General features: G+C 45.7%; 1 protein-coding gene, 1 non-coding gene and 1 pseudogene across 2 annotated transcripts; 2 read left to right on the forward strand and 1 right to left on the reverse strand.

The window, feature by feature from the left end:
* Positions 1 to 28,722: 28,722 nt before the first annotated feature.
* LOC148143194 (uncharacterized) lies at positions 28,723 to 96,324 on the forward strand. The gene is given in 6 exon segments (XM_087975785.1): positions 28,723 to 29,049; positions 29,129 to 29,317; positions 63,966 to 65,324; positions 89,425 to 89,646; positions 89,648 to 89,955; positions 96,216 to 96,324. Coding segments are annotated over 6 exon segments (2,514 nt in total).
* A 10,374-nt stretch (positions 96,325 to 106,698) lies between these two features.
* Positions 106,699 to 110,170, reverse strand: LOC148143195 (uncharacterized; annotated as a pseudogene).
* Positions 110,171 to 136,190: 26,020 nt separating this feature from the next.
* On the forward strand, positions 136,191 to 136,262 carry trnaw-cca (transfer RNA tryptophan (anticodon CCA)). The gene has a single exon. It is a non-coding gene; the product is annotated as a tRNA-Trp (tRNA).
* The last annotated feature ends 7,917 nt before the right edge of the window (positions 136,263 to 144,179 follow it).

Here is a 144,179-nt window from a genome sequence, read left to right on the forward strand (position 1 = left end):
CCTGACCTACTGCCTTTTTCCAGCCCCACATTTTAACTCTAATCTCCAGCATCTGCAGTTCTCACTTTCTCCACATCCCAATATATCACCATTTAAACAATACATCCCCTTTCTGCTTTTTTTTCACAGCAATGGCTATAACTTCACATTGAGATACTGCATTTGTCAGTTTGTAAATTGTGGTCTTCTCTACATTGGGAAGACCAAGTGTAAACTTGGGGAACAGTTTGGCGAGCATCACAGCTGGGTCTGCAGAGGCTGACCAGACCTCCCAGTCACCACTCATTTTAATTCCCCTTCCCACTCCCTTTCTGACAAGAACATCTTAGCCTTCCTCTATTGCCACAACGAACCAAACCGCAAATTGGGGGAACAACACCCCATCTTCCGCCCGGGCAGCCTACAGCCTGTAGGACTCAACATCAAGTTCTCCAATTTCAAATAACCTCCCTTTCCCTCCCCCGACTCCCTTCTCAGCCCCGTGCCCCTCATTTCCACTTCTCCCTTTCATTAACCTGATTTCTTTCACCCATTGACTCATCAGGCCGTAACCTCTCCCTGTCTTCACTTATCCCCACTTTAGACCCCTGCCCCAGCACCCATCCCCAGTCCTGAAGAAGAATTACACCCAAAACATCAACTTCTCCACTTCCTGATGCTTCCTGGTTTGCTGTGTCGTTCCAGCGTCCTGCCTGTCTATTTTGCCAATTGAGACACAGACCTCGACCATGTTTCCAGAGTCTGTCCCCTCCCTGGGTTTACTCCCTTTCCTTTCAGTTCCTGCAAATCAACAATTGAATCCCAGAATGAAAACGAAACGGAAAAGGGGGCGAGAAAAGAGAGTGCTGTACTCACAGATCTTAGACAGAGGAAGGAATTTGCAGTCTGGGTGAAGCTCAATGTTGATTCAGAAAGAGAGGAGCAGGAGTAGCAGCTTCAGAAACTCATGGTCCAACTTCCGCATTCAGACAATACTGTGGCTCTGATTGGCAGGAGGACCAGTCTCCTTCCGGTCCTCCAGGGTTCCCTACTGGGCCATCAAAGGAAGGTCGCGAGCCTTTTTTTGCGGAACGCGATGAGCATGCCCACAGTTTTGCTGATACCGGTGGGCATTGGCACTGCGTTGCTGACACCGGATAACATGCGCAGTATGCTGGTGTTCCTGTCAGATTTTAAGAGTCCAAATGCCAATGGGTAAATAAGATTAGATTAGATTACATTACATTACAGTGTGGAAACAGGCCCTTCGGCCCAACAAGTCCACACCGACCCGCCGAAGCGAAACCCACCCATACCCCTACATTTACCCCTTACCTAACACTACGGGCAATTTAGTATGGCCAATTCACCTGACCTGCACATCTTTGGACTATGGGAGGAAACCGGAGCACCCGGAGGAAACCCACGCAGACACAGGGAGAATGTGCAAACTCCACACAGTCAGTCGTCTGAGGCAGGAATTGAACCCAGGTCTCAGGCGCTGTGAGGCAGCAGTGCTAACCACTGTGCCACCGTGCCGCCCACGAAGGGGTAGAGGCACAATTTGTTTTTTTGTGATGGTTCGACACTTCATTGCTTTTGCATTCTGTCTGGCTGCTCAACTTTTGTATGTCTTTTCCCCACGTTGGGGGGCGAGTCCAGAACTGGAGGGCATGGGTTTCGGGTGAGAGGGGAAAGGTTTCTGAGGGGTAACCTTTTTGCACAGACAGTGGTGCGTGTCAGCCAGATGAATTGGTGGAGGCTAGTACAATGATAATATTTAAAATGCATCTGGATGGGGGTATGAATAGGACAGATTCAGAGGGATAAGGGGCCAAATACTGGCAAATGGGTCACTAGATTAATTCAGGATATCTGGTCGGCATAGACCGAAGGGTATGTTTCTGTGCTCTGTGACGCTATTTCTAGATAGTTGGAACAACTTCATTAGGCCATTCACCCCTTACAGTCAAGATCAGAGTGGTGCTGGAAGTGTACAGCAGATCAGGCAGCATCCAAGGGAGCAGGAAAATCGACGTTTCAGACAAAAGCCTTAAATGCTACCTGACCTGCTGTGCTTTTCCAGCACCACTCTAATCTCCAGCACCTGCAGTCCTCACTTTCGCCCATTCACACCTCCAAGCCTCTCCTGAGCTGTGGCCTGACTATGCTTATTTCAGTGAAAGTTTCAGAAAGATTTCAGCACCTCTTTGAAAAACTTGAACGTGCTTTCTGACTTTAACGATGTTTCTGAAGATATCATTTTAGGTATTCCCAATTTTGAAGATCAGCCATTTCTCACCCCTGAAAATGTGTTGCTGGAAAAGTGCAGCAGGTCAGGCAGCATCCAAGGAACAGGAGAATTCCTGAAGAAGGGCTTATGCCCAAAACGTCAATTCTCCTGTTCCTTGGATGCTGCCTGACCTGCTGCGCTTTTCCAGCAACACATTTTCAGCTCTGATCTCCAGCATCTGCAGTCCTCACTTTCTCCATTTTCACCCCTCCCGACTCCCAGGTAGAGTCATCACCATCCATTTTCTCTGTGTGTGTGTGTCCTTTGAAGGGCTTGATACAGCGGTCAAAGCTGGTACGAGGCATGAGAAAAGAAGGGTGTGGTTGGGGCTGGGGAGAAAAGAGACAGAATGGATGGGGGAACAGAGAGAAACTGTGGGGGGGGGGGAACAGAGAGAGAGAGAATAAGTGGGGTTGATAGAGAGATTGGGCGGGGGAGAAAGAATGGGTGTGGCGGAGAAGTGGGAGATGGCACAGGGCAGGGTGACACTAGACACACAGATACACAAGATGATCACTGAGCCATCAGTTGGCCAACTTGACACACAAGATGGCCGCCAGATGACAATACGGAGAGAAACAGCAGAGCTGATACAGATACTGCTTGGGGCCACCAGAATGCCAGCACAATGGACTCACAACCCAGGTGATTAGTTTAAGGCGGGTGGGGGAGAGAATACTCATGAGTAATGAACACTGCCCGCCGAAGTGTCTGGGTCCAGCCAACACCCATTATAGAAGTGCTAACAGCTTGATACAGATTCAATACCAAATGCTAATAGCCAGGGCTGCAGGAATCCCCCTTCTCAGGAAGAGCAATTAGCGCCCATTACTACAACAATGGATTTCCATGCAGACATTGAAATGGACAATGTCTGCACTGAAACTGACAACGACTGTGCGGAAATTAACAAAGGCTGTGCTGGAACTGACAAAGACTGTACCGAAACTATCAACGATTCTACAAGGATTACCATAAACAAATCATGTTACAAAGACAATAATCTCATCCCTGACCGATTGTATCACAAGATGTATAAAAGTTTCTTGACGTGTGCTCCAAGACGAGAGAAGTCTCGCAGCTGACACTGTCCTGTTGGTGTCTTTCTATCCCCAGTATTACCTTGTGCAATAAACTCTGTCATTGAACCTCAATTCTGAATCCGAGCCTGGTGTTTTTTCTCACAACAGGGGAGAGAGAATGGGTGGGGATGACAGATGGTGGGGGGAGGGAGGGAGAGAGAATGGATAGAGAGGAGATGGTGGAGGTCTGGAAGAATAGAAATGGGACAGAGGGTGTGGTGAGAGAATAGATGGGGACAGCGGGTGTGGTGGTGAGAGAATAGATGGGGCAGAGGGTGTGTAGAAGGACTGGTCAGAAGGCAGAGGGTGAGGAATGAAATGACAGGGTTGCAGAGGGTTGCGTGAGAGAGAATGGACAGGCTGTTTGAAGTATAGAGGGAGAATGGACAAGAATCTGGGGATGGAAAGAGAATGGACAAGGGGCGCTGTGGATGGCGGGGGAGAATAGACAGTGGGATCTGTGGGTGATGGGGGGAATGGACAGGGGAAGCTGTGGCTGGCCAAGATCAAAAAAGTTGATAACAGTAAACATTTATCAGATTGTTTCTGGAACAGAAAAACTTGCACTTGCGTCTCCCAGAAGAGGGGTGTCTCGTATGTATTCCTTCAATTTGTTTTAAAATATTTGTTGTGTATCTTAATTGTTAAGGTATACCTGGCACCCAGAGAGATGGCTGTGGTTGTTGGAGGTCAGTCATCTCAGTTCCAGGACCGTCTCTGCAGGAATTCATAGGGTAGTGTCTTCGGCTCAACCATCTTTATCAGTGACCTTCTTCCATCATAAGGTCAGAGGTGGTGATATTCACCAATAATTGCACGATGTTCACAATTCCTCACAAACTGAAGCAGTTCAGTTTGAAATGCAACAAGATCTTAACAATATCCAATGGGCTGATGAGTGACAAGTAACATTTATGCCACGCCAATGCCAAACGATGACTCACCCCCAAAAGAGATAATCTGACCACTGCCGCGTGATATTTAACAGTGTTACTGTCACTAAACACCCCACTATCAACATCCTTGGGGTTTACCATTGACCAGAAACTCAACTAGACTAACAACAGACAGAATGGCAACAAGAGCAGGCAACAGGTCAGGAATATTGTGGCAAGAAACTCCCCAAATCCTGCCCATCTTCTACAAGGCACAAGTCAACAGTATAATGGACTACTCTCCCACCAGCTTGGATGGGTGCGGCTTCAACAACATTCAAAAAGCTTGATACCATCCAGGACAAAGTCGCCTGCTTGATTGGCACCATCTCCACATACATCCAATCCCTCTGCCCGACTGTTCAGAAGCAGGAGTGCATATGATCTACAAGACACAACATTGAAATTCACCAAAGATCCTTAGAAAATACCTTCCAAACCAACAACCACTTCCATCTAGAAGGATCAGGCAACAGATACTTAGGAACACAACTTCTTGCAAGTACCCCTCCAAGCCACTCACCATCTTGACTTGGAAATATATTGCTGTTCCTTCAGTGTTGCTGGGTCTAAATCCTGGAATACCCTCCATAAGGACATTATGGGTCACCGTACAGCGTGTGGACCACAGCAGTTGAAGAAGGCAGGTCACCATTCACTTTTCAAGCGGAACTAAATGCTGGCCAGCCAGAAATGCTCATGTACAATGAATAACTTTTAATAAATGGTTGGAATCTGCAAACTAAAAAAAAATCAATGTTCAGGTGGAATAGACGTTGGGCTTTGATTTGGTTCTGGATTAGTGGTGCTGGAAGAGCACAGCAGTTCAGGCAGCATCCAAGGAGCTTTGAAATCGACGTTTCAGGCAAAAGCCCTTCATCAGGAATAAAGGCAGTGAGCCTGAAGCGTGAAGAGATAAGCGAGGGGAGGGTGGGGGTGGGGAGAGAGTAGCATAGAGTACAATGGGTGAGTGGGGGAGGAGATGAAGGTGATAGGTCAGGGAGGAGAGGGTGGAGTGGATAGGTGGAAAAGGAGCTAGGCAGGTCGGACAAGTCCGGACAAGTCATGGGGACAGTGCTGAGCTGGAAGTTTGAAGAGCTTCAGGGCAGAGGAAATGACTTGGGAGTTGCAGTGGGAGAGGGACTCCCTGAGATTCTTGTAGAGAGAGGAGGAAAACTTCTTCAAGGCAGGCATGATTTGGTCCTTATTTGAGGACGGACAAAGAGCGATATACTGACACTAAATTGGAAATAGAGTTTCGAGTTAAACATCTGTAGTGTTTCACTCAGTGGATCAATTGAAAATCGATTAAAGATTGGCTCCTGGCGTGTACGTCATGAACACATGAAAAAGGACCGTTAAGAAGGCATATGGGACTCTTTATTTCAGCTCTTTCATGGCGGATGTCCTACCCACAATCCCATGCGACCCAGATACTGCTCTATCGGCTGTGAGCAATGTTCATGGTGCGCATGTGTGAGATCGGAATGGGGCCCCGCCCCTCGTCGTTCTGATGGACGGTGCGACCAACCTTTGGGAATCCCAGGAGGACCGGAAGGAGTCTGGTCCTCCTGCTAATTAAAACCCCCGCCATTGTCTGAATGCGGAAGTTTGACCATGAGCTTCTGAAGCTCTTCTCTCGCTGAATGAAGATTGAGTTTCAGTACATACTGCATCTTCTTTTCTCTGTTTAACATCTGGAGTACCGCACTCTCTTTTCTCGCCCCCTTTCCCCTTTCTTTTCTTATCCTTGGGTTCAGCTGTTGGTTTGTAGGAGCTGAGGGAAAAAGGAAGTCAATCGAGGGGAAAGGACAGACTCTGGAAAAGGTTGGTTTAGATCTGTGCCTGTTAATGTTTGACAGGCTTTGTTTCCTGAGCTTGATACATTCACTTGTCTGGCAAAAAAGTATGGCCTCTTGATCCATGTTGGGGATGGAAGTGGATTATGCTGTGGGTGACTTGCTCGTAGTAGTTCAATAAGTATTGGATAAGTAATCATGACACACAAACCTTGAGTTATTGACTGTTTATTCGGGAGCTCACGGGGAGAGCCAAGTCGACCTAATAGTCACAAGTCACTCCTACGAGAAACAGAGAGTTATGTGATTATATAGGTTACAGTCATTTAACAATTAGCAAACTGTTAATTGCAGGATATTGAGTAACTAAGTCACATTGCCCAGCGACGTAGTGTCTGGACGGTGTTGGTCAGTAGCTGATAAGTGTGCAATAGGTCCTTGCAAAGAGAAGGATATTCCCATGGAAGGAAAGAATTTGTTTATCAGGTAGCAGTACAGCTGCAAGGCTGAGTGTCTCTGTTGAGTCTGGGAATTAAGGGTAGTTGGGACAATGCAGGGAGGAGGAGCTCAGACAATGGATAGATCAGCCATGATCTTAATGAATGGCGGAGCTGGCTGGAAGGGCCAAATGGCCTATTCCTGCTTCTATTACTACGAAACTATAACCCTGCATTTCCCATGGCTAACCCACCTAACCTGCACATCCCTGGACACTGTGGCCAATTTAGCATGGCCAATCCAAATCATGGCCGGTGAGCAATGTCGTGATGTGGAAAATGAACATCAGAACAACAGAAAGGGTCAAGGAGAGGAAATGTATCAGCAATCGAAACTGAATACTAATGTCACAAAAATTGAAATGATACATGGTGAGTCTGAATGTGTGCTGCATTGTAACAAAAGTGAATGAATTAACTGCACACATTGGAAGTGAATAATTATGATCTGAGACTCATTACAGAGACTTTGCTTCAGGATGGCAAGGATTGGGTCCTGGATATTGAGGTGTAGTCAGATGGGAAGTGAGGTAAAGGCAGAGGGTTGGCACTGCTCACCAAAGCACTGAGCACACAGTAGTCTGGTGTCAGCTCGGGTTTCAGGGCCTGATTTCTCTGTCCTCTGATCTCCCTGTTCCCACAGAGTAAGATGTCGGTCTGTTCTCAGCTTTGCTGGACTTCTGCTGAAGCTTTCACGCCTCTTTTACAGCTTCCAGAACAAGAAAACATTCAGTCAATCGAAAGCAAACCCACAATCTCAGCCTGTCACCCATCCAGACTCAGAGTGTATTCAGAGCAGGGAATCAAACAAGAAAAATGAAACAAAATCAAAAATAAATAAATGCTTAATGTTTGTTCATTAGGAAGTAAACCAGAAATAGGGCTGTCCCAGGATTCTGAGAGTGCCCTATTTGAGGAATTCTCTCTCCCTAGATGTAACTATTAGTATTGTTGGGGCCAAGTAACTCGTGTGTCAAATCATTTAAAGCAAAGTAGTCAGGAGAGGAGAACTTGAGCAATTAACTAGCTTCATTCGTTGCCATGGGGAGTCAAACAAAGTCTGACGTATTCTAATGTAATACAGAATGTTACAAGTTTTATGGTAAATCACAAGCACAATCTCCATTAATTATGCAACTGAGGGGCAGTCGTAAGTTTCTCATACGTTGTCCAGACCCACGTTTCTTAAAGTCTACAAATCTGAATGTTATCTTATACTGCAGGTTCAGCTAGGCTCGAATTACTGATAAGGGACAGAGAGAACCAATCCATCATTCTATGGAGTAGCACAGTCTAATGGCCCGAGGAGCAGAGACAGCCTGCAGCTGCAAGGTCAGGCTATCAAAACAGAATTCCTTAGCCAGGGCTCAGACAGCATTATGTTAACAGGCTACATTTTACTGCAAACATTGCTTCGTAACAAAATGGCTTCCACGTAGTTTTGTGTCAGGGGTAGCTAGGTTTTCTATTTTTATTTTTAAAATGCAGCTGATTCCCACAAGTAACTGCAACAGGTGCAAGTCCATCACATGCAATATTCCTCATTGCAGCTTCACGCCGAGTTTTGCATCCTCTGTTCTTCCTGCGCCTTGGCTCCAGCACATTCAGCTTCCTTCCCTCATTCCCATCCCCCCGCCCTGATGGCCAAGCTGACCTGCAAAAGTTCGGTTTGCCCCTCCGTTCTTTCCCAGTTGTCTTTTGTGGGTTTTGAAAACTTTCCCAATCCTCTGATTATAGGAGTTGAATTTATGTTGTCGCTGCACCAGACATTGGTTAGGCCACTTTTGGAATATTGTATGCAGTTCTGGTCTCTCTGCTAGAGGAAGGATGTTGTGAAACTTGAAAGTGTTCGGAAAAGATTGACAGGGATGTTGTCAGGGCTTGAGCTGAACAGGCTGGGGCTGTTTTCTCTCGAGCGCCAGAGGCTGAGGGGTGACCCTACAAACTTTTATAAAATCAGGAGGGACATGGATAGTGTAAATAGACAAGATCTTTTCCCTGGATGGGTCATAGCTTCAGGGTGAGGGTGAGATTTAAAATGAATCTAAGGGGCAACTCCTATATTCAGAGGATGGTGCGTGTAAGGAATGAGCTGCCAGAGGAAGTGGTGGTGGCTGGTACAATTACAGCATTTAAAAGGTACCCAGCTGGTGTAATGGAAAATTAACATTTATTGTGAAATCTATAAAAGCACAGGGAAACAAAGAAGTAAGGGCCTGACTTTGCAGACAGGCAGAAAAAAAATGTAAAGTTAAACCGACCTAACAGCAGACTTACAAGGCCAGTAAACTACCATATCAACAGTCAAGGAATAAGAAAAACAACTCCATACATGAAAAGGACCTCAAATGTTCCGGCTCCTGGCCTTGAGCTGTTGATAAGGAGAAGTGAATCCAGCCAGGACTGACAGTTAAGATGAGTGTTGTAGAGCAAAGAGACCTTGGACTGCAGGTTCATAGTTCCTTGAAATTGGAATTGCAGGTAGGCAGGATAGTGAAGAAGGCGTTTGGTATGCTGGCCTTTATTGGTCAGAGCAGAGAGCACAGGAGTTGGGAGGTTAAGTTGTGGATGTGCAGGGCATTGGTCAGACCACTTTTGGAATACTGTGTTCAGTTCTGGTCTCCCTGCTGTAGGAAATATGTGTGATACTTCGAAAGATTGACAAGGCTGTTGCCAGATTTTGAGGGTTTGAGCTTCATGGAGAGGCTGAATAGGCTGACAGTATTTACCCTGGAGCATCGGAGGCTGCATGGTGATCTTATAGACGTTTGTGAGGGGCATGGATAGGGTGAGTACTTAAAGTCTTTTCCCCAGGGTAGAGGAGTCTGTGGCACAGCAAGGAACCGTAATGACCTCCTCAGGAGACAGACACATGCTGCAACTGACAGGGTACCCTTCATTGTTCTGTTCTTCCCAGGGGCTGAAAAATTACGCCATGTTCTTCATGACCTGCAACACATTATCAATGAGGATGAGCACCTCACCAAGACCTTCCCCACACCTCCACTGCTTGCCTTTAAACAACTGCTAAACATCAAACAGATCATTGTTCGTAGCAAACTGCCCGGCTCTCAGGACAACTCCATGCAACCCTGTCACGGTGGACGCTGCAAGACGTGTCGGATTGTGGACATAGATACCACTATTATGCGTTGGAACACCTCCCACCTTGTACATGGCAGGTACTCATGTGACTCAGCCAACGTTGTCTATCTTATACGTTGCAGGCAAGGATGCCCGGAGGTATGGTACATTGGGGAAACCGAGCAAAGGCTACGACAACGGATGAATGGGCACCGCACAACGATCAACAGACAGGAGGGTTCCCTCCCAGTTGGGGAACACTTCAGTGGTCCAGGACATTCAGCCTCGGACCTTCGGGTGACCATCCTCCAAGGTGGACTTCGGGACAGGCAGCAGAGGAAAGTGGCCGAGCAGAGGCTGATAGCTAAGTTCGGTACCCATAGGGAGGGCCTCAACCGGGACCATGTCACATTACAGGTGATCACCATTGCACTACACACACACACACACACACATATATTCCTACACAAACACACACGGACACAGGCGCCCACACACACCCTTATAGACACACACACTCCCACACGCACCCCCTCACAGACTTAAGACACTCTGCACTCACTACACGCACACACACATTCTCAAACTCACAACTCCCAACCCAGACAGATACACAACACAGACAAAGACCCACATGCACACATATATTTTGTGTGGTGAATTTGTACTTGCAGAGTTACATTGCACTTTGCTCAAAAACTGCATACATTCATGTCGAACTCTGAGCTCAAAAACTGCGTGAATTTATGTAAAACTCTGTTATATCACTTTTTAGATTAGAATCAATCTAAACATCAGGTCATAGACAGAGAACACTGGGGGCTAACTCCTTCAAAATATTGTCTAGCTATCACCACTCTTAACAGCTAACCCGAGGATACAACTTTTAAAAAAAGGGTTTTGTGATTTACACATGAAAGAAGTGAAACTATCACTGTATTCTGACGGATGAAAGGCTTAACAGACAATCAATTTTTCAATGTATGATTTCAGTCACATCACACTGCAAATTTTTGCTATAAATTCTGTGTTACGATCGAGCCCTCCACTATCACCTGATGAAGGAGCGTCGCTCCGAAAGCTAGTGCTTCCAATTAAACCTGTTGGACTATAACCTGGTGTTGTGTGATTTTTAACTTTGTACACCCCAGTCCGACAGCAGCATCTCTAAATCAAGGCAATCGGAGTTTCTTTAAACCGAAAAGTAACGAAGTTTAAATGACGCGACCCCAAAATAAACGAAGCTACAACCCGAAAAATAACGAAGTTCAAATGAAACGAACCCGAAAATAAACGAAGTTTAGGCAATCGGAGTTTTTTTTTAAAACGAAAACTAACAAAGTTAACACAACCCCAACCGAAAATAAATGAAGTTTAAGCGATCGAATTTTTTTCTATTAAAAAGATAACGCCAGAAAATAACCAATCTCTGGAGATTGATTTTGTTTTATTTCTGAAAGCAACGAAGCTTGGGAGAAAGAATTTTTTAAAAAAAAACAAAAATTAACAAAGCTTGGGAATTCAGATTTCAACCCTCCCCTCAGAGTTCAGCAATTTTCGAAGACCACTGTCCGTAAGTACCAAAGCACCCTCAACTTCAATTAATCTCTCCCCCCCTTTTTAAACATTTAACAAGTCCCCCAGACTCAACCATTGCTAAGACCGATCCTTTCGGGCTGGACTGGTCACGTTAGACACCACTTGACTGACAGGAAAACCAAAAGTTCTAAAAATAATCACGTCTGGCAGGCCGAATTCCTCAACACTCAATAGTGAAGGACATTTAACTCGTACACTGCTGTTCACAATCTGTCCGAGCCGAAACGTGTCACGGCACCAAAATGAAGATCTGCGTCTCCTCAAGAGGGGCCTCTTGGTTCGAGATCGGTTAAAGGAATCGACAAATGCGGTGTATTCAAAAAGCAAGGTTCATTAGTTTATTGAATTAAGGTATCTTAACGCAATTCTATCCAGCAACACAGAGATTGAAGCTTCTGTGTTCCGTGATGAAGTTGCGCAATTACATTTGAAAATTGCACATGATTTATATGTTTTTAAAAAAAATAGTAGTCTTAATTACGAGAAAGACCAATCACATATAATAAGGTGACATGATTTACAGCAAGTTAATCCAATGATATTTTCTTTAAGAAGGATATCTAATTTACATAAATTGTCATGCCATGTATTAGTTCAAGGTTAGTTCAAATGGTCAAATAATGTGTCAGTATTCATCTTATGAAAATTCTATTGCCCTCTTATCTTTGAACTGCAAGTTAATTCTGCGAATCAGCAGTATGTTCAGCAGTATGGTTCACAGGCCATTTTGTAGTATTCTTTTAAATCGAGAAGCCATTTTGTTGAAATAAAAATGTACATATTTTGTTGCCTAAATTCCAACTTTAGATCCTCACACCCACCTCCCAATTCAATCTATCACGACCAGACTCGGCAACAGTTTCTTCCCCCAAGCCATCAGGCTCCTTACCACTACATGATTGGACTCTTTTCCATCTGACTATTTTTGCACATTTTTGAATTTCTGCTAGAAAAATGTCTATTATTTATCATTCTTTTATTATGCTGTAACTTGCGTGTTTTGCACTCTGGTCCCTCGAAGTAGAGGAGATGACAGAAACATTGGAAGCTGGTGAGAGAGCGTTCACAAAATTAATCCCGGGAATTGACGTGTTTGCTCATGATGCAATGTTGAGTAGCTTAGCTGAGCATTCGTTCGAGTTTGGAAGAATGAGAGGAGATCTGAATGAATAAATATCAGAATTTTAGTGGGCCTCAAAGGTTAGTTGCCAAAAAGGTAGTGTTCATTTGTGGGAGAGTCTCAGACCAGAAGGAATAGCCTCTAATCTTAAGTGTTTGCATATTTATGATGGAGATGAGGTGGATATCTTCTCTCAGAGGGTAATGAATGACAGGGCTATTGAAGTTCAATCACTAAGTATAGTCAAGGCAGATGTTAGGCAGAATTTTAATCAATAGGGGAATCAATAATAAGGCATGAATGTGGATGTTTGGATTATAATATTAATCATTATGGTAATAAATGGTGGAGCAGATTCGATGGGGTGAATGGATTATTTTGGCCGAAGAGCTGATAAACATCCTGTGGGACCTTGACAGGGGAGATATGGATAAAATGCTTCAACTTATGTATGATATTCAGACCTAGGGTTCCACAGGATCTGTCAGTCAACATTTTTCAGCATTTTTAGGAGAACGGGAATGAGGGTGATAATAGCCACAGTAGAGTAAGAATGGAGGGAGACTGTAGCATTACGATTCACATTTTTGAGGGAAGGAGAAAAGAAAGAATGTTCCACAGAAACCAGAATTGTCTGTTTTGAATTTCTATACTGTGTAGGCAGCAATGTCTTCTGTAATCTCCTTTTACAGGATATGAGAAAGGGAGGATTTACAGCCAGAAATCTCAAAACAAGATCTGATAGAGACAATCAATTCATTGGCACGGGAATATCATCGGCCTTTGAATCTAGTAGAATTTTTTTTATTTCTCTCCTGTCCTGTCTGCTTCACAAGGTTTCAAACATCAGTGAGACTGAGGTATGCATACCTGAGTGAGAGTGTTCCAATGAACTGACTGTGGGAAGAGCTTTAAGCGGGTACACAGCCTGAAATAGCAACACCCATTCGCAGCAGCAATAGACGGAGCACGTTCCATACATGAGTGGTCTTTCAACCGATTGTCAAAGCTGGAGAGAGACAAGGATTCCCACATCATGGAGAAATCATGGGAGCAAAGCAATATCTTCGCCCTTTCCATTCCTCATCCTGGGAGGGAGAGAGAGAGGGAGGAAACACTAAACTGAAGTGAATCCAGGGAGGGAGCAGACTCTGCACAGGTGTCAGATGCTCTCTGTCCTTCTTAACGGTATATTAATTTTTTTCCCCTCAGTTTGATACGTTTATTTATATACAATTTGCATTGTGGAAAAAGATCGCTTCTTTCCTCATGTTCAGAATTAAAAGAGTAGTTACTCATGGGATGGAGCAGAATCTAAGGGATTGGCACGTTGATATAAAATGTAGACATATGTTGCTTCATATGGTGTATATCTGATATTATTCGCTGTGAAAAAAGCCTTGTGGCTATTATTTTTCACATTCTCATCTAGCACTGAAGTTATATTCTGTATTTCTTGTCATCTTTTTTATTGAATAGGACAGCAGAAAGTCATTCAGCAACTTTACTGGTTTGTTTTTCTCAAGTAGCCTTGACATTTCATTTTCATTGTCCTTGATTCAGCTCCATTTCCAGTGCCTTTGTCGGCAGCTTGTTCCAGGTTATTGTCACCGAAATGAAGATTTCCTCCATACACACTTAAGGCTATCTGGCTGCATGAGGGTTTTCAGGTTTCTGTGTCCTGGATAATATGTGATCAGGCATCTGGCAAACTACAGGAATTGTCACCTATGTTATGTTCATTTAACAGTATTGACTGTGATCACGTATTTTGTGAATTTATTTTTGCAGGAAGACACGTAGAAAGAAATCTGAAAGCAAATGATACATCAACTTCTGACAGAGCCACTTGATTCATTGGGATTTGAATATCAGCAACCATTCCAATTGAGAAGACATGTTTGCTTTTGTCTGCTTGAGAGAATTTGAACACTTGTGGCAGGAAGAATACAGAGACACCCAAGTGAGGGAGATTCAGTGCACTGACTGTGAAAGGTGCTTGAAACCAGTTACTCAGTTTGGGGAATCAAAGTCTCACCCCTTACGGTGGAGAGAGACTGTGTACCCATTCTGTTGGTAATTTCAAACCCAGAGCGACACAAGGAAAGCTCTCCCCATGGGGAAACTGTCGAAATGTGGGGACTGTGGGAAAGGGTTCCCTTCCCCGTCAAGTGCTGGAGACTCATAGAAGCATTCACAAAGGGGAGAGGCCATTCTGTGTGTGGGAAGGGATTCAGTTGGCTGTGCAACCAGCTGATGCACTGGCATGTTCACACCGGGGAGAAGTCATTCACTTGCTCCAAGTACAGGAATACATTCGTCAATTCTTCTGGCCTGCTGAAACATCCTTGGGTCCGCACTGGGGAGAGGCTGTTCTCCTGCCCTGAGTGCAGGAAGGGATTTGGTTGGGTGGACAACTTCCGGAGGCACTAGTGAGTTCATGTGCCATCACTGGGATCGAAGGAGCAATGGCCGAGTGGTATTATCAACTGGATTACTACCTCAACTCTGGGAACTCCCGGGTTTGAATCCCACCATGGCAGATTGGAATTTGGTCAGAAATCTGGAGTTCAGAATCTAATGATGAAACCATTTTTAGGGGGAAAACATCCTCATCTGATTCACTCATGACTTTTTTAGGGAAGGAAACTGCTGTTGTGGGAAAGGATTCACTCAGTCGTCCCAGATGCATCCTTTACCCGGTCTGGCCTACACATGACTCCAGACTCTCAGCAATATGGTCGACTTTAAATCCCTGTCCCCACCCCTGCCCCGGGAAATGAGTGGGGAGAAACTTACTTGGATACAGTATATGGGTTGAAATTGCTGAGTGAGGCATTACTTCCTCCGGGTTAAGACTGTATCAAGGATTCAGTTACAAAGGGACACCTCAGTGCTTACCAATAATAAAGCAACTGGGGTGTCAGGGGAGGTCAGGGGTGTGTGTGTGTGTGTGTGCTTTGAGATTCAGCTGTTGAAGAAAAGGAAAGCTACTTTTTGTAATTTTTTTGCTGGGGAGATCATGAAACTGTAACAAAGTTGGGTCGCAATAAAGGTTACCTACATTCGGACTCAGACATTGAAAGATTTAAAATCCAACAGTTTCTGTTTTAAAGCTGCTCACTCAGCTTCCAGCACTACGTTACCAAAGTCGTGTATCAGAAGGAGCAGTGAATCAGTAGCAAGTATCGTTAGAAACTGTTAAGATTTTCATCTCTGCAGGTACTGCATCGTTTCATCAGCATTGTAATGTTTACTGGCAGCAGCAGGAAGTGTTGTGGCTGTGTTCATGAGAAACAACGTTAAAAATAACATAAGACCAGGATATAGTCCAACAGGTTTATTTGGGAGCACTAGCTTTCGGAGCGCTGCTCCTTCAGCAGGTAGCTGTGGAGCAGGATCATAAGACACAGAATTTATAGCAAAAGACCAGTGTCATGCAACTGAAATGATATATTGAACAAACCAAGATTGCTGTTAAATCTTTCATCTTTTAGAATGGCTTGCAGGTTTCAGTTCATTAATATGCAAATCCTAGAACTTCTTTTAAGGCATATCCTCGAGATAACTTAAGGTAGATAGGATAGTGAAGAAAGCGTTTGGTATGCTTTCCTTTATTGGTCAGAGTATTGAGTCCAGGAATTGGGAGATCATGCTGCAGCTGTTCAGGACATTGGTTAGGCCACTGTTGGAATATTGCATGCAATTCTGGTCTCCTTCCTATCGGAAGGATTACAGATTATATTACAGTGTGGAAACAGGCCCTTCGGCCCGCCGAAGCACAACCCACCCATACCCCTACATTTACCCCTTACTTAACACTACGGGCAATTTAGCATGGCCAATTCACCTGACCTGCACATCTTTGGACTGTGGGAGGAAACCCACGCAGACACGGGGAGAATGTGCAAACTCCACACAGTCAGTCGTCTGAGGCGGGAATTGAACCCGGGTCTCTGGCGCTGTGAGGCAGCACTGCTAACCACTGTGCCACCGTGCCACCCATAAGATGTTGTGAAACTTGAAAGGGTTCAGAAAAGATTTACAAGGATGTTGCCAGGGTTGGAGGATTTGAGTTATAGGGAGAGGCTGATCAGGCTGGGGCTGTTTTCCCTGGAGCGTCGGAGGCTGAGGGGTGACCTTATAGAGGTTTATAAAATTATGAGGAGCATGGATACGATAAATAGACAAAGTATTTTCCCTGGGATCGGGGAGTCCAGAACTAGAGGGCATTCCTTTTGGGTGAGAGGGGAAAGATATAAAAGAGATCTAAGGGGCAACTTTTTCACGCAGAGGGTGGTACGTGTATGGAATGAGCTGCCAGAAGATGTTGTGGAGGCTGGTACAATTGTAACATTTACGAGGCATTTGGATGGGTATATGAATAGGAAGGGTTTGGAGGGATATGGGCTGGGTGCTGGCAGGTGGGATTAGATTGGGTTGGAATGTCTGGTCAGCGTAGACGGATTGGACCGAAGGGTCTGTTTCCATGATGTACATCTATAAGACTCTATGACTCTATTTTATTAAAAGAAGTGACAGCTCAGACAATGCATGGAAGGTGTGAGGTTCAAGTCTGTCAGTATCCCAATCTTGAGTCAGACTGGTTCTATTTCCAAAGTAGGAATTTATAAAATTATTACATGCATTGACTGCCTGCAGATTGTGCACTTTTTGAGCAAAATACAATGTATTTGCAAATATAATTCCGGAAATTCACCCTATTGACTTACGTGCATGTGTGTGTGTGAGAGAGAGAGAGAGAGACTGTATACTGTAGTGGAGTCACATGTAGTATGACATCAACCCAAGGTCCATTTGAAGCCATCCTCATGGCTATTGATACCCAAGTTTGGAATCCAAGTTGAACTTAGCCTCTGCTCGGCCACCAGAAATGATTACGCAGTTACACAACACACATTGGAGAGTGTAAGGTGGGACTTGTCTTTTGATTTGCAGAAGGTGGGAGGCTCTGGATGCTGTGATCCAGGGCAAACACATGCTGGTGGACATTCGGCTCAGAGAGATGGAGCTGAAAGCCAAGCTGCAGACCTTTGATGAAAAAGATAACCAGACATTTTATTCCAGGAGTTGGTCATTCCTCTCCGGACAGACCCTTCTGATTGAGTCAGTGGACAGGGTCAGGAGGTGTGAGCGTGGATCAGGCAGGTAAAGGGGATCTGAGAGAGGGCTACAAGGGCGTGGAGGAGCGAACTGACTGGGTGCTGGGATTACGATCAACATTGGGGAGGTGGTGGTAAGGGACAGAATAGTGACAGGGATTGTCTCCGGTCTCCACAGTTGGTAGCAGGAGGCCAGATGACATTGGTGTCTATCTGGTGCCAGGATTCGGGAGCCAATGTGCTCAGGGCTGAAGATGTGGGAAAGGGAGGTTACAGCAGGTGTGGTCCACAAATGTCAGGAGAAAGCCTCTGCTGAGGCTGCGTGAAAAGTTAGAAGCTAACTCTGGACCGCACAGTGGTTAGTACCGCTGCCTCACAGGACCAGGGGTCCATATTTGATTCCATCCTTGGGCAACTGTCGGTGTGGACTTTGGCACGTCCTCCTCCTTGTGTCTGTGTAGGTTACCTGCGAGTGCTCTGGTTTCCTTCCACGGTCCAAAGATCTGCAGTTTAGGATGGATTGGCCATGCTGAAGTGTGCAGATTAGAGTGGGTTAGCCATGAGGAACTGCAAGGCTGTAGGGTCAGCAGATGGGTCTGGATGGGATGCTATTTGGAATGTCAGTGTGAATTCGATGGGCCGAATGGCCTGTCAGAATTATGATTCTCCTGCTTTCACCACGTATATATTGAGAAATGATTGACACAAGTCTGCTGTGGGAGGAGTGGGTTCCAGTTCGTGAGATATCAACACCGGTCCTGTGGAAGGTGGGATTTGGGCAGTCTCTCCACCCCACCCTCTGCCCCCCTGTCCAATCTCTCCCCACCCACTGTCCCCATCCATTCTCTCTCAACCCCCACCCCTCTGCCCTGCATTCTCTTCCTCCCCACCTCTGCCCACCAGTCTTTCTCTTTCCCTCACCATCGGTCCCCACAATCTTCTCCATTCCCATCACCCTCTGTTCCCCCCAGTGTTCTCATCCTCCCACCCTCTGTCCCCCTGTCAATTATCTCTCTCTCACCCCCTGACACTCTGCCCCTCCGTCCATTCTCTCTCCTTCTCTTCCACCCACTCCCTGTCCTTGCGGATGCTTCAAACCCTCTTCGATCGCTGTGTCAAACCCTTCTAGGAAGAGAGAAAGAGAATGGATGTTGATGACTCTACCTGGTAGACACGGCTGCACGAGAAATGACTCACCTTTAAAATTGAGAATAGCTAAAATGATATATTCAGAAATATCATGAAAGCATGTTCAACTTTATAGAAAAGCTGCAGACATCTTTCTGAAACTTGCATTCAAATATGTCCAGTTAGTCCACAGTTGAGGACAGGGTGTAATTTGTGGATGGCCTATTCCTAGTCTTGTGAAATTGATTCTGACTATGCAGAAATAGAACCATAGAGTTGTACAAACCCGTCGGTCCATGCTGACCAGGTATCTTAAATTAATTTTGGCCCATATACCCATCCAAATGTCTTTTAAATTTTGTAATTGTACCAGCCTCCACCACTTCTTCTGGCAGCTAATTCAATACATGCACCACCCTTTGCGTGAAAAATTTGCCCCTTAGGTCCTTTTTATATCTTTCCCCTCTCACCCAAAATGAATGCCCTCTAGTTCTGGACTCTCCCACCCCAGCGAAAAGACCTTGTTTAGTTAAACTATCAATGCCCCTCATGATTTTATCAATCTCTATAAGGTTTTATAAACCCTCAGCATCCAACGCTGTATGAAAAACAGCCCCAGCCTATTCAGCCTCTTCCTGCAGCTGAACCCCTCCAAACTTTGCAACATATTCGTAATCGTTTTTGAACCCTTCTAAGTTTCACAACATCATTGCTACTCATGATTAATAGGTTGTGAACAATCTATCTTGTTCAGGGCATAAGAGGGGGCATTTGTTGAGGGGAATTAACTTTCAAACTTTTTTTCTGACCCTGAGGTCCCTTTATATCTTTTCCCTCTCAACCGAAATCTATGCCTCTAGTTTGGGACTCCCCCACCCTGGGGAAAAGACATTCAAAAGTTGAGGAGTCACACAAAATGCCAACGCAATAAAATGTCGAGCTACAGGTTTAAAAAAATGTGGCTTCAGCTTTTTTTTTAAACTCCTGTTGACATTTGACATTCGGGTACAAAATCTGGTCAACAACACCAGCATCGCCACAGACCACACTGCGCATACTCCTCGGTGTCAGTAAGTACTGCGCCTGTTCATTACTTAACAAGAACTGCGCATGCCCCACGCTGGCCGCAATTATGGACCGCGACCTTCTTTTGATGGACCAATGAGGAGCTCGGGATGACCGGAAGGAGCCTGATTCCTTTGTCAGTCAGAGCCTTGCCGTTGTCTGAATACGGAAGTTTGACCATGAGCTTCTGAAGCTGCTACTGCTGTTGTTCCTCTCTGAATGAAGATTGAGCTTCACCCCAGACTGCAACTTCTTTCCTCTGTCCAACATCTGTGAGTACGGCACTTTATTTTCTCACCCCCTTTTCCATTTTTTTTTTCATTCTGGGGTTCAATTTTTGTTTTGCAGTAATTGAAAGGAAAGGGAGTGAATCCCGGCGAGGGGAGAGAGTCTGGAAAAGTTGGTCCAAGATTGTGTCTCAGTTAGCAAACACATGGCAAATGTAGTAGCACAATGTGAAGTTATCGCATTTGCTTGTTTTAAAAAAAAAGCAGAAAGGAGACGCATTCCTTAAATAGTGATATATTGGGATGTGAAGAAAGTGAGGACTGCATATGCTGGAGATCAGAGTCGAAAAGTGTTGGGCTGGAAAAGCATAGCAGGTTCAGGCAGCATCTGAGAAGCAGGAGATTCGACATTTCAGGCACGAGCCCTTTATCAGGAATGATGTGTTGATGTACAAATAGGCCTCAGCGTCCTTCTATATCAGCAAGCAATGAGCAAGGCAAGTGGTACATTAGCAAGAGGAATTGAGTTCAGAGGTGGTGATGTCTTCCTGCAGTTGGGAGAGGGGGGGGGGGGGGGGGAGGGGTTCATTGAATATATTCAAGGCTGAGTTCATTTGAATTTTCGACAACAAGGAAGTGGATGGTTATGGGGGGAGGCAAGAAAATGGGTTTAAGACCAGTATAGAACAGTTAGACAGGCAGACAGTGCAGAAACAGACTGTTCTGTCCAACTAGTCCATGCTGACTATGTTCTCAAACTAAACTAGTTGCACCTGCCAGTGTTTGTCCCAAATCTCTCCGAACCATTCCTATTCATGTGCTGATCCAAATGCTTTTTAACCCTTTTAACTGGACTACATCCACCACTTGAACTGAATTGAATTTATTTATTGTCACATGTACTGAGGCACAGTGAAAAGTGTTGTCTTGCGATCACATAGTTAAGTAGCAGAGTAAATAATAGGTAAACAGCGGCAAAAACAAAAACAAAGGTTCAGGCAAATCCTGTGTTCTAACAATAGTAGGGTAGAAACTGTTACAAAACTGACTGGTGCGTTTGTTCAGGCTTCTGTACCTTCTCCCTGATGGTAGAGGTTGTAGACAAACATTGCCAGAGTGGGATGGATCTTTAAGAATGCTGGTGGCTTCCCTTGACAGCAGGCCTGGTAGATGGATTCTATAGATGGGAGGTTGGCCTTTATGATTGTCCGGGCTGAGTTCACCACTCTCTGTAACCGTCTCGAATCTTGAATGGTACAGTTGCCATACCAGGTAGTGATACATCCAAGACAGCTTGTTGTGGATGACCACTCCCAGGAGCTTGACACTCTCCTCTCATTCCACCTCTGTGCTGTTAATGTGTATGGGGGCATGTGTAACATCCCGCCAAAAGTCAAATAACGTGTTTCTTGGTTTTGCGATCATTGAGATCTAGTTTGTTTTCAGTGCATCATTTTTCCAGGTCTTCCATCTCCCGTCTGCAGTCTGTTTTGTTGCCATCTGAGATTTGACTGACTATAGTGGTGCCAGTGAACTTGTAAATGGCATTAGTCTTGTATTTGGTGACGCAGTCATGGGTATACAGTGAGTACAGTAGGGAGCTGAGTATGCACCCCTGGAGGGCTCCAGTGTTGAGTGTTAGTGAGGATCACATATTGTCCCCAGTCTTCACTGATTGTGGCCTGTGGGTCAGGAAACTGAGGATCCAGTTGCAGAGAGTGGGGCTTAGTCCGAGATCACGAAGTTTAGTAATCAGTCTCGAGGGGAAAACAGTGTTGAAGGCTGAACTGTAGTCAAGTTGGATTCTTACGTACCTGTTCTTGGTGTCAAGATGTTCTAGGGAGGAGGGAAGGGCAAATGATATGGCATCTGACGTGGATCCCAATTTGCCGATAGGCAAATTAGAGTGGGGCAAGAGTAGTGGGAAGGCTGGAGTTGATTAATGCCATGACCAGCTTTTCAAAGCAATTCATGACCACCAAAGTTAGGGCAACTGGGAGGTAGTCATTGAGACATGCTACATGAGTCTTCTGAGGCACAGGGATGATGTTGGCCCTCTTGAAACAGGCAGGGACAATGGCCTGCTGCTGGAAGAGGCTGAAGGTGTGCGAGAAGACCTCTGCCAGTTGATCTGCACATACTCTGAGTGCACGGCCTGGTCCTACGTCTGATCCCATCGCTTTCCTTGGATTCACACGAAGGAAAACTGATCTGACCTCTGGGCTTTCTCTGGACATTCATTCCACACACAAACTACTCTCTTAAAAAAGGGTGCTTCTGATGTCTTTTTAAAATCTTTCTCCTCTCGCCTTAAAAATGTGCTCCCTAATCTTGAAGCTCACATCTGAGCGAAAGGACATCTCTATCCTTTGTGATTTTATAATCCTCTGTGAGGTCACCTCTATGCGCCAGTGAAAAAAAATCCCAGTGTATCCACCTAGATGTAGGTAGATTAATATCCAGTCATGATCTGTTGAATGCTGGTGCAGGCTTGAAAGACCAAATAGCCTACTCCTGCTCCCAAGTTTCTCTCACTGTGTCCAGAACAGCAAGAGACCATAAGACACAGGAGCAGAAATTAGGCCAATCAGCCCATTGGCTCTGCTCCACCATTCAATCATGGCTGATAAGTTTCTCAACCCCATTCTCCAGCTTTCTCCCCTTGATACTCAAGAACCTATCATCTGTTTCAGTCTTAAATATACTCAGTGACTTGGCTACCGCAGCTTTCTGTGGCAGTAAATTTCATAGATTCACCACTGTCTGGCTGAAGAAGTTTCTCCTTATCTCCATTCGAAAAGATCTTCCGTTTACTCGAAGGCTGTGCCCTCGAGTCCCCATCTCTCCTACCAGTGGAAACATCTCCCCCAACATGCACTCTGTCCAAGCCATTCAGCATTCTTATGTTTCAATTAAATCCCCCCTGAGTGTAGGCCTGTTAATCAGCATGAACCAGACTTTTCAGGATGAGGCAGAGCAGGGAATAGGTTCAGTAAAATGAGAATGAAAGGAGAGTGTGTGGGATGGAGATTTTCAGCTTTTAGGGAATAAGGGAGGAAAGAGAGTTTGCTATAAATTATAATCGATCGGATGGAATAATGGACCGAGGATTGGCAGATGGAGTTTAATTTAGATGAACGTGAGGTGTTGCATTTTAGGAAAGCAATCCAGGACTTAACCAGTTAATGGGGAATGTTGCTAGTGAGGGTGAGAATAGGTAGACAGGGCAGATGAATGCGTGGCTGAGGAACTGGTGCATGGGAGAAAGGATCCAAAAATGTGAATATTGGAATCTCTTCTGGGGTAGAAAAGACCTGTACAAGAAGGATGGATCGCACCCGAATTAGAAGGGGACTAATATATTGCTGGAAGATTTGTGAGAGCTGCTCAGGAGGATTTAAACTAGTAAGGTAGGGGTGGGGGGGGGGGCAGGGATTGCTGGGACCCAGAGAAATAGTGAGGAAAGAGATCAGTCTGTGACTGGTCCAGTTGGAAAAGGGACTGAGTTAAACAATCAGAGCAGGAAGTAACAAAGCAGAGAACAAGGTAGGACTGGTAAATTAAACTGCATTTATTTCAATTGCAAGAGGCCGAACAGGGAAGGCAGATGATGGATAGGAACTTGGGACTGAGATATCATGGCAGTTACAGAAACATGGCTCAAGGATGGACAGCACTGACAGCTTAATGTTCTAGAACACACATGGTATTGGATGGATAGAAAGGGGGACAGGAGAGGAGGGAGAGTGACTTTTTTGATAAGGGATATATTACTGTGCTTAGGGAGGATATTCCTGGGAATACATGCAGGAAGCTTATTTGGGTGGAACTGAGAAATAAAAAAAGGGATGATCACCTTATTGGGATTTTATTACAGACTCCCTAATAGTCAGAGGGAAATTGAGAAAAATATTGTAAGGAAATTTCAGTTATCTTTAATAATAATAGGGTGTTTATAGTCAGGGATTTTAACTTTCCAAACATAGTCTGGGACTGCCATAGTGTTTAAAGGCAGTACAAAGGTAGTTGGAATATACTTAAGAGTAAACTCAGGAGGGCAAAAAGGGAACATGAGGTAGCTTCGACAAGTAGAGTTAAGGAGGAATTTAAATGTGTACAAGAAAATTTTCTGATTCAGTAAGTGGATGTTCTGACTAGTGAAGGTGCAAACCGTGACCTACTCTTGGGAAATAAGGCAGGGCAGGTGACTGAGCTGTCAGTGGAGGAGCACTTTGGGGCCAGTGACCATAATTCTATGAGCTATAAAAGAGTTCACAGGTAAAAGGATGGTTAGAAAATGGGAAGCCTTCAAAAATAAGAAACTGAGAGTCCAGAGACAGTATATTCCTGTTAGGGTGAAAGGGGAAAAACTGGGTAAAAACAAGGACTGCTGATGCTGGAAACCAGATTCTAGATTAGATGAAGGGCTTTTGCCCAAAACATCGATTTTCCTGCTCCTCGAATGCTGCCTGAACTGCTGTGTTTTTCCAGCACCACTCTCATCCAGAACCCAGAGTGAAAGGGGAGGCTGGTAGGTGTAGTGAATGCTGAATGACTAGAGGAATTGAGCTTTTGGTTCAGAAAAAGAAGGAAGCGTATGACAAGTACAGACAGAAGAGATCGAGTGGATCCTGACAGTACAAAGGCAGTTGGAGTATACTTAAGAGTAAACTCAGGAGGGGAAAAAGGGAACATGAGATCGCTTCGACAAGTAGAGTTAAGGAGAATCCAAAGGGTTTTTATAAATACATTGAGGAGAAAAGGGTAACTAGGGAGAGAACAGGGCCCCTCAAAGATCAGCAAGACAGCCTATGTGTGGAGCTGCAGGAGTTGGGGGAGATAATAAACAAATATTTTGCATCAGTGTTTACTGTAGGGAAGGACATGGAAGAAATAGAATGTGTGGAAACAGATGATGATATCTTGAAAAATGTAAAAATGTCCATACTACAAAGGAGGTGGTGCTGGATGTCTTGAAATGCATGCAAGTGGATAAATCCCCAGAACCTGAACAGTTGTACCCTAGAACTCTGTGGGAAGCTAGAGAAGTGATTGCTGGGTCCCTTGCTGAGGTATTTGTACCATCGATAGTCACGAGTGAGGTGATGAAAGACTGGAGGTTGTCTAACGTGGTACCAATATTTAAGAAAGATTGCAAGGAAAAGCCAGGGAACTATCAACCAGTGAGCCTGACATTGCCGGAGGGCAAGTGGTTGGAGGTAATCCTGAGGGACAGGATTTACATGTATTTGGAAAGGCAAGGACTGATTAGGGATAGTCAGCATGGCTTTGTGCCTGAGAAATCATGCCTCACGAACTTGATTGAATTTTATGAAGAAGCAACAAGGGATTGACGAGGGCAGAGCAGTCGACATGATCTCCATGGACTTCAGAAAGGCATTCAACAAGGTTCCTCATGAGAGACTGGTTAGCAAGGTTAGATCTCGAGAAATACAGGGAGAACTAGCAATTTGGATACAGATCTGGCTTGAAGGTAGAAGACCGAGGGTGGTGGTGAAGGGTTGATTTTCAGACTGGAGGCCTGCGACCAGTGTTGTGCCACATGGATTGGTGCTGGTCCCACTACTTTTCATCATTCATATGAATGATTTGGATGTGAGCATAAGAGGTATAGTTAGTAAGTTTGCAGATGACACCAAAATTGGAGGTGTAGTGGACAGCAAATAAGGTTACCTCAGATGACAATGGGATCTTGATCCGATGGGCCAATGGGCTAAGGAATGGCAGATGGAGTTTAATTTGGATAAATGTGAGGTACTACATTTGGAAAAGCAAATCAGGTAAGGTCCGAGGGAGTGTTGCTGATCAAAGAAACCTTGTGCTGCAGGTTCATAGCTTCTTGACAGTAGAGTCGCAGGTAGATAGAACAGTGAGGAAGGCATTTGGTATGCCTTCCTTTATCGGTCAGAGCATTGGGTAGGAAAGTTGAGAGGTCACGTTGCAGCTGTATAGGACACTGGTTAGGCCACTTTCGGAATATTGTGTGCAATTCTGGTCTCCTTCCTAACAGGAGGATGCTGTGAAACTTGAAAGGGTTCAGAAAAGATTTACAAGAATGTTGCCGGGTTTGGAGGATTTTAGCTATCTGGAGAGGCAGAATAGACTCGGGCTGTTTTCCTGGAGCATCAGAATCTTTTGTTGGGGGGGGGGGGGGGGGGGTGACCTTCCACACGTTTATTCTATCCATAATTCTCATGATTTTATAAACAGACAAGGTCTTTTCCCTGGGTTGTGGAGTCCAGAACTAGAGGGCATAGGTTTAGAGTGAGAGGGGAAAGATTTTAAAAGGGACCTCAGGGACAAGTGTTTCATGCAGAGGGTGGTGAATGTATGGAACGAGTGTCAGAGTAAGTGATGGAGGATGGCACAACTAAGGCATTTAAAAGGCATCTGGATGGGTATATGAATAGGAAAGGTTTAGAGCGATAGTGGCCAAGTCCTGGCAAATGGGACGAGATTAGGTTAGGATAACTGGTCGGCATGGACGAGTTGGACTAAAGGGTCTGTTTCCGTGCTGTACACCTCTACGGCTTTACTGCAGGACTCTGAAATTGTTCATGAAAACCACTTCAGTAATCTGCCCAGTTTTAAGACTACAATACACAGGAGCAGAATGAGGCCGTTTGGCCCATTGAGTCTGCTCCACCAGTCGATCATGGCCAATATGTTTCTCAACCCCATTCTGTTGCCTTCTCCTCGTAACCCTTGATCCCCTTACTTATCAAAGACCTATCTATCCCTGTCTTAAATGCCCTCAACGACTTGGCCTCCACAGCGCTCTCCAGCAATGAGATCCACAGATTCACCATCCTCTGGCTGCAGAAATTCCTCCTCATCTCAGTTCTGAAGACATTCCTTCACCCTGAGCCTGTGTCCTCTGGTCCTCGTTTCTCCTACTGGTGGAAACATCTTCCCCACATCCACTGTATCCAGTCAAAGTCACGCAGCACGGAAACAGATCCTTCGGTCCAACCAGTCCATGTTGACCATAATCCCAAACTAAACTAGTCCCACCTACATGTGCTTGGCACAATATCCCTCTGAACATTTCTTATTCATGTACTTATCCAAATGTCATTTAAATGTTGGGACTGTAAGCGCATCTACCACTTCCTCTGGAAATTCATTCCACACGTGAAGCACTCTGTGTAAAAATGTTGCCCCTTGTTTTGTTTTTAAATCTTTCTGTTCTCACCTTAAAAATATGTCCGCTAGTCTTGAAATCCCTCATTCCAGGGAAATGACTCCTGGCATTCATCTTCTCTGTATCCAGCAAGATTTTATAAATCTCAAAGAAGACCTGAAATGTTAGCTTGTTCTCTCTATGTGGATGCTGCCTGACCAGCTGTGATCTACAGCATTTGTTGTTTTCAGGACGGATTCCAGCATCTGTAGCAATGCGCTCCTAAATGTTGGCTACCTCTTTCCAGATCCTTTGAGACTCAACCTTACTCAACAATCCACTGTGCGGTACAGTCAATAAAGTTCCACATTGCATCTCTTTCAGCACACACGGGCAGCACGTGGCTCAGTGGTTACACTGCTGCCTCACAGCACCAGGGACAAGGATTTGACTTCAGCTTCAGGTGACTGTGCAAACTCCACACAGACATTGTCCCCCCCGTGACTGTGTGGGTTTCATCCAGATGCTCCAGTTTCCTCCCACAGTCCAAAGATGTACAGTTTAGAATGAATTGGCCATGCTAAATTGCCCCATAGTGTTCAGGGATGTGTGGGTTAGGTATATTAGTCGGAGGTAAATGGAGAGTTGTTGGGCCAAATGGCCTCATTCCGCACTATAGGGATTCGATGTGGCAACCCCCCAGCTGTTTGCATTTCATGTGGGGGAAGTGGGGAAGGGCCGAAAGTTCAGTGTGTGTGAAGTGAAAATTAAACGTAGTGCTTTGCCTGAGCTCAAGCTGAGTGACTTGGTGGCGGGATTGGAAAAGGAAGGTACGGTGTCTGTGGTTAGTGATGCTGCCTCATGGCACCAGAGAGCCAGATACAATTCCAGCCTCGGGGCCATTGTCTGTGTGGATATTGCACATTCTCCGTCTGGTGTTTGCGGCGGATTTCTTCCAGTGCACCTGTTTCTTCCCACTATCCAAAGATGTGCAGGTTTGGGTGAATTAGCCATGTTAAATTGTCCATAATGTCCAGGATGTGTAGGTTAGATGCATTAATCAAGTGTAAATGTAGAGCAATCAGAGTAGGGTAATGGTGCTTTCAATTTCATGGAATTACAAAAGAAAAGAATGTTCCGCATAAAGTCGAATTGCTTGTTCTGAATTTCTACCCTGACTGACAGTGATAACTTTCATAATCTGTTTTTTCCAGTGCATTTGAAGATTTGAAGACTGAAGTTTCAAATTCAGTAGTTGAAGGGCTTATGCCCGAAACAGCAACTCTCCTGCTCCTTGGATGCTGCCTGACCTGCTGTGTATTTCCAGCACCACACATTTTGACTGACTCTCCAGCGTCTGCAGTCTTCATTTTCACGTCAATGACAGACAGTCAATCAATCCATTGGGACTGTAAAGATTTTTGACTATGATTCTGTGAGAAGGAGCAAAACTCTTTGGTTTCTGTTTCAGTCCGCTTTCAGCATCAGTGGAGCTGGATGAGAGACGCTACTGTGGCAGCGCATTGAATGTGCAGCCTGTAACAATTATACAGCCTGGAAAGAGGAATTCACGGCAGGGAGGGTTTGTACATGCGTTTGTGTGCAGCTGAAGCTTTGGCCATGGAGAAACCAGAGGAATCTCGCCCCATGGAGAAACCATGGAAGTGTGGTGACTGCGGGAAAGGCTTCAGTGTCCCATCTGCCCTGGAAATTCATCAGCGCAGTCACACCAGGGAGAGGCCGTTCTCCTGCCCAGAGTGTGGGAAGGGATTTATCCGCTCTTCCCACCTGCTGGACCACCGCCGAGTCCACACTGGGGAGAGGCCCTTCTCCTGCTCTGATTGTGGGAAGGCCTTCAGCAAATCCTCTGACCTACTGAAGCACCAGCGGGTCCACACGGGGGAGAGGCCATTCAGTTGCCCCGAGTGCGGGAAGGCCTTTAGCGATTCCTCTGCCCTGCTGAGGCACCATTGGGTCCACACAGGCAAGAAGCCATTCCCTGCCCTGAATGTGGGAAGGGCTTCAGCAGTTCCTCCTCCCTGTGACACACCAGCGGGTCCACACTGGGGAGGGGCCGTTTGCCTGCCCTGAGTGTGGGAAGAATTTTCCCCAGTTCTCCCAACTGCTGACCCACCGGCGGGTCCATACCGGGGAGAAGCCATTCTCCTGCTCAGTGTGCGGGAAGGGCTTTGCGGTCTCCTCCAACCTCGTGGCCCACCGACGGGTCCACACGGGGGAAGAGGCCCTTCAGCTGTCGCGAGTGCGGGAGGGGTCTCAGCAATTCCTCCCACCTGCTGAGGCATCAGCAGGTCCACACTGGGGAGAAGCCGTTCTCCTGCCCAGAGTGGAAGAAACGCGTTAACCGCTCCTCCCACCTACTGACCCACCAGCGGGTCCACATGGGAGAGTGGCCGTTCTACTGTCCTGAGTGCAGGAAGGGCTTCAGCAAATCTTCTGCTCTGCTGACCCACCAGCGGGTCCATAGAGGGGAGAGGCCATTCAGCTGCCCAGAGTGCGAACAGGGCTTCAGCGATTCCTCAGACCTGCTGACCCACCGGCGGATCCACTCAGGGAGAGGCCATTCAGCTGCCCTGAGTGTGGCAAGAGGTTCACATTTTCCAGAAACTTGCGAAGACACCAGTGGGGGCACCAGTGCTCCCAACAATCGGATACTGCCAGTGACGCTACTGTGGACTAAACCTTGTGCCCCACTCTGACAATGGGTGCAGTGGGAAAGTTGGTGGGCTTTTAAAAGAATTTCTGGACTGCACACTGCCTCGCACCCCCAAGTGCAACTCTAAAGTGGCTCGGGGCAACATGGTGGCTCAGTGGTTAGCACAGCTGCCTCAGAGAGCCATGGACCCGGGTTTGAATCTACTGTTTGATTCTCCCGTGTCTGCATGGGTTTCCTCCGGGTGTTCTGGTTTTGCTCCCACAATACAAAGATGTACAAGTTAGGGTGAGTTGGACTAGCTAAATTGTTCATAGTGTTCAGGGATGTGCAAGTGTGGTGCAGTGGTCAGGGGTAAATGTCGACTGGTCAAAAGTGTGGTGCTGGAAAAGCATAGCAGGTCAGGCAGCATCTGAGGCGCAGGAGAATCGACGTTTTGGGCATAAGTCCTTCATCAGGATTCTCCTACTCTTCGGATGCTGCCTGATCTGCTGTGCTTTTCCAGCGCCACATTCTTGACTCTGATCTCCAGTATCTGCAGTCCTCACTTTCTCCAAGTAAATGTAAAGTAATAGGGTTAAGAGAATAAGTCTGGGTGAGTAACTCTACGGAGGGTTGGTGTTGCCTTGTTGGTCCAAAAGGCCTGTTTACATTCTGTAGGGATTCTGTGATTCCATAAACTTTGCTTCCAATGGGCGACACTATTCGGAGTCTGGGACTGCACGTTCCTAAGAATCCGCAGAAACCTAAGACCACAAGAGCACTGGAGCAGACATTAGGCCATTCAGCCCATTGAGTCTGCTCCACCATTTGTTAGAAACAAAAAATAATTGCAGTTGCTGGAATCTAAAGTCGGCAAGCAGGAGGCTGGGAGAACGCAGCAAGCCAGGTAGCATTAGGAGGTGAAGTTAGCATTTCGGGTATTAACCCTTCTTCAGGACTGAAGAAGGGTTCTTCCCAAAACATTGACTTCTGTATCAGAAACAATTTACCAGGATGTTGCCGGGGGTTGGAGGGTTTGAGCTGCAGGGAGAGGCTATTTGGCTGGGTGAGAGATTTAAAAGGGACGTAAGGGGCAATGTTTTCACGCAGAGGGTAGTGCATGTATGGAATGGGTTTCCAGAGAAAGTGGAGGCTGGTACAATTATACCATGAGAAGGCATCTGGTTTCGGACATGAACAGGAAGGGTTCAGAAAGATAATGGGCCAAATACTGACAAATGGAACCAAATTAATTTAGGATGTCTTGTCAGCATCGATGAGTTGGACCGAAGGGTCTGTTTCCGTGCTGTACATCCCTCCAAGTGATACTGTTTAAAAATGCCGAGTTGGACAAAATATCCCATTAAGTTCGACACAAACCCACAGCTGAAGACATCAGAAGTCACACAACACCAGCTTACAGACCAACAGGTTTATTTGAAATTACAAGCTTTAGGAGCATTGCTCCATCTTCAATGCTGATGCTTCATCACTTCACTGACAAAGGAGCAGTGCTCTGAAATCTCGTGAGTTTAAATAAACCTGTTGGATTCTAACCTGGTGCCGTTTGACTTCTGACCTTGTCCAGCCCAATCCAACACCAGCACTTCCACATCAGAGTTGACTAATGAGATTGGATTTTATTCAGTGTGATTAAGTGAGATGCTCATCTGAAAACTCAAAACTGTTGGAGAGACAAAGAGACACGAGTCAGTGCTACAGCACGGAGACAGGCCCATCGGCCCAAACTGGTCCATGCCGACCAAAATGTCCATCAACAGTAACCCCATTTCCCTGCACTTGGCCACTATCCTTCTAAGCCTTTCCTCTCCATGTGTTTGACCAAATGTCTTTTAAATGTTGTTAATGTACCTACCTCAACCACTTCCACTGGCAGCTCATTCCATACACAAACCACACTCTAAAATTTTTGCCCCACATATGTTTTCAATCACTCCCCTCTAACCAGGTTTGTATGCTCTGTTTGGAGATGTAGGAGTAAAACTTCACAATAAAAGATTAATACAGCCTTTATTCATGACTCATGATTAAACACACTTTCTCTATTTACAGCTGTAATTGAGAGGCTTCTCTGAATTAGTCGACATGTTTGTAACAAGTTGTGAAACATGAAAGGGTTCTGAAAAGATTTACAAAGATACTGCCAGGGTTGGAGGGTTTGAGCTGTTGCAAGAGGCTGAAATAGACTGGGGCTATTTTCCCTGGAGGGTCAGAGGCTGAGGGGTGACCTTACAGACTGTTTTGCTGTAGAAGTGTTTCAGAAAAAACAAATCTCAAACCTTTTTCCGATTGTTGCCTTTGCCAACATCTGTTGGCCATGAATGAAGTCCCTTAGCCCAGTCGAATCGGACCCTCTGCCTTTTACAACCCCTCTTGGGGAAAAAAAATCAAGATGACAATCTTCTTAAAGGAGTAACATCATCACAACAGAGAGCACACAAACAGAAACATTTCTATCACAAGGTTGTACAGTTAACAGGCCAAGATAATGACTTTTCAATTTAGCCAATCAATTTAAATCCGGTCCTTTGGCTACCAATATCTATTAAATTTAAATGTGATGGTTTTGACAACAGAGGACCAATCCTATTGTAAAAACTCAATATGGCATCAAGGGTATAAAAGAAGGGGACAGTTGGACAGAACCCCAGAGCTAACTCCCCATTGCTAGAGCTAAGAGTCCTCAGCACTAGAGAGAGACATCAGCTCTGACAGTCAGCTGTGAATGAGACAGCATAATTTACAAAAAAAACAGAAGAGCAGGAATTGTAGGAGGCATTCCTGACAAAAGATTCAATAGAAGGATGCTTAGAATATTCTGGAAGATGTAATCTGAGAGACTAATTTCTATTTCTTGTTGTTTTAGTGGGTCTTGTATTTATTGGAACAGCATATGACAAAAATCCTGTTTTATGCCAGAATCGTCAGTAGTTCGAAGGGATTTATTAGGCTTGTTAATAGTTTAGTTCAGTTGTTCACCATTCAAGTTGGATATGTAAATTGCTTTTTGTTGATTTTTAAAGTGTCAGGGATTTATTTTTGTTTTTAAGACTAGAGCAGATGACACCACTTTTCACACTAATTTTCCGATTATAGGGCAATGCGCTCCTCTTTTGGTGTTTCGGTTTGAGATCTCAGAGAGGGGAGGGGATTCAGCATTCGCTTTATAACAGTATTGATGTGCCGTCCTGCTGAATGCAAAGGAGTCATTATTAATCCCAGCCTCTCACTCTGATTGTGGTTGAATCGCTTTAATTTGAATACTGACTCAGAAACTGTACAGACAACCAACTGTTGAACCATAATTTACACTTTATTGTAGGTAGGAACCCAAATATAAAACCCCTCAAGTAAGCAAGTTCACCCTCACCCCCCAAATCTTGGCTATCACCCAAGTATGGCGGAATTTAACATTGTTTCTACCAACAGTGCCCATCTCTGGAAGTTTACAGGGGTTTGATGCAGTGTTGTTCTTCCAAGCACTGCAGCTGAAACGTTCTGGAGTTGAATTCTGGTGGAGTTCTGTCACTTTCAGATTTGTGGTGTAACGTTTCTTTAGATTCTAACACCATCTCCCCACACTTCTGGAGATCTCAGGTCTGTAGCTTATCTTCCTATCCTTGAGAGTTTTCCACCTGTTTGAAACAGCCTGTCCTGCAATTAACCCCTTTACGCCAAGGTAAAAACAATGACTGCAGATGCTGGAAACCAGAGTTGAGATTAGAGTGGTGCTGGAAAAGCACAGCAGTTCAGACAGCATTAAAGGAGCAGGAAAAATCGATGTTTCGGGCAAAAGCCCTTCATCAGGAATACAGGATTCCTGATGAAGGGCTTTTGCCCGAAATATCGATTTTCCTGCTTCCTGTATGCCCTTTACACCAAGGCCTTCCTTCTACAAGCAGAATTAATTGTCCTTTTGTCACACAGTTATTAAACACCATTATCTTATCTGTCCAAAGAAACAGCTCATTGTTTTGCCTCCTTCTTCCCAGCGATGGTTAATGTATGTTATTTGTTAACTCCCTTGTAGCAGTTTCTCATTGGCCCTTTCGTTTCTTGGTCCAGAAAGTGTTATTGCTGACTCATGAAGTTATCAAAATTCTGGAGTTTCCAGGACCACACCACATTCCTCTCTGCCTCCCCCAGGAATAACGATTGCTCCTGAGATACTCGCAGTTCCTGACATTCCTTGGTATCCCCAAATACAATCCACATGTCAGGAAATCACTAGTGCTGCCCTGACACCAGACAGTCACTGTTGGAACAGAAAGATTATGGGAAGAAAATACAGAAATCCGAAGTGCAAAGAGACTTGGGAGTTCAAGTCCAGGATTTTCTCAAAGTAAACTTGCAGGTTGAGTCAGTAGTTAGGAAGGCAAATGCAATGATGGCATTTATTTTGACAGGACTTGAATACAAAAGCAGGGATGTACTTCTGAGACTCTATAAGGCTCTGGTCAGGCCACATTTGCAGCATTGTGAGCAGTTTTGGGCCTCCTATTAGCAAGGATGTGTTGGCCCAGGAGGGTGTTCAGAGGAGGTTCACGAGAATGGTCCCAGGAATGAAACGTTTAACATATGAGAAACTTTTGAGGACTCTGGGACTATATGGAGTTTAGAAGGATGAGGGGGGTTACAATTGAAACCTACAAGATATTGAACGGCCTGGACAGAGTGGATGTTGGAAAGATGTTTCCATTGTTAGGACAAAGTAGGACCCGAGAGTACAGCCTTAAGAGGAAAAGGAAGACCCTTTAGTTGGGAGTTAAGGAAAACCTTCTTCAGTCAGAGAGTGGTGTTTCTATGGTATTCACAGCCACAGAAGTGCTGTGGAGGCCAGGTCATTGAGCATATTTAAGATGGAGACAGAAATGTTCTTGAGTATCAAGGGGATCAAGGGTTCCGGGATGAATGGGCTTGAGAAAGTTAACAGCCACGATTGAATGGTGGAGTCGACTCAATGGGATGAATGGCCTAATTTCAGCTCCTATGGTCTTATGATATGCTGATGTGTGGAGGGGTGATGAATGGGCAAAGAGATGAAGGGGGAGTAGAATTAAGGGGAAGCTGGATACAGCCACAAGGGAGAAAGAAATACAAGAACTGTACAATAAATGACAGAACTCTTAGGAACACTGGCATGCAGAGGGATCTGGAAGTGGAAACAGAGGTGGATATGGTGATCAAGAAGGCACATAGGACACTTGCCTTTCCTGGGTGTGAGAGTTGGCAAGTTACGTTACAGCTATTTATTTCAACCACATTTGGAATATTGTATGCAGTTCTGGTCACCACACTATCAGAAAGACGTGGATGCTCTGGGAGAGGGTGCTTTAGTCAAGGGCTAATGTTGCGTAATAGGAGTAGGTGAATAAGTCTGTGTCAGTTACTCTTCAGAGGGTCAGTGTGCACATGTTGCGCCGAATGGTCTTTTCCACACTAGGGATTCTATGTTACTCAGAGGTTTTTTTATTCTCCAGGGTGAAAAGATCAACAACAAAAGGGCACAGGTTCAAGGCAAGAGGAGGGCAGTCTACAGGAGAAGTGGAGGGGTAGGTTTTTCACACAGAGGGGTGATGGGTGGTGGAAGGAGGCATCTTAGTAACGTTTAAGGTGTATCTTGATAGACACATGAACGCGAGATGAACAGAAGGATAGAAACCGCCCATGGGCAATAAATAGCAGGTCCAAGTGAGGATTAAGAATTGGCACAGGCTTGACAGGGGTACCTAAACCAAATAAGAAGGGCTTGTGACTGTGTTGTATTGTACTGATACAGGTTTTCCGCACTATCCAAAAGTGGAGCGTTCCTATGAAACCTTTCATAAGGCAAAATAGAGTAAAGCGAAGAAGCAATGAACATTAATTCATTTATATCATATATACTCAAGTAATAGTCAAATTTTTGACTACTTTTTAAGGTTAAATTTAGGGGGTCGACTGTTACTTGGATACTACTTGAGGGGCTGAAATTCATGCCTGTCAAGATTCATACCGTGGAGAAAGTGAGGTCTGCAGATGCTGGAGATCAAAGTTGAAACTTTATTGCTGGAACAGCACAGCAGGTCAGGCAGCATCCAGGGAATTGGAGATTCGACGTTTCGGGCCCAGGCCCTTCTTCAGGAAGAAGAAGGGCCTGGGCCCGAAACGTCGAATCTCCTGTTCCCTGGATGCTGCCTGACCTGCTGTGCTGTTCCAGCAATAAAGATTCATACCGTATCATAAGCAGAAGCACAACTGATGAATAAAGCAAAAAAAAATTATGGTAATTCTGAAAACGGAGTGGAGCATACAGACAACGGACTGGAAGTCAGGAACAGAGCCGAACAACCGACAGACTGCAGAGCTGGAGTGGAACATGACGGCCATCACACTGTCTCACAAACATGGGTCTGTTGTCTATGAAGAACTAGGCTGAAAATGTGTTGCTGGAACAGCGCAGCAGGTCAGGCAGCATCCAGGGAACAGGAGAATCGACGTTTCGGGCATAAGACCTTCTTCAGGAATGAGGAAAGTGTGTCCAGCAGGCTAAGATAAAAGGTAGGGAGGAGGGACTTGGGGGAGGGGCGTTGGAAATGTGATAGGTGGAAAGAGGTCAAGGTGAGGGTGATAGGTCAGGACGAAGATTGCAGGTTAGGAAGGCGGTGCTGAGTTCGATGGATTTGACTGAGACAAGGTGGGGGGAGGGGAAATGAGGAAACTGGTGAAATCAGAGTTCATCCCTTGTGGTTGGAGGGTTCCTAGGCGGAAGATGAGGCGCTCTTCCTCCAACCGTCGTGTTGTTGTGGTCTGGCGATGGAGGAGTCCAAAGACCTGCATATCCTTGGTGGAGTGGGAGGGGGAGTTGAAATGTTGAGCCACAGGGTGGTTGGGTTGGTTGGTCCGGGTGTCCCAGAGGTGTTCTCTGAAACGCTCCGCAAGTGGGCGGCCTGTCTCCCCAATACAGAGGAGGCCACATCAGGTGCAAGAGGATGCAATAGATGATGTGTGTGGAGGTGCAGTTGAATTTGTGGCGGATATGGAAGTTTCCTTTGGGGCCTTGGAGGGAGGTGAGGGGTGAGGTGTGGGCGCAAGTCTTGCACCTCCTGCGGTTGCAGGGGAAGGTGCCGGGAGTGGAGGTTGGGTTGGTGGGGGGTGTGGATCTGACGAGGGAGGCACGGAGGGAGATGTCTTTACGGAATGCTGATAGGGGAGGGGAGGGGAATATATCCTTGGTAGTGGGGTTCGTTTGGAGGTGGCGGAAATGACGGCGGATGATACGCTATACATGGAGATTGGTGGGGTGGTAGGTGAGGACCAGTGGGGTTCTGTCCTAGTGGCGGTTGGAGGGGCGGGGCTCAAGGGCGGAGGAGCAGGAAGTGGAAGAGATGCGGTGGAGGGCATCGTCGACTACGTCTGGCGGGAAATTGTGGTCCTTGAAGAAAGAGGCCATCTGGGTTGTACGTTTTTGGAACTGGTCCTCCTGGGAGCAGATGCAGCGGAGACGAAGGAATTGGGAGAATGGGATGGCATTTTTACAGGGGGTAGGGTGGGAGGAGATGTAGTCCAGGTAGCTGTGGGAGTCGGTCGGTTTGTAGTAGATGTCCGTGTTGATTCGGTCGCCTGAGATAGAAATAGAAAGGTGGAGGAAGGGGAGGGAGGAATCTGAGACTGTACAGGTGAATTTGAGGTCGGGGTGGAAGGTGTTGGTGAAGTGGATGAACTGTTCAACCTCCTCGTGGAGGTTCTCCTATGAAGAACTAGGGTCGACTTTTACATGATCAGACTACTTTTCACAACACTTGCAAGAAAAAGAAATCAAACACGTCCAATTCGCCATGCATGGAGAACAGGAAATATACTAAAGGATTTTTTAAAAAAAAAGATTTCCAGCATTCATACACAACTATACATATGCACATGTCCATTTAAATACTGGGTAGGTTGATTCTTTGGAAGATGACAATCGCAAAGAAATGAAGCTCTTCAACAAAATGCTGGATTTGGTAGAAAGATTAATTAGTACCCCCACTCCCCTCCCTCCATCATATCACTGGGCAAGACAAAACCCCAGGATCTAAATAACATACCTGCACACACACACAATCCTACCCATTTTACGTGCAATTACCTCAAATCACATTTATAAAACATAACCATAGAGGTTTACACAGACTCTCGTACACAATATTGCCGGTGACATTCTACAGCGCTTAAAGTACTGCAAATCCCATGATGACAGTATTTCATTTCCAATGTGTTAAATAACATTGTATATTGTATAAAAAAAAGATATCTATACATTATACACAATTTAATATCGGAACAGTTCAGTCAGATGGTACAGCCTGCCCTCCTACATGGATTATAGAAGGTGTATGGAGGATTAGATGGTGATTCTAATAGAAATTTTGTTTGTTTTAGGAATGGGAGTGATTGTGGCTCCAGGCTAATGGCGATCCGCCTTATCCCCCGGGTTCCCCCTCAGCCCAGCCCGGTACCTGGTAGAGTGAAGCCGCGGGTAGCTCCAGGCTCACGGTCCAGCACAGCACCGAGTGCAGCCTCTCCTCCAGCTTGTGTTCCGCCGGACTTTACCCCCCGCCGCTGCCGCCGCTCCTCCACCCCCCCCCCGCCGCCGAAGAAGCCGCGGGCGCCGGCTCTCTCTCCTCCACCGCCGACATTTTTAATTTGTTTTCTCGTTCACCCGGTAACCGTCACCTCCCCCTTCCCGGGCCCCGGGAATTATACACAAATAAACAATAAACCCCATCGGGGACTGTCTCCTTTTCTTCACAACTTTTGTTTGAAAAGTTCCGACTTTAATTTGAAATGTATTTTAAAGGTATTTTCTGAGGTAAACGATGCCTGTCTGCCCCCCTCCCTCCGTCAGAAACCGCCCGCTGAGTCGATGAGAAAACCGCAGCCTCGCGCCGCCATCTTTGTTTTTCTTCTTCTTTCTGTCTCCTCCTTCTGTGACGCGCGTCATCCACGCTCCGCCCAATCAGAGCGCACCTTACTCCACCTGACCAATGGCGACCGGCGCCGGTTGTTACTGACAGAGTTTGTGTCCAATTGCCAATTTGGGAGAAAAAAGGCGGGAGTCACAATTTTCTTTTCCCTGTGCCTGTACATCTCATTCCTGTTGCCTGTCTCTGCCGCAGGGGAGGGAGAATCGCAAACGAGAGGGCACAGGTTTAGGGTGGAGAGGGGAAAGATTTAAAAGGAACCCAAGGATTTTAAAAACAAAGTGTGGAAGTTAATTCGCCTCAAGAAAAGCCCCCTCTTCCGACCTGAACAAAATAGATTGTTCACAGCCTATTACTCACGAAACAAGAAGGATGTTGTGAAACTTAAAAGAGTTCAGAAATTATTTAGAAGAATGTTGCTCGGGTTGGAGGGTTTGAGCTACAGGGAGAGGCTGAATTGGCTGGGGCTATTTTCCCCAGAGCATTGGAGGCTGAGGGGTGACCTTATGGAGGTTTCTGAGATCTTGACAGGTATGGATATGAGAAAAAGATAAGGTGTTCCCTGGGGCGGGGGAGGCCAGTACAAGAGGGCATTAGGTTTTGGGTGAAAGGGGAAAGATTTAAAACGGCCCCATGGGACAACTTTTTCAAATACAGGTTGGTGTTGAACTGAATGAGCTGCCAGGAAAAATGGTGGAGGCTGGTACAAATACAAAATTTAAAAGGCATCTGGATAGGTACATGAATAGGACGTTTTAGAGGGATATGGACAAAGTGCTGGCAAATGGGACGAGATTAATTTAGGCTATCTGGTCGGCACATACCGAAGGATTGTTTTTTGTGCTCTACAACTCAATGGTTCTATTTCCACAGAGCCAGAACCAATTTCAAAAGGCTGGGAAGAGGCCATTCGCCCCTTACACACTGTCCTCAATTGTGGCCTAACTGAGCATATTTCAATTCTTAGTGCTATGTAATGAGACAGACTTTATTAAAAATCTTAAAGCAAATGAGCACTTAGGAGGCAGCGATTATAATATGGTGGAGATCAGTGTGCAGTTTGAAAGAGAGAAGACAAAATTAGATGTAATGGTGTTACAGTTAAATAAAGGGCAATAAGAGAGGAACTGTCAAAAATTGACTGGAAGCAGAGCCTAGTGGGGAAGACAGTAAAGCAACAATGGCAGGAATTTCTGGGTGTAATTGAGGACATAGTACAGAGGTCCATCCCCCAAAAAAGAAAGATTATCGGGCAGGGTGGGGGGGGGGGGGGGGGGGGGTGGAAGAAGCCTGCCATGGCTGACAAAGGAAGTCAGGAAATGTATCAACGAAAAAGAGAGCCTATAAAGTGGCCAAGACCACTGGGAAATCAGAAGCTTGGGAAGACTACAAAAACAAACAGAAGATAACAAAGAGAAATAGGAAGGAGAGGATCAAATATGAAGGTAAGCGGACCAGTAATGTTAGAAATGATAGTAAAAGGTTTTTGCAATACACAAGAAACAAACAAGAGGCAAAAGTAGAAATTGGGCTGCTCCAAATTGATGCAGGAAGGTTAGTGATGGGAGATAAGAAAATAGCTGAAGAACTTAATAAATACTTTGTGTCAGTTTTCACAGTGGAAGACATGAGTAATAGCCTAACAAGTAAGGAGAGTTAAGGGGCAGAGTTCAGTATGGTAGCCATTACAAAAAAGAAAGTGCTAGAAAAGCTAATAGGTCTAAAAATTGAGAAATCTCCTGGCCCTGATGGTTACAGCCTACCGTTCTGAGGGAGGTGGTTGAAGAATTAGCAGAGATGTTGGTTGTAATCTTTCAAAGATCACTGGAGTCAGGGAAAGTCCTAGATGATTGGAAAATCACTGTTGTAAGTCCTTTGTTGAAGAAAGGATCAAGACAAAAGCTGGAAAATTATAGGCCGATTAGCCTAACCTCAATTGTCGATAAAATTCTAAAATCTCTCTTTAAGGATGAGATTTCTAAATTCTTGGAAGTGCATGGTTGGATTAAAATAAGTCAGCATGGATTTAGTAAGGGGAGGTCGTGCCTGACAAACTTGAAGAGTTAACAAGTAGGTGAGACTTGGGAAACCCAGAGGATGTTATCTACCTAGATTTCCAAAAGGCCTTTGATAAGGTGCCTCATAGGAGGCTGCTGAGTAAAGTGAGGGTCCATGGTATTCGAGTTGAGCTACTGGCATGGATTGAGGATAGGTTGCCTGAGAGAAGGCAGAGAGTTGGGATAAAAGGTTCTTTTTCGGAATGGCAGCTGGTGACAAGTGGTGTCCCGCAGGGCTCAGTGTTGGGGCTACAGCTGTTCACTTTAGATGTTAATGATCTGGATAAAGGGACTGGGGGCATTCCCACGAAGTTCGCTGATGATACAAAGTTAGGCAGACAGGCAGGTAGTTCTGAGGAGGTGGGGAGGCTGCAGAAAGATTTGGACAGTTTAGGAGTGTGGTCCAGGAAATGGCTGTTGAAATTCAATGTAAGCAAATGTGAGGTCTTGCACTTCGGAAAAAAGAATATAGCATGGACTATTTTCTAAACAGTGAGAAACTTCGTAAAGCCAAAGTACAAAGGGATCTGGGATTGCTAGTCCAGGATTCTCTAAAGGTTGACTTGCAGGTAGAGTCCGTGCTAAAGAAAGCAAATATAATGTTGTAATTTATCTCAAGAGAGTTGGAATGTAAAAACAGCGATGTACTACTGAGACTTTATAAAGCTCTGGTTAGGCTCCATTTAGAATACTGTGTCCAATTTTGGGCCCTACACCTCAGTAAGGACATAGTGGCACTGGAGTGTGTCCAGCAGAGATTCACGCGATGATCGCTGGTATCATAGGCCTAACAGACGATGAATTATATTCATTAGAGTTTAGAAGGTTGAGGGGAGATCTAATAGAAACTTACAAGATAGTGCATGGCTTAAAAAGCGTGGATGCTGGTAAGTTTTTTTCCATTAGGCAGGGAGACTAGGACCCATGGGCACAGCCTGATAATTAGAGGGGGTCAATTTAGAATGGAAATGAGGAGACACTTCTTCAGCCAGAGAGCGGTGGGCCTGTGGAATTCATTGCCATGGAGCGCAGTGGAGACATTAAATGTCTTCAAGGCAGAGATTGATAAATTCTTGGTATCGCAAGGAATCTTGGTATCTCTATGGGGAGAGTATGGTAAGTGGAGTTGAAATGCCCGTCAGCCATGATTAAATGGCGGAGTGGACTTATGACCTTACTTCCACTCCTATGTCTTATGGTCCTAAGGAAGAGCTCTTTGCTATTCACTTTACCACCACTCCTAATGATTTTATAGATCTTAGTAAGGTCACCCCTCAACCCCCTACACTCCAATGAAGACAGTCCCAACCTTTCCTTATAACTCAAAACCTCCAGTCCTGGCAACATCCTGGTAAATCTTTACGGAATCCTCTAATAGTATTCTTCCTATCACAGAGCCACCAAAACTGTACTCAGTACCCAGAAAGTGGCCTCACCAACATCCTGTACAACGTCAATGTGATGTCCCAACTTCTGTACTCAATGGGGTGGACAGTGAAGGGAATGGTGCGAAATGCCTTCTTTACCACCTGTCTACCAGTGATGCAACTTTCAAAGAACTATATACCTGAACCCCCTAACTCCTCCCCCACCCCCGTTGCCACCGCCAAAGTGTCTCTGTTCTGCAACACGACCCAGAGACCTACCATTATATGTACATAGCAATGCTGAAAATTCCTGCATTCTTCGCCTGAAGCCCACTGAAGACGTTACCCAGTAGATAACAAAACGTCTGGAAATGAACCTTGCAGCTCAGCAAGCAAACCTACATCCAAAACCTCAACCTGAGCTACAAATCTTCTCAAAACTAACTATGTCCAGCCCTTCCTTGTTTTGCAAAATGCAACCTCTCACTTTTATTCATACATCTCTCATAGACACACACACATACACCCCACAACACACTCAGGCTTAAACTCCATCACACACACACTTCACTCTTACGCACGCACTCAAACACAAACTCACATATACACACACACACACACACAAAACTCTATGGAGTCAATTTGTATTGGCAGAATTATATTTGCAGATACTTTCAATTTTGCTCAAAAAGCACACAATCTGCAAGCAGTCAATCCATGCAATATTTTATAAATTCCTACTTTGGAAATAGAACCAGTCTGATTCAAGATTGGAATACTGACAGACTCGAACCTCACATCTTTAATGCATTGTCTGAGTTGAGATGTCACTTTTTTTTTTACAAAACATTAAATCATCTCAAGAACTTTAAAGATGTTCTGGGATTTACATATTAATGAACCAAAACCTGCAACCCATTCTAAAAGATGAAAGACATAACAACAATCTAGGTTTGTTTAATATATCCTATCAGTCGCATGACACTGTGATCTTTTGCAAAACAATCGGTGTATTATTCCCCGGCCAACAGCTATCTGATGAAGGAGCAGCACTCTGAAAGCTAGTGCTTCCAAATAAACCTGTTGGATTATAACCTGGTGTTGTGTGATTTTTAACTTTATCTACCCCAGTCCAACACCGGCACCTCCACACCGTTTCCAGTGAACACAGCCCACATCTCCCGCTGCTGCCAGTAAACTATACAATGCTGATGAAACGGTGCAGTACCTGCACTTCTGAAAAATTTACAACTTCTAACGATACTAGCTACTCATTCAATGCTCCATCTGATACGTGACGTTGGAAACTTAGTGCAGGAGGCTGAAATGAAATGAGCAACTTTAAACCAAAAACCTCTTGGAGCTCAAAGCCTTCAATGAGAGTCTGAGCCCGGTGATAAGTTCAGGTAACCTTTATTGTGACCCAACGTTGTTACAGCTTCAGATCCCCCCCCCCCCCCCAGCAAAAAGGTGTAGAAAAAGTAGCTGCTTTTTAAATAGCTTAAGGTCAAAGCGTGCACCCCCACCCCACACCACCTCACCTTCTTTACAATGGTCACCACCGAGTTGTCAGTTTGTAATTGGATCCTTGGTACAGCCTTAACTGTAGGAAGTATTGCCTCATTCAGCAATTTCAACCCATACCCTGTAAACAAGTAAGTCTTTCCCCACTCAATGACCGGTGGCAGTGGTGGGCAATGAAGAGTCAACCATGCTGTTATGGGTCTGGAGTTACATGTAGGCCAGACCGGGTAAAGGATGCAGCTGGGACGACTGAGTGAATCCTTCCCCACAACAGCAGTTTCCTTTCCTAAAAAGGGATGTGAGTGAATCAGATGGGAGATGTCCTCCAAACAATCATTTCTTCATTAGGTTCTGAACTCCAGATTTCTGACCAAAATCCAATTCCACCATCTGCCACGGCGGGATTCAAACCTGGCAGTCCCTGGAATTGGGTTGATAGTCCAGTCAATAAGGCAATTGGCTATCCCTCCTTTATTCCCTCTGCGATGGCACATGAACTCGCTGGTGCCTCCGCAGATGGGAAGCATTTGTAAAGCCCTTCTCACACTGAGAGCAGGTGAACTGCCTCTCCCCAGTGTGCACCTGCCGGTGGGCCAGCAGGATGGAGGAATTGCTGAAGGCCTTCCCACACTCAGTACAGAAGAACGGCCTCTCTCCGGTGTGCCCCTGCCTGTGGGCCAGCAGGGTGGAGGCCTGGGTAAAGCCCTTCCCACACTCAACACAGCTGAAGGGCTTCTCCCCTGTGTGGACCCGCTGGTGCCTCACCAGGTCAGAGGCATAGCTGAAGCCTTTTCCGCACTCGGGGCAGGTGAATGGCCTCTCCCCAGTATGACTGCGCTGATGAGTCTCCAGGATAGAAGGGACACGGAAGCCTTTTCCGCAGTCGCCTCACTTCCACGGTTTCTGCACGGGGCGGGATCCATTGGGTTTCTCCATGGCCGAAGTTTCAGCTGCACACAAACACATGTACAGCCCCTCCCTGCCGTGAATTCCTCTTTCTAGCCCGTATAACTGCTTCAGGTTCCACAATCAGTGCGCTGCAACAGTAGGGTCTCTCATCCAGTCCCATTGATGCTGAAGATGTGTTCCAACAGGAACCAAAAGGCTTTGCTCCTTCTCAGAATCACAGTCAAAAATTGTTGCAGTCCTGATGGATTGAGTGACTGTCAGACATTGATGTCGAAGTGAGGACTGCAGAAGCTGGAGAATCAGAGTTGAACAATGCGGCGCTGGAAAAGTACAACAGGTCAGGCAGCATCCGAGGAGCAGGAAAGTTGATGTTTCGGGCATCAGCCCTTCATCTGTTGATTTTGAAACTTCCGTCTTCAGATCATCAAATGCTTTGTAAAAAGAAAGAGATTACAAAAGTCATGACTGTCAGTGCAAGGTAGAAATTCAGAACAAGCAATTCTACTTTCTGTAGAACATTCTTTTCTTTTGTTATTCCACACTGAAAATTGAAAGCACCATCCCACTCTCTCTCTCTCCCCCTCTGTTCTCACACCGCTCGAACTAATTCAGGATCTTACAGGGGCAGAACAGCAAAAACTTCAAGCCTGACATCTCTCTGAATTTTGGATAACTCCACTGCTGAGAGTGAGCAGGTCTGATTTTGGGAAGCTCAAAAAAATAGTGTCAGTTCAGGGTGAACCTGCAATGCAAGTTCTTGAGGAACAACCAGACATGAAGTGGTTAACATCCCTGGAAAGGAGAGAGCAAAATGAGACATCAAAGGCGTTAACACCGACACCAGGGAGAAACTGAACATACAGATGTGGCAAGCCAGAATCAGAGATATACTGCATGGAAACAGTCCAACTCGTCGATGCCAACCAGATATTCTAAATTAATCTAGACCCATTTGCCAGCATTTGGCCCATATCCCTCTAAACCCTTCCATTTTATATTTCCATCCAGATGCCTTTCAAATGTCATAATTGTACAAGCATCCACCATTTCCTCTGGCAGCTCATTCCTTACACGCACCACTCTCTTAATGAAAGAGTGAATTTAGCACAGTGAATCCATCTTACCCATAGTGCCCAGGGGTGTGTAGGTTAAGTTAGCACGGCCAATCCATGCTAACATGCACATCTCTGGGCGCTATGGATAAGTTAGCACAGCCAATCCACCCTAACCTGCACATCCCTCGACGATATGGGTAACTGAATACTGATATGGAAATGTGTTGCTGGAGAAGCGCAGCAGGTCAGGCAGCATCTAGGGAACAGGAGAATCGACGTTTCGGGCATTAGCCCTTCTTCAGGATACTGAATACTGCCAATCCACCTGAATCCATCCAAAACAGAACACTATGGGTCATTTAACTTGGTGAATCCACCCCAACCTGGACAAAGTTACATATAACACAATACCAGGTTACAGTCCAACAAGTTTATTTCGAAGCACCAGCTTTCGAAGTGCTGCGTTCAGTTGGTTGTGGAGTACAAGATCATAAGACACAGAATTTATGAAAAAACATGACAGTGTCCTGCCACTGAAATTATATACTGAACAAACCTGGATTGTTAAGTCTTTCATCTTTTAGAATGGGTTGCAGGTATCAATAATATGCAAGTCCCAGAACTTCCTGTCAGGCTCCTTCTCGAGATAACTTAAGGTTTTATAAGAAAAGGTGACATCTCAGCTCAGATAATGCATGAAAGGAATGAGGTCAGAGTCTGTCTGTATCCCAATCTTGAGTCAGCCCGCTTCGATTTGCAAAGTGAAATTTACAAAATATTACATGTATTGGCTGCCTGCATTGACTGCCAGCACATTGTGCATTTAGAGTTATACAGTCATAGATGGACAGCATGGAAACAGACCCTTCAGTCCAACTCATCCATGACGACCAGATATCCCAACCCAATCAAGTCCCACCTGCCAGCAACTTGCCCATATCCCTCCAAACTCTTCCTATTCATATGCCCATCCAGACCAGCCTCCACCACTTCCTCTGGCGGCTCATTCCATACACATACCACCCCCTGAGTGAAGAAGTTGCCTCTTCGGTCCCTTTCACCCTAAACCTATGCCCTCTAGTTTTGGACTTCCCCACCCCAGGGGAAAGACTTTCTCCATTTATCCTATCCAAGCCCCTCATGATTTTATAAATCTCTGTAAGATCACCCCTTAGCCTCTGACGCTCCAGGGAAAACAGCCCAAGCCTATTCAACCTCTCCCTATAGCTCAAATCTTCCAATCCGAGCAACATCCTTGTAAATCATTTCTGAACCCTTTCAAGTTTCACAATATCTTTCCGATAGGAAGGAGACCAGAATTGCACGTAATATTCCAACAGTGGCCCAACCAATGTCCTGTGCAGCCGCAACATGACCTCCCAATTCCTGTACTCAATACTCTGACCATTAAAGGAAAGCAGACCAAATGCCTTCTTCACTATCCAATCACTATCCTATTCTTCACTACCTGCGACTCCACTTTCAAGGAGCTATGAAACTGCACTCCAAGACCTCTTTGTTCAGCAAAACTCTCTAGGACCTTACCATTAAGTGTATAAGTACTGCTAAGATTTGCTTTCCCAAAATGCAGCACCTCACATTTATCTGAATTAAACTCCATCTGCCACTTCTCAGCCCATTGGCCATCTGATCAAGATCTCGTTGTAATCTGAGGTAACCTTCTTCGCTGTCCACTATACCTCCAATTTTAGTGTCATCAGCAAACTTATAACTATACCTCTTATGCTCACATCCAAATCATTTATATAATGATGAAAAGTAGTGGACCCAGCACAGATCCTTGTGGCACTCCACTGGTCACAGGCCTCCTGTCAGAAAAACAACCCTCCACCACCACCACCACCACCTTCTACCTTTGAGCCAGTTCTGTATCCAAGTGGCAAGTTCTCCCTGTATTCCATGAGATCTAACCTTGCTCACCAGTCTCCCATGAGGGACCTTGTCGAACACCTTACTGAAGTCCATATAGATCACATCTATTCTCTGCTCTCATCAGTTCCCTTCATTAGTTCTTCAAAAAAACTCATTCAAGTTTGTGAGACATGATTTCCCACACGTAAAGCCACGTTGACTATTCATAATCAGTCCTTGCCTTTCCAATCTTGTCCCTCAGTTGGATTCCCTCCAACAACACCGACGTCTGGCTCACTGGTCTATAGTTCCGTGGCTTGTCTTTACCACCTTTCTTTAACAGTGGCACAACGTTAATCAACCTCCAGTCTTCCGACACCTCACCTGTGACTATCAATGATACAAATATCTCAGCAAGAGCCCCAGCAATCACTTCTCTAGATTCCCACAGAGTTCTAGGTTATACTTGATCAGGTCCTGGGGATTTATCCACTTCTATTCATTTCATGGCATCCAGCACTTGCTCCTCTGTAATATGGACATTTTTCAAGATGTCACCATCTATTTCCCTACATTCTATATCTTCCATGTCCTTTTCCACAGTAAACTCTGATGCAAAATACCCGTTTAGTATCTCCCCCATCTCCAGCGGTTTCACACAAAGGCCACCTTGCTGATCTTTGAGGGGCCCTATTCTCTCCATACTTAATGTATTTGTAAAAACCCTTTGGATTCTCCTTAACTCTAGTTGCCAAAGCTATCTCATGTCCCCTGTTTTCCCCTCAGATTTCTCTCTTAAGTATACTCCTACTGCCTTTATACTGTCAGGCTTGACTCGATCTATCCTGTCTATACCTGACATTTGCTTCCTTCATTTTCTGAACCAAACCCTCAATTTCTCCAGTCATCCAGCATTCCCTGTACCTACCAGCCTTTCCTTTCACCCTAACAAGAATATACTTTCTCTGGACTCTAGTTATCACAATTCTGAAGGCTTCCCATTTTCCAGCCGTCCCTTTACCTGCAAACATTGGCGCACAATCAGCTTTTGAAAGTTCTTGCCTAATACCGTCAAATTTGTCCTTCCTCCAATTTAGAATTTTTGAGCAAAATAGAATGTATCTGCAAATGTAATGATGCAAATACAAATTCATCCCCATGGAGAGTGTGGTTCTATGTGTGTAATAGAGAAACCCTGTTTCCATGCTGTATATCTATATGTCTATTTGATAACAGATGCTTTATTTCTGTTGGTGCAAGTATGATTGTAAATCAGAGCTGGATATTAATAGTTAGATGTAAGGGAGAGAGAATTCCTCAGGTAGAGCACTATCAGAATCCTGGGAGACCCCTACTTCAGATTTACTTGGACTGGTTGACAGTCTGGGAGGTTATGGATTGGGTCTCGATTGAGTAAATGTTTTATTTTTCCCAAACATGTAAAAGGGGGTGTTAAAGCTTCAGCAGAGCTGAGAACAGACCAACATCTTACTCTGTGGGAACAGGAAGATCAACGAGGACAGAGAAATCCGGACACGAAATCCAAGCTGACACCAGACTACCCTGTGATCAGTGCTTTGATGAGCAGCACCAACCCTCTACCTTTACTGACCTTCCCATTTGACTACCCCCTCGATATTCAGGATCCAGTCCTTGCCATCCTGAAGCCATGTCCCTGTAAGGAGTCTCAGATCATAATTATTCTCTTCGATGTGTTCAGTCAATTCATTCACTTCTGTTACAATGCAGCTCACATTCAGTTTTTAGTTTCAGTTTTTGTGATCTTCTGAATCCAGTTTTCATTGCTGGTATATTTACTCTCCTTGTCCCTATCATTCTCTGATGTTCATTTCCGCATCATGACATTGCTCACCAGCCTTGATTTGGATTGGCCAGGCTAAATTGCCCATAGTGTCCAGGGATGTGCAGGTTAGTTAGGTTAGCCTTGGGAAATGCAGGGTTATAGGTTCATAGTAATAGAAGCAGGAGTCAGCCATTTGGCCCGTCCTGCCTACTCTGCCATTCATTAAGATTATGGCTGATCTATCCATCATCTCAGCTCCTCCTCCCTGCAGTGTCCCAACTATACTTAATTCCCCAATTATGCAGAAGCCTATCTAATTGTGTCTTGAATATACTTAACGAAGCTGCCTTCTCTGCTTCCTTGGGCAGAGACTTCCATAGTTTCACTACTCTCCAGGAAACGCAGTTCCTCCTCCTCTCTGTCCTAAATCTACTTCCCCTAATCTTGGGGCCTAGTCTAATCTGAGGAGAATGTGAGGTCTGCAGATGCTGGAGATCAGAGCTGAAAATGTGTTGCTGGAAAAGCGCAGCAGGTCAGGCAACATCCAGGGAACAGGAGAATCGACGTTTCGGGCATAAGCCCTTCATCAGGAAAGTTCCTGAAGGTTCCTGAAGAAGGGCTTATGCCCGAAACGTCGATTCTCCTGTTCCCTGGATGCTGCCTGACCTGCTGCGCTTTTCCAGCAACACATTTTCAGCCTAGTCTCATCTACCAGCAGAAATGACTGGATAGGGTAGGGCTTCATCCCCACAGTGCAATGAATTCCCACTTTTCACCAAATCCCAGATGTACTTACTCACTCACTCATTCAGTTGCTGTCTCACAAATGAAAGATTTCATTGTAACTTCTTCTGCTCTGAGTAAGGGCAAAACATTTTTGAAAGCTGCTTTGAAAGTCCAGTCTTCACAACAACACTTCTGCTTTCACTGAAGATGATTAAAGTCATACAGCACAGAAACAGACCCTTTGACCCAACTCATCCATGCCAACTATATATCACAAACTAATCTAGTCCCATTTGCTAGCAAGTGACTCATCCCTCTGAATCCTTCCTGTTCAAGTACCCATCCAGTAGCTTTTAAATGTTGTCATTGTACCAGCCTCCCCACTTCCTCTGGCAGTTCATTCCATACACGTTCCACCCTCTGTCTGAAAATATGTTGCCCCTCAGGTCACTTTCCCTACTCACCTTTAGTTCTGGACTCCCCTACTATGGAGAAAAGACCTTGGGTATTCACCCTATCCATGCCCCTTATAAACTTCTTTAAAGGTTACCACTCAGCCTCTGATGCTCCAAAGAAAATATCTCCCTGGCCGATTCAGCCTCTTCCTGCAGCTCAAACCCTCCAAATCTGGCAACAGCCTTCTAAATATTTTCTGACCCCTCTCAAAGTTTCATAACATCTTTCCTACATCAGAGAGACCAGAATTCCAAAAGTGGCCTAACCAATGTCCTGTACAGCCGCAAAATGATCTCCCAGTTCCTATACTGAATGCTCTGGCCAATAAAGGAAAGCATACCAAACACCTTGTTCACTATACTGTCTGTGTAAGACTCCACATTCAAGGAATTATGAACCTGCACTCCAAGGTCTCTTTGTTCTGCGACATACCCCCTAACTGTGTCAGTCCTGCCTGGATTGCTGGACCAAAATGCAACATCTCATATTTCTCTGAATTAAACCCCATCTGCTACTCCTTGGCCCATCCAATCACTTCTAATTTATGCTAAACTCTCTTTCCTCTGTTATTCCCTAGAAGCTGAAAATCTCTGTCCCACATACTCTCCCTCCATTCTCTCATTGCTGAACCTAATCCCTGCTGTACCTCATCCTGAAGGGTCTGTTTCATGCTGATTAACAGGCCCACACTCAGGGGATCTAATGGAAACATACAGAATACTGAATGGCCTGGACAGAGTAGACTTTCAGAGGATGTTTCCATTGGTAGGAGAGACTAGGACCTGAGGCACAGCCTTCGAGTAAAGGGAAGGCGTTTTAGAACGCAGATAAGGAGATACTTCTTCAGTGAAAGAGTGGTGAATCTATGGAATTCATTTCTACAGAAGGTTGTAGAGGCCAGGTCACTGAGGATATTTAAGACTGAGGTAGATAGGTTCCTGAGTATCATGGGGATGGAGAGTTCCAGGGAGAGCGCGGGAGAATGGGGTTGAGAAACCTATCAGCCACGATTGAATGGTATGAACAGACCTGATGGGCTGAGTGGCCTAATCTCTGCTCCTATGTCTTATGGTCTCTTGCTGTCCTGGCCACAGTGAGAGAATTGGGAGCAGGAGTTGGCCATTTGATCTTTCGAGCCTGCACAAGCATTGAACAGATCATAACTGAATATGGATCGACTTACATCTAGGTGAATAGGCTGGAACTTTTTCACTGGAACATAGGAGGTTGAGAGGTGACCTTACTGAGGTTTATAAAATCACGAGGGGCATAGATGAGGTCAATATCAGCTGCTGTTTCAAAAATAGGGAGCAATCTTTTTAAGGTGAGAGGAGAAAAAATTTAAAAAGACATGAGGAGCACATTTTTCATTTCAGAGAGTGGAGTGTGTGGCAAATGAATGTCGTAGTGAATGCAGGTACAGTAACAACATTTAAAATAAATTTGAATAAGTGCACAAATAGAAAAGTTTCAGAAGGATATGGGCCAAACATTGGCAGGTGGGACTAGTTTAGTTTGTGAATATAGTCAGCATGGACTAGTTGGACTGAAGGGTCTGTTTCTGTGCTGTATGACTCTGTAACTGTTCTATACTGATCTTAAAACCATTTTCTTGCCTTCCCCCAAAACCATCCACTTCTTTGTTCATCAAAGTCAAATGAACTCAGCCTTAAATACATTCAATGACCTGCCTAACTGCTGAAAGACATCCACACTTCTGAACTCAATTCCTCTTGCTAATATACCACTTGCTTTGCTCATTGCTTGCTGCACCTGTCTGACAACTGGCAGTAACTGGTTTCGAAGGACGCTGAGGCCCCTTTGTCCATCCACACATCTTTCGTGATGAAGAGCTCGTGCCCGAAACATCGACTCTCCTCCTCAGTTGCTGCCTTACCTGCTGTGGTTTGCCAGCGCCACACTTTTCAACTCTGATCTCCAGCATCTCACTTTCGCCACATCTCAATATATCACTACATAAACAATGCACCTCCTTTCTGCTTTTTATTTTACATGCATCAAATGCTATACCTTCACATTGTGGCACTGCGTTTGCAAAGTGAGACACAGACCTGGATCAACTGTCCCCTCCCTCGATTCACTCTTTCCTTTCAGTTGCTACAAATCAATAATTGAACCCCAGAATGAAAAGAAAATGGAAAACGTGTTGACAAAAACACTATTATACTCACAAATTTTAGACAGAGGAAGGAATTTATAGTCTGGGGTGAGGTTTAATCTTCATTCAGTGACAAAAGAGCAGCATCAGCGGCTTCAGAGCTCACGGTCCAACTTCCGCATTTCGACAACTGCCGACTCTGATTGGCAGGAGCACCAGACTCCTTCGGATCCTCCAAGATTCTCCATTGGTTCATGAAAAGGAGCTCGTGCGCCTTTTCTGCGGACACCCAGGAGTATGCGCAGTACTTTGCTGACACCGGCAGCCATGCGCAGTGCTTACTGACACCGTGGAGCATGCTCAGTATGCTCTGTCACGATGCTGGAGTTACTGACAATTTTTAGAGTTAAAAATCACAAAACATCTGGTTATAGTCCATCAGGCTTATTTGGAAGCACGGTTTTTCGAGCGCTGCTCCTTCATCAGGCGGTTGTGGAGTATAACATGGTAACAAAAAATTTATGATCTGATCTTATACTCCGCAACCGCCTGATGAAGGAGCCACGCTCCGAAAGTTGAATGTTTCTAAAGAAGCCGATTGGACTGTAACCTGGTGTTGTGTGATTTTTAGCTTTGTACACCCCAGTCCAACACGGGCACCTCCAGATCATGACAACTTTTAAGTGTCCAAATACGAATATGAGAGAAAAATGCCAACGCCATTTTTTTTCTGCCGAAATGTTTTTTTTCCCCTATGCCTCGACATTTTATTCCTTTTGCATTTTGTCTGGCTGCTCAACGTTCCTGTCTTTACCCCAGGGTAGAGGTATTCCAAAACTAGAGGGTATAGGTTTCGGGTGAGGAGAAAAGATTTGAAGAGATTCAAAATAATCGGCATAGAACATTCACCCCCTACAGGGCCACTGCAGATGCTGGAGATTAGGGTCCAGAGTGTGTGCTGAAAAAGCACAGCAGGTCAGGCAGCGTGCGAGGAGCAGGAGAATCGACGTTTCCGGCAAAACCCTTCATCAGGAAATAGCTACCTGGAATTGCAGAGCTGTAGCATAATTAGATTATATTACAGTGTGGAAACAGGCCCTTCGGCCCAACAAGTCCACACCGACCCGCCGAAGCGAAACCCACCCATACCCCTACATTTACCCCTTACCTAACACTACGGGCAATTTAGTATGGCCAATTCACCTGACCCTGCACATCTTTGGACTGTGGGAGGAAACCGGAGCACCCGGAGGAAACCCTCACAGACACGGGGAGAACGTGCAAACTCCACACAGTCAGTCGCCTGAGGCGGGAATTGAACCCAGGTCTGGCGCTGTGAGTCGAGTGGGTCTGCATGGGATGCTGTTGGGAAGGTCGGTGTGAATGGCCTGTAGGGATGATATGATTCCACTGCCTTAGCCACGCGTATATTGAGAAATGATTGCCCCTAATCTGCTGTGGGAGGACTGGGTTCGTTCGTGGTACACTGATACGAGTTCTGGGGAAGATAGGATTGTGCTGTCTCTCTCTTCACACTCTGCCCCCCCCGTCCATTTTCTCCCCACCCACTGCTCCCTGCCCATTCTCTCTCCTCACACTGCACCCCCATTCTCTCCCCATAACCCTCTGAACCCCAGTCCTTCTCTACCCCCCAACTTCTGTCCCTCTCTCCATTTCTCTCCCTTCTCCACCCCCACCAGCGCCACTCCCCGTCCTTTCTGGTGCCTCAGCCCTCTTTGATCGCTGTATCAAGTCCTTTTAAGGAGAGAGAGATAATGGGTGGTGACGATTCTACCTGGGAAACAGGGTGTGCGAGAAATGACTGATTTTTAAAATTGAGAATAGCTAAAATCATATATTCAGAAACGTTGTTAAAGTCTGGAAGAATGTTCTTTGTTAAAAAAAAAACTGTAGAAATCTTTCTGAAACTTGCATTAATATATGCACAGTTAGGCCACAACCAAGGACAGGCTGTAAGAGTGAATGAGTGAATAAAAGACAAGTCCCATCTCGCCCATGAGGAGAAAGTGAGAACTGCAGATGCTGGAGATCAGAGTCGAGAGTGTGGTGTTGAAAAAGCACAGCAGGTCAGGCAGCATCCAAGTAGCAGGAGAATCAATGTTTCAGACCTTGCCCTCTCCGGTGTGTGTTGTGAAACTGTTTAACTGTTTAATCATTTCTAGTGGCCGAGCAGAGGCTGATAACAAGTTTGGAACACACGAGAATGACCTCAGCTGAGACCTTGGGTCCATGTCTCACGACAGGAGACACAGCTACACAATACACACACAAACTCTCTCTCTCTCTCACACACACACACACACACACACACTCAAGTACTCACACGGTCGTGCAGACCCTCTCTGATATACAGGCTCTCTCTCAGACACACATTGATACACCCCTCACGCTCACATTTATGCACACACCTTCTCACACAATTATACTCCATCACATGCACACTTTACCCAGCATGCACACGCACACACACAGACGCTCTGTCTCATGCATGCACTCACACATAGAAGTCTTTGGGGTGAATTGCATTTGCAGGATTATGTATTTGGAAATAGAACCAGTCTGATTCAAGACTGGGATACAGAAAGACTCTAACCTCACAGCTCTCATGCATTGTCTGACCTGAGGTGTCACCTCCCTTTATAAAACATTAAGTTACCTGGAGAATGTTACTAAAAAGTTCTGGGATTTACAGATTAATGAACCAAAATCTGCAACCCATTTTAAAAGATGAAAGACTTAAGAGGTTTCTTCAATATATCATTTATGTTGCATGACACTATAATCTTTTGTTATATATTCTGTGTCTTACCATCCTACTCAACAGCTACCTGATGAAGGAACAGCGCTCCAAAATCTAGTGCTTCCAAATAAGTCTGTTGGACTATACCCTGGTGTTTGTGTCATTTTAAAACTGTGTTTCCAGTGAATACAGCCCACACCTCCCACTGTTGCCAGTAAACTTTGCAATGCCAATGAAACAATAAACCTGCAGTCCTGAAAAATTTACAATTTCGAACAATACTAGCTACTCATTCACTGCTCCTTCTGAGACCAACACTGGAAACTCGGTGCTGGTGGCTGAAAGAAATGAGAAGCTGTTGGATGTCACAGCTTTCAATGAGAGTTTAAGCCTGACGGTGAGTTCAGGTAACCTTTACTGCGACCCAACTTTGTTGCAGCTTCAGATCTCCACATCACAAGGCGTACACACTCACTCCCACTCCCCCCACCACACTTTCTTTATTATTGGTCAGTTGAGTTGTCTCTTTGTAACTGGATCCTTCGTACAGCCGGGTAAAGCATACAGCTGGGACGACTGAGTGAATCCTTTCCCGCAACGGCAGTTTCCATCACTGAAAAGGACATGAGAGAATCAGATGGGTTTTTGCCCTCTGAAAATGGTTTCATCCTTAGATTCTGAAGTTCAGATTACTGACCGAATCCCAATTCTGCCATCTGCCGCGACGGGATTCGAACCTGAGAGTCCCCAGAGCGGGGTTATTAGCGGCGCTCGGCCATCGCCCCTTCCATCCCCCCTGCGATGGCATGTGAACACGCTGGTGCCTCCCCAGGTGGGAGGAGCAGTGAAGCCCTCCCCGCATTGACAGCAGGTGAACGGCCTCTCTCCGGTGTGGACCCACTGGTGGGTCAGCAGTGCAGCTGATTGAGTGAACTCCCTCCCGTACATGGGGCACGTGAATGGCTTCTCTCCCTTGTGGACCCACTCGTGCGTCTGCAGATGGCTGATCCGACTGAAGTCCTTCCTGCACACCGAGCAGGTGAATGGCCTCTCCCTGCTGTGAATACGTCTGTGGGTTTCCAGCACGGATGGGGAAGGGAATCTTTTCCCTCAGCCCCCACATTTCCACGGTTTCCCCATTGGGGGAGCTTTCCTTGTGTTGGTCTGGGTTTGAAATTACAATCAGAACGGGGACATAGTCTATCCCCACCGTGAGGGATGAGACTTTGATTCCCCCAAGCTGAGTAAATGGTGTGAAGCACTTTTCACAGTCAGCGCACTGAATCTCCCTCACTCGGTGTCTCAGTATTCTTCCTGCCGCACCAGTTTCCAAAATCTTTCAAGCAATCAAAAGCAACCATGTCTTCTTGATTGGAATGGCTGCTGATATTCAAGTCCCAATGAATCAAGTGGCTCTGTCAGATGTTGATGTATCATTTGTTTTCAGATTTCTTTCGGCACGTCTTCCTGCAAAAAAAATCACAAAATAAGTGATCATTGGCGGGACACTTAAACGAACATAACATAGGTGGGGGATACTGTAGTTTACCAGATGCCTGCTGATCACATAATACCCAGCACACAGAAACCTGAAATCCCTCATGCAGCCAGATAGGTTTAGGTGTGTTTAGAGGAAAACTTCATTCAAATCTAATCTAATCTAATCTTAAACTAAATATGTGTACATATATATATATATATATATATATATATATCAATATGCCAATCCTTTCAATGCGGCTCAGTTCCATGAGAAACTATACTTTTAATTGTGAACATGAGGAAAAAAATCATTTTTCAGGGGGCAAACTGCATACGTGCCAAACTGAGGGAATACACAAGGAAAATACCCAAAAGAGAGATAGAAAGTATTTGAGCACCTTTGCAGAATCTGCTCCCTCTCTGGATTCACTCCAGTTGCTACAAGTAAACCACCTGATGAAGGAGCAGTGCTCCAAAAGCTAATGCTTGCAAATGAGCCTGTTGCAGTATCACCTGGTGTGGTGTGAATTTTAACTTCGTACACCCCAGTCCAACACCGGCATCTCCAAACCGGGGACATAGTTCTTTGAAAGTTGCATCATTGGTAGACAGGGTGGTGAAAGAGGCGTTTAGCACACTTTCCTTCATTGTTCACACCGTTCAGTGTAGGAGTTGGGAAATCACGTTGTGGTTGTGCAGGATATTGGTGAGACCACGTGGAGAGGACTGAGTACACTTCTGGTCGCCCCATTGACGACCACAAGTTGTCGGGTGACCTTATTTCTATTTATAAAGTCATGGGGCGTGTAGGAAAGGTAAATATCACAGAGGGAAGAAAGGGGGGCTCTCCCCTTTTTAACTTCTCTTGGCATTCAGATACTGAAATCCTGTCAGGAACAGCAGCATCGCCAGAGAGCATACTGCGCATGCTCGTCGGTACAAGGATGAAACTGCGCATGCTCCTCACTGCACGCAAAGCACACGACGCGACTTTCTTTTGGTGGGCCAATCAGGAGTCTTGGAGGACCGGAAGGTGAGTGGTCCTCCTGCTAATCAGTGCCTTCCTAGTGTCTGAATGCAGAAGTTGGAACACGAGTTTCGGAAGCTGCTGCTGCTCTGTCTCTGAATGAAGAGTGAGTTTGTTCCAGACTGCAACCTCCCTACTCTGTCAACCATCTGTGAGTATGGCACTCTCTTCTCAACTCCTTTTCCTTTTTTTTCATTCTTGGATTCAATCTTTGACTTCCCTTTCCTTTCGGTTGCTGCGAATGAATGCACGCCGTGGACCGATTCGGGAAAAGGTTTTCATAAACAGAGAGTGGTTCATGTATGGAATGAATGTCCAGAGGTAGTGGTGGATGCACGTACAGATGCAACGTTTAACAGACATTTGGATAAGTACCGGAGTAGGCACGGTGCGGAGGGATGTGGGTCAAACACTGGCAAGTGGCACTAGTTTAGTTTGAGAACATAGTCAGCATGGAATAGTTGGGCTGAAGGGTCCGTTTCGGTGCTGTCTAACGTAACTGTTCTGTCGTGGTCTTAAAACCATTGTCTTGCCTTCCATTTTAAACGTGCATCCAACACACAAAGTACTCAAAAAAAAAACACCTCAACCACACAACATAAATATCCACACTTTGTTGTTCAAAAATCAGGCGAACTCAGCCCAGGCATCAATGTGGACTTCAATAGTTTCCTCATTTCCCCTTCCCCCACCTCACCCTAATTCCAAACTTCCAACTCAGCATTGTCCCCATGACTTGTCCGGACTTGTCCTACCTGCCTATCTCCTTTTCCACCTATCAACTCCACCCTCTCCTCCCTGACCTATCACCTTCATCCCCTCCCCCACTCACCTATTGTACTCTATGCAACTTTCTCCCCACCCCCACTCTCCTCTAACTTATCTCTCCAAGCTTCAGGCTCTCTGCCTTTCTTCCTGATGAAGGGCTTTTGGCCGAAACGTCAATTTCAAAGCTCCTTGGATGCTGCCTGAACTGCTGTGCTCTTCCAGCACCACTAATCCAGAATCTGGTTTCCAGCATCTGCAGTCATTGTTTTTACCCCTATCCTATCCAGTCATTTCTGCTGGTGGATGAGACCAGGCCTCAAGTTAAGGGGAGTAGATTTTAAATTATATTAGATTACTTAATGTGGGAACAGGCCCTTCACCCCCAACAAGACCTCCCCAACCCCCTGAAGAACAACCTACCCAGACCCATTCCCCTACATTTACCCCTTAACCTGACACTACAGGCAATTTAGCATGGCCAATTCACCTAACCCACACATCTTTGTGACTGTGGGAAGAAACCAGAGCACCCGGAGGAAACCCACACAGACAGTTGCCCGAGGCAGGAATTGAACCCGGGTCTCTGGCGCTGTGAGGCAGCAGTGCTACTCACTGTGCCATTTAGGACAGATGAGGAACTGCTTTTCCTGGAGAGTAGTCAATCTTTGGAATTCTCTGCCCAAGGAAGCAGTAGAGGCATCTTCATTAAGTATATTCAAGACACAATTGGATGGGTTTGCATGGTCAGGGAGTTAAGGGTAGTTGGGATAATGCAGGGAGGAAGAGCTGAGCCAATGGATATATCAGCCACGATCAGCTCGGATTTCAGTTTCCCACAGAGTAAGATATTGGTCTGTTCTCTGCTCTGCTAGATTTCTGCTGAAGCCTTGACCCCCACCCCTACATCTTCTGGAACAATAAAACATTCAGTTATTCAAGACTCAAGCCACAATCTCTCTACCTGTCAACCATCCAGACACAGAGTGTAGTCCTAGCTGGGAATCAAACAAGAGAAACAGAACAAAATTAGAAATAAATAAATGCTCATGCTTAATGTTTGTTCATGAGGAAGTAAACCAGAAATAGGGCTCTCCCAGGATTCTTATAGTGCCCCTCTTGAGGCATTCTCTCTCCCTAACATCTAACTATTCATACCCCGCTATGATTTACAACAATATTTACACCAACAGAAATAAAGCATCTGTTATCAAGTAGACATAGGGATATACAACACAAAATAGACTTTTCTCTGTCTCATTCACACACACATACATCCATGGGGATGAATTTGTATTTGCAGAATTATATTTGCAGAGACATTCTATTTTTCTCAAAAATGCACAATATACAGGCTGTTCAATCCATGTAATATTTTGTAAATTCCTCTTTGGAAATAGAACCAGTCTGACTCAAGATTGGGATACAGACAGACTCTGAATTCACACCTTTAATGCATTGTCAGAACTGAGATGTCACATTTTGTTATAAAACCTTATTATCTCAAGAAGATGTCTTTCAGGAAATTCCGCAATTTTCAAATGAATGATATGAACAGCTCATACTAAAAAATGAAAAACTTAACAATCCAGGGTTTTTCAATATATCATTTCAGTGCACTGTAATGATTTTCCAACCATTTTCTGTCTTATGATTTTATACTCCACAATCACCTGATGAAGGAGCCACGCTCCGAATGCTCATCATAGTCATAAAGGTATACAGCACGGAAACAGACCCTTCGGTCCAACTCATCCATGCCGACCAGATATTCCAACCCAATCTAATTCCCCCTGGCAGCACCCAGGCCATATCCCTCCAAACCCTTCCTATTCATATCCCCAACCAAATGCCTCTTAAACATTGCAATTGTACCCACCTCCACCACTTCCTCTGGCAGTTCATTCCATACATGCACAACCCTCTGCATGAAAAGTTGTCCCTTAGGTCCCTTTCAAATCTTTCCCTTCTCACCCTAAACCTATGCCTTCTAGTTTTCGACTCTCCAACCCTGGGGGGAAAAGACCTAGGCTATTTGCCCTATCTATGCCCCTCATGATTTTATAAACCTCTCTACAGTCAACCCTCAGGCTCTGATGCTCCAGGGGTAAAATAAATGCCCCAGCCCCCCTCTGTCTGTGTAACTGGTTAAAGCTCTTTCCCATTGTCAGTTCACTGGGACACATACACTCATTCTGTGTAACCAGTAAAAGCTCAGTTCACTGGTGGTTCCTCTCTGAGTGCTTCTCTGCTCACATTAATGTCCAGTACCTTTTTGAAGCAGGTCGAATGGATTTCTCTTTCCAGATTCAACCCCCCAGTGATATTGAGTGACCATGTCAGTTCTTGTTATGGAATTTCTTCCAAGATTTCTGTCTGCAGATCCTCCCCTTCTGATACCCTGTTAGCAAACTTGAAACAAATCAGCACTGTCTCTACCGAGTAGAAACTCTGATTATATTGTATGTGTCTGTGTGTTTAAAGTACTAACCCAGGAACATACAAATGGTAGTATTGATTTAAAATACATGGGAGACATGAGGAAGGAGATGTCAGGACCTGGCACACTCTGAACCCTAACAGGATGTTCCAAGTGGTAGTGCAAACATTTCAAAATGAAGTGGATGGCCATAGAGCTGTACAGCACAGAAACAGTCCATCTCGTCCATGCTGACTAGATATCTGAAATTAATCTATCTTATTTATCAGTACTTGGCCCATATCCCTTTAAACCCCACCTATTCACATACCCATCCAGCTGCCTTCCTCATTCCCCGTTTTACTTGTACTGATACCTTTGGGGATCTCTGAACTTGGACAGTAAGGTCCCTTTTTTCCTCAGCACTCTGTAGGGATCTATTATATATAGCTTACTTCCTTCTCTATTAAGATGAGGTGTTGTCCCTCCAATTCGCGGTTTGATTCGTTGTGGCAATAGAGGCGGCCAAAGATGGTCATGTCAGAAAGGGGGTGGGAAGGGGAATTGAAATGGGTGGTGACTGGAAACGCTAGTCGGCTCTGTGGACCCAGATATGATGCTCAGTGAACCATTCCCCAAGTTTGCGCTCGCTCTCCCCGATATAGAGAAGACCACAACTGGCAAACACATGGCAAATGCAGTACCACAATATGAAGTTATAGCCTTTGCTGTGGAAAAAAAGTAGAAAGGAAGTGCATTGTTTAAATGGAGATGTAATTGGATGTGGAGAAAGTGAGAACTGCAGATGCTGGAGATTAGGGTCAAAAAGTGTGGGACTGGAAGAGCACGGTAGGTTAGGCAGCATCCGAGGAGCAGGACAGTTGGCTTTTTGGGCACGAGCCCTTCATCAGGAGTGATGTGTGGATGGACAAAGGAGCCTCAGCGTCCTTCTACACCAGTCGCTGCCAGTTGTCAGACATGTGCAGCAAGCAATCAGCAAGGCAAGTAGTATATTAGCAAGAGGAATTGAGTTCAGAAGTCGGGGTGTCTTCCTGCAGTTAGGGGGTCATTGAATATATTCAAGGCTGAGTTCATCTGATTTTTGAACAACAAAGAAGTGAATGTTTGTGGGGGAAGGCAAGAACATGATTTTAAGACCAGTACAGAACAGTTCCAGAGTCATACAGCACAGAAAAAGACCCTTTGGTCCAACTTGTCCATGCCGACCAGATATCCCATCGCAATCTAGTCCCATCTGCCAGCACCTAGCCCATATCCCTCCAAACTCTTCCCATTCATATACCCATCCAGATGCCTTTTAAATGTTGCAATTGTACCAGCCTCCACCACTTCCTCCTGCAGCTCATTCTATACATTTACTACCCTCTGTGTGAAAAGGTTACCCCTCAGATCTCTTTTGTTTCTTTCCCCCCTCACCTTAAACCTATGCCCTCTTGTTCTGGGCCTCCCCTTCTCCCCACCGCAGGGAAAAAATTTTGCCTATTTATCCTATCCATGCCCTTCATGATTTTATAAACCTCTATAAGGTCACCCCTTAGCCTCCAACGCTCCAGAGAAAACAGCCCTAGCCTCCCTTTAGCTCAAATCTTCCAACCCTGGCAATATCCTTGTAAATGTTTCTGAGCCCTTTCAAGTTTCGCCAACATGTTACTGATAGGAAGGAAACCAGAATTGTGCACAATGTTTCAAATGTGGCCTAACCAATGTCCTGTACTGCGACAATACAACTTCCCAAATCCTATACTCAGAGGATTGGGAAAGTTTTCAAAACTTACAAAAGACAACCGGGAAAGAATGGAGGGAAAAACCGAACCTTTGAAGGTCAGCTTGGAGGCATAAAGGTCTCAGGACAGGGGGGTGGGGATGACCCCAGCTATGGGCCACGTGTGAGCAAACGGTTCCAGATCGATTTACGATATCTGGTCGGTACAGACGAGTTGGACCGAAGGGTCTGTTTCTGTACTGTATACCTCTATGACTCTGGCTTTCCACTAATGTTTGCCATGTCAGTATATTCATTTTCTCTCTGGTGTCAGTGTTAAGACCTTGATGTCTCATTTTGCTTCCCCTTCTCAGGGATGTTAACCATTTTATTTCTGGTTGTTCCGAAAGAAGCTGCGTGGCAGGTTCATCCTGAATTGACACACAATGTATTTGCTTCCCAAAATCAGACCTGCTCACTCTCAGCAGGATCCCAATGTTGTGAAAGATATTAACTTTCAGGTGGAGGTATCCAAAATTCAGAGAGATGTCAGTCTTGATGTTTTTGCTTTTCTGCCCCTGTAAGATCCTGAATCAGCACCTTCCGGGGAATTGGTTAGAGCGGAGTGAGAACAGAGGGGGAGAGAGAGTGGGATGGTGCTTTCAATTTTGTGAAATAATAAAATAAAAGAATATTCTGCAGAAAGTAGAATTCCTTTTTTAGAATTTCTACCCTGCACTGGCAGTGATGACTTTTGTAATCTCTTTTTACAGCGTATTTGAAGATCTGATGGCGGAAGTTTCTCAATCAACTTATGCCCAAAACATTGACCCTCCTGCTCCTCAGATGCTGTCTGACAAATCTGTGCTTTTCCAGTGCCACATTTTTCGACTGACTCTCAAGCATTTGTGATCCTCACTTCGCTGTCAATGTCTGACAGTCACTCAGTCCACCAGGACCGCAACGATTTTCGACTGATTTCTGTGAGAGGGATCAAAGCTTTTTGGTTCCTGACTGACTGAGTATGTTTTCAGCATCAGTGGGACTGGACGAGAGACCCTACTGTTGCAGAGCACTAATTGTGGAGCGTGTAGCAGCTATACGACCTGGAAAGAGGAATTCACGACAGGAAAGGGCTGGAAATTCGATTGTGTGCTGCTGAAGCTTCATCCATGGAGAAACCCGAGGAATCCCGTCCTGTGGAGAAACCGTGGAAGTGTGGCGACTGTGGGAAAGGCTTCCGTTTCCCGTCTGCCCTGGAGACTCATCGGCGCAGTCACACCGGGGAGAGGCCATTCCCCTGCCCTGTCTGTGGGAAGGCCTTCAGACATTCCTCCCACCTGCTGGCCCACCAGCGGGACCACACAGGGGAAAGGCCCTTCAGCTGCCCAGATTGTGGGAAGGTCTTCATGTTTTTCTCTGGCCTGTTGGCCCACCGGCGGGTCCACACGGGAGAGAGGCCCTTCAGCTGCTCTGAGTGTGGGAAGGCCTTCAACTATCCCTCCGACCTGCTGAGGCACCAGCAGTTCCACACAGGAGAGAGGCCCTTCAGCTGCTCTGAGTGCGGGAAGGCCTTCAGCAATTACTCCAACCTCCAGACCCACCTGCGGGTCCACACGGGAGAGAGGCCCTTCAGCTGCCCTGTGTGCGAAAAGGCCTTTACCCGGGCCTCCTCCCTGATGAGGCACCGGCTGATCCACATGGGGGAGAGGCCCTTCAGCTGTCCTGAGTGTGGGAAGGCCTTCAGCAGTTCCTGCACCCTGCTGACCCACCAGCATGTCCACACCGGGGAGAAGCCGTTCACCTGCTCTCAGTGCGGGAAGGGCTTCACCTGCTCCTCCAATCTGAGGAGCCACCAGCATGTCCACACGGGGGAAAGGCACTTCAGCTGCCCGGAGTGCGGGAAGACCTTCAGCACGTCCTCCTCCCTGCTGACCCACCAGCGGATCCACACAGGGGAGAGGCCCTTCAGCTGCCCCGAGTGCGGGAAGGCCTTTACCCAAGTCTCCAACCTGCTGAGGCACCAACGGACCCACACGGGGGAGAGGCCCTTCAGCTGCCCCGAGTGTGGGAAGGCCTTTACCCACGTCTCCACCCTGACGAGGCACCAGCGGGTCCACACAGGGGAGAGGCCGTTCAGCTGTCCGGAGTGCGGGAATGCCTTTCCCCACGCCTCCTCCCTGCTGACCCACCAGCGGATCCACACAGGGGAGAGGCCCTTCAGCTGCCCCGAGTGCGGGAAGGCCTTTACCCAAGTCTCCAACCTGCTGAGGCACCAACGGACCCACACGGGGGAGAGGCCCTTCAGCTGCCCCGAGTGTGGGAAGGCCTTTACCCACGTCTCCTCCCTGACGAGGCACCAGAGGGTCCACACAGGGGAGAGGCCGTTCAGCTGCCCGGAGTGCGGGAATGCCTTTCCCCAGGCCTCCACCCTGCTGAGGCACAGGCGGGTCCACACGGGGGAAAGGCCGTTCACCTGCTCTGTGCGGGAAGGGCTTCCCCTGCTCCTCCCACCTGCAGGAGCACCAGCGAGTTCACGTGCCATCGCAGGGGGATTGAAGGAGTGACGGCCGAGTGCCATTATCGATTGGACTATCAACCAGGTTCCGGGGACTCCCGGGTTCGAATCCCACCACAACAGATGGCAGAATTGGCATTCGGTCAGAAATGTGGAGTTCGGAATCTAACTATGAGACCGTTTCAGGGAGTGGGAGGTGGGGGGGAGAAAGCCCCCATCTGATTCACTCTCTCCCTTGTTAGGGAAGGGAACTGGCATTGTGGGAAAGGATTTACCCAGTCTGGCCGACACGTGACTCCAGACCCACAGCAGTCTGGTTGACTCTACACTGCCCCTTCCTGGCAAATGAGCGGGGAGAAACTTACTTGGAGACAGGGTATGGGTTGAAATTGCTGAGTGAGGCAATACTTCCTCTGGGTTACGGTTTTACCAAGGATCCAATTACAAAGGGACAACTTGGTGCTGGCCAATAGTAAAGACAGTATCTAGTATATATATATATATATAGTAGGAAACATATATAGTATGGAAACAGGCCCTTCGGCCCTACAAGTTCACACCAACCCTCTGAAGAGTAACCCACCCAGACACATTATCCTACCCTTTATTTACCCCTGACCTGGCAATTTAGCATCACCAATTCACTTGACCCACACATCTTTGGATTGTGGGAAGAAACTAAAGCACCTGGAGGACAATCGGAGACGGGGAGAATATGCAAACTCCACACACTTGCCCAAGGGGGAATTAAACCCAGAGCCCTGGTGCTGTGAGGCAGAAGTGCTAACCACTGAGCTACCATGCCACCCCATGGTTTGTAGATCTCATTCAGGTCCTCCCCTCAATCTGCATCTTTCTCATAAAAAATAATCCTAATATACTCAACCTCTCCTCATAGCAAGCGCCCTGTTTACCAGGCAACATCCTGGTGAACCTTCTCTGCACCCTCTACCAAAAGGATGTGGATGCTATGGAATGTGGCAACCAGAACTGTATGAAGTATTCCAAATGTGGCCAAACCAAAGTCCTATACAACTGTAACATAACCTGCCAACCATTGTACACAATCCCGGGGAAGGAAACCCTCCAACCTCAGAACCATCCATTTAAATCTTTTCTGAACCCTTTCAACTTTCACTACATCCTTCCTGGAGACACAATTTGCAGGTGTTCAGTGTTATGGACCAGGCCAGATCCCCTCAAAACATTCTTGGAAGGTAGCCCAGACCCTAACTTTTTTTAGTTGTTTTCGGCAGAGGTATCTCAGGAGTGATGTAGCTGGTCAAATCACTTGGCTTCCAGGAAAACAATTTATTTACACACTGCTGAATGAAACCTTCGTGACCACTCCATTGACCTGTGTTGCCACCTTCAGGGTACAATTGACTGAACGCCCAGATCTCTAACTCCCCCTCGCGAGAGCCAAGAGTCCTCAGTTCTATTGAGAGGGGGAAATTGGCCGACAGTCATCTGTATATTAGAGAATGCATCAATTTAAAAAAAACTGAGAAGGGCATTCCTGACAGAAGATTCAACAGAAGGCAGCACAGAGTATTCCAAGAGACATGTAACCTGGCTGTAATCTGAGAGACTAAATTCCATTTTTTGTTACGAGAGGGAATCATATTTATTGGATCAGCATATCATGAGAATCTTGGTTCATTCCAGAACAGTCAGTAGTTAGAAGGGATTTATTTGATTTGTTAATAGTTTAGTTCATCTGTTCACCGTTACTGTTGGATAAATAAATGGATTTTTGTTGATTTTAAAGTGTCAGGGATTTATTTTTAAACATTAGAGCAGGTTACACCACTTTTCACATTAATTTTACAGATTATAGGGTGATGCGCTTCTCTTTGGGTGTTTTGGTTTGAGATCTCTGGTGGGGTGGGGGTTGGTGTCTAACAGTATTGACGTGATGTCATGCTGAATGCAGTGGAGTCAATATTAATCCCAGCCTCTTGCTCTGGTTGTGGGTGAATCGCCTTAATTTGGCCACTGACTCAGAAACACACAGAACCAACTGCTGAAACAATGATTCACACTTCATTGCACGCAGCAACCAAAACTAAAACCTCTCAAGTAAGCAAGTTCAGTCTCACCGCTGCCACCCTCCCCCCACCCGGCTATCACCTGATTGCTGGCAGAATTTAACCGAGTTTCCATCGACTCTCACCGCTGCCACCCTCCCCCCACCCGGCTATCACCTGATTGCTGGCAGAATTTAACCGAGTTTCCATCGACAGTGCCCATCTCTGGAAGTGTCAAGGGGTTTGACGCAATATTGTTCTTCCAATACTGCTGCTGCAACATTCTGGAGCGAGAACGTAGAACAATACAGCACAGTTCAGATCCTTCAGCCCTCGATGTTGTACCAGCCTTTTATCCAACTTGAAGATGAGAGTAGCCTGCATTCCCCTCAATTTGCTGCCGTCCATGTGCTTGTTCAGCAGTCGCTTAAATGTCCTTAAATGTATCTGACTCTCATTCCAACCCTGGAAGTGCATTCCATGCACTCACCATTCGGAGTAAAAAACCTACTTCTGACATCTCCCCTTAACCCTCTTCCAATTACCTTAAAATTATGCCCTGTCATTTCTGACCTGGGGAAAAAGTCTCTAGCTATTCGTTCTATCTATGCCTCTCAACATACAGTACACCTCTATAAAGTCACCTCTCATCCTTCTTTGCTCCAATGAGAAAGGCCCTAGCTCCCCCAACCTAAGACATGCCCTCCATTCCAGGCAGCATCGAGGTAAATGTCCTCTGTACCCTCTCTCAGCTTACATAGCTTCCTGTTGTGGTTCTGTTCACCGAGCTGGGAATTTGTGTTGCAGACGTTTCGTCCCCTGTCTAGGTGACATCCTCAGTGCTTGGGAGCCTCCTGTGAAGCGATTCTGTGATGTTTCCTCTGTCATTTTCCCTGCACATCTTCCCTAAAATTAGGTGACTAGAAGTGAACACAATATTCCAAGTGTGATCTAACCAGTACTCCATACAGCTGCAGCATAACTTTACAGCTCTTAAGCTCAATCTCCCTGCTAATGTAAACCAACACACCGTACACCTTTGTAACAAACTTATCAACCGGGGTGGCAACTTTGAGCGATCTATGGACTTGGACGCCAAGATCCCTCTGTTCCACCACACTGTCAAGAATCCTGCCTTTAACCCCATAGGTTGAACAAACAGAGGAGTTTGGTGAAATGAGAATCATTAGATAAATGCTATTGAGCGAACTGATGGTGCTATGGCTGGCAAATCTCTGAGTTCAGGTGGACTTCATCAGAGAATTTTAAAAGGTGGCTAATGAGTTCATATTTGCATTAATGTTAATTTTCCAAGATTTATTTGATTCAGGCAAGTTTTCCTCAGACTGGAAATACTTCTGTTCTTGAAGGGAAAGATACATCACGGAAAATGTGGTCCCTTGAGTCTATGGCAATTAAACATTTGTTTTTGAATCAATTAAGGAGATTCTAACCACCATGTCAAAAAGCTCGTGGTAATTGAAAAGAATCAGCATGCTAAAATGAAAACGAAATGTTGTTTCACCAGTTTATTCATAGAATTCCGAGTGTGTGGAAAGAGACCATTTGGCCGATCAAGTCCTGCACCAACCCTCAAGTGCATCCCAACCAGATCCAGACCGCCACCCTACTCCCGTAACCCTGCATTTCGCATGGCTAACTCACCAAGCTTGTACATCCAAGGACATTACGCAATCCAGCATGGCTAATCCATCCAACCTACACATCTTTGGACTGTGGAGCCCCCAGTGGAAACTCACAAAGACATAGACAGAACATGCAAACTCCAAACAGATAGTCGACTCAAGACTGAAATCAAATAGATGGCCGTGAGAGGGAGCCACCGTGCCACCATGCTGTCCTAAAGGAATTCTTTGAAAGAGTATGTAAATTGAAGCCTGCGGATGTACTGAACTTGAATATCCTCAAGGTGTTTGACACGTTTTCACGAAAAGCATATTGCACAGAGGAGCTCATGTTGTAGAGTTATAGAACATCAACTGACTGGCAGAAAACAGAATATGCAAAAATGGTTCTTTTGTCAAATTGGTTGTATATGACAATGTATGATGGGGTTCCAACAGGCATCTCTGCTGGCTCCTCAACTTTCTACAATTGGATAGATGACTTACAGGAGGGGATCAAAGGTATGTGGTTACATTTGCAGGCAACACAAAGATAGATGGAGATGTACATTGTGGGGATGACATATCAATGATGCAGATTGATAAATTGGTTAAATAAATAAGCAAAACTCTTGCAAGTGGTGTACAATATGGTAAAATGCAATTTGTTACCTACTTGGAGAACAACTGCATAATTCTGAGATGTAGAGGGATCGGGGGGCCTTGCAAATAAGTCACAAGTTAGAATGCAAGCACAGCAAGTGATTAGAAAGGCCAATGACATAAATGTAAGGCGATTATGCCTCAGTTACAGAGCAATGGTGGGACTACATCTTGAACACGGTGCTCAGTTTTGATATCCTTACCTAAGGAAGAATGAAAATGCATTAAAGGCAATTCACAGAAGGTAAACTAGATTGACACCCACAATGAACAGACTGTCTAATGGAAAATCATTAGACAGGCAGGTCTGACTTCCAACCAGAGTTTGGAATAGCAAGGGGTGATTTGATTGAAGTTTCTATGAGCCTCAATGGTCTTCAAAAGATGGATGTTGAGGGATGTTTACTTCCTGTTGTGAACGAACAATTAGATCACCCATTTATAGAGTCATAGAGATGTACAACATAGTAACAGACTCTTCGGTCCAAACCGTCCATGCTGACCAAATATCCCAACCAAATCTAGTCCCACCTGCCAGCACCCGGCCCATATCCCTCCAAACCCTTTCTATTCATATACCCATCCAAATGCCTCTTAAATGTTGCAATTGTAGCAGCTTCCTCTGGCAGCTCACTCCATACACATACCAACCTCTGCGTGAAAAAGTTGCCCTTTAGGTCTCTTTTATATCTTTCCCCTCTCACCCTAAACCTATGCCCTCTAGTTCTGGACTCTCCGACCCCAGGGAAAAGACTTTGCCTATTTATCCTATCCATGCCCTCAATTTTCTAAACCTCTATAAGGTCACTCCTCAGCCTCCGATGCTCCAGCAGCTCAAATCCTCCAACCCTGGCAACATTCTTCTGAATAGTTTCTGAATCCTTTCAAGTTTCACAACACCTTTCCAACAGGAAGGAGACCAGAATTGCACGCAATATTCCAACAGTGGGCTAACCAATGTCCAATACAGCCGCAACATGTCCTCAACTCATGTACTCAATACTCTGACCAATAAAGGAAAGCATACCAAATGCCTTCTTCACTATCCTATCTACCTGCGACTCCACTTTCAAGGAGCTATGAACCTGCACTCCAAGGTCTCTTTGTTTAGCAACACTCCCTAGGACCTTACCAATAAAGTGCATAAGTCCTGCTAAGATTGGCTTTCCCAAAATGCAGCACCTCGCATTTATCTGAATTAAACTCCATCTGCCACTTCTCAGCCCATTGGCCCATCTGGTCAAGATCCTGTTGTAATCTGAGGTAACTCTCTTCGCTGTCCACTACACCTCCAATTTTGGTGTCATCTGCAAACTTACTAACTGTACCTCTTATGCTCACATCAAAATCATTTTGGTAGATGACAAAAAGTAAAGGGCCCAGCACCGATCCACTGGTCACAGGCCTCCAGTCTGAAACACAACCCTCCACCACCACCCTCTGTCTTATACCTTTGAGCCAGTTCTGTATCCAAGTGGCTAGTTCTCCCTATATTCCGTGAGATCTAACCTTGCTAATCAATCTCCCATGGGGAACCTTGTCGAACGCCTTACTGAAGTCCATATAGATCACATCTACTGCTCTGCCCTCATCAATCCTCTTTGTTACTTCTTCAAAAAACACAATCATTTGTGACAAAGAAGGAGGGAAATTTTTCGAAGGTTGTGCAGCTTTGGAATACTTTGCGACAGAAGATAGTGGAGACAGGACCATTGAATATTTCTAAGGCAGAAGTAGATTAATTCCTTTGCCTAAAAAGAATCTAAGGTTATGGGGGTGGATGCGAATGTGCAATGTATAACACAAAGTAATCAGCCATTATCTTCTTGGAGTGGAGCAGCTTAATGAGCCGAATGGCTTACTTCAGCTCCTAATTTGGACATTCATATATTCTGTTAGCTAGAATGACCTGAGTTTGATCAGCATATATTTCCAATAAGCCCATGTTGATTCTGCTCAGTCCTATCATTAATTTTTAACTGTCGTTGTACCTTTCATTTGATTCCCTGTGCTCTCTTCCTTCTTTCTAAAACAGTGGGATGACATGTGCCACTTTCCAATTACCACTTTCCAGTGAACTAGCGTTAACCACCAAGCCCAGGGAATTTAGCTACTTTAAATCCTATTCAATTCTCTGATGCATTTTTGTTTCATACATATTAATATCCGTCAGTTCTTTATTTATACTAGCCCCTACATTCGCCATAATTTCTGGAAGCTATTAGTATTTTCTACTGAATGACATTTCCATCACTGAACCTCTTACCAGCAACATCCTGTGATTTAAACCTGTGACCTCCTGATTCAGAGAGAAGGCTCATCCCTACTAGCAGCTGGTTTGGGTGTATGACTGTCACCAACACGGGGGCAGTTTGGGAAATCCATTCTTGTTGGGCCAGTAAATACTCAATTCACGCTGCTCAGCATCAAAGGAGTTGACAGTGTCATGACAGTGTCAGTACCAAAGGAGTTGACAGTCAGTAATTTGATTTATCTGAAACAGGTGAGATGTTTCCTGCCTCTGTGCCAAAAGCAAAGATCATGTCCAAAGAATCTGTCCCTAGTGGAGGTTTACTGCTAACAATTGGAGTGCAAGACCTTTGTCCTTGGTTACTGATAGCTTATTGCTCGAGAGGTTGGATCAAGGGGACACCTATCTAGTTCTTGGTCAACTATCAACTATCCAGGGGCAGGGGGGGCATCAACTTGTGCAGAAAGGAGCAGGAAGAAGCTAAACAGCATTCATGGGTTAAACGAATGAGTGGAAAAAATGTTTAATGTCACCCAGTACGACAAAATCAGAACCATTTACTTTTCACCCAAGAAAGACTGATTGGAGAACTGCTAAATGATGAGAAACTAAGCACTATAAAAGGGAAAAAAAGACTTTGGAGACCAAGTACACAAATCATCAAAAGTAGCAGACAGGTACAAACACCAATTGAAAAATACAAATAGAGGCCTCTATTACAAAGGAGATGAAATACATGGGGTTGAAAATTTATGTTTCAGTTCCAAGCATCATAGAATTCTAACATCACAGATAGACACCATTGGCCTGTCATGTCTGATAACTGCATTCTGGTGGAGTTTCCTCGCTTTCACATTTGTGGTGTGAAATTCTAACACTACCTCTGCACACTTCTGGAGACCTCGAGTTTACAGAATCACGCCACATTCCTCTCTACCTCCTCCAGGAATAACCATTTCTCCTGAGATACTGCCAGTTCCTCAGATTACTTGGTACCCCCGAATACAATCCACATGTCAGGAAATCTCTGGTGCTGCCCCTACACCAACAGTCACCCTTGGAACTGAAGAAAATGCAGAAATCTAAGGTGCAAAGAGACTTGGGTGTTCTAGTCCAGGATTCTCTCAAGGTAAACTTACAGGTTGAGACAGTAGTTAGGAAGGCAAATGCAATGATGACATTTAATTTGACAGGACTTGAATGTAAAAGTCGGGATGTACTTGAGGCTTTGTAACACTCTGGTCAGGCCATATTTGGAGTATTGTGTGCAGTTTTGGGCCCAAATCTCAGGAAGGATGTACTGGCCTAGGCGTGTGTTCAGAGGAGGTTCACGAGAATGGTCCCAAGAATGAACATCTGAACAAATAAGGAATGTTTGAGGACTCTGGGTCTATATTTAATGGAATTTAGAACGATGACGGGGGATCTAATTGAAACCGACAGAATTCTGAACAGACTGGATGTTGGGAAGATGTTTCCTTTGCTAGGAAAGGCTAGGAGCCGAGGGCACAGCCTTAGACCAAAGGGAAGACCCTTTAGAATGGAGGTAAAGAGAAACTTCTTCAGCTAGAGTGGTGAATCTATGGAATTCACTGCCACCGAAGACTGTGGAGGCCAGGTAATTGAGTACATTTAAGCTGTGAAAGATAGTTTCTTGAGTATGAAAGGGATCAAGGGTTACTGGGAGAATGGGGTTTAGAAACTTATCAGCCATGACTGAATCGCAGAGCAGTCACAATGGGCTGAATGGCCTAATTTCAGCTCCTATGGTCTTATGATACACTGATGTGTGGAGAGGTGAGGAACGGGGGGAAAGAGATGAATACAATTAAGGGGAAGCTGGATACAGATGAGGGAGAAAGGAAGAGAAGGAAATATAAGAATTGTACATTAAATTACAGAACACATGCAGAGGGATCTGGGCATATAGATCCCTGAAAGTGGCAAAGCATGCAGCACGTGGTCAAGAGGGCATACAGCACGCTTGCCTTAAGTGTAAGAGTTGGCGAGTTATGTTACAGCTATTTATTCCGGCCACATTCATAACATTGCGTGCAGTTCTGGCCAGCATGCTACCAGAAGGACCTGGATGCTCTGGGAGAGGGTGCAGAGAAGGTTCACTAGGATGTTGCCTCTCATGAAAGCAAAAATCCTCTTTGGATTTCTTTTGATTTGCGAAAACAGGTACTAATGTGGGTCTTTTGTAAAAGCAAAGTGGTATAAAGCAAACGTGCGATAAGTGGGGGATATCAGTTTGCTGATGAGGGATGGGAAGGGGCGATGAAGAGGGGTAGGTGGAGGCTCAGGCAGAGCAAAAACACTGATAGAGGCCAATTGAGCCGACCAGCCTAGCCCTGTGGGACAGAGACAAATGTATCTATTTCAGACCTACCTGCAGGGGTTGGACAAACATTACACTCCATCCAGGGTAAAAATGTCCTCCATCTGCTCCTGCAGATCAATTCCGTAGGGAAGGTGCTATCAGACAGCACTGGAAGTAAAGTGGGTGCGAGAGCAGCAAACCCGACAGAAAGGATTCTCTTGCCCCTCCCACTTCACCCACTAAACAGGGTTCAAGGTGTGACTCAGCGGCAGTAACAGCAGAATACACTGGCACGAGAGTGTGTCCAGCAGAGATTCACACGATCGATCCCTGGAATGGTACGCCTAACATACGAGGAATGGCTGATGATCCTGGGATTGTATTCATTTGCATTCGGAAGGTTGAGGAGAGATCTAATAGAAACTTACAAGATCATGCTTGGCTATGAAAGGCTGGATACTTGTAAGTTGTTTCCATTAGGCGGAGGAGACTAGGATCCAGGGACACAGCCTGATAATTTGAGGGGGTCAATTTAGAACAGAAATGAGGAGACATTTCTTCAGCCAGAGAGTGTGGGCCTGTGGAATTCATTGCCAGGGAGCGCAGTGGAGGCCAGGACGTTAAATGTCTTCAAGGCAGAGATTGCTAAATTCTTGATTAAGGAATTAAGGGCTACAGGGAGAGTGTGGGTAAGTGGAGCTGAAATGCCCATCAGCCATGATTAAATGACAGAATGGACTTAATGGGCTGAATGTCCTTACTTCCACTCCTATGTCTTATGGTCTTAATTCATCGATGTTGACTAGATATTCTAAATTAATCTAGTCCCATATGCCAGCACATGGCCCATACCCCTCTGAACCCTTCCTATTCAGAAACCATCCAGATGCCATTCACATATTGTAATTGTACCAGCCTCCACCATTTCCTCTGGCAGCTCATTCTTTACGCTCAATACCCTCTGAGTTAAAAAGTTGCCCTTAGGTTTCTTTTAAATCTTTGCTCATCCACCTCACCCTAAAACTATTACACTTTAGTTCTGGACACCCACAGACCCAGGGGACAATACCTTGTCTATTTACCCAATCCATGCCTTTCATGATTTTATAAATGTATACAAACGCCTCTGCCGCACTCGAGAAAACAGCCCAAAACAATTCAGCTCAAACCCTCCAACACTGGCAGCATCCTTGTAAATCTTTTCTGAACCCTTTCAAGTTTCACAACGTCCTTTTGATAGGAGTGAGAGCAAAAGTGGCCTAACCAATGTCCTGTACAGCCACAACATAACCTCCCAACTCCGATACTCAGAGGATTGGGAAAGTTGTATTTTGTGGGTTTTGAAAACTGGGAAAGAATGGCAGTATAACCTGAACTTTTGAGGGTCAGTTTGGAAGCATCAACAGTTCGGGGGGGTGGCAGAAAGAAGAGATGAGGAAAGGAAGCCAAATGTGCTGCAGCCAACACGGAGCAAGAACAGAGGATGTAAAACTGTTGCAGCCAGCTTGAAGCTGCAATGTGGATCATTGCACGTGCTGTACTTGAACCTGATGCATTTATTTGTGGGAATCAGATGCATTTTAAAAATAAAAATAAAGTATCTCCCCCTCCCCAATTGCTATCATCCGTCCCTCCTCACCCGGGTAATTAAGATACATACCTGAGTTGGCAGAGTAGATTCCCTCCTTGGATTCACTCCAGTTGCTACAAGTGAACAGATTTCCCCCTCCCTCTCTCCCTCCCAGGATGAGGAGCTGCCCAGAGGAGGGTGTTTCACATTGAAACTGATACTGCCACTTCCGCGTTGTGATGTCACAAATGGGGCAGGGAGCGGGGACAGGCCGAGAGCAGAACTCTGCAGCAGATGGAAGGAGAGCAGTTTGCAAAAATCCCTTCCCTTCAAAGAATCCTCACAATCTGGAAGCAGGCCACTCGGCCCAACAAGTCCAAACCAACGTCTGAATGGTAATTCACCCATATCCCTCCCCTTATTGCCCTATATTTATCCCAGAGTAATACACCGAACTTACACATCCCTGGACACTATGGAGGGAATTTAGCCTGGCCAATCCACCCTTGAAGATCTGGATCCCAGACGGGACCCCTCCGTCTCGAGATCGGTCAAAGAACGAACAGAATGCAGACTGTACAAAGCAAAGTTATCAGTTTAATAAAGCAAGGCAGTCTGACGCAATTCTGTCCAGCAACACAGAAGTTAAAGCTTCTGAGCTCCGTGGCGAAATTGCAGAATTACTTTCGAAAATTACATATCATTTACATGTTTTTTAAGAGACAGCACAGCCTTAAAAGACCAATCAAATGTAATAAGGTGACATGATTGACAGCAGGGTTAGTCCAATATTTCCTAGGAAACAGATTGTTTTACTCTCAAAATCATCCTGTGCTTGCTAGTTCAAGGTTAGTTCGAATACCAAATTCATATGATTCATATTATTAAACTCCATTGTTTTCTTTTCCCCAAAGCTAACCAACTCAGCAAAGCAGCAATTCAAGTTCACAGTGTCAAATCATAATCTGAAGCTATTTTAAATTGAAAAGCCATTTAATAAAAACCTACATACACCTGTTGCTCCTAACAACAGCCTAAATTCAAATTTTAAATTCTCATCTGCCCCTGGGTTCATCTCCATCATTGCAAGCTCATCAGACGAGCCCCTTGCAAGGGGGGGGGGATGATAAAAATCGAACTTGCCCTGCTGTGTGGACTTGCCATTGCCAGCATTGGTGCACAAGAAGGGACAGTTTACCTGTGCGATCCCGAGCAACCAGAGACTGTGCACCACCTATGCCAGGAAGATGTCCTTGTCTGCTGACGGACTGTACATTACCAAGAATGACTATTGCAGTGGTCAGAGATTGAACAGGAGAAAGTGAGGGCTGTAGATGCTGGAGATCAGAGCTGAAAATGTGTTGCTGGAAAAGGGCAGCAGGTCAGGCAGCATCCAAGGAACAGGAGAATCGACGTTTCGGGCATAAGCCCTTCTTCTGAAGAAGGGCTTATGCCCGAAACGTCGATTCTCCTGTTCCCTGGATGCTGCCTGACCTGCTGCGCTTTTCCAGCAACACATTTTCAGCTTCATCAGAGATTGAACAGTTCGTTTACAGAACAAGTCTAAGTGGTCTTTACCCTGTAAAGGTGTTGTGTGCCAGTTTGATACCAGTTGTGCTATGAGCTACCCTGGTAAGCCTTGCCCCATCCAAATAGGTCACACCACAAAAGTGAAGATAGGAAAATGTTATCTTTCGATTACAATTTGTTTCTTCAAAGTCACAATAGAATATTTGGCAGGGATGAAGTGGTCTGTTATGTGCTGACTTCAGCAAAAGACTTTTTGACCCCTAATGGCACCAATGTCTTCCCAATTATGGGATGGGTGGAACTGTTCTGGTACAATAACCGCATCTCTTACCAAAAGACCTATCTATTGAACAGCCTGAAGGAAGTCACAAAGACAGGCATGCCTCTTATTGGCAAGGTCCCTCCCTTACCTGCACTAAACCTGGTTATTATTTTGAATAAAGTAAGTACTCCTCATGCTGTAACAGTAGGAACATAGTCTCCACTGAGTTTTGCACAGAATGGAAGAACCCAAAAGCTCTACAAAACAGTAATATCACTCTTTGGGATATGCAGCTCTCAGTGACTTTTTTCTGTAGGAGGATTTTCAGGAGTTATTAGCCATCAAAACCGTACTTATATCGTTTGTGGCATCACCCTTTTGGGTAATGAGACAACTGCTGCTTTATTGAGATCAGGATTTAAAATTTGAATTTAGGCTGTTGTTAGGAGCAACAGGTGTATGTAGGTTTTTATTAACCACAAAATTGCATTTCAATTTTAAATATTATTTTAAAATAAATATAACAAAATAGCTTCAGGTTATGATTTGACATTGAACTTGAATTGTTGCTTTGCTAAGTTGGTTGGATTTAGAAATAAAAGAGAACAATGGAGTTTGCATAATATGAATCATAAGTAATTTGGTATTCGAACTAACCTTGAACTGGCAAGCATGGGATGATTTTGTGGTAAAACAATCTGTTTCCCAAGAAATATCGTTGGACTAACCTGCTGTCAATCATGTCACCTTGTTACATTTTATTGGTCTTTTCTTGTAATTCAGGCTGTGCTGTCGCAAAAATAAATAATTCGTAATTTTCGAATGTAATTGTGTAATTTTGCCACGGAACACAGAAGCTTTTAACCTGTGTTGCTGGACAAATCTGTGCTAGGCTACCTTATGTCATTAAGCTGATAACGTTGCTTTAAATAGACCGTACTCCTAGTGATTCTTTTGACCGATCTCGGACCGAGACACCCAATTGAGGGGGTCCAGACCTTCACCCCAACCTGCAGAACCCCGAACACCATGGATACACTTACCTCGGCCAATCCACTCTAACCTGCACATCTCTGGACACTGGGGGTAAATTAGCATGGTCAACATACACTAACCAGACCATCCTTGGGGATTATCAGTAATTTAGCATGGCTGAACCCCCCTAACCTGCACATCGCTGGACAGTATGGGGAATGAAGCTCGGCCAAGGCCGAGGTTACCACGAGGTTGGAATTCTCTCCCAGAAATGACAGTGGATGGTGCCCTCACCAAGATGGCCGCCCGCGCTCCCCGCCCCAAGTCAACATGCGCCTGACCCTCACAAAGATGGCGGCTGGTTGCCAGGCAACCCGAGAGCGCCTTCGCCGGTGAAGTAAACACTGGGCCTGTGGTGATTTTATTGGAGGCCTGAGGCCTCCCCCTCGGAGTTTATAAACTCCCCAGTCTCCCTCCTCCCGCGGTTCCCAATCCTACCCTGTCTCACTGTCTCCTCTCCCCGGGGGCAGGAGCCAGGTCTTGGCGCTCGGGCCTGGCGACCTCCCCGGGATGTTCCTGAAACCTGGTCCTGTTCTGAAGGAGGGTCACCGGACCCGAAATGATTTCTCTCGGCACGAGCTGCCGGACCTGCTCAGATTTTCCAGCGGCTCTTATGACTTCAGCCACCTACACCATTCTGCTCCCACACTCAGTAACACTGCCTCAGTCCCGCTGCAGGACCTGCACTGCACATGCGCCAGCTCACAAGGGGCGGGGTATGTGACGTATCCCGGGTTGAGGGGGCGTGTCTGTGGAGGCCACCAACCAATCGGTGACAACGGGGGCGGGGCGATCGTTTTGCCGGCCCCCAGCCTCCAGAAAGGTGTTATTTAAAAAAGTTTCACCGTAGTGTTTTTTTTAACTTTTCAGCCTGTTGTGAAATGTTATTCTGGACCTCTGGAAGGGTCAAACATTAGGAAAGTTTCAAACCTAAACAAAGTGATATTAAAAAATATAAATAAAAATAGGTAAGTTAACTTACAAAAGAGACCTCGCACTAAATATCAAAAAGGACAGCAAAAGCTTCTGTTGGTTTGCTAATGGAACAGAGTCGCTGAGCTCAGTGTGGTACCTTGGAAGATGAAAACTGTGAGTTCATGGGGGAACATTGAAGTGGCAGAGATGATCTCAGTTTTTATGTTGGCAGACAACAGAACTATTCCTATTAGAATTGGCAAGTCAGAGGCTATAGAAAGGGTAGAACTTAAACAATCAACGTTGAGAGGGTAAAGGTACACAGCAAACTATTTGGATTGAGGACAGACAAGTCCACTGGTGCTGATGGCCTACACCCTGGGTCCTGAAGGAAGTGGCAGCGGAGATAGTGAACTCATTAGTTACAATATTCCAAAATTCTCTTAACATGGGAAAGATTCATTGCGTTTATTTAAGACTGATATACATATATATATGTTCCTGATTGTCAAGGGGATCAAAGGTTATGGGAAGAAAGTTGGAGAATGGAGTTGAGAAACATCTCAGCCATGATTGAATGGTAGAGCAGACTCGATGGACTGAATGGCCTAATTTCTGCTCCTGTGTCGTATGATCTTATGGTTCCATTGGATTGGAAAAATGCTAATGTAACACCTGTATTCAGAATGGGAGGGAGGCCATATGTGGGAAATTGCAGACCACTTCATTGAACATTTGTTATAGAGTCATAGGGATGTGCAGCACGGAAACAGACTCTTCAGTCCAACTTGACCATGCCAAAAGATATCCTAACCTAATCTAGTCCCATTTGCCAGCACTTGACTCATATCCCTCTAAACCCTTCCTATTCATCTACCCATCCAGATGCCTGTTAAATGCTGTAATTGTACCAGCCTCCACCACTTCCTCTGGCAGCTCATTCCATACAAGCACACCCTCTACATGAAAAAGTTGACCCTTAGGTCCCTTTTACATCTTTCCCCTCTCACCCTAAATCTATGCCGACTAGTTCTGGACTCCCCCACCCCATCAAAAAGACCTTGTCTGTTTATCCTATCCATGCCCGTCATTGTTTTATAAACCTCCATAAGGTCACCCCTCACCTTCCGAACCTCCAGGGAAAACAGCCCCTGCCTATTAAGTCTCTCCAAAATGCTCCAACTCTGGAAACATCAGTCTAAGTCTTTTCTGAATCCTTTCAAGGGAGCAGGCAGGAAAATGGGGGTGATGAGCAGTCTTGATCGAATGACGCAGCAGACTTGATAGGCTGAATGGCCTAATTCTGCTCTGTATTTGTGAACTTTTGAACTCTGGAGCAGGCAGGACTTGAACCCGATTCAGGGTTAGGATTACTACCTCTGTGCGACAAGACATCCATAAAAATATCAAATCCTCCCCATCGGGGAGTCACAGTCTCCTGAGTCACAGATGGGGATACTAACCACTACACTACTGAGGATGCTGGACAGTTGCAAGATGATGGAGATAGGAGTGGAGAATAGGTGGGTGCTTCAGGAAATATTATAGACATGAAAGTGTGAATGGCCTCCTTATGTACTGTGGAAAAACAAGGACTGCAGATGCTGGAAACCAGAATCTAGATTAGAGTGGTGTTGGAAAAGCACAGCAGGCCAGCAGCATCCGAGGAGCAGGACTAAGCCAGCCAATGATCTGACCTGTGCCACACAAGCACAGTCCCCCTGGAGTGTTACCAGAGGTATGTTCAAGCTGTAGGAAGAGATCCAATTCCCGGTTTGACCTGGAATGTAATCCCCACAGGCACACAGTGGCGGTGATCCACTTGCTGCACATGTGGGAAGGAATTCACCGAGTCATTCAAATTCAAACACATCATTGACTTCCTACTGGACAGAAAGGATTAAACTTCTCAGCAACAACCGCTTTTAAAAAAGTTTCATTTTTATAGTCGTAGAGAGAATCACAGTTTTCCAAATAATGGTGATGTTGAGAGACCAGGTTTGGAATGCATGGCCGCCCAGGTAACAATGGTTGCTATGGGGCTCACAGTGATGACTGAGGGGCCTTTAGATACTCGGTTGTTTCTGTGTTGTTGATGAGGCTTGGCCTCATGGACTGCTCTCTGAAATCAAATTCAAAATAAGTTTTGAAAATTATGAGAAAAATCATACCCAGAAAAGACAGTGAAAAACTGTTCACCATGGTAAAAGCATTGAGAATAAGAATGCAGATTTCAAATCCATTACAAGGAAGAAAATGTGATGTGAGAAAGAAATTTCACACAGTGAGTAAATAGATCTGGAAGACATCGCATGGAACAGTGGTTGAAGCGGATTCAGTTAAGAGCATTGGAAAATTATTTGATGACAAGCAATGTACCAGTTTCCAAGGAAGGATCAGGAAAATGGCACAACGTCAGAAAGCTCATTTAGAGAGCTGCATGGACATGATGGGCTGAATGGTCTGCTTCTGTGATTTAGTAATTCAGTGGTTCATAATTGCTTATCAGGTCTTCGTCAGTTGTGAACGTCAAGCGAACATCTGCTATTTTGTATGGTCAGTCATGGAGATCAGTCAGATCGATGTTTTATAACTGCAGGGATTGGGACTAGGACCCCAGGTATTCACAGTCAGTGATTTAGATGAGGGAACTAATTGGAATATGTCGCAAATTGCAGATGCCACAAAGCTGTGTGGAAGGGAGAGCTGTGAGGAGGATGCAATGTTGTTTGGACAGTCTGAGTGAGTGGGTAAATGTATGGCAGGTGCAGTTTAGTGTGGATAAATGTGAGGTTATCCACTTTTCTAGCAAAAATAGAAAAGCAGATTATTTGAATAACTGTAACCTGGGAGATGGGAATGTTCACCAAGAACTAATCCAAGATGGAGGACCAGACAATTTGTGGCTGTAAGAGCTGCTCCTTTTTTGAGGCATTTTCAGTGTTGGAGGCGATTTCCTTGAATTCCAGGAGCAGCAATTAAAGTTTTATATGCTGTTGCATTGTTTTGGAACTTTAGAGTAAAAAAATCAACAAAACAGCACTTTCAAAATGGAGAAAGACAGCTAAAGGCAGCGAGCACATGGTCTGTAAGGGAGAGAGAGAGAGAGAAAGAAACCTATACTACTAATGGACACAGCAGTGAATCTGCATAGTTACTGCCTTTGCTGTTTGAAATCATGTATCTCTGGACATCTTGGAAAAATTAACAAACAGCAAAATTCACAGCTGATCTTGGAGGAACATGTGTAGGAGAGCTCACAACATAGGAACAGATTAGTGCGTAGTTTTTAACCTGTTACCTTGCTGTTCGTCTGCAGTAGTGAATAGAGTGGGTTCTTTCTTGATTATATGTTGTGAGATTTTAGAAGTTCACCAGCGACTCCACAACAGGGAATGTCCAATCACCTGCTCCAAGCACAGGAAGGGATTCATCAATTCTTCCAGACTGCAGACGTACTCGCGGGTCCACACCAGGCACAGCATGCTCACCTGCTCTGAGTGCGGGAAGGGCGTCACCCCCTCCTCCAACCTGTGGAGGCACCAGTGAGTTCATGTGCCATCGCAGGGTGACTGAAGGAACAAGGGCCAAGTGCCATTATCGACTGGACTATCAACCCAGTTCTGGAGACTCCTCGGAACTCCTGGGTTCGAATCCTGCCACAGCAGATGGCGGAATTGGAATTCAGTCAGAAATCTGGAGTTCAGAATCTAATGATGAAATAATTTTCTGGGGAAAGAAAACCCTCTGATTCACTCATGTTAGAGTCTGTCTGCAACCCAATCTTGAGTCAGACTGGTTCTGTTTCCAAAGTAGGGATTTACAACATGTCACATGGATTGACTGCCTGAAGATTGTGTGCTTTTTGAGCAAAATATAATGTATCTGCAAATAAAATTCTGCAATTGCAATTTCACCCCATAAACTGATGTGTGTGCGTGCATGAGAGTGTGTATGTATGTGCATAAGAGCATGTGTTTGCATACGACCATGCTTGGTAAAGTGTGTGAGTAATGGGGTACAAGCCTGTATGAGTGGGGTCACTTGTAGTGTCACATGAAACCAAGGTCCCTGTTGAGGCCATCCTCATGGGTTCCAAACTTGGCTATCAGTTATACAACACACACTGGAGAGAACAGAGTGGGGCTTGTCTTTCAATTTGCAGAAGGTGGGACGCTCTGGATGCTGTGATCCAGGGCAAACACATCCTGGAGAACATTCATTCAGAGAGATGGAGCTGGAGGCCAGGCTGCAGACATGTTGAGGGTAAAGTGGGAAAGTTAACCAGGCACTTTATTCCGGGAGACGGTCATTCCCCTCTGGAGAGAGCCTTTTGTTTGCATCAGTGGACAGGGTCAGGAGGGTGTAAGTGCAGGTCTGGCAGGTAAAGGGAATCTGATAGAGGGCTGCAAGTGGGAGGAGCTAACTGGTTGGGCAGTGGGAGTAAAAACAACATTGGGGAGGGGGAGGTGGTGGTAAGGGACAGAACAGTGACAGGGATGGTCTCCGTTCCCTGCAATTGTCAGCAGGAGCACAGATGGCATTGGTGTCTGTTTGGTGCCAGGATTCAGGAACTGATGTGCTCAGGGCTGGAGAAGTGAGAAAGTGAGGTTGCAGTGGGTGTGGTCCAACAATGTCAGGAGGAGAGAGCCTCTGTTGAGGGCATATGAGAAGTTAGAAACTACTAGGACAAAGCAGAACATCAAATCTCGGGGCAGCACGGTGGCTCAGTGGTTCATATGACTGCCTCACAATGTCAGGAACCTGGATTCGGTCCCACTCTTGAGCAGCTGTCTGTGTGGACTTTAACACGTTCTCACCCTTCTGTCTGTGTGAGTTAACTCTGGGTGCTCTAGTTTCTTCTCACAGTCTAAATATCTGCAGTTCAGGGTGGATCGGCCGTGCTAAAGTGTCCACATATGTGCAACTGAGGGTTGGTTAACCATGGGGAACTGCAGGAAAAACAGGTGGGTCTGGATGGGATACTGTTTGGAAGGTCAGTCTGAATTTTATGGGCCAAATGGCCTGTCGGGATTATATGATTCTACTGCATTAGCCAAGCAGCTATTGAGAAACGATTGCCTCATGTCTGCTGTGAGTGGAATGGGTTCCAATTCATGTGACACTGACACCAGTCCTGAGAAAGGTGGGATTTGTGCTGTTCCCCAACCATTTGGTCCCCATCCACTTTCTCTCCTCACACTCTGCACCCACCAATTCTCTGTGCTCAGCCTTCTTCTCTCTCTTCCCCTCATTTTCTGCACCCCATCCTCATCTCCTGTCATTTTCTCTCTCTCTCTACCCCCATTCCCCTGTCCATTCTATCTCCCTCCTACCATTCCCCCATGCTTTCTCGTTCCCTCTTTGATTGCTGTATCTCTTTCTCAGGAAAGAGAGAGAATTGATAGTGATGACTCTACCTGGAAGACAGGGGTGTGCAAGAAATGGCTGATCTTTAAAATTAAGAACAGCTAAAATGATATATTCAGAAACATTGTTAACATCTAAAAGTATATGAATTTATTTTTTAAAAAGCTGTAGTCATGTTTCTGAAACTTACATTGAAATAGATGCATAGAGTCATATAGCAGAGAGAAACAGATCCTTCAGTCCAACTCGCCCGTGCCCTCCAGATATCCTAAGTTAATCTAGTGACCCATTTGACAGCATTTCGCCCATGTCTCTCTCACACCTTCCTATTCAGGTACCCATCCTGACCCTGATGCCTATGCCGTCTAGTTTTGGACTTGCTCTACCCTGGGGAAAAGACATACAAAGCCGGACGAAATTCAAAAGGAATAAAATGTCGAGCCACAGGGAAAAATAAAATTGTGGCTACAGCTTTTTTTCTCCTTTGACATTTGGACGCTTAAAATCTGTCAGTAACGCCAGCACCTCCACAGAGCATACTGCGCATGCTTCTCTGTGTCAGCGAGCACTGCGCATGTGCTGCGGTGTCAGCAATAACTGCGCATGTACTGCGGTGTCAGCAAAAGCACTGAGCATGCTCGTCGCTGTCCGCGGAAACGGCGCTTGACTTTCTTCTGAAGGACCAATGGTGAGACCCGGAGGACCAGAAGGAGCCTGGTCCTCCTGCCAATCAGAGCCGCCTCTTTGTCTGAATGCGGAAGTTGGGCCGTGAGTTTCTGACGCTGCTGTTATTCCTCTCTTTGGATGAAGATTGAGCTTCACCCTAGACTGCAACTCTGCCCAACATCTGTGGGTACGGCACTCTCTTTTCTCACCCACTTTTTCATTTCTTTTTCGTTCTGGGATTCAGTTGCTGACTTGCACGATGAAGGGAAAGGGAGTGAATCCAGGGAGGGACAGACTCTGGAAAAGTTGGTCCAGGTCTGTGTCTCAATTGGCAAACGCACAGCAAATGCAGTACCACAATGTAAAGTTAAAGCCTCTTGCTTTTAAAAAAAGGCAGAAAGGATGTGCATGGTTTAAATGATAATATATTGGTATGTGGAGAAAGTGAGGACTGCAGATGCTGGAGATCAGAGTCAAGTGTGGTGCTTGAAAAACACAGCAGGTCAGGCAGCATCCGAGAAGCAGGAGAGTCGATGTTTTGGGCACGAGCCCTTCATCAAGAATGATGTGTGGATGTACAAAGGGACGTCAGCGTCCTTCTGCACCAGTTGTCAGACAGGTGCAGCAAGCAGTCAGCAAGGCAATAGGAATTGAGTTCAAAAATGGGGTTGACTTCCTGCAATTAGGTGTGTGTGGGGGGGGGGGTGTCATTGAATATATTCAAGGCTGAGGTCATCTGACTTTTGAACAACAAAGAAGTGGATGGTTATAGGGGAAGGCAAGGAAATGGTTTTGAGACCATTGCAGAATCATACAGCACAGAAATAGACCCTTCAGTCCAACTAGTCCATGCTATGTTCGCATACTAAACTAATCCCATCTGCCAGTGTTTGGCCCATATCCCTCTGTCACAAAGCTGGTCCTTTTGCTAAAAGCTGGTCCTTCTTCTCAAGGATACCGTGTCCTTGGGTTTTTTTCAGAGTGGTGGTAAAACGGCCCCGGGCTCCAAAACAGATAGTTTAGTACAGAAATGAAAAGGGTATTGGTCGGCTTTTTTGTTTATACGTCAACAGATGAGACTTTAGGCCCAAGCTTTTATGTTTTCGCAGTGACCTGCATAATGAAAGACGAGTGATCTGTCGTGAAATCTGAAGCCTTGTTTGAGTGAGTTCAGCAGTGGCTGTTAAACTCTCTCCTGCCCTTCTAACTTCGACCTGTCAGCCTCTGTTTCAGTTTTACTGTATGTTTAAGGGGTTTGTTAATTGGGACTGTTGTGTACATTTGGAACAGCATAATTAAGTCTAGTTTAGTTAGACTGAGTTCTGTGGGTATTCTATATTCTGTTCTTTGTGTTTCATTCTGTATTCTTGTGAATACATTTATCTGTTTTAAATCCTGATAGTCAACCAAGCTAACTTTGGGTAATTTTCACTGTGCACTTACTGAAACAAATAGCAAAGTTACAGTCTGTGCTGCCTGCTTAAGAATGTTTTGAGTGGTCTGGCCTAGTCCATAACACGTCCAAACCATTCCCATTCATGTCCTTATCCAAATGTCTTTTAAATGTAACTGTACCTGCATCCCCCGCTTCCTCTGGAATTCATTCTGCTTACGAACCATTCTCTATGGGAAAACAAAGGTGTTCCTCCTGTCTTTTTAAAATCTTTCTCCACTCACCTTCAAAATTTGCTCCTTAACCTTGAAACCCCCACTCAAAGAAAGGACACCTATCATTCACCTCACCTATATCCCTCATGATTTTATAAAGCTTGATAAGATCACCTCTCAACCTCTTATGCTCCAGTGAAAAAGGTCCCAGCCTATCCACCAAGATGTAGGTACATTCATATCCAGTTCAATATTGGTGCAGGCTTGAAAGACCAAATGGCCTACTCCTTCTCCCAGTTCTCTCTCACTATTTCCAGGATAGCAAGCGACCATAAGACCTAGGAGCAGAAATTAGGCCATTCAGCCAATCAGATCTGCTCCACCATTCAATCATAGCTGACAAGTTTCTCAATCCCATCTCTAGCTTTCTCCCCGCAACCCTCAATATCCTTGATACACAGGAACCTATTTATCTCTGTCTTGAATATACTCAGTGACTTGCCCAACACGGTCTCTGTGGCAATGAATTCCATAGATTTCGCACTCTCTGGCTACAAATGTTTCCCCTTTATCTGTGTTCTCAAAGGTCTTCCCTTTACTCTAAGACTGTGCCCTTGGGGCCTAGTCTCTCCAACCAATGGAACCATCTCCCCAACATCCACCCTGTCCAGGCCAATCAGTATTCTGTATGTTTCAATTAGATCCCCCAAGCGTGGGCTGTAAATCTGCGTAAACCAGACCCTTCAGGATGAGGTACAGCACGGGTTAGGTTCAGCAAAGTGAGAATGGAGGGAGATTGTGTGGGATGGAGATTTTTAGCGTTTAGGAAATAAGAGAGGAAAGAAAGTTCAATCGAAATTAGAATTGAATGGATGGGCTGATGGGCCGAGGAGTGGTAGATAAAGTTTCATTTAGATAAATGTGAGGTGTTGCATTTTGGAAAGGCACATCAGGGCAGGATTTACACACTTAATGGTAAGGCCGTGGGGAGTGTTCCTGCATCAAGAGACCATGGAGTGCAGATGTGTAGTTCTGTGAAAGTGGAGTCACAGGTCGACACGGTAGTGAAGAAGGCGTTTGGGGGCGCTTGCCTTTATTGAGCAGAGCATTGAGTACGGGAGTTGGGAGTCATGTTATGGCTGTACATGACATTAGTTAGGCCACTTTTGGAATACTGCATTCAGTTCTGGTCTCCTATGTTAGAAAGATATTGTGAAACTTTAAGAGAGTTTGGAAATGATTTACAAGGCTGTTGCCAGAGTTGGAAGGTTTGAGTTATAGGGAGAGGCTGAAAAGACAGCGGCTGTTTTCCCTGGAGCGTAGGAGGCTGAGAGATGACCTTATAGAGGTTTATAAAGGGCATGGATAGGAGTCCAAAACGAGGGAGAGAGAAAAGGAAATTTACACTGCAGTGAATCTGCACAGTTACTGGACATTGCAGTGCATCTGGACATTGCAGTTAATGAACAGCAAAATTCACAGCTGACCATGGAGGAACCTTTTGAGGGAGCTCACAGAACAGGAACAGAGAAGTGTATAGTGTAAACCAGCTGTAAGTCTGCAGTCGTGAATGGAGTGGATTCTTTCTTGATTATAGGTTTTACTGACATCTGTCTCTTGATTAAATTTTAAAAATATAAACCACAAGTACTGTGTTAGCCCGGAGCACTTTTTTAGAGCAAAAAGACGGTGCTATTTTCTGGGTCTGGAGATTGTGAAGGAGCAAAAGTGACCTTTATGAGAGTGATATGCTCTTCCTGTCAGATGTGGGAGATTAGGGAGAGTATCCATGTTACTGGTGATTATATCTGCAGTAAGTGTGTTTGCTTGCAAATCCTATTGGATTGCGTGGATAAGTTGCAGCGACAGTTCAAAGTAATGAGGAATTTACAAGACCTGGGGCTATGATGGTTTGGCAATTATAGGAAGGGAGAAAAGCCGCAACTACAGTCAGGGAGATGGGTTAACTCCAGGAAAGGTAGGGGGGGGGGGTAGGCAGGTAGTGCAGGAGTCTTCTGTGGCTGTCCCCATTTCAAACAAGTCTGCTGTTTTGGGAAATGTAGGGGGTGATGGTCTCTCAGGGAATGTAGCACGAACAGCGGTGTTGCAGGATGTGGAGATCTGGAAAGAGGAATTTACACCGAGGAGGGGCTGTACACACGTTTGTGTGCGGCTGAAGCTTCATCCATGGAGAAACCCGAGGAATCCTGCCCCATGGAGAAACCGTGGAAATGTGGCGACTGTGGGAAATGCTTCAGTTTCCCATCTGCCCTGGAGACTCATCGGCGTAGTCACACTGGGGAGAGGCCATTCTCCTGCCCAGAGTGCAGGAAGGGTTTTACCCGCTCCTCCAACCTGATGGTCCACTTGCGGGTCCACACAACGGAGAGTCCATTCTCCTGCCCCGAGTGTGAGAAGAGCTTTGCCCAGGCCTCTACCCTCGTGGCCCACCAGCGGGTCCACACTGGGATGAGATCCTTCCCCTGCCCTGAGTGCGGGAAGGCCTTCAGCAAATCCTCCCAACCTGCTGGCCCACCGGTGGGTCAACACTGGGGAGAGGCCCTTCAGCTGCTCTGAGTGTGGGAAGGCCTTCGGTAATTCCTCTGCCCTGCTGAGGCACCAGCACATCCACACCGGGGAGAGGCCGTTCCCCTGCCCTGAGTGTGGGAAGAGCTTTAAACGCTCCTCTGACTTGCTGGACCACCAGCGGGTCCACATGGGGGAGAGACCATTCAGCTGCCCTGAGTACGGGAAGGACTTTACCCAGGCCTCCAACCTGCTGAGGCACCAGCGGGTCCACACCGGGGAGAGGCCGTTTGCCTGCCCCGAGTGTGAGCGGAGGTTCACGTCGTCCAGTAACTTGCAGAGACACCAGACGGGGCACCAGCAGATTCCGCCGGCGATGCTGCTGTGGGTCACCCCCAGGACTGAACCTCCTGCCCGCTCTGACAGTGGGTGCAGTGGGAGCATCAGCGAGCTCTCTTTGTTTTCTGCTAGACAACACCCCCACACCCCTCCCATCATCCCCCAACCCCAGGTTGGCTCACTGGCGGCACAGTAGCTCAGCGATTAATGCCACTGTGTCACATCGCCAGGACCGGGGGTCGATTCCACCCTCAGGGTGACTATCTTTGTGGAGTTTGCACATTCTCCCCCCATGTCTGCAAGGGTTTCCTCTGGGTGCTCCCACAATCTAAACATGAGCAAGTGAATTAGCCAAGCTAAATTGTCCCAGAGTGTTCAGGGATGTGTCGGTGCAGTGTATTGTTTAGGGGGTAATGTAGACTAATGGAGTAGAGGAATGGGTCTGGGTGGGTTACTCTTCAGAGGGTCGGTGTGGACTTGTTGGGTTGAAGGGCCTGTTTCCCTGTAGGATTCTGTGAGCTTTGCTTGCAGTGCTGCTCACTGAGCCCAGGACTGCACGTTCCCACTGAAGTGATCCACACAAACCTCAGATGGCATCCAAACCAATGTACCAAACTAAAGGGGTAGCCATGGGCACCCGCATGGGACCCAGCTATGCCTGCCTCTTTGTCGGGTACGTGGAACAGTCCATTTTCCTCAGCTACACCTGTTCCTCCAGTACATCGATGACCATATTGGTGCCACTTCATGCTCTCACAAGGAGTTTGAACAGTTCGTCATCTTTATCAACACCTTTCATCCCGACCTCAAATTCACCTGGACCATCTCCCTTTCCAGGACCTCTCCATCTCTGGCTACCGACTAACCGTGGACATCTACTACAAGCCCACCGACTCCCACAGCTACCTAGATTACGCATCCTCCCACCCCACCTCCTGTAAAAATGTAACCCCTTATTCCCAATTCCTCCGCCGCATCTGTTCCCAGGATGACCAATTCCACCGTAGAAAATCCCAGAGGGCCTCCTCCTTCCAAGTTCGCAATTTCTCTTCCCACGTGGTCGACAATGCCCTCCAGCACATCTCCTCCACATCCTGCAATACTGCCCTTGAACCCCACCCCTCCCAACGGAACAAGGACAGAACCCACCCCCAACCATCCTCACCTTCCACCCCACCAACCTCCGGATACATCACATCAGCCTCTGCTACCTACAAACGGACCCCACCACCAGGTATATTTTTCTCTCCCCACCCCTACCAGCATTCCAGAGAGACCATTTCCTCTGCGACTCCCTCGTCAGGTCCATGCGCCCACAACCAGCCCACATCCCACTCCCGGCCCCTTCCCCGCCACCACAGGAAGGGTAAAACATGTGTCCATACCACTCCTCTTCCCTCCATCCAAGGCCCCAAAGGATCCTTCCACATCTGACAGAAATTTACCTCTATCTCCACCAGTGTACTCCACTGTATCCATTGCATCCAATGTGGTCTTCTCTACGTCGGAGAGACAGGACGCCAACTTGTGGATTGTTTCAGAGAACCTCTCTGGGACACCCACACCCACAAACATCGCCGCCCTGTGGCTGAACACTTCAACTCCCCCTCCCATTCCATCAAGATCATTGAGGTCCTGGGCTGTCTCCATCGCCAAACCCTTACCACCTGACATCTGGAGGAAGAACACCTCTTCTTCCACCTTGGGACCCTTCAACCACATGGAATCAATGTGGAATTCAAAAGTTTCCTCATGTATCCTCCTCCTCCTCCTCTTCCACCCGCCCCCCCCCCTGATCACAGCCCCAAGCCTCCACTCACCCTCCTGACCTGTCCATCACCGTTCCCATCTATCCGCCCCACCCTCCTCTCCGACCAATCATCTTCATCTGCTTATCGCATTCTCAGCTAACTTCTCCCCAACAACCCCCCCCACCCCCCCATTCCAGTTATCTCTCAGCGCTCCCGGCCCACAAGCCTCATTGCTGATGAAGGGTTTATGCCCTAAACGTCAATTCTCCTGCTCCTTGGATGCTGCCTGACCTGCTGTGCTTTTCCAGCACCACACTCTCGACTCTGGCCACTGATGTTGTCAGAGATATAGGACCTGCTCCAAACTGATCCACAGTCCAGTTGATGGGACAGGAAACCGCTTCCTTTCTCGAGACAAGTCTCCTGAAGAGAACTTGCTGGCTAACTGATGTACTGAACTTCACAGTGCTCCACTGCTCTCAGTTATCTGGAAGGGGTCCACACATGTGCCTAAGGTGGTGCTCGAGACCTTTAATATCTCTCTGGGATTGATCCCCATTCATTTGAGGCTGTGTAGTCATACAGCCTGGAAACAGACCGTTCAGTACATGATCCCCAACTAAACTAGTCCCACCTGCCTGCTCCTCGCCCTTATTCCATAGTCATAGAGTTGCACAGGACGGAAACAAACCATTTAATCCAACTCATCCATGCTGACCAGATATCCTAATATAATCCTACCGAAGGATGCAGGATTAAGAGTTCTCTTTGGCAAGAGACCTTAACAAGCTGTAGTAATGGACTCAAAGTATGCGATCATATTTCATCTCATATTTTAGAGACATGGTAACTAGATTTAGCCTGTTTACAATAATATATATAAAGAGGAGGGGATCATAACACAGGTAATGGAAAAATGAATTAGGAATGGAAGGGGTGGGGGGGAATGGTAGCTAAAATAGAGTGAAATGGGGGATTTCATTCAAACCTAATTTGGAGGTATGTATGAAAATGTAGAGACTGCAGTACTGAACATGACAGTAAAATGTCCCTTTCAGAAAGTAGCATGTGCAAGAAATCAGACAGAGATACATAAAATCCCTACAGTGCAGAAAGAGGCCATTTGTCCCATTGAGCCTGCACTGACACACCAAAGAGCATCCCACCCAGGATCATCCTGTTCTCCTGCATTTAGTATGACTAATCTACATAACCTACACATCACAGAGCAATTTCGCATGGTCAATCCACCTAACCTGCACATCTTTGGACTGTGGAAGGAAACCCATGCAGATAGGGAGAACATGCAAACTCCACACAGACACTTACCTGAGGCTGGAATTGAACCTGGGTTCCTAGTGCTGTGAGGTAGCAATGCCAAGCACTGTGCCACCCCAATATGATATAAAATTTAAACAAATGCTCTAAGCTGCAAATTTGTCCATGTGAAGAACTTACTGCAAATGATTTGAAGCAAGATCCATATGAATTGTGTTTTGGAAGAGATCCAGAACATATTTCATTAATGATTGAAAATCTTCGACCTTTGGAATGGTCTGCGAGAGAGAGTGTTGGAGTCAGATTCAATTATGGCATTCAAAAGATAGTTGGATCATTAAACTGAAAAGGAAAGTAATCAGTGTTCGGTGAAGAGTAGTACTGGATACTGTGGGTGATTATAATTAGGTCAGTCAGGTGAGTTCCCTTATTGGGAGTGTTCACCTGCTCTAAACATTTCACTTCAATAACCTTTAGATTCCCAATAACTGTCGGGTGCTTTCTCTGTTCAAGTGTCTACTCGAGTGACTCAGTGTCAAATTTTGTTCATGAATTGTTCCCCTGATATCTCATGAGAGGGGCTATGATATTAGCAGTTGTGGGTCACAATGTGCTCAAGTGAGAAAGAATAAACTGACCATTCTTAAATATTCATTTTTAAACCATGGAAATAAAATTAATGTTTGGAAAATACACAACTCATGTACTAAGAAGATCAGAAATAGGAATGGGAATAGGCAATTGACTGTTGAGATGCTCTGTCTTTCATCACCATCCATGGCTGATCATTTATCTGAATTCTCTTTCCTGCACGTTTTGTTTTCCATGTCTTCACCTGATGAAGAGGCTACACTCCAAGCGCGTACGATTTCAAATAGACGTGTTGGACTATAGTTTGTGTGACTTATGACTGAAAAAAAATTGAGTATGTTATTACACATACTGGAGCAGTGGGATTTAAACCTGAGCCTCAGGGCTCTATGGGAGACTACAGCTTCATCACAAAAAAGCCCCTCTGTAGTAAATAGGTCCTCTTCTGTTGAATGAGAGGAAACATCTTCTTCCTCAACAGGAGACATGACCACTGTACCCCCACAGCCCATTACAGTAAATTGAGCCCATCTCCTGTTGAATGAATGGGTGAGAACACCTTCCTCCTGTCCCCCTCGAGCCCATTGTAGTAAAGGGGCGGGGACAGTGAAGGGCCTGCGAACCTCTCCACCAATCCTAAAGGCTGCGGTCGGTGCGGACGAATCGGAGAGCGACAATCCGGGTTGTGGCTTCCTTTTTGACTGCAAAGCCGGCCGCCATTGGTCAGGTGGAGTAAGATGCGCTCTGATTGGAGGAGGCGCGGATGACGCGCGTCACTGAAGGAGGAAACGGAAAGAAGAGAAAACCAAAGATGGCGGCGCGAGGCTGCGGTTTTCTCATCGACTCAGCGGACGGTTTCTGACGGAGGGAGGGGGACAGACAGGCACCGTTTACCTCAGAAAATACCTTTAAAATACATTTCAAATTAAAGTCGGAACTTTTCAAACAAAAGTTGTGAAGAAAAGGAGACAGTCCCCGGTGGGGTTTATTGTTTATTTTTGTATAATTCCCGGGGCCCGGGAAGGGGGAGGTGACGGTTACCGGGTGAACGAGAAAACAAATTAAAAATGTCGGCGGTGGAGGAGAGAGAGCCGGCCCCCGCGGCTTCTTCGGCGGCGGCCAGAGCCCAGGAGCTCAACAACCCCCCGGAGCTGGAGGAAGGTCCGAGCTCCAAGAAGCGGGGGGTCCGGCTGAAGGCTGGATTTGCTCAAGGCTTGTATCTATTAACTTATTTAAATGGTACCTACTGTATGGGGGTATGGTTTACATTAAAACCGGAGGGTCATGTCAGAGTGTTTGTTTATATTGAGCAGTTGTAGTTGGTAAAATACACTCCCTGGAGCAGCACCTTCTATGATGCTGCATTTCTTGCCTTCTGCCCTTCCCCCATTTGTTATCTCCCATTTAATTTTACTCTCTTTTTTGGTCAAATTTAATTTCATATTAATCAGCCTTGGTATTCACTGTGTGTTATTAATTAATCTGTTGGATTGTTGTAAAACCAAATTAATGGTGTAATTTCATTTATGATGTCTGAGTTTGACATTGAATGTGCAGATGTGAATACCAGTAAGTTGTAAAAATAAATCAAGAGCTTGACCTTTTTTAACAAAAAGAGGAGTATAATGATATTATTGGCATTGTCTCCTTTGAGCATGATGATTCAAGTCTGACCAACAAACCATTTCATGCAGTCAATTTAAAGTCTAATTAAAGTTTAATTAAAGTCTAAGAAAATAATTCTGGCAGGCTAAGATTTATACAACCCAAAATACGATTGATTATCTTGTGTATTCTTACCTTGAAGCTGTAACAGAAGGCATTGCGTGGCAGTTTGAGACTGAAACATGGCTGGAAGGAATGTAGATTGATGAGGAAAATCAAATGGCAGAGTCTCGGGCCACAATCTATCAGTCTGGCTTGATTGCATGAGTGGTGGTTCTTCAAAAGCACCTTCCAAGCCATGACCTCAACCACCAAGAACAGACAAGTGTGAACACAGGATTCCGACTGCAAGATATATTGCATTGTTTCTTTGTTATTGACCAAAATGCTGGAACTCACTCCTGAACATTGTTGCAGACCACATCATGTTTGTGAAGCAATTTAAGAGGCAGCTCAGCACCACCTTTTCAAGGTCAGTTTGGGAAGAGTTGTTCGCACAGCCAATGATATTCACATCTCATGAAATAGTAAGCAAAGAGCCCAGGGTGATTGATGAGGAAAGTCAAAGTGGCAGAGTCTCTGGCCACAATCTATCAGTCTGGCTTGATTTTATGAGTGGTGGTTCTTCAAAACCATCTTCCAAGCCATGACTTCAACCACCAAGAACAAACAAGTGTGAGCACAGCATTCCGATTGTGGAATATATCGCATTACTTCTGTTATTGACCAAAATGCTAGAACTCACTTCTAAACATTGTGGTGGTCCACGTCATATTTGTGAAGCAATTTATGAGGCAGCTCAACACCACATTTTCAAGGACAATTTGGGAAGAGTTGTTGGCACAGTCAATGATATTCACATCTCATGAAATAATCAAAGAGCCCAGGGTGTTGGAGGCTGTATGTTAGCATGGATAGAGGATTGGCTAACTACCACAGTTGTGGTAAGGGGTATGTTCAGGATGGCAACTTGGAACTAGTGGTGTACCACAGGGATCAGCGCTGGGGCCAACATTATTTACAATATATATACGAATTACTTGGATAAGTCAAGTGAATGTACTCTTGCGAAATTTGCAGAAGAGACCGTTGATGTGAAAGCAGGTGGTGAGGATGACATTAGATATCTGGAGAGGGATATAGACAGGTTAAGCAAATGAGCAAAAGCTTGGCAGATGGGAAAATGAGGTAATGCAGTTTGTCAGGAGGTGAAGAACTGAATATTAAATGGAGAAAGCTTTAGAATAGAGGGATTTGGAATCACATCCACGAATCTTTTCATCCAGTTTCAGTGAGTAATAGGGAGGCAAATGGGAGGTTGGCCTTTTCAATAGAGTAGAAATGTAGGGAGGTTATAGTGAACCTATGTAAGGCATTAGTCAGGCCACAACTGAATACTGTGAATAGTTTAGGGCCCTTTACCTGAGGAAAGATATATTGGCATTGGAGGCAGTCCAGAGAAGGTTGACCATGATGATACCAGGTATGGAAAGAATGTCTTATGAGGAGAGCTGAATAGGTTGGGCCTGTGCTTATTAGAAGTTAGAAGAATTAGAAGTAACCTTATTGTCACGTACAAGATTCTGAGGAGACTTGACAGGCTAGATGTGGAAAAGTGGGTGAGTCTGGGACCAGAGGAAGTAACCTCCAAATAAGAGATTGCATGTTTAGGACAGATAGGAATTTCTCCTGAGGGCAGTAAATCTGTGGAACTTGATACTACAGAGGGCTGTTGAGTCTGGGTTGTTACGTGCATTCAAGGCTGAGATCGTTTTTTTTAATCAGTAAGCGAATTGAGGATTATGGGGAAATGGCAGCAAAATGGAGCAAATGTTTCCCAGAATAATCGTGATCTGAATAAATGGCAGAGTCAACTCAATGGGCTGAATTGAATAGTAAATAGTAAGGAGGAAAAGGATGCAACGGGCAATTACAGACCAGTCAGTGTTGGGAAGCCTAGAGATTGTAGGGAGTTGGTGGCATTTGGGCATTGTTACTGGATTTAACATCTGGAGTTTCAAATTGATGCTGCTATGGCCCCGATGCAATTTGAAATCAATTTATGTATCTGCAATATAAATTTATCGCTGCTTTGGTGATCTTATCAATTGTCATAAGTACCTATCTTGTTCACTAATAACCTTTTTTTAAGGAAGGAAATCTTCAGTCCTTTCCAGTTTGGTGAATGTGTCACTCTTGACTCTTAACTGCCCTCTGAATTGGCACTTGGTTATTTTTTGGGAGATCAAGTGTCACGTTCCATGAATGAATAAAGAAAAATATTCAGGACAAGATTGTCAATGTCACTGTCAGTGAAGGGAAGATTGTGATCTAGTGATACTGGTTAAGTAGCCCAGAGATCTCGGTCTTCTGAGAACAAAAATTAAAATCCCATCATGGATGCTAGTGGACTTTATTTTCAACGAATAAAAAGGTCTGGAAGTGAGAGTTTGTCTCTGTACTGGCAACCAGGAAACCATTATTGGCTAAGACAATGAATTGCAGATGTTGGAGATCAGCAACAAAAGGCACAATTGCTGGGGAAATGCAGCAGGTCTGGCAGCATCTGTGGAAAGAAAACAGTTAATGTTTTGAATCCAGCCTAATTTTGAAGGGCCACCGGACTCAAAACAGTAACACTGTCGTCTCCTCATAGATTCTGCCAGAACTGTTGTTTTTGTCCAATCATTACAGAGTGTTGTGAAAGTGTTCTTTTCGGGAGGGAAATCTACCATTCACAACCCTACACATGCGTGCGCACGCTCACATCATATGACTCCAGACCTACTACAATGTGGTTGACTCTCAACTGCCTTCTAGCATGTAGCCAATTGCTCGGTCCAATGGCCATGAGGGATGGGGAGCAATGTTGGACTGCTAGCAGCAATCCCATCCCTCAAAATATTTTCTTTTATATTATAAAGCATAGGTTAATTAAGGACAACCAAAACAAACTGCTATGGGAAAGTCATGCCCAACTAACCTGATTTGCTTGTAGTTATAAATATTGTTTTAAAATCCTCTTCAGAGAGGACATTGGTTCCATCATTGTTGCAATACTGCATGCAATTCTGTGCTTTCTGCTACAGGAAGGGTGTTGTGAAACTTGAAAGGGTTCAGAAAACATTTACAAGGATGCTGCCAGGGTTGGAGGGTTTGAGCTACAGGAAGAGGTTGAATCGACTGGAGCTATTTTCCCTGGAGCTTTGGAGGCTGAGGGGTGACATTAAAGACATTTATGAAATCATGAGGGACATGGGTAGGGTAAATAGGTAAGGTCTTTTCCCTTGGGTGGGGGAGTCCAAAATTAGAGGTGAAAATGTGTTGCTGGAAAAGCGCAGCAGGTCAGGCAGCATCCAGGGAACAGGAGAATCGACGTTTCGGGCATAAGCCCTTCTTCAGGAATGAGGGCAAAATTAGAGGGCATAGGTTTAAGGTTAATGGCAAATGGAGTTTAATATAGATAAGTGTGAGGTCTTACATTTTGTGTAGTCAAATCAAGGTAGGAATTTCATGGTGAATGGCAGGACCTTCAGGAGTGTAGTGGAACAGAGGGATCTTGGAGTACAGGTTCACAGTTCTCTGAAAATGGAGTCACAGGTAGAAATTTTTTGGCACACTGGCCTTCATCAGTCTTGGCATTCAGTATAAAATACCGAATTAGAGTCGAGATAAGCACCAAATCTGTTTCATATGCAGTATTTCAAACCAAGAGATGTAGGGGTGCAGGTTCATAGCTCCTAGAAAGTGGAGTCATGGGTAGACAGGGCGGTGAAGACTACTTTCGGCATGCTTGCTTTCATCAGTCAGAGCACTGAGTACAGGAGTTGGGATGAATTGTTGCAGCTGTCACACATTCCACACAACAACACAAGACGTGACCCTGCCCTCCCCTGACTGACTGTCCCTTTGCATATCAGGGGGAAGACACCCCTTTAATTGTGATGATCAGGAAACATGCCATCCTTCAAAAAAAGGGATGCGTTCACAAATATTTGGACAGAGAAAAGAAGTTCCAGTCTGGGTGAAGATCAATCTTCATTGCGTGAGAGAGAGAGAGAGAAAGAACAGCAGCAGCTTCAGAAATTCATGGTCCAACTTCTGAAAAGACCTTGTCTGATTTGCAGTTGTTTCTGGGCTTGTAATATCGAACTGCAGCATATTGTAGATCTTCAGTAAGAGTGTCAATACTGCACTACAGAGGTCCATTCAGCAACTTGAGTCCATAGGAACTCTTCGTGGAGGTATGCAGTCTGCCGCATAACCCTGTTGGTTTACAGTTACAAATAGATCTCCACAAAGATCTTTGGGATTGAGAGGAAAGAATGTTCCACAGTAACTAGAATTACGTTCAGATTTTCTATCATGGACTGACTGTGATGACGTTTGCAATCACGTCACTGGAATATTACAAGAGAAGAATTTGGCGGCAGAAATCTCAGACCAAACATCATATCAAAGTCTGACAGTCACTTGATTCACGAGGACGTGGATATTGATGGCCTTGAAAACAAAGGGGAGAAGGTCTGTCTGCTTAGTTAGGTTTTAAACGTCAGTGTGACTGGAAACTCAGAGTCTCACATACCCACACACCAGAGTAGTGACTGGAACAAGCTTTACAGACTGAATGAGAGTGTTCCAATTATCAGCGGGTTCACCAGTAACACCACACACATGCTGTAAGCGTGAGTGAGTTTTCAACTGATTGTTAAGGTCTGAGACAGACGAGGGCACCTGCACCATGGAGAAACCGTGGAAATGTGGGGAGTGTGGGAATGGTTTCGCTTCGCCATCTGTGCTGGAGATTCATTGGCGTTTGCACACCGGGCAGCGGCTGTTCACCTGCACTCTGCAGGAAAGGCTTCACTCAGTTACACCACCTCCTGGCCCACCAGTGGGTCCACACCAGCAAGAACCCGTACATCTACCCCGTGTGTGGGCAAGGCTTCACTCAGTCACACCACCTGCTGCCGCACCAGCGGATGCACACCGGGGAGAAACTTTTCCTGCTCTGTGTGCGGGAAGGGCTACACCCAGTCGTATCACCTGCTGCTCAGCTTCCGCATCCACACTGGGGAGAAGCCGTTCACCTGTCCCCTGTGGAGCAATGACTTGTGTGATTCCTCCACCCTGCGCAAATACCAGCGCATCCACACCAAGGAGCGGCCGTTCACCTGTCCAGTGTGTGGGACGGGCTTCACCCAGTCGTGCAACTTGTGGAGACACCAGCAACTTCACAAGTGAGATGGTGCAGTGATTCAGGTTGGACTCTGCTGTTACCGCTGCTGAGAGTCACATCTTGAACCCTGTTTAGTGGGTGAAGTGGGAGGGGTAAGGGGTTCCTTTATGCTGACTGGCTGCTCACTCACCCACTTTACTTCCAGTGGGGGCTGACGCTCTCTGAGCCTGGCATTGCACCTTCCCTACGGAAACAGTCCACAGAAGCGGCTGAAGTGCAGGTAGATCTGAAATAGATACATTTGTCTCTGTCCCATTGAGTCTCCAGCACAGTCGATCCAATTGACCTCTGTCAGTGTTTATGCTCCACCTGAGCCTCCACCCACCCCTTCATCAGCATACAGGTATCCCATGCTTTTTGAAAGTTCACTTTACCCCCTACCCCCTCCCTGCCCAAGCCTGTGCCAATTCTTAATCCTAACTTAGACCTACTATTTATTGCCGATGCGTGGTTTCTGTCCCTGTATTCACATCCCATTCATGTGTCTATCCAGATACACCTTAAGTGTTGCTAAGGTGCTTCTTTCCACTACGTCCACTGGCAGTGCATTCCAGGCATCCACCATCCAACTGTGTGAAAAACCTTCCCTTTCAATTCTCCCCCAGACTGTCCCCCTCTCGCCTTGAACCTGTGCCCTCTTGTAGTTGACTTTTCCACCCTGTGGGGAAAGCCTGAGTATCTAACAGACTATCTGGCCCAACACCAAACACCTGAAGAAGGGCTTATGCCCGAAACGTCGATTCTCCTGTTCCCTGGATGCTGCCTGACCTGCTGCGCTGTTCCAGCAACACATTTTCAGTTCTGATCTCCAGCATCTGCAGACCTCACTTTCTCCCCAATACCAAACATCCAAAGAATAATCCACACAGACCCATTTCCCTACCTCTATTACTCGACATTTACCCCTGACTTATGTACCTAACTTTCACATTCCTGAACACTGTGGGGCAATTTAAGCACGGACAATCCAACTTAACCTGCCAATCCCTGCGCAGTGGGTAATTTAGCATAGCCACTCTCATAATGAGACCTCCAGGCCAGGCAATGTCCTAGTGAACCTTCTCTATACCCTCTTCCCCAGAGCATCCATGTCCTTCCGGTAGTGTGGTGACCAGAACTGCATGCAATATTCTGAATGTGACCGGAATAAATAGCTGTAACATAACTCGCCAACTCTTACACTCAAGGCAAACGTGCTGTGTGCCGCCTTGATCACGTTACCCGCCTGTGTTGCCACTTTTGGAGATCGATATGGCCAGATCCCTCTGTATGCCAGTGCTTCTATGTGGTCTGAAATTTATCGTACAATTCTTGTATTTCCTATGTATCTGTATCCAGCTTCACCTTAATTGTGTTCCCCTCTTTATCTCTTTTCCCCCATTCTCATCCCTCCACACATCAGCATATCATAAGACTATAGGAGCAGAAATTATGCCATTCAGCCCATTGAGTCTGCTCCACCATTCAATCATGGCTGATACGTTTCTCAACCCCATTATCCCCATAACCTTTGATCCTCTTGATACTCAAGAACCTAGTTATCCCCATCTTAAATATATTCAATGATCTGGCCTCCACAGCCTTCTGGGGCAGTGAATTCCATAGATTACCACTCTCTGTCTGAAGTTCTCCTTATTTCTGTTCTAAAAGGTCTTCCCTTTACTTGAAGGCTGAGGAGGAGGCAGAGAGGAGCGTGGTGTGCACCTGTAAACTCCAGAACTTCCCAACCTTCACGAGTCAACAATAACGTTTTCTGGAGTAAGAAATGAAAGGGCTGACGAGAAACTGTGACACCACAGCAAGTGAAATTAGGCCATTCAGCCCATTGAGTCTGCCCCACCATTTACTCATTCTTGAGTATCAAGGGGCTCAAAGGTTACAGGGAGAATGGGGTTAAGAAACATATCAGCCATGATTGAATGGCAGAGCAGATTCAATACGATAAATGGCTTGTTAACCATCCCTGGGAAGAAGGAGGCAACACAATAAGTTGTTTCTTGGGACAGGCAAGATAATGTTATTTAATAATGGTGTGACAAAAGGACAATTAATTCTGCCTGTAGAAGGAAAGCCCTGACATAGAGGGGTTAATTACAGGCTGTTTCAAACAGACAGCTAACCCTCCAGGATAAGAAGGTAAACTACAGACCTGAGGTCTCCAGCAATGTGAGGTGATGTTAGAGTCTTAAAAAAAAGTCACACCACAGATTTGAAATTGAGGAAACCCCACCAAAATTCAACTCCAGAATGATTCAGCAGCAGCAGTACTTAGAATAATACTGCATCAAACCCCTGGACACTTCCAGAGATGGGCACTGTCGGTGGAAACCCATTTAAATTCAGCCATCAACTGGGTGATAGCCAGGTTTGGGGGGGGGGGGGGAGCTGAATTAACTTGAGAGGTTTTATTTGAGGTTGCTACGTGCAATAAAGTGCAAATCATTGTTTCAGCAATTGATTCTCTGTGCGGTTTCTGAGTCAGGAGCCAAATTAAGGTGATTCACCCACAACCACACCAAGAGGCTGGGATTAATATTGACTCCATTGCATTCAAGAGAATGTCATCAATACTGTTATAAAGCGAACGCTGAGCCCACCCTCCCCCACTCACCAAGATCTCAAACCGAAACGTCCAAAGAGTGGCACGTTGCCCTTTAATCTGTAAAGTCAGTGTGATAAGTAGTGTAACCTGCTGTAGTGTTAAAAGTAAATCCCTGACACTTTAAAATTGACAATCAGCAATTTATTTAACCAACTCTCACGGTAAACAAATGAACACAATTACTAACAAACTGAATAAATCCGTCCTAACTACTGAGTATTCTGGAATAAATCAAGATTCTTCTGGTATGCTGTTCCAATCAACACATGTCCCACTCATAACAAAATAGAATTTAATCTCTCAGATTACAACCAGGTTATGTGTCTTCCGGAATATTCTGTGCCATCTTCTGTCAGGGATGCCTCCTCCAATTCCTCTGTCAGGAATGCCCTTCTCTATTTTTCTAAATGATGCTTTCTCTAATACACAGGTGACTGAGAGCATCAATTCTTTATGATAGGATTGGTCCTGTTGTCAGAACTTTAGGATTTAAATTTAAGTTTTTGGTAGCCAAGGGGGCTGATTTAAATTGATTGGTGAAATTGAAAACCTGTTTTCTTGTCCTGCTAACTGTACAGCCCTTTGATACAAATGTTTCAGTTCAAGTGCTTTCTGTTGTGATGATGCTGCTCCTTTAAGAAGATTATGTTGTTCTTGGTTTATTTTCAGGAGGGGTTGTAAAAGGCAGAGCTTCTCATTCATCTAGGATTAAGGATTTCGCTAATGGTTAACAAATACTGGCTAAGGCAACAACCGGGAAAAGGGTTTGACATTTTATTTTCTAAACCACTTCTACAATGAAAGGGCAGTTGTCCTATTCTTTTCCCCTGGTTTTGGTTTGGGTTTTAGCAAGCAGTCTGTCTGAAGCTGCTGCAGGAAGAGATGTTTCCTGATTCAACAGATGTTTCTGGCTGACTCTGAAGCTTCAGGGAAAATAGTACCAGTGTATTCAGCCTCTCCCTGTAGCTCAAACCTTGCAGCCCTGGCAACATCCTTCCAAACCTTTTCTGAACCCTTTCAAGTTTCACAATGTCTTAAAAAGACGTCAACTTTACTCAACTAATGTGGGAGAATTTTCTGCATGACGTGTTGTGTCTGAAAGAGCCCTCCCCTGTGCTGTGACAGAGCTGCAGTGACTTTCAAAAGCCTGACAAATGCGGTTATTAGTCAAAGGTTCATTGGGAGAAGCTTCTCAATCACATCTGTAAATGGAGAAAGTGTTTTTAATAATGAGACATGAATAAAGGGCTGCATTAATCTTTTGTTCTGAAGATTTACTCATACATCTCAAAACAGAGCATATGAACCCAGTCACAAGAAGTCTACGGGAATATAAGACACCACTGCCTATTTCCTGACCAGGACCGACTTTACACAGAAAACATGGACATTTTAAGTGAACGGGGTGCCATTCGTTTTAAGATCAGGTGAACTTAGGAGGCACAGCATTGGCTTAGAAATGAGAGATCCTTGACACACACACAGCCAAAATCATCACTGCCATTATTATCAAATTAGAATTTAGGCTGGATAGGCTGGGATGTTTTTCCACTGGAGCAGAGGAAGTTGAGAGGCAATATTTTCAAACCTTGAGGGGTAGAGTTGGCTTAATGATAGCTGTCTCTTCCCGAGGGGGAGGATTTCAAGAGCAAGGACGCGTTTTTATGGCGAGAGGAGAAAGATGGAAGAAAAGATGTCGGGCAAAATATTTACAGAGTGTAGTTCGCCTGGGGAAACAGCTGCCAGTGGAAGTGGTTGAAGCAGGTACATTAACAACATTGAAAAGGCGTTTCAACAAATACATGGATAGGAAAGCTTCAGAAAGATATGGGACAAGTGCAGGGAAATGAGGTTAGTGTTGACAAACATTTTGGTCAGCATGGACCGGTTTGGGCTGAAGGGCCTGTCTCTGTGCTATAGTACTCGATGACTGGCGTCTCTTTGTAACTCTGAGTGTTGAGTTTCCACATGAACCAGGAAAAAGTGAGGACTGAAAATGCTGGAGATCAGAGTTGAGAGTGTGGTGCTGGAAAAGCACAGCAGGTCAGGCAGCACCCGAGGCGCAGGAGAATCGATGTTTGAGGCATAAGGACATCCAGATGAATATCTCACTAAATCATGCTGAATAAAATCTGATCTCATTCGTCAACTCTGATGTGGAGGTGCTGGGGGTGGACAGGTCAGAAGTCACACAACACCAGGTGACAATCCCAATAGATTGATGTGAACTCATGAGCTTTTGAAGCACTGTTCCTTCATCAGGTGAAGTGATGAAGGAGCAGCACTGATGAAGGAACAATGCTCCCAAAGCTTGGGATTTCAAATAAACCTGTTGGACTGTAACCTGGTGTTGTGTGACTTCTGACTTCAACTTCTTCAAACGCGCATTCATGTTGAACTTGATGGGATACTTTATCCAACTCGGTGTAGTTAAATCATATCGCTTGGAGGGGTTCATTTGAAACCTTCCAGGAGGTGAATTCAACAAGATTGAATTATTCAAAGTTACTCAATTCTAAACTTACATCAGGACCAGTAGTCATAGAGAGGTACTGCGTGGAAACAGATCCTTCAATCCAACTCGTCCACGCTGACCAGATATTCTAAATTAATCTAGTCCCATTTGCCAGCACTTGGCCCAAATCCCTCTAACCCTTTCTATTCATGTCCCCAAACAAATGTCTTTTAAATTCTGTAATTCTACCAGCCTCCTCCACTTCCTCTGGCAGCTTATTCCATACACGCACCACAATCTGCATGAAAAGTTTTCCCTTTAGGTCCCTTTTAAATCCTTCCCCTCTCACTCTAAACCTATGCCCTCTAGTTCTAACAACATCCTGATAAATCATTTCTGATGGAGATGTCAACGTTTCGGGTAGAACCCTTCTTCAGTCCTGAGGGATAATACCTGAAATGCTGCCATCTCCACCTCCTGGTGCTGCCTGCCTTATTGTGCCCAGCCTCCTGTTTGTCTATTGTAGATTCCAGCATCTGCAGTTTTTTACTTTGTCTCAATAAATGGTGGAGCAGATTCGATGGTTCAAAATATCCTAACTTCTGCTCCAATGGTCTTGTGGTCGTAGGTTTGTGCAGGTCTTGGGCTCAATGAGCAGCAGCGCCCACTGGAAGCAAGGTTCATAGAAACATAGAGCCACTACAGTGTGGAAATGGGCCCTTCAGCCCAACAAGTTCAGAGCGACCCTTTGATGAGTAACTCACCCAGACACATTTTCCTACCCTATCACTCTGCACTTACCCCTAACTATTGCACCACACCTACACATTCTTGAACACTATGGGACTATTTAGCTTGGCCAATTCGCCCAAACATGCGCACGTTTGGACTTTGGGAAGACACTGCAACACGCAGAGGAAACCCACGCAGACACAGGGGGGAATTACATGCAAACGCCACACTGACAGTCACCCTGAGGATGGAATTAAACCTGGGTCCCTGGCGCTATGAGGCAGCAGTGCTAACCACTGAGCTACCACCCCCCCTTCCCCCCCACTCCCCCAGTAGAAAATAAAAAAGCCTACCAACTCTCCCACTACCCCCACTGTCAGAAAGGGCAGGAGGTTCAGTCCTGGGGGTGACCCTCAGCAGCGTTACCGGCAGAATCTGATTGTTAGGAGCATTGATGCCTCCGCTGGTGCTTGTTCAAGCTGCAGGACATTGTGAACCTCTGCCCACACTTGGGGCAGGCAAATGGCCTCTCCCCAGTGTGGACCCGCTGGTGCGTCAGTAGAGTGGAGGAGACAGCAAAGCCCTTCCCGCACTCGAGGCAGGTGAATGGCCTCTCCCCAGTGTGGACCCACTGGTGTGTCAGCAGGTGGGAGGCCTGGGTAAAGCCCTTCCCGCACACAGAGCAGCTGAAGGGCCTTTCCCCAGTGTGGACCCGCTGGTGCTTCAGCAGGTCGGAAGAGCGTGTAAAGCACTTCCCGCAGACAGAGCAGGTGAATGGCCTCTCGCCGGTGTGGACCCGCCGGTGGGCCAGCAGGTCAGAGGAATCGCTGAAGGCCTTCCCACATTTGGGGCAGGGGAAGGGCTTCTCACCGGTGTGGACCCGCTGGTGAATCACGAGGTGGGAGGAGCGAGGGAACACCTTCCCACAATCGGGGCAGCAGAAGGGCCTCTCCCCTGTGTGCACCCGCTGGTGCCTCATCAGGGCGGAGGAATCGCTGAAGGCCTTCCCACACTTGAGGCAGCTGAAGGGCTTCTCCCCTGTGTGAACCCGCAAGTGTCTCAGCCGGGCGGAGGAATCGCTGAAGCTCTTCCTGCACTCAGGGCAACTGAAGGGCCTCTCCCCTGTGTGCACCCGCCGGTGCCTCAGCAGGGCGGAGGAATCACTGAAGGTCTTCCCGCACTCAGGACAGGAGAATGGCTTCTCCCTGGTGTGACTGCGCCGATGTGTCTCCAGGGCAGATGGGACACGGAAGCCTTTCCCGCAGTCGCCACACTTCCATGGTTTCTCCATGGCCGAAGCTACAGTTGCACACAAACGCGTGTATGTCCCCTCCCTGCCTTGAATTCCTTTTTCCAGGCCAGATAACTGTTTCAGGCTCCACACTCAGTGCGTTGCTGCAACAGTAGGGTCTCTCTTCCAGTCCCAATGATGCTGAAAACGTACTGAAACAGGAATCAATTGGATCACAGTTGAAAATTGTTGCAGTCCTGATGGATTGAGTGACTCACAAATGTTGGAGAATCAGAGTCGAAAACTGCAGGTCAGGCAGCATCTGAGGAGCAGGAGAGTCAATGGCTCAGGAATAAGCCTTTCATCTGTTGATTTTGAAACTTCATCTTCAGATCAAATACTCTGAAAAGAGATTACAAAAGTCATCACTGTCAGTCCAGGGTAGAAATTCAGAACAAGCAATTCTACTTTCTGCAGAACATTCTTTTCTTTTGTTATTCCACAAAACTGAAAGCACCATCCTTCTCTCTCTCTCTCCCTCTGTTCTCACTCCATTCTAATTCTCCTGAAAGTGCTGATTCAGGATCTGACAGGGACATACGAACAAAACAGTCACAACTGACACCCCTCTGAATTTTGGATACCTCCACCTGAAAATTAATAAAATTCCACGACATTGGGATACTGTTGAGAGTGAGCAGGTCTGATTTTTGGAAGTAAAAATATAGTGTGTAAATTCAGGATGAACCTGCAATGCAACTTCTTGGCAATCAATCAGACACAAAATGGTTAACGTGCCCCCACAGGGGTGGGGGAGTTTTAGAATGAGACATCAAGGCTATGACACCAGAGAGAAATTGAACAGACTGGCGTGGCAAACCAGAGTCATCTAGATATATAGCACAGAAACAGGTCCTTTGGTCCACTGGTCTATGCTGACCAGATATCCTCGCTGAATCTGGTCTCATTTGCCAGCATTTGGCCCATATCCCTCTAAACCCTTCCTATTCATAAACCGATCCAGATGCCTTTTAAATGTGTCATAATTATACCAGCATCTACTACTTCCTCTGGCAGCTCTTTCCTTACACGCGCCATCTTCTGCATGAATTGCCCCTCAGGTTCCTTTTAAATTCCTCGCCCCCTCCCCGGGCCACCTCACCCTAAACCTTTTACTCTATAGTTCTACACTCCCAGAGAAAAGACCTTGTCTATTTACCCTATCCATCCCTCTCTTGATTTTATAAACAATGGAAGCATCAACAGCTCAGGGCGGGGATGGGGAGGGGGGGGGGGGGGGGGGGGGAAGGAAGCTGAATGTGCTAGAGCCAACGCGGAAGAATTGATTTTATTTGTGGGAATCAAGTGCATTTTAAAAATAAAAACAAACAAGATATCTATCCCTCCCCTTTCCCAATCTCCCAATGCTGTCCTGAACACAGAGTGAGAGAATTGGGAGCAGGAGTTGGCCATTTGAGCCTGCACCAACATTGAACACATCATAACTGAATATGAATATACCTACAGCCAGGTGGATAGATTGGGTTTTCTTTCACTGGAGCAGAGGAGATTGAGAGGTGACCTTATGGAGGATTATAATATCATGAAGGGTACAGATGAGGTGAAAGGCAGGTGTCCTTTCCCTCGGGTGGGGCTTTCAAAATTAGGGAGCAAATTTTGAAGAGGAGAGGAGAAAGATTTTAAAAAGACATGAAGAGCTCCATTTCTTTCTCACAGAAAGTGGTTTGTGTGTGGAATGGGTGTCCAGAGGAAGTAGTGGATGCATGTACTGTGACAATGTTTAAAAGACATTTGGAAAAGTACATGAATAGGAAAGGTTCAGAGGTATATGGGCCAATCACTGGCAGATGGGACTAGTTGGGTTTGAGTCAGCACAGACGAGTTGGAGCGAAGGGTCTGTTTCTGTGCTGTATGACCCTGTAGCTGTTCTGTCTTAAAACCATTTTCTTGGAAATCCAAGATGGCGGTGGTTTGAGTGGTCTGTTGTGCTGGGCTCTGTGCCATACCCCCGGCAAGGTGGACTTTTACCCCTCCCCCCACCTCATTAACCATCCGTAGGAGAAAACAATTGTTAATATAATCTTACTGAACGTCTGGAGCTGCTATAATTGTGGTTTGACAGCTTTAGGACCAGAATGAAAGCAAATGAAGGAAAGGGGCCGACAGGGGTTCAGCAGGCAGGGCACTCCCCTACTGCATCGGGGGCGCCTGGAGCCATTGCTCAAACTCCCAGGGCAGTCCCTTTGGGTTTCATGGGACAGCAGCAGTTACTCTCGGAGTTTGCCAAACTCTGAGAAAAGATCGAAGCAGCGGTGGAACCACTATCTGCCACGCTGGAAAAGCATGGAGCAAGAAATTCAAATGTTGGACCAAAGAGAATCGGCAGCGGAGGAGAGGACCGTGGCATCGAGACTGCGGCGGAGGTCTCAGGAGGAAGGATCCAAACGCTGGAAGACTAGGTTCGGGCCCTTCAGGAGCAGGTGGACGACCTGGAAAACTAAAGTAGAAGAAATATCTTACAGCTCGTGGGTCTTCCGGAATGTGACGAAGGCGAAGACCTTATTGGATTCCTGGGGCTGGAGTTGGAGTCGGGCCTGTTGAGTGCGGAGCGGGCCCACTGGATCGAAATGCGCAGGTCCGGATCGGACCCGCAGCCCCGCGTGGTCCTAGTGCGCCTCCTGCATTACTAAGAAAAACAGTTAGTGATTGAAACAGCAAGAAGACTGGGAAGAGATCCAAAGGCTTTAATGCACAAAGGCTCAAGAATAATATATTTTCAGGACTTCTCAGGAGCCTGGATTAAGAAAAGGGCATTTGATGAAGTTAAGAGAAAATTAAGGGATCTGAACATACAATATTCCTCGAGGTCCCTGACCGTATTGCGTTTCACTCATGGAGGGACGGTATATAATTTTGATTCAGCAGAAGAGGCGAAGGACTTTGCGAATTCTCTGAATTAAAGAAATCGAGACGGGGTGAAGGCGGGAGGGACATCATTACAGACAATGCTACTTTTTTGCCCCTTTTTTATGGTTATTGGCTTTATACGTACTGCCTTGACAAAAAAACTGGAATTATTTAGTATATCGGTCAGTTACATGTTGTGTGGGGCCTTTTTCTTTACTGCTGTCCTTTTGTTTTTGGATTGTGGGTGGCTAAACCTGTGCTTAAGATGTATGGAGAAGGGGTGTGGGGAGATGGGTAACCATTGTTAACTCTCAGAATGTAAATAACATGTTTTGTTCAATCTGTGAATTGCCTGGCGTTTGGGGCACAGCCTCAGTGGAAAGGAGCCAGGATGGTGGCAATGGTGGGGTTTGGGGAGGGGGGAGAAGAGATCTCTACATAATTGGGGGTTATTTGAGCGTTTGCTTAAGTTATATGTGGTGGTTAGATTTTTATTTATCCTAGTTTTTAATAGGAGCAGTTTTCAGACTTTATAGAGTTAATGTCTTTGTTGCTCACTGCACCTCAGATAAGCTTCCTCCTCTTGGGAAACCACGGGCTGCCCTGGATGACCATGGTTACTGATTCGTTCAGGTAGTGCACCTGGAATGTAAAAGGGAGCCATTCCCCCGTTAAAAAGAAAGAAGGTGCTGTCAAGCCTCAGGAAGGAAAAGGTGGACATCGCCCTGCTGCAGGGGACACATTTAACTGATAAGGAACATCTGAAACTGCAGCAAGGAGGTTATGATAGGGTATTCTTCTCCTCCTTTAGCTCCAAGTGTAGAGGAGTGGCTATACTGGGAAGAAGGAAGCTCCCTTTGCAGGTATTGAGCAAATTAAGGACAAACATGGACTGTCCGTCATTCTTAAAGCTCTAATACATGGAGAAGAGTATGGCATCCTGAATGTGTATTGTCCCTACAGTGCACCCTCTTAAATTTCTAATTGATGCAGTTGCTAAATTAATGAGTCTTGGGGTACGCCGCATGGTCATTGGAGGGGATTTTAATCGCCTAATAGATCCCGAGGTAGACAGGGTGCCAAGGGGCCAGGCAGGTACACCTGCGCAACCTAAGCAGTTGGTGGGCATGTGCGAGGAGTTGGGATTAGTGTGGAGGCATCTCTACCCTAATGGAAGAGACTTTACTTTCTCTTCCAAACCACACAAGTACCACATGGGAACTGACACTTTTTAATGCCATTGGATTGCTTGGACAGAATATTGGCTTGTGAAATTGGCAATATAGATGTCTCACACCATGTGCCAGTATATTTAGATGGTAAAATCAAGAATGGTGGAATGGATGCACAGCACTGGTGCATGGACCCATTCCTGTCAAGGGAAGCAAATTTGTTGAGTACATCACAAGAGTTCAGAGCCTTCTGGGATAACAACTCGGGTACGGCCAGTAATCCGGAAATACTGTAGGAGGCCACTAAGGCATATTTATGAAGCCTGATTATTTTTTATTCAACGACTAGAAGGACGCAGAGGAAGGAGCAACTACAGATGTTGGAGACCCGTCTGCAGATAGCTGAGGAAGTACATTACAATAGGCCTTCACTGGTCAAGCTGCAGCTCTCCGGGCTGCTCCCAACTCATTGCACACACTGGGAAATAAAAGGTCTGCTTTGCTCAACAAAGATTGTTTGAATTTGGAGATAAGCCACGTAGATATCTGGCTAGAAAGAAAAATGCTTCCCAATCTATTATGTCTGTTCGAGAGAAGGTTGGCACAGTTACCCGTGAGTTAACTAAGATTAATGTTAGATGTAGGGAATACTTTGCAGAGTTATATCAGTCAGAGGGAGATGAACACAGTGCAGCGAGAATGCAGGCCTTTTTTGAGATCCTGCACCTCCCTAGTATAAACGCGGAATGGGTTTCCTGTTGAATGGGCCTATGGCAATACAGGAGGTGCAGGAAGCAATAAAGCATGTCCTGGTGGCAAAGCACTGGAGTCAGATGGATTCCCAAGTGAATTCTATAAGGAATTCATAAATGTGTTGGTGGAGCCACCTCTGGGATGTATTGCTATTCATATGTACAGGATTATCTTCCTCCCTCTCTCAGGGAGGCTAATATCTCCCTCATTTTAAAGGAGGAGAAAGAGCTCGAAGAATGTGCTTCATACAGACCCATTTCACTGTTGAATGTAGATTTTAAAATTCTACCCAAGACGCTGGCCCTGAGGTTGGAAAAGGTGTTGTTCTGTATTGTGAAAGAAGATCAGATGGGTTTTGTGAAGAGCCGTAGCTCCTCCAACAATATCAGGAGGGTACTGAACATGGTGCAGATATGCTAGCAAAGGTTGATCCTGGGTTCAGTGGCCTCCCTGGATGCAGAAAAGGCATTTGACCAGATAGAATGGCCGTTCCTGTTTGGGGTCCTCAAGCGCTTTGGTCTGGGGAAAACCTTTGCTAGATGGGTGGTGGTGTTGTATAATGATCCTCAGGCAGCAGTCATCACAAACGGCACTAAGTCAGATAACTTTAAACCTGGGAGAGTTCGTCGACAGGGGTGTCCTCTTTCACCGCTGCTGTTTACCTTGGCAATTGAGCCATTAGCTGAGGCTATCAGGAGGGACCCTGAAATAGTGGCGCCAGGAGTGGGAACGGGGGAACATAAGATTACCCTATATGCTGATGATGTCCTTTTGTTCTTGGCCAATCTGGAGGAGTCCGTTCCTCGATTGACTCAAACAATTAATTTATTTGGCAGTTTTTCGGGCTGCAAGATCAACTTTACAAAATCAGTAGCCATGCCGATGGGGGAGGGGAAGAATTAGTGGAGGTGCCTGATCTGAAGGATGGAATGCAGTTTCTGTTTAGATGGTCGTCAAAAGGGTTTTTGTATTTGGGAATTTTTATTACCCCTGCCTTCCACCAGCTGTATAAAGCTAACTATGTACAATTACTGGAGAGGATAAAGCAGGATTTGCAGCGGTGGGACGGATTACCGTTATCATGGTTAGGCCAAATAGCTCTGATTAAAATGAATGTTCTTCCTCGCCTGTTGTACCCCATGAGAATGTTGTTGCTACCCAGATGAGTATTACTGAGGCTCAATGGTTGGCTCGGTTCTTTTATTTGGTGTCGCAGCCGTCGCCTAATTCAGTTTACCAAAATGCTGCTCTCACAGGGTGAGGAGGAGTGGACCTTTTGGACTTGAAGAGATATCAAATAAGCGCTTTCTTAGCATATGTGTGTGACTGGGCACGAGGGGACTCGGGTCGATTTTGCTTGACGTTGAAGCATTGCAGTCAAGATCTCCCCTAGTTAATCTATTATTCATTGATAAGATGAAATCTGAGACTGAGCAGTGTAAGAGTACAATCATTCTAAATCCAGTGAAAGCCTGGAGAATAATGAGGCAAGACAAGGGCAATTGGCTGAAGACCTCACTGATTACCCCACTGGTGGCAGCCCAAGGATTTAAACCTGGGGCAATGGACTCCGGCTTTAAGTCATGGGAAAATAAAGGAATCTTCTGTCTGGGAGATTTATTCGAGGGTTAGGTCTTGATGTCATTTAGCCAGCTAAGTCAGAAATATGCATTGTCTAATAGGGACCTTTTCCGGTACTTTCAGCCAAGGGATTATATACAGAGGAATACCACGCTCCTGGCTCAGCATTACAGGTCAAATGTGGAATAAAGAGTACTCTGGTGTACAGGTGGTCTTTCAGTTAGTACGTTGTACCATTTACCTTAAGGGATGTGGAGGGACTCTCTAGGATGTGGAATCGGGAGCTAGGATAGGATATTTCATTAGAAGTATGGCAAGATATATGGGAAAATGTAAGGAAAATTTCAATATGTAACAAAGCACAGGGTAAGAAATTGAAGATTTTACATAGGGCTTATGTGGTGCTAGAGAGGCTAGCTAAGTTCAAGATAGGCACATCACCAGGGTGTCCCAAATGTAAAATTAGTATAGGCACTCACACACTGGTATTGGTCATGTTGTAAGATCCAGAGATGCTGGAGTGCTATAGTAAGGGAGCTGAAGGACATCCTGGGGGATTAAAGTTAAAGTGAATCCGGTACTTCTTCTTCTGGGGTTGCCAAATTTGCCTTCTCTCGGAGAACACAGGAACAGACTGTAACATTCTTATGCACTGTGCAAGGAAGAACATTTTAATTAATTGGACGTTGGAAAACCCTCCAGGGCTTATGGGGTGACATATGCTGGTGATGGAGCATCCCCCCCAAGATGACCTCACAAATATGGTGCACCACAAAACAGTAGTTTTGCAAGACGTGGCAGCCCTTTCTAAATTATATTTTTGATTAGATTAGATTACATTACTTACAGTGTGGAAACAGGCCCTTCGGCCCAACAAGTCCACACCGACCCGCCGAAGCGCATCCCACCCATACCCCTACATTTACCCCTTACCTAACACTACGGGCAATTTAGCATGGCCAATTCACCTGACCTGCACATCTTAGGACTGTGGGAGGAAACCGGAGCACCCGGAGGAAACCCACGCAGACACGGGGAGAACGTGCAAACTCCACACAGTCAGTCGCCGGAGGCGAACTCAATTCTTCTTGCTAATCTACCACTTGCCTTGCTGATTGCTTGCTGCACCTATGTGACAACTGCAGACTGATCAGCAGTATTAATTAGAGCCGTGGTATAACTGTGGGAATCAGTCTGGGCGCTCCTGGGGCCCTGGGAGGGCAAGGCTGGGTGAAAAGAATACGGGTGCAATAACTGGTGCTCCCATGGATGGGAGCCTTAATGGAGGTGTGGTGGGTGAAATAGAATAAAGTAATGTGATAGAATTCAAATTAACTTAAATTATGTTTAATTTTATTTTTATTCAATTTGATTGTAGTTTAGTTTAAGCTAAGTTTGTTCTAGTAGAATAATAGGTAGCTCATTATTAATAGTATCATAATATGACATTGTTGTACTGCTATTTTTCTGTATTTTGGTATTGTTCTTTTTTGTATGGAGGTGTTGTGAGAGATTTGAAAAAGTTTCTAATAAAAATATATTTTTTAAAAATTTCTTGCCTTCCCCCATAAGTATTTTTGACATTCAAAAGTCAGATGAACTCAGCTTTGAATATATTCAATATCTCCCTAACTACAGAAAGACATCCCCACATTGAACTCAATTCTTCTTGCTAATCTACCACTTGCCTTGCTGATTGTTTGCTGCACCTATGTGACAACTGGCATTGACTAGAGTCGAAAGCCTGAGCAGAAGGTAGCTGAGGCACGTTTGCACATCCACACATCATTCCTGATGAAGGGCTTTTGCCCAAAACGTTGACTGTTCTGCACCTCGGATGCTGTCTGACCAGCTGTGCTTTTCCAGCGCCACAATTTTCGACTCTGATTTCCCGTATCTGCAGTCCTCACTTACTCCACATCCCAATATATCACCATTTAAACAATGTACCTCCTTTCTGTTTTTATTTCATAGGAAAGGCTATAATTTCACTGCGTTACTACATTTACCATGTGTTTGCCAATTAAGACACATACCTGAGCCAACTTTGCTGCAAGTCAAGAACTGAACACCAGAGTGAAAAAAATAAAATGGAAAAGGGGGTGAGAAGAGTGTGTTGTCCTCACAGATGTTGGACAGAGGAAAGAATTTGCAGTCTGGGATGAAGTCCAATCTTCATGCATAGAGAGAGGAGCAGGAACACCTTCACAAGCGCATAGTCCAACTTCCGCATTCAGACAATAGGGGGGAGGCTCTCAATGGCAGGAGGACCACACTCCTTCCGGTCCTTCAGGGCTTCCCATTGGTCGCTCAAGAATATTGGACGCCGTTTCCGCTGACAGCAAAGAGCATGCGTAGTATTTTGCTGACACCAGCGGACATGCGCAATGCTTCCTGACATCGAGAAGCATGTGCAGTGTGCCCAGTAGAGATGCTGGTCCAACTGCCAATCGGAGAGAAAAAAAGGCTGGAGCCAGACTTAATTGTTTTTCTGGGGCTCAACAGTTTATTTCTTTTGCATTTTGTCTGGCTGCTCAGTTTTTGAATGTCTTTTCCCCAGGGTAGAGGAAAGCCAAAACTGGAGGGGCATAGGCTTAGGGTGAGAGGGGAAAGGTTTAAATGGGACCGAACTGGTAACATTTTCATGCAGAGCGTGGTATATGTATGAAATGAGCTGCCAGAGACAGTGGTCGAGGCTGGAACAATTACAACATTTAAAAGGCATCTGGATGGGTATATGAATAGGAAGGGTTGAGAGAGATATGCGCCAAATGGTGGCAAATGGATCACCAGATTAATTTAGAATATGTGGTTGGCATGCACAGAAAGGTTTGTTTCCCTGCTCTGCAACTCTATGACTCTATTTCTAATTAATCTGAACCAACTTCACAAGACGAGGAATTGGCCATTCCATCCTGACAGCCTGTCCTCAACTGTGGCCTAATTGCATAGATTTCAATGCAAGTTTTAAAAAAAATGCAGCTTTTTAAAAAAATAATTGAATTTGCTTTCAAACTTTACTGATGTTTTTGAAAATATGATTTCAGCGATTCTCAATGTTAAAGATCAGCCATTTCTCACACCACACCCTCCCATCTCCCAGGTAGAGTCATCACCATCCGCGCTCACTCTATCCTCAGAAGGGCTGATACAGTGATCAAAGAGGGCTCGAGGCACAAGAAAGGATGAGGATGGGGGTGCAGGTAGAGAAATTGGACGGGAAACAGAGGCTGGGGGAAGAGAGAGAGAGAAATGGACCCGGGGACAGAGCATTGGAGTTAGAGAAACACTGGGGGTGCACAGGGTGGGAGCAGAGCGTTTGTCAGAGAGAGAGAGAATGGGGGTGCAGAGTGTGGGGAGAGAGAATGGACGTGGATCAGTGGGTGGGGAGAGAATGGAAGGGGGCAGAGGGTGGGGGAGAAAGAGAGCAACAATCAATGTGAGGAGAGGGTGGGGGAGAGAGAGGGAATGGATGGAGAGCAGAGGGTGGGGGAGAGAGAGAATGGAGGGGAGCAGAGAGTGCGAGGAGAGAGAGAATGAGTGTGGGGAGAGGGACTGGATGGAGGAAGGCAGAGGGTGGACGAGAGACTGGAGTAGACAGGGGGAAGAGGGTATGGAGATAGAATGGACGGAGAGGATGGCATGTGTGTGAGAGGGGGAAAGCTAGGGATAGCGAGAGAGAATAGACAGGGGGCGCTGTGGGCATGATTGGGTCTTGATTGAATGGGGAGTTGGTGAATGCGTCCCACCCACTCCCAGCATCCCCTTCTTTGCACATGTGCAGTGCAGATTATTGTCAATGACGCGAGAGAGAATCTGGAGCGTGAGCGCAATTACCCTCAGATCCTGGCATCAGCAAACCACTGCCTTTCTGTTTTAAAAACGAAATAAAGATGTGGACAATATACTGGGAATGGCAAAAAGTGACTAAGAAACTGAACCGAGAGTCAGCGCTTTCCGGTGAGGGGAGCTGCGCAAAAACAGGAGGATGGAAGGATGAATTCGAGTTGGAATCCATTGAAAGGTGGAGGAATTGGGAGACAGAGATTTCGGGTAGGAGATAGGGAAGGCTGTTCGGTACAAACTAGAATTCTCTTATCCTATTTCCTGCCCTGCACTGACAGCAATGATCTGTTTTCTCAAGGTATTAGCAGAGGATGATTTGCTGTTCAGGCGTGCACAAGAAATTTACTCAGGGCCTGAATATCAGCAGCGTTTGAATCCAGGAGGGGAAATTATTTCAAACATCAACGTGACTTGAGAAGCCCAGTGATTGCACGCATCCTGCGTGGGAGTGTTCCAGGGTTCTGACTGTGCAGAGAACTTTAACTCTGTAGCGAAATGTGGACTAGTGTTCTCGCTGTGGACGAGCCCTTCTTTGGATCGTTGAAGCTGCTGAGACGCAATGACCCCTGCACTGTGGAAACTCTGTGGAAGTAAATTCAATTCCCCAAACGGACTGGAGTGTCACCAGGACTGGCATGAAGCCAATCGATTCCTTCAATCCTGGCATGAAGCCAATCGATTCCTTCAATCCAAGACTGTGGGCGGCGCGGCAGCAGCTCAGTGGTTAGCGCCGCTGCCTCACAGTGCCAGGGACTTGAGTTCGATCCCACCCTCAGGGTGATTGTGTGGAGTGTGCACTTTTCTACCCTCCCCCCTCCCATCTCTGGGTGCTCTGGTTTCCTCCCAAGGTCCCAAGATGTGCAGCTCAGAGTGAACGGTGCGTTCTAAATTCAGGGATTAGCTGTGGAGGTTATTAGGTGGGATGCTCTAACGGGGGACAGTGTGGATTGTTGGGCCAAAGGGCCTGTTTCCACAGTGTAGAGGATTTGATGATTCCCCCAACGTGTCTGCAGCCTGGCTTCCAGCTGCATCTCTTTGAGCCGAAGGTCCTCCAGCATGTGTTTTCCCTCGTTTCCAGCACCCAGAACCTCCCACCTTCTGCAAATCGAAAGAAAAATCCCACCCTGCCCTCTCCAATGTGTGCTATGTAACTGCTTATTCAGTTTTAGTGGCCCAGCAGAGGCTGGTAGCCAAGTTCAGAACACATGAGAATGGCCTCAACCAGGATCTTGGGTTCATGTCACATGACAGGTAACCCCACTTCACTGTCACGCTCTCTCACACCCACACAAAGCATACACTCTCACACACGCTCACATTCACGCAGATCACTCTCTCAGACACACACACATATACACCCTCTCACAGGCTGATACTCTATCACTCACACACTTTATCAAGCACGCACACACTCACCCATCCTCTCATGCATGCACATTTACATATAAGGCTTTTGTGTGATTTTGAATTTGCAGAATTATATTTGCAGATACATTGTGCGCTTTTTGAGCAAAATACAATCTGCAGGCAGTCAATCCATGTGAGATTTTATAAATTCCTACTTTGGAAATCGAACCAGTCTCACTCAAGATTGGGATACAGACCTTAAGTTGTCTCGAGAATGTGTCTTCAAACAAGTTCTGGGATTTACATATTAATGAACCAAAACCTGCAACCCATTCTAAAAGATGAAAGAATTCACAACAATCTAAGTTTCTTCAATATATCATTTCTGTTGCATGAAACTGCGATCTTTTGCTATAAATTATCCTACGATCCTGCTCCACAAACACCTGATGAAGGAGCAGTGTTCCGAAAGTTAGTGCTTCCAAATAAACATGTTGGACTATAACCTGGTGTTGTATGATTTTTAACTTTGTTTCTCATGAATACATCCCACACCTCCCGGTGCTGCCAGTAAAACGTTACAATATCGATGAAATGATGCAATACCTGCAGAGATGGAAAATGTACAATTTATAACAATATTAGCTACTCATTCACTGCTCCTTCTGATACATGATAATGGAAACTTAGTGCAAGAGGTTGAAAGGAGTGAGCAGCTTTAAAACAAAAACCTATTGGATCTCATAGCTTTCATTGACAGTCTGAGACTGGGGTTAAGTTCAAGTAACATTTATTGCCACCCAACTTTGTTACAGCTTCAGATCTCCCCAGCAAAAAAAAAAGTGTATGAAAAGAAGCTTTTGTTTTAAACAGCTCAAAGCTCACACACTCCTCCCAACTCCACTTCCTTGACTGTTGGTCAGCACCGAGTTGTCCCTTTATAATTGGATCCTTGGTACAGCCTAAAGCTGAAGGAAGTATTGCCTCACTCAGCAATTTCAACCCACACACTGTATCCATTTAAGTTACTCCCACTCATTTGACATGGAGTGGGGGCAGTCAAGAGTCAACCATGCTGCTGTGGGTCTGGAGTCAGGTGGAGGTCAGACCGGATAAAGGATACTGTTGAGATGACTGAGTGAATCCTTTCCCACAATGGCAGTTTCCTTTCCTAAAAAGGACATGAGTGAATTAGATGGCAGTTTCTCTCCCCAAAAATGGTTTCATTATTAGATTCAGAACTCCAAATTTCTGACCGAATTCCAATCCCACCAACTGCCTCGGCGGGATTCAAACCCCGGGAATCCCCGGAACTGGGTTGATAGTCCAGTCGATAATGGCACTCGGCCGTCAATCCTTCAATCCCCCTGCATGGCAGATGAACTCAATAGACAATAGGTGCAGGAGTAGGCCTCTCTGCCCTTCGAGCCTGCACCACCATTCGTTATGATCATGGCTAATCATCATCAATCAGTATCCTGTTCCTGCCTTATCTCCATACCCCTTGATTCCACTATCCTTGAGAGCTCTATCGAACTCTTTCTTAAACGAATCCAGAGACTGGGCCTCCACTGCCTTCTGGGGCACAGCATTCCACACACCCACCACTCTCTGGGTGAAGAAGTTTCTCCTCACCTCTGTCCTAAATGGTCTCCCCCTTATTTTTAAGCTGTGTCCTCTGGTTCGGGACTCACCCATCAGCGGAAACATGTTTCCTGCCTCCATAGTGTCCAATCTTTTAATAATCTTATATGTCTCAATCAGATCTCCTCTCGGTCTTCTAAACTCAAGGATATACTAGCCCAGTCGCTCCAATCTTTCAACATAAGATAGTCCTGCCATTCAAGGAATTGACCTCGTGAACCTACGCTGAACTCCCTCAATAGGCAGAATCTCTTTCCTCAAATTTGGAGACCAGAACTGCACACAATATTCCAGTTGCGGTCTCACCAGGGCCCTGTACAGCTGCAGAAGAAACTCTACTTCTATACTCAATCCCTCTTGTTATGAAGGCCAGCATGCTATTAGCTTTCTTGTACCTGCTGTACCTGCATGCTTGCCTTCATTGACTGGTGTACAAGAACACCCAGATTTCTTTGTACTGCCCCTTTACCTAACTTGACTCCATTTAGGTAGTAATCTGCCTTCCTGTTCTTGCCACCAAAGTGGATAACCATACATTAAACTGCATCTGCCATGCATCTGTCCACTCACCTAACCTGTCCAGGTCACCCTGTAATCTCCTAACATCCTCCTCACATTTCACCCTGTCACCCAGCTTTGTATCATCAGCAAATTTGCTAATGTGATTATTAATACCATCTTCTATATCATTAATATATATTGTAAAAAGCTGCGGACCCAGCACTGATCCCTGTAGTAGCCCACTGGTCACCGCCTGCCGTTCTGAAAGGGAGCCGTTTATCACTAGTCTTTGTTTCCTGTCAGCCAACCAATTTTCAATCCAAGTCAGTAGTTTGCCCCCAATACCATGCGCCCTAATTTTGCTCACTAACCTCCTATGTGGGACTTTATCAAAGGCTTTTTGAAAGTCCAGGTACACTACATCCACTGGATCTCCCTTGTCCATCTTCAGAGTTACATCCTCAAAAAATTCCAGAACTCGCTGGTGGCTCTGCAGGTGGGAGGAGCGGGTGAAGCCCTTTCCACACTGAGAGCAGATTAACGCCCTCTCCATGAGATGGACCCTTTGGTAGATTACAGTGTAGATGTCTGAGTGAACCCCTTCCCGCACACAGAGCATGTGAACGGCCTCTCCGATGTGGACCTGCTGGTGGGTCAGCAGGGTGTAAGAATCGACAAATCCCTTCCTGCACTCAGAGCAGGTGAACGGCCTCTCCCCCAGGTGAACCCGCTGGTGTTTCAGGACGTGGGATGCATCGATGAATCGCTGCCCACACAGAGAGCAGGAGAACCACCTCTCCCTACTGTGAACCTGCTGGTGTGTCTGCAGGTGGGACGACTGAATGAATCATCTCCCACAATGGTGGCAGATGAACGGCCTCTCCCTGGTGTGAACTCGCTGGTGTGTCTGCAGGCTGCACAGCCAACTGAATCCCTTCCCACACACTGAGCAGGAGAACGGCGTCTCCCCAGTGAGAACGCGTCTGTGGGTGTGTAGCCCCAATGGGGAAGGGAACCCTTTCCCAAAGTCCCCACATTTCCATGGTTTCCCCATGAGGGGAGCATTCTTTGTGTTGCGCTGGGTTTGAAATTCAAAACAGAATGGATACATAGTCTCTCCCCACCGTGAGGGGTGAGATTTTGATCCCCCAAGCTGAGTAAATTGTTTGACGCATTTTTCACAGACAGCATACTGAATCTCACTCACTCGGGTGTCTCAGTATTATTCCTGCCATACCAGTGTTCAAAATCTCTCACACAGACAAAAGCAAACATTTCTTCTCGAATTCAATGGCTGCTGATATTCAAGGCTCATTGATTCAAGTGGCTCTGTCAGAAGATGACGTATCATTTGTTTTCAGATTTCTTTCTGCATGTCTTCCTTCAAAAAAAATCACAAATTGAGTGATCACTGTCAGTACTGTTAAATGAACATAACATCGGTGGCAATTCCTGTAGATTGCTCGATGAGTGCTGACCATATATTATGCAGGACGCAGAAAACCCTCATGCAACATGATAGCCTTAAGTGTGTATGGAGGAAAACGTAATTTAGATCGCAATAACCTGGAACAAGCTGTTGACAAAGGTGCTGGAAATGGAGCTGAATCACGAATATGATAATGAAATGTCAAGACTGCTTCGGAAAATAAAGCCAGTGAAGTTATTGCATGATTTCCTGCTGTCCTAGTAAATAAAAAAGAGACAAGAGATATAGAACGTAACTCTATTACTGCATTAGAAGGTGAAAAATCATAGCCACAAAGTTTTTATAACAGCCAACAATATCAGATATACACCATATGAAGCAACAGATGTTTACATTTGAAATCAATGTGCCAATCCCTTAAATACTGCTCAGTTCCATGAGAATGTATCCTTATAATTCTAAACATGAGGAAAGAAGTAAACCTTTTCCAGGGTGCAAACTCTATACGTGCCAAACTGAGGGAATACACAAGGAAAATACCTTTGAGAGGGACAAAGAGCATCTGAGCACCTTTGGAGAGCCTGCTCCCTCCATGGAGTCACTCCAGTTGCTACAAGTGAACAGTCTCCACCCCCAGCACACCCCGCCACGCCTCTCTCTCCCCCCTCCCAGGATGAGGAATGGAAAGGGGGAGACATTGCTTTGCTCCCAGATGTTACCCAGAGGGAGGGAGTTTCACTCTGAAATTGACAGGGCTACCTCCACATTGTGACATCCACAATGGTGTGGGGTGGCGCACTGCGCCTGCGCTGCCCTGCAGCTGAGGCACATGGGGAGGGGAGGGGACTTTGCAAACTCCTTTCACTCTTCTCCACGTCAATGCGGTTTGAGTTCAAGCAAAGCATGGGGTTTAATTTTAGCTTTACAGTCTCAGAAGACGCCCACCTCTGTGAATCCAACACTTTACTCCCCCCTCCACTCCATGGAAATACCGATTTGAGAGACTCCAGAGTTGGAGTTGCTACCATACCTATTGTAGGGGGTTTGGTAGAAGCTGTTTATTTTAATGAACCATTTCAATTCAACCTCATGCTTACCATTCAAATACTAATTTTACACAGAGGGTGGCTGATGTGTGGAATGAACCACCTCAGGAAGCTGTGGATACGGGTACAATAAAAAGACATTTGTTTTAGTACATAAATAGGAAAGGTTTGGAGGGATACAGGCCAACAGCAGGCAGGAGAGACTGATTTAGTTTGGGATTATGGTTGGCATGGACTGGTTGGATCAAAGGTCCATGACCATGCTGTATGACTCGATGGTAAGTTCATAGTTCCTTGAAAGGGGAAACTATGTTCATAGACAGCATATTGAAGAAGGTGTTTGATATGCCTGCCTTTATTGGTCAGTGCACTGAGTGCAGGAGTCGGGAGGTTATGTTGCGACTGTAGAAGACATTGGTTAGCCCACGTTTGGAGTATTGTATGCAATTCTGGTACCAGCGATCCCACCCTGACACACCATAAACCAGAGATAGTGACTGAAATTGACTCTGATACAAAATCAAATCATTAAATTGCTGCAGTGCAGAAAGAGGCCATTTGTCTCATTGAATGCATTGGGTATAGCAGTTGGGAGGTCATGTTGTGGCTGTACAGGACATTGGTTCGGCCACTTTTGGATTATTGCATTCGATTCTGGTCTCCCTACTATAGGATAGGAACGATGTTGTGAAACTTGAAAGTGTGCAGAAAAAATTGATAAGGATGTCGCCAGGGTTGGAGGGTTTGTGGTATAAGGAGAGCCTGAATAGGATGGGGCTGCTTCCCTGGAGTGTCGGAGGCTGAGGGGTGATCTTATTGACATTTATAAAAACATGAGGGGCACGGATAGAGTAAATAGGCTAGAGGAAGTGGTGGATGCTGGTACAATTACAACATTTACAAGGCATCTGGATGGATGTGTGAATAGGAAAGGTTTGGAGGGATATGGGCTAAATGCTGGCAAATGGGACACTAGATTTATATAGGACATCTTGTCAGCATGGATGTGTTGGATCAAAAAGTCTATTTCCGTGCTGTATATCTCTATGTCTATTTGATAACCGATGCTTTATTGCTGTTGATGTAAATATTGTTAGGGAGAGAGAATTCCTCAAGTAGGGGATGATAAGAATCCTGGGACACCCCTAATTCTGGTTTACGATCTAATGAACACACTTTAAGCACCAAATGTGCATTTATGTCTAATTTTGTTTCATTTTTCTTGTTTTATTCCCTGCTCCGATGACTCTCAGTCTGGGGATGGTTGTCAGGCTGGGAATATTGTGGATGGGACCTTGATCGACTGAATGTTTTATTGCTCTGGAAGGTGTAAAAGGGGCTCAAAGTTTCAGCAGAAAGACAGCTGAGCTGAGAACAAACAACATCTTACTCTGTGGGAACAGGGAGAAGAGGACAGAGAAATCAGGACCTGAAATCCGAGCTGACTCCAGAGTACCATGTTATTAGTGCTTTGATTAGCAGTGCCAACCCTCTACCTTTACCTCGCTTCCTATTCAACTTGAATGCCACGTACCCCCTCAATATTCAGATCCAATCTTTGTCATCCTGAAGCCATGTCCCTGTCAGGAGTCTCAGATCATAATTATTCTCTTCAATGTGTGCAGTCAATTCAATCAGTTGTGTTACATTGCAGCACACTGTCAGCCATACAGTCTTCAGTTTCAATTCTTGTGTTCTGTAGAATCCAGTTTTGATTGATTAGATTCGATTCCCTACAGTGTGGAAACAGGCCCTTCGGCCCAACAAGTCCACACCAACACCCTGAAGAGTAACCCACCCAGACCCATTTCTTTCTGATTAATGAACCTAACACTAGGGAAAATTTAGCATGGTCATTTGACCTGACCTGCACATCTTTGGACTTTTACTTTCCGTGTCCCTTTCTATCATTCTCTGATGTTCATTTCCACATCACTACATTGCTCACCTGCCTTGATACGGATTGGCCATAAAAAATGCATGTTCATACATTCGCAGTAATAGAAGCAGGAGTAGGTCATTTGATCCATTGAGCTACTCCACCATTCATAAAGATCATGGCTCATCTATCCATCGTCTCAGCTCCTCTTACCTGCATTATCCTGACTATCCTAAATTCACCTACCATACAAAATCCCATCGAACTATGTCTTGAATATGGCTGCTTCTACTGCTTCCTTGGGCAGAGAATTCCATAGATTCACCACTCTCTGGGAAAAGCAGTTCCTTCTCCTCTGTCTTAAACCTACTCCACCGTCTTAAACCTACTCCACCAAATCTTGTGACCTAGTCTCACTCACCGGCAGAAACGACTCGATAGGGTGGGTCTGGGTGGCATGCTCATCGGATGGGTCAGTGTGGACTTGATGGGATGAATGGCCTGCTTCCACGCTGTAGTGATTCTATGATTTACCGCAGTTGTGTTTGCCATGGACCGCAGCACCAGTACCTCCCACCTTCTGCAAATCGAAAGACAAGTCCCACCCTGCCCTCTTGTACGTGTGTTATCTAACTGCTTAATCATTTCTCGTGAATCCCAGCCCACACCTCCCACTGCTGCCAGTAACCTTTACAAAGCTGATGAGACAATGCTATACCTGCAGTACTGAAAATCGTAAGGCTTCTAACGATACCAGTTACTGATTCACCACTCCCACTGATGGACAGCATTGGAAATACAATGTTGGAGGCTGAAAAAAATGAGCAGTTTAAAACAAAAACCCATCTAACCCTTCACTAGGCTCCCTGCTCAGTACACTTTACTTAAATCACTTCAACTCCACATTGCAACAAATTCCCACTTTCCACCAATATCCTGAATGTCCTCACTCACTCAGTTGCTGTCTCACAAATGAAAGATTTCATTGTAGCTTCCAGTAAGGACAAAACATCTTTGAAAGCTGCTTTGAAAGTCCAGTCTTCACAATGACACTTCTGCTTCCCTTCAGTCCAAATTGTCCGTGCTGACCAGATATTCCAAATTAACATCGTCTCATTTGTCAGCACATAACCCATACCCCTCTCAATTCTCCCTATTACAAGATGCCTTTTGAAATGCTTTAATTATACCAGTCTCCATCACTTCCTCTGGCAGCTCATTCTATACACACAACACCCTCTGTGTGAGAAAGGTTTGTGCAAAGTTCCTTTTAAATATTTCCCCTCTCACCTCAGACCTATGACCACTAGTTTTGGACTCCCCTACTCTGGGGAAAAGATTTTGGCTATTCACCCTATCCATGCTCCTTATGAACTTCTATAAAGTCACCCCTCAGCCCCCAATGATCCAGAGAAAACAGCCCCAGACTATTCAGCCTCTCCAGAAAGATCAAACCCTCCAACTCTGGCAATAGCCTTGTAAATCTTTTCCAAATCCTTACAAAGGTTTGTAACACTTTTCCTGTAGCAGGGAAACCAGAACCGAATACAGTATTCCAAAAGTGGCCTAATCAATGTCCGGTACAGCCGCAACATGACCTCCCAACATCTGTATTGAAATGCACTGACCTATAAAAGCAAATATACCAAACACCTTCTTTGCTATCCTGTCAACCCGCAACTCCACTATGAACCAGCACTCCATGGTATGTTTATTCAACAACACTCCCCATTAAATGTGCAGATCCTTCCCTGATCTGCCTTTCCAAAATCCATATTTCAAAATGGGCTCAAGAAACGTATAAGCCGTGATTGAATGGTGAAGCAGATCTGATGGGCTAAATGGGTTAATTTCTGCGCCTACGTCGTTTGGTCTCTTGCTGTCCTGGACACAGTGAGAGAATTGGAAGCAGGAATAGGTCATTTGTCTTTCCAGCTGGCACCAGTATTGAACAGTTCATAACTGGATATAAATATACCTGCATCTAGATGGATAGCTAGGACTTTTTTCACTGGAGCATCAGAGGTTGAGAGGTGACCTTAGAGAGGATTATAAAATCATGAGAGGTATAGATGAGGTGAACGGCAGGTATTCTTACCCTAGTGTGGGTGGTTCAAGATGAGGGAGCAAATTTTGAAGGTGAAGAAAGAAATATTTTAAAAAGACATGAGGGGCACTTTTTTTTTTAAGATAAAGAGTAGTTTGTGTGAGGAATCAATGTCCAGAGGAGTTGCTGGATGCAAGTACAGTTACAATGTTTAAAAGACATTTGGATAAGTACATGAATAGGAAAGGTTCGGAGGGATATAGGCCAATCATTGGCAGGTGGGACCAGTTTAGTTTCAGAACACCGCCAGCATGGACTAGTTCGACTGAATGGTCTGTTTCTGTGCTGTATGACTCTGTAACTCTTCTGTACTGGTCTTAAAACCATTTTCTTGCCTTCTCCCATAACTTCTTTGTTCTTCAAAGTCACATGAACTCAGCCTTGAATACATTCAATAACCGACCTAACTGCAGGAAGACATCCCCACTTCTGAACTCAATCCTCTTGCTGATATACCACTTGCTTTGCTCATTGCTTGCTGTACTTTCTGACAACTGGCAGTGACTGGTGTAGAAGGACACTGAGGCCCCTTTGTCTATCCACACATCACTCCTGATGAAGGGCTCGTACCCGAAACGTCGACTCTCCTCCTCCTCAGTTGCTGCCTGACCGATTGTGGTTTTCCAGCGCCACAATATTCAACTCTGAACTCCAGCATCTCACTTTCGCCACATCTCAACATATCACCATTTAAATAATGCACCTCCTTTCTGCTATTTTGTTTACACTGCAAAGGCTAGAACTTCACATTGTGGTACTGCATTTGCCATGTGTTTGCAAGTTGACACACAGACCTGGATCAACTTTTCCAGAGTCTGGCCCCTCCCTCGGTTCACTCTTGAACCCCAGAATGAAAACGTGGTGAGAAAAACACTGTTGTACTCACAAATGTTAGACAGAGGAAAGAAGTTACAGTCTGGGGTGAAGTTTAACCTTATGCAGAGAGAAAAGAGCAGCAGCAGCTTCAGAGCTCACGTTCCAACCTCCGCGTTTCCACAATGGCCGGAGGACCAGACTTCTTCCGGTCCTCCAAGGTTCTCCCCTGCCCCATGGAAAGCAGCTCGCGCGCCATTTCTGCGGACACCCAAGAGTATGCGCAGTGCTTTGCTGACACTGGCGGTCATGCGCAGTACTTGCTGACACCGCGGAGCATGCTCAGTGTGCAGGAATTTGTTACAAATTTTAAAGTTAAAAATCACAAAGCACCTGGTGATAGTCCAACAGACTTATTTGGAAGAACTAGCTTTCGGAGCCCTGCTCCTTCATAAGCTGATTGTAGAGTATAACATCGTAAGACACAGAATTTATGATCTTACGATCTTATATTCCACAACCACCTGATGAAGGAGCGGCGCTCCGAAAGCGAGTGCTTCCAAACAAGCCGATTGGACTGTAACCTGGTGTTGTGTGATTTTTAACTTCGTACACCTTAGTCCAACACGGGCACCTCCCGATCATGACAAATATTAAGCGTCCGAATGCGAATACGAGACAAAAATGACGAAGCTATTTTATTTTGCCGATTTTTTCCCCCTGTGCCTCCGCATTTTATTTCTTTTGCATTTTGTCAGGCTGCTCAACGTTTCTGTCAGGGTAGAGGTATTCCAAAACTAGATGATAAAGGTTTAGGGTGTGGGGGAAAGATTTTAAAAGATCTAAAAGACGAGGAAGAGAACATTCACCCCTTACTGGGCGAAAGTGAGGACTGCAGATGCTGGAGATTAGGGTCGAGAGTGTGGTGCTGGAAAAGCACAGCAGGTCAGGGAGCATCCGAGGAGCAGGAGACTCGACGTTTCGGGCAAAACCCTTCGTCAGGAAATAGCCATGGGGAACTGCAGGGCTGTAGCGTAAACGAGTGAGTCTCAGTGGAATGCTGTTGGGATAGTCGGTGTGAATGGCCTGTAGGGATGATATGGTTCCACTGCCTTAGCCACGCGTATTTTGAGAAATGTGGGAGGAGTGGGTTCCAGTTCGTTGGACACTGACACGAGTCCTGGAGAAGGTGGCATTTGTGCTGTCTCTCTCTTCACATTCTGCCCCCCTGTCCATTTTCTCCCCATCCACTGCCCGCTGCCTATTCTCTCTCCTCACACTGCACCCTCTATTCTCTCCTCAACCCTCTGAACCCCAGTCTGTTCTCCTGTCCATTTCCCTCCCTTCTCCACCACCAGCGACCCCTTCACCCCCTCCACCCCCACAATCGTCCTTTCTCGTGCCTCAGCCCTCTTTGATCGCTGTATGAAGTCTTTCTCAGGGAAGAGAGAGAATGGATGGTGATGACTTTACCTGGGAAACACGGCATGTGAGAAATAGATGATTTTTAAAATTGAGAATAACTAATACCAAATATTCAGAAACTTCGTTACAGTCGGGAAGAATGTTATTTTTTTTTTCAAAACAAAAGCTGCACAAATCTTTCTGAAACTTGCATTGATGTATGTGCAGTTAGGCCACAACAAAGGACAGGCTGTAAGGAGTGAATGAGGGAATAAAAGACAAGTCCAACCTTGCCCTCGAGGAGAAAATGAAAAATGCAGATGCTGGAGATCAGAGTCGAGAGTGTGGTGTTGGAAAAGCACAGCAGGTCCGGCAGCATCCAAGGAGCAGGAGAATCGACGTTTCGTGCATCGACACTTGGCACTCGGCCATCGCTCCTTCAATCCCCCTGTGATGGCGCGTGAACTCGCTGGTGCCTCCGCAGGGTGGGAGGAGCAGGTGAATCCCTTCCGGCACTTACAGCAGGTGAACGGCCTCTCTCCAGGGTGGACCCGCTGGTGGGTCAGCAGTGCAGCTGACTGAGTGAGACCCCTCCCGCACATGGGGCACGTGAATGGCTTCTCTCCCTTGTGGACTCACTCATGCGTCTGCAGATGGCTGATCCGACGGAAGCCCTTCCCACACACTGAGCAGGTGAATGGCCTCTCCCGGTGTGAATGCGTCTGTGGGTTTCCAGCAGGGATGGGGAAGGGAATCCTTTCCCAAAGACCCCACATTTCCAAGGTTTCTCCTTTGGAGGGAGCTTTCCTTGTGTTGCTCTGGGATTGAAATTACAAACAGAACGGGTACATAGCCTTTCCCACCTTGAGGCGTGAGACTTTGATTCCTCCAAGCTGAGTAAATGGTTTGAAGCACTTTTCACAGTCAGCGCACTGAATCTCCCTCACTCGATGTCTCAGTATTCTTCCTGCCACAGGACTGTCCAAAATCTCTCAAACAAACAAAAGCAAACATGCCTTCTTGATTGGAATGGCTGCTGATATTCAAGTCCCAATGAATCAAGTGGCTCTGTCAGAAGTTGATGTATCATTTGTTTTCAGATTTCTTTCTGCACGTCTTCCTGCAAAGAAAAATCACAAAATAAGTGATCACTGTCAGTACAGTTAATGAACATAACTTTGGTGGCAATTCCTGTAGATTGTGAGATGTCTGCTGATCACATATTATCCAGGCCACAGAAACCTGAAAACCCTCATGCAGCCAGATCGGCTTAGCTGTGCATAGAGGAAAACTTCATTTCAGTGACAATAATATGGAACAAACTGCCTACAAAGATGCTGGAAATAGAGCTGAATCAAGGATATGAAAATGAAATGTTAAGGCTGCTTGAGAAAAGAAAGGCAGTAAAATTGCTGAATGACTTCCTGCTGACCTATTAAACAAAAAAATATGACAAAAAAAGGACGTAACTCCATTACTATATTAGAAGGTGAATAAGAATTACAAAGAAACTTTTACAACAGTCAACAATATCAGATATACACCATATAGAACAAAGAAAGTTTACAGCCCAGGAACAGGCCCTTCAAGCTTGAGCCGATCCAAATGTACTGTCTAAACCTGTCGGTCAATTCCTAAGCATATGTATCCCTCTACTCCCCACCCACTCATGCATTTATCCAGACGCATCTTCAATGAATCTACCATGCCTGCCTCTACTACGTCTGCTGGCAACGTGTTCCTAACGCCCACCACCCTCTGTGTGAAGAGAGGCACGTATTCTCTTTGAATAAGTGCTGCCCTTGCCGCGTTCATTGTAACGGTATCTCGTTTAATGAAGCGGCTTTTTGAGAGTATTGACTGGCCATTTTTGCACAATGGCAGTGTAAGAAACAAGGGCTCGTCTGGGATTTGAACCCGGGATCTCTCGCATGCCTACGCACCAGAAGGCCCGAAGTGAGAATCATACCCCGAGACCAACGAGCCACAGGCCCCAAGCAGGCTACATTTTTTTGAGCAATGTGCCAATCCTTTAAATGCTGCTCAGTTCCTTGAGAATCTCGGTTGAAACTTTATTGCTGGAACAGCACAGCAGGTCAGGCAGCATCCAGGGAACAGGAGATTCGACGTTTCGGGCACAGGCCCTTCTTCAGGAATCCTGAAGAAGGGCCTGTGCCCGAAACGTCGAATCTCCTGTTCCCTGGATGCTGCCTGACCTGCTGTGCTGTTCCAGCAATAAAGTTTCAACTTTGATCTCCAGCATCTGCAGACCTCACTTTCTCCTTGAGAATCTAACCTTTTAGTTGTGAACATGAGGAAAGGAGCAATCCTTTTCTAGAGTGCAAACTGTATACGTGCCAAACTGAGGGAATACACAAGGAAAATAGCTTTAAGAGAGATAGAAAGTATTTGAACACCTTTGGAGTGTCTGCTCCCTCCCTGGATTCACTCCAGTTGCTACAAGTGAACAGTGTTTCACCCACCCCTACCTCCCCTTCCCCCTCGCTGCTGGAGGATGGTATATGGAAACGGGGAGACATTGCTTTGCTCCCAGATGTTGCCCAGAGGGAGGGAGTTTCACTCTGAAACTGACAGGGCTGCATCCGCATTGTGACGTCAACAATGGAGGGCGGGCCGGACAGCTGCCCTGCAGTTGAGGCACGTGTGGAGGGGAGGACACTTTGCAAATCCAACTCTCCTCCAAGTCTATGCAGTTTGAGTTCAAGCAAAGCAAGGGGTTTAAATATACTTTAGAAAACCTCCTTTGTGCCGTGGGAAAACTCCTGCCGCGGGAAATGCAGTGTTACAGATTCATAGTAACAGAAGCAGGAGTGGACCATTTGGTCAAGCCTGCTCCGTCATTCATTAAGATCACAGCTCCACCAACCTGCACTAACCCGACTACCCTTAATACCACTACCATGCAAAAACCCATCCAACTGCGTCTTCAATAAACTTCATGAAGCTGTCTCAACTGCTCTCTTGGGCAGAGAATCCCATGGATTCTCACAGAGTGACACAGATGTACAGCACGGAAACAGACCCTTCGGTCCAACTCATCCATGCAGCCAGGATATCCTAAACTAATCTAGTCCCATTTGCCAGCACTTGGCCCAAATCCCCAAAAAACCTTCCTACCCTCCAACCTCCAACCCTGGCAACATCCCTGTAAATCTTTTCTGCACATTTTCTAGTTTCACAACATCTTTCCGATAGGAAGCAGACCAAAATTACATGCAATATTCCAAACGTGGCCTGACCAATGTTCTGTACAGTGGCAACATGAGCTCCCAACATCCATCCTCGATGATCTGACCAACAAAGGAAAGCACACCAAACGCCTTCTTTACTATCCAATCTGCCTGCGTCTCTACTTTTAAGGAACTAATCAACCTGAACTCCAAGGTCTCTTTGTTCAGCAACACTCCCAAGGAACTTACCATTAAGTGTAAAAGTCCTGCTCTGATTTGATTTTCCAAAATGCAGCACCTCATATTTATCTACATTAACCTCCAACTGCCATTCCTCAGCCCATTGGCCCATCTGATCAATGTCCCGCTGTGATCTGAGGTAACCTTCTTTACTGTCCACTACACCTCGAAGTTTGGTGTCATCTACAAACTTGCTAACTATACCTCCTCCGTTTACATACAAATCATTTATATAAATGACAAAAAGTAGCGGACCCAGCATCAATCCTTGTGATACACCATTGGTCACAGGCCTTCAGTCTGAAAAGCAACCCTCCGCCTTCTAGCCAGTTCTGTATCCAAATGGCTAGTTGTCCCTGCATGCCATGAGATTAAACCTTGCTCACCAATCTCCCATGAGGAACCTTGATGATCGCCTTCCTGAAGTCCATATAGATCACGTCCATCGCTCTGCCCTCATCAATCCACTTTGTTACTTCTTCAAAAAACCCAATGATGTTCATGAGACATGATTTCCCAAGCATAAAGCCATGCTGACTATCCTTAATCAATTCTTGCCTTTCCAAATACATGTAAATCCTGTCTCTTAGGATTCTCTCCAAAACCTTGCCCATCACGGATGTCAGGTTCACTGGTCTATAGTTCCCTGGCTTTTCCTTACCACCTTTCTTAAATAGTGGCACCACATTAGCCACCCTCTAGCCTTCCGGCACCTCACCTGTGACTATTGATGATACAAATATCTCAGTAAGAGGCCCAGCAATCACTTCCCCAGTTTCCCACAGAGTTCTAGGGTACGCCTGATCAGGTATTTATCCACTTTTATGCATATCAAGATATCCAGCAATTTCTCATCTGTAATATGGGCATTTTTTTCAACATGTCACCATCTACTTTCTCACATTCTATATCTTCCATGCCCTTCTCCACAGTAAACACTGATGCACAATATCCCTTCAGTATCTCGCCGCCCCCCCCCCCCCCCCCCGCCCCCCATCTACTGCAGCTCCACACAAAGGCCGCCTTGCTGATATTTGAGGGGCCCTATTCTCTCCCTTGTTATCCTTTTGTCCTTAATGTATTTATAAAAACCCTTTGGGTTATCCATGACTCCATTTGCCAAAGCTATCTCATGTCCCCTTTTTTGCCCTCATGATTTCCCTCTTAAGTATGCTCGTACTGCCTTTATACTCTAAGGATTCACTCGATCTCTCTGCCGATACCTGATATATACATCCTTCTTTATCTCAACCAAAATCTCATTTTCTCCAGTCATCCAGCATTCCCCAACCTACCAGCCTTTCCTTTCACCCGAACAGGAATATACTCTATGTCAGACAATCACCTGATGAAGGAGCGTCGCTCCGAAAGCTAGTGTGCTTCCAAGTAAACCTGTTGGACTATAACCTGGTGTGGTGTGATTTTTTAACTTTGTACTCCCCAGTCCAACACCGGCATCTCCGAATCAGGAATATACTGTGTCTGGACTCTTGTTATCTCATACTTGAATGCTTCCCATTTTCCAGCAGTCCTTTAACCAGCGAACATCTGCCCCCAATCAGCTTTTGAAAGATCTTGCCTAATACCTGAGTCTTCCTCCAATTTAGAACTTCGACTTTTAGATTTAATATATTTAGATCTGATATATTATTTTCAATCACTGTTCTAAAGTTAATAGAATTATGGTTGCTGGCGCGAAGGTTTTGCACCCTCGCCAGTATGTACATCCACATTGTGAATTAGAAAATGTCCTTGTACACACTTAACAAATTCCTCTATTTGGCAGATAGGTAAATGGGCAGGAGTTATACCTTGGGTCCACTCTTCCTTCATTCCCATCAACCCTAACCCCATTCCCACCCCAATAGTCCAACGGCACTTTCCCCTGCAACTGCCGAATGTGTGACACCAGCCCATTTACCTACTCCCTTCTCACTATCCAAGGACCCAAACTTACCTTCCAGGTGAAGCAGCACTTTACCTGCACTTCCCACAACCCAGTCGACTGCAGTTGCTGCTCATAATGTGGTCTCATCTACATTGGGGAAAACGAAGCATAAACTGGGTGACTGCTGCACAGAACATCTACGTTCTACCTGCAAAAAAGACCCTGAGCTTCCAGTTGCCTGCCAATTCCACACCTCACCCTGTTCCCTGGCCAACATCTCTGTCTCATGTTTGCTGTAGTGTTCCAGCGAAGCTCAGCACCAGCAGAACGAAGAGCACCGAATATTACACTTGGGGAGCATACATCCCTCTGGTCCCAATATCGAATTCAATAATTCTCGGGCCTGAAATCCATAGTATCCTCGTTCCTTCCACACACACCAAGCCTTGTTATCACATAGTCTGTCATTACACACTACCTATTCTTAGCCACGAACAGTCTCCATTCACCCTCCCACGCAGATCGTTATCAACTCCCTTTCCTGTCCACAGTTCTTCCCTCGCTTTGGGCTCTGTCCTGATCTATCATTTACTGCATCTGCCTTCCTCCCATAATATCTTCTGCATATAAACCAACGTTTTCCCAATCACCATCAGTTCTGTGGAAGGGTCACCGGCAACTCCTGTTTTTTGTTTCAGATATGCAGCATCCACAGTTCTTTCACCTTTTTATTGAGGTAGAGTTGGAAATTACTTCAAGAGACAGAAGGAGAGGGGGCAGAGACAGAACACACATGAACTGTTGATCTCCGTTGTTACTCATAACGTAAAATCATTGCAGTGCGATCACTTCCCTTAAGCATGAAGAGAGGTCGCGGGCAAGCCGTGAGCTTGTGGCGCAACGGTAGCGCGTCTGACTCCAGATCAGAAGGTTGCGTGTTCGAATCACGTCAGGCTTACTGTCGTCAACTTCTTCGGTTTCAAATCAAGAAAGGAGAACGTTCACTCTCGATATCTGTTGAGCCAAATCTTCTTTACGGAAATTTTCGATCACACGTGAAGCTTGATTTGTGAAAAAATCACACGTCTGTTTGATTTGTGAACACTGTGTCAGGGAGGTGGTGTGCCCATTGTCTGGGTAAATACTCAGCTCCCCCAGTTCATCACGGGATTTAAACACAGCCGTCTCCCTCTGGGCAGCCGCTTCGTTTAGTTGGTTACAGCGAGGTGTGAATTAACATAATACCGATATTTTTACAACATAATCCAGATACTCCCAGCTTTATGTTTCAATCTATCAGGAGAGTGATAGCGAGTTCAGATAGAATTGTTTCCCACCAACAGCAAATCCTTGCCTCTCACTGGACACAGTTAAAATTATCTTTATTCAACAGGAGAAGCGGAACTCTAGTCTGATGGCCTCTCTCCACATTAACGGTGAGCCTGAATTTTATAAACGGTGTCAGTAAAATCCAGTGGCGGACACGGATTTGGTTCAATCGGTTTTTTTGCCAAGCGTAATTCACCGAGAGGATGCTGCTGTGTGAAACAGCGTGGGGAATTACTGCAGGGCCTCCTGCGCATGGGACACACCGCAACTGATGTGTTTCACTTTCACCAGTTTATTCCTATCTCGGAGAAGAGAGGTTTGATGATTCGGATCATAGCAGCCAGACAGAGGACAGGAGAAGAGCACTCAGCCCTTCACAAGCTTGTCACCACAGCTGGGTCATCGTGGTCCGTGTATCAGTATGGGATAGTAATCTGCATCTACTGACTGGAAGCACAGCAAATGGGAGTGCTGGTGGGACTATCACACAGGAGAAAACGGCTTCGACCTATCAACTGGATAGGGCCCAATGCGCAACTCCGCTCACCTCAACTGAATAACTGTAAACAAATTACTCAGTGATTCAAAGGAATACTCGGTTTTGAATCTGCATTGTGTCATGTACCTTCGAGAATGATGTCAAAACACCTTCATTGCTGTGATGGAGTATCCTGTTGGGCAGAATATATCCGTTGTCAAATTTCCTACGTTCTGTTGGTCCAACTCCGATTTCACTCAGAATCACAAAATGTGTGACAGCGCAGTCTGAGGCCATGCAGCCCACCTTAGCTCTGCTGGCTCAACACAATATGTAAATAAGTGTCTCATTCTGTCGCCTTCTCCCTGTAAATCTGCACATTGTTATATTGAACATGCCCCACCGAATTCCCGTTTGTGTCCATTGAATCTACCTCTTTGTCACTGTCAGACAGCGACTTACTGACCCCACTCCCTGTGCGAAAACGATCTTCCTAATGTCACTTTTACTTATTTTCCTGATGACTTTAAATCTCTGCCAAATCGTTCTCCATCTTTTCAGGCCTGGGAGCATTTTCACTGCATTATTTCCTCTGTCTAAAACCCTCATGACGTGGAAAACTTCAATCAGACCAGCTTTCAGCCCTCTGTTCTCCAAAGAGAGCTGCCCCAAATTTTCCAATCTCCCTTCATTGCTGACATTCCTCAGGACGGTACCATTCACGTTAACCTGTTCAGCGCTGTCTGCAATCACTTCACTTCCCCGCTTCCTGAAGTATCACCCTCAGAATTGAGCGTAATACTGGTGGAGAATTCATTCAGACTCGGATTGCGCGGGCGAAAAATCTGCAATACTTGTTCTCACTTTGAACAAGTGTTTCCCTTCGCCGTGTTCACTGCAATGGCAGCTCTGTGCCGTCCCTAATTCAGGCAGTCCGATCTTATTTAATGAAGCGGCTTTTTGAGAAAATTCATCGGCCATTTTTGCATATGCTCGAAGACCCAAAGCTAGAATCATACCCCAGACTAACGAGCCGGAAGCAGGTAAGACTTGCTCAGTACGAAATACATTGTACATTGCTCCCAGAATTGCAAGAAGGGAAGAGTTTCAAGAACATCTGCTTCTCAATCTGTCTCCCTGCTCCCAGGACGCTGCTGTTTGTCCCGTCCCCAGGGACCGGGCTCTCTCCACTGGTGGATAATTGAACCATTTCGTTTCTACTTGCAAGCTGTGCTGGTGGAAGGCAGAGCCCATTCACTCTTCTGCTCTCTCACACTATTACGTGAGGCAGGATAAGTCAGTTACAGTCATGCGTAGGAATGGGCAACTTTGAACTTGTTACAAAGGTCTTGTTAACGGAGAGATAGAAAGATGCTGTGCTGTCGGGACAGAGAGAAATGGACACTGGAGACTCTTCCCTCAGGTAAATTGATATGAGTACATTTTTGAGCAGCCTGCTGGGTGTTCAGAATATGTCTTGACACAGCAATCCTGCAGAAAGTCTTTTATTACACAGCTGTTGGTTTCTTTACTGCAGGAAATGGACTAAAACAGCAAGTCATGTGTTTCAACTTCACCGGTTCATTGCCACCTGAGAGAAGAGGTTTCAAACGAGATCAGTACACACCGACAGAGAACAGGACAAGACAACTCAGAGCTCCACAAGGGTGCCAGCGCAACTGTGTAAATTTGACTTGTGTATCGATGCGAGATGTTGAGATCAGATACCCGAAGTTTTGGGAAGCAAATGACATGTCAAGGAACAGAACAGAGCGCCGTTATCGACATTTAGACACTCAGGAAGTCGTTTGAAAAGCAAGATGCTGAACGAAGTACCATCGCAAAGGAAAGTCGCTCAAGGAGACACTGAACAATAACAGAGGAGGGTTTCGATTCATCAATCTCTGGGTTAGGGGGCCAGCACGCTCCCGCTGCGCCACGCGGCTCCGACGCACTGCGGCGCTTCCCACGGGTCCCTTCAGCCTTTCGTCTGGCGCGTGGCATGCACGTTCGAGACTGATGTCAAAGATCTCCACTGCTGTCGTCTTATAGGCTGTTGCGCAGACGTATGGAGGCTGTGTAAATATAAACTCTTTCTAACTTCCCACATTCTGTTGGTCGAACTGTGATTTCACTCTGAATAGACGCCATGCGGCCCAACTTCGCTCTGCTGGGTCGACACAGTAAGTAAACGTGGGTCTCTATTCGTATCATTCTCTTGCCTTCTCCATGTAATTCTGCACATTGTTACTTTAAACATGACCACCGGATTCCCGTTTGCGTCTAATGAATCTGCCTCTTTGTCAGTGTCAGTTAGGGATTTACTGACCCCAACCACTCCCTGTACGAAAGCGTGCTTCCTAATGTCACTTTTGGTTCTTTTCCTCATGACTTTAAAACTCTGCCGAATCGTTGCCGATCCTTTCAGGCGTGGGAGCATTTTGACTACATTACTTTCTCTGTCTAGACTTCGCATGACTTGGAAAGCTTCAATCGGGCCAGATTTCAAACTTCTGTTCTCCGAAGAGTGCTGTCCCAAATTTCCAATCGACCCTCATCGCTGACATCCCTCAAACACCGCACCACTCACGTCAACCTATTCAACGCCATCGCCAATCATTTCACTTCGCTGCTTTCTGTCCCATTGGTACGCCAGGGAGCCCAACCTCGTTTAACGAAGGTGCTTTTTGAGAAAATTAAATAGGTACTTTTGCACAAGTCATGAAACGCGGGCTCGTCTGGGATTTGAACCCGGGATCTGCCGCAAATCTGCGTTGACGAAGACCCAAAGCGAGAATCATACCCCTAGACCAACGAACCACAGCGCAGATACGCCTGCGCCCCCGCTCTACCTCTTGAACCAGCTGAGTCTTGCTCAGAGTGAAGTATAGTTGACATTGAACAGGCTGGGGCTGTTTTCTCTGGAACGTCGGAGGCTGAAGGGTGACTTTATGGAGGTTTACAAAATTATGAGAGGCATGGATAGGATAAATAGGCAAAGTCTTTTCCCTGGGGTCGGGGAGTCAAGAACTAGAGGGCATAGATTTAGGGTGAGAGGGGAAATATATAAAAGAGACCTAAGGGGCAACTTTTTCACGCAGAGGGTGGTGCGTGCATGGAATGAGCTGCCAGAGAAAGTGGCGGAGGCTGGTACAATTGCAACATTTAAGAGGCGTTTGGATTGATATATGAATAGGAAGGGTTTGGAGTGATATGGGCCGGGTGCTGGCAGGTGGAACTAGATTGGGGTGGGATATCTGGTCGGCATGGACGGGTTGGACCGAAGGGCCTGTTTCCACGCTGTACATCTCTATGACTCTATGAACAGCTGCTTCTCATTCTGTCTCTCAGCTGCCGATTGCCCGTCCCCAGGAACCGGGCCCTCTCTAATGGCAGAAAATTAAACCGTTTTCTTTCTAAACTTTTCTCTGACACCGGAGTGACCAGTGACAAGCATTGCCCTCCTCAACATAGGGTACAGAGAACAGGAGAAGACCCCGCAGACCTCCACGAGTGTGTCATCTCAACTGTGCACATTGGGCCAGTGTATCAATGTGAAATGTTTACGTCGAAGGTTTTTTGGGAAGCAGATGAGAAGGCGAGGTGCACAACAGTGCGCCGTGATACGGGAAAACTGCTAAAGACGACGTTGAATGAATAGGAGAGAATGGTTTCTCTTTTGGGTTATGGTCCCAACACGCACGCGTTGTGCCATTCTCCCGCATTGCTGGGCAGTTTTTCCAGAGAAGTATTCAGCTTTTCATCTGGCGTGTGGCAGGCACGTTTGAGAATGACGTCAAACGATCTTCACTGCTGTCGTGTCATATGCTGTTGTACAGACATATCGTCGATGTGCAAAAATAAACTCTGTCTAAATTCCCACATTCTGTTTTTCGAACTGTGATTTCGCTCAGAATCACTAATTATCAAAACTCGCAATATTCAAACTTTAACAAAGTGCTCATAGAAATGATTAGTGAACACCTGGAAGAAATTCTTCCAAACTTACCTGGGGAATTTCGCTTTGAGGGGTCTTGAACTTTAAGTGGAAGGAAGGGAAGTTTGCCTCGAGGCTGTTTAATGTGGAGATGTTTTCTCCATGTAAACTGGTCGTAGTGGACCATCCCAGTGCTTCCCGATGCGGGGCTGCCTGACCCCCAGGGAGGTTTACTTGTAGCAACTGGAGTGAACCCAGAGAGGGAGCAGATTCTGCAAAGGTGCTCAAATACTTTCTATCTCTCTTTTAGGTATTTTCCTTGTGTATTCCCTCAGTTTGGCACGTATGCAGTTTGCGCCCTGGAGAATGATTGCTTTTTTGCTCATGTTCACAATTAAAAGTGTCGTTTCTCATGGAACTGAGCCGCATTGAAAGGATTGGCATATTGATATATATATATATATGTACACGTATTTAGTTTAAGATTAGATTAGATTAGATTTGAATGATGTTTTACTCTAAACACACCTAAGCCTATCTGGCTGCATGAGGGATTTCAGGTTTCTGTGTGCTGGGTATTATGTGATCAGCAGGCATCTGGCAAACTACAGGAATTGCCACCTATGTTATGTTCATTAACTGTACTGACAGTGATCACTTATTTTGTGATTGTTTTTTGCAGGAAGACGTGCCGAAAGAAATCTGAAAACAAATGATACATCAACTTCTGACAGAGCCACTTGATTCATTGGGACTTGAATATCAGCAGCCATTCCAATCAAGAAGACATGGTTGCTTTTGTTTGCTTGAAAGATTTTGGACACTGGTGCGGCAGGAAGAATACTGAGACACCGAGTGAGGGAGATTCAGTGCGCTGACTGTGAAAAGTGCTTCACACCATTTACTCAGCTTGGGGGAATCAAAGTCTCATCCCTCCCGGTGGGGATAGACTGTGTCCCTGTTCTGATTGTAATTTCAAACACAGACCAACACAAGGAAAGCTCCCCCAATGGGGAAACTGTGGAAATGTGGGGACTGAGGGAAAGGATTCCCTTCCCCATCCCTGCTGGAAACCCACAGACGTATTCACAGCGGGGAGAGGCCATTCACCTGCTCGGTGTGCAGGAAGGGCTTCAGTCGGATCAGCCATCTGGAGACGCACGAGTGGGTCCACAAGGGAGAGAAGCCATTCACGTGCCCCATGTACGGGAGGGCGTTGACTCAGTCAGCTGCACTGCTGACCCACCAGTGGGTCCACACCGGAGAGAGGCCATTCACCTGCTGTCAGTGCCGGAAGGGCTTTACCTGCTCCTCCCACCTGGGGAGGCACCAGCGCGTTCACGTGCCATCGCAGGGGGGATGGAAGGAGCGATGGCCGAGCGCCGCTAACAACCCAGCTCTGGGGACTCTCAGGTTCGAATCCCGGCAGATGGCAGAATTGGGATTCGGTCAGTAATCTGAACTTCAGAATCTAAGGATGAAAGCATTTTCAGAGGGCAAAAACCCATCTGATTCACTCATGTCCTTTTCAGTGATGGAAACTGCCGTTGCGGGAAAGGATTCACTCAGTAGTCCCAGCTGCATGCTTTACCCGGCTGTACGAAGGATCCAGTTACAAAGGTACAACTCAACTGACCAATAATAAAGAAAGTGTGGTGGGGGTAGTGGGGGTGAGTGTGTGCACTTTGAGCTTGAGGTGCCTTTTTTTTAAAAGAAAAGCTACTTTTTATACGCCTTGTGATGTGGAGATCTGAAGCTGTAACAAAGTTGTGTCGCAGTAAAGGTTACCTGAACTTACCGCCAGGCTTAAACTCTCATTGAAAGCTGTGAGATCCAACAGCTTCTCATTTCTTTCAGCCACCAGCACCGAGTTTCCAATGTCGTGTCTCAGAAGGAGCAGTGAATGAGTAGCTAGTATTGTTCGAAATTGTAAATTTTTCAGGACTGCAGGTTTATTGTTTCATTGGCATTGCAAAGTTTACTGGCAACAGTGGGAGGTGTGGGCTGTATTCACTGGAAACAAAGTTTCAAAATGACACAAACACCAGGGTATAGTCCAACAGGTTTATTTCGAAGCACTAGGTTTTGGAGCGCTGTTCCTTCATCAGGTAGCTGTTGAGTAGGATGGTAAGACACAGAATGTATAGCAAAAGATTATAGTGTCATGCAACATAAATGATATATTGAAGAAACCTGTTAAGTCTTTCATCTTTTAAAATGGGTTGCAGATTTCGGTTCATTAATCTGTAAATGCCAGAACTTCTTTTTAGTCATATTCTCCAGGTAACTTAATGTTTTATAAAGGGAGGTGACACCTCAGGTCAGACAACGCATGAGAGCTGTGAGGTTAGAGTCTTTCTGTATCCCAGTCTTGAGTCAGACTGGTTCTATTTCCAAATATATAATCCTGCAAATGCAATTCACCCCAAAGACTTCTATGTGCGAGTGCGTGCATGAGACAGAGCGTCTGTGTGTGTGCGTGTGCATGCTGGGTAAAGTGTGCGTGTGATGGAGTATAATTGTGTGAGAAGGTGTGTGCATGGATGTGAGTGTGAGGGGTGTATCAATGTGTGTCTGAGAGAGAGCCTGTCTATCAGAGAGGGTATGCACGACCGGGTGAGTACTTGAGTGTGTGTGTGTGTGTGTGTGTGAGAGAGAGAGTTTATGTGTGTATTGTGTAGCTGGGTCTCCTGCAGTGAGACATGAATCCAAGGTCTCAGCTGAGGTCATTCTCGTGTATTCCAAACTTGTTATCAGCCTCTGCTCGGCCACTAGAAATGATTAAGCAGTTAAGCAGTTTCACAACACACACTGGAGAGGGCAAGGTGAAGGGCTTATGTCTGAAACGTTGATTCTCCTGCTCCTTGGATGCTGCCTGAGCTGCTGTGCTTTTTCATCAACACACTCTCGACTCTGATCTCCAGCATCTGCAGTTCTCACTTTCTCCTCATGGGCGAGGTGGGACTTGTCTTTTATTCACTCATTCACTCCTACAGCCTGTCCTTGGTTGTGGCCTAACTGTGCATATATCAATGCAAGTTTCAGAAAGGTTTCTAAGCTTGTTGTTTTTTAAAAAAGAACATTCTTCCAGACTTTAACAACGTTTCTGAATATACGATTTTAGCTATTCT

This window comes from Chiloscyllium plagiosum, unplaced genomic scaffold (genome assembly GCF_037043375.1).
Source record: "Chiloscyllium plagiosum isolate Xiang-an unplaced genomic scaffold, Cpla_swu_hap1 HiC_scaffold_27, whole genome shotgun sequence".
NCBI lineage: Eukaryota > Metazoa > Chordata > Chondrichthyes > Orectolobiformes > Hemiscylliidae > Chiloscyllium > Chiloscyllium plagiosum.